The sequence below is a fragment of the Chrysemys picta genome, chromosome 6 (assembly GCF_011386835.1).
Source record: "Chrysemys picta bellii isolate R12L10 chromosome 6, ASM1138683v2, whole genome shotgun sequence".
NCBI lineage: Eukaryota > Metazoa > Chordata > Testudines > Emydidae > Chrysemys > Chrysemys picta.
The window spans coordinates 122,589,597-122,711,492 of NC_088796.1; the positions used below are offsets into that span (position 1 = coordinate 122,589,597).

Genomic DNA, 121,896 nt, shown 5'->3' on the forward strand with positions numbered 1-121,896 from the left:
CCCCAGGCGCTCCTTTCCTCTGATGTGTGTCAGTGTCACGGGGCTGGACCTGTCAGGGAAGCAGAGGCCCAGCCGACCTGCACCAGGCTCCACTGAAGGAGAGTGGCCTTCAGGCCCATGAGGAGAGTGATACACGAAGTATTTGGTTACCAGTTAATCAAGGCAGCGAACCTGGGCCTAATGAAAGGCTTAGGAGAGCTCAGCTGGAAAAAGTTCTGGAGGAGAAAGGAAGCTCCGGGAGGGGAGCTCCTAGGGAGCCTGAGCTAGGCCAAAGATCTCCAGGCAGGGAGACCTGGGAGAGGCCCTGGAAGAATAGGGGGAAGGGGGCAAAGCTCTCCAGGCAGGGAGACCTGGGGGAGACCCTGGGAGCACTGGAGAAAGGGGGCAGAGCTCTCCAGGCAGGGAGACCTGGGAACGGCCCCGGGAGAATAGGGGAAAGGGGGCAGAGCTCTCCAGGCAGGGAGACCTGGGAATGGCCCCGGGAGAACAGGGGAAAGGGGGCAGAGCTCTCCAGGCAGGGAGACCTGGGGGAGACCCTGGGAGCACTGGGGAAAGGGGGCAGAGCTCTCCAGGCAGGAAGACGTGGGAGAGGCCCCGGGAGAACAGGGGGAAGGGGGCAGAGCTCTCCAGGCAGAGGGAGCTGCCACTGGAACTCAGAAACTTGTTTGGGGACTTTTAAGTTTTATCTGGGCTCTGAGGGAAAAGCCTGCAAACCCTTGGGCTCCTTTCCAAAGTCAGTTTTAAAGGGGGGTTACACTGCTGTAAAGTTGTTTTCTTCTTGACTGGTAGGGTTGCCAAGTTTGGTTGGACGTGTTCCTGGAGATTTAATCACATTACATAATCTTTAATTAAAGATTAATCTTTAATTCCTGGAGACTCCAGGCCAATCCTTGAGGATTGGCAACCCTATTGACTGGGCTAAGTGACTTCATTGTTACTTCATTGGGTGGAGGAAACTGAGGCAGGCAACACAGCTGCAAGGGATGCTTGGGAGATGGCGGTGTCCCTTCTACAGTCAGCTGGTCTTGATAAGTCATCAAATCATAGAAATGTCAGGCAGGAAGGGACCTCGGGAGGTTATTGAATCTAGCTCTCTCCGCTGAGGCAGGGCCAAGTAACCTGGACCTTCCCTGGCAGGGGTTTGTCCAACCTGTTCTTAAAAACCTCCATTGATCAGGATTCCACAACCTCCCTTGGAAGCCTGTTCCCAATATCTGACCGAAATCTCCCTTGCTGCAGAGTAAGCCTGTTACTTCTTGTCCTATCTTCAGTGGACATGGAGAACAGTTGATCTCAATCCTCTGTAGACCAGCCCTTAACATATTTGAAGACTATCAGGTCCCCCATCCAACTTGTCTCCTCATGACTAAATATGCCCAAGATTTTTTTAACCTTTCCTCATAGGTCAGGTTTTCTAAATCTTTTGTCATTTTTGTTGCTTTCCTCTGGACTTTCTCCAATTTGTTCACATCTTTCCTAAAGTGTGGCGCCCAGAACTGGACACAGTTCTCCAGCGGAGGCCTCACTAGTGCTGAGTAGAGCAGGACAATGACCTCCACTGTCTTACATACGACACTCCTGATACTACATCCCAGAATGATATTAGCCTTTTCACAACTGCATCAGATTGACTCATCTGTGATCCAACATAACCCCAGATCCTTTTCAGCAGCACTGCCACCTAGCCAGTTATCCCCCATTTTGTAATTGTGCATTCAACGTTTCCTCCCTAAGTGCAAAGTACTACACTTATCTTTATTGAATGTCATCTTGTTGATTTCAGACCAATTCTCCAATTTGCCAAAGTCATTTGGAATTCTAATCCTGTCTTCTAAAATGTTTAAAACACCTCCCGGGTTGGTGTCTGGGACGCTGGCAGATCAGGTGCCAGCCCTTGCCAAGACTTTAGGCCTCATCCAAGCACTGATCATTTCATTGCTGGAAGCAGTCTGTTTCCTCTCTGTGTTTAATATGGCTAAGATGGGTATTGACTTAGAACAATGTGTTTAGCATTTAGACTTTATGAAATGCTTGTAAGCTGCTGCTTACTTGTAACATCTTTATCACATGCTACACGCTAACATTTACGTTTTTAACAAGTGTTTGCCCTGAAACTGTCAACCCGTCACAGGGATCATCTCCTGCTCACCAGGAAGGCCTATCAAAACTAAATGGGCCATTGTGGGACATCACAATACAAAGACTTTGCTAATTGTCCCCCTGCACACCCATGAAGAGGTGACCTGTAAAAGGGCTCTTCCCATCAGCTGGAAGTCTTTCAAGAAGGTAAAAAAGATAGTGAACAAGAAAAATTGTTGTCTGTTTTGCTGTTTGAACTCTCATGGGGCCGGAGCTATGAAACAGAAGCAGAGTTCCCCAGGGTCAACCTGGGTTAGTCCTAAACGACATTCAGTGCTGACAGATTAGTATGTCTCCATCACCCTTTGGAACCACAGACTGTAACTCATTTAATATAATAAATGGAGCTATACCTATCTCATAGAACTGGAAAGGATCCCAAGAGGTCATTAAGTCCAGCCCCCTGCCTTCACTAGCAGGACCAAATACTGATTTTGCCCCAGATCCCTAAGTGACCCTCTCAAGGACTGAACTCACAACCCTGGCTTTAGCAAGCCAATGCTCAAACCACTGAGCTATCCCGCCTGCTTTAACCTGTCAATAACCCTCTTATTTCTTTTTCCTAGTTAATAAACCTCTAATTAGCTTATTACAGGATTGGCTACAGGTGTTGTCTTTGGCGTGAGATCTAAGGTGCAAATTGACCTGGGTTAAGTGACTGGTCTCTTGGGACTAGGAGTAACCTGAATATTTTGTGATCTTTGGTGTATAGCAATCAACTATCACTAAGTCCAGCTCACCTGGATGGCAAAACAGACTGGAATGCCCAAGAGGGCTGCCTGGGACGCCAGGGTCAGACAGTTATAGTGTTTCAGGAGTCCACATTTGTTACTGGATTGGTGAAATCTAATCACAGAACATACCACCAGTTTGCGGTGTCTGCCCTGCTTTTTGACAGTCTGCCCTGAGGTTGTGAACCACGCCAGACAGTGTGACAGTGTTGTCTTCAAATTTTATAAGCTTCCTCTCCATTAGCCAAGTCATTCATGAAATATTGAGTAGTCCCAAACCCTAGACTGACCCCTGCAGGACCCCGCTAGATACACCCTCCCAATTTGACAGCAAACCATTGATAACCACTCTTTGAGTATGGTCTTTCAACCAGTTGTGCACCCACCAGAGAGTAATTTCATCTAGACCTGATTTCCCTAGTTTGTTTATGAGAATATCATGTGGGACTGCATCAAAAGCATTAATCAGAAAAGTCCCTGAGCCCCAGCTGGGCTTGGTAAATCCATGCTCCCTAGCTGCATTTGCTCCCCCAGCTATGTTACTCTCCTCTGTCTGGTTCCAAAATCCTGCGGAGCTGCAAGGAAAAATTGACTGGGTGCTAGGGCCTCCTCACAATGGTGTTCAGCTCAGGCCAGCGCTCATTGTCATCCCACAGCCCTGCTGATCTTGTGCTCACCAGTAGCACGATCACAGGATGGCTGCTGTCTGGAAGGCCTGGTGCTGACCACCAAAGTGAGAGGTGATTTGCCCACGATCTCACTGAAGGACAGTTCAAATGTGAATGCAGGTTCCTAGCTGGGGTGTGCGCATGTGCGTGTGTGCGTGTTAAAAATGGAAAAATCCTCAATTTGAGCTCAATTTAAGTAAAGAAAATGTCTATTAGGATGGGACTTTTTATGTTCCAACCCGGATGCTTATCGGGAGTAAATTTGTATGACTGAATTCTAGAGAACCCCTGAAATGTCTAGTGTAAAAGAGAAACACGGATTAGTTCTTAACACAGGTGGGAGTGGCAGACACTATTGTAACACTATCTAGTCAGGGCCAGCTTCAGGTTTTCTGCCGCCCCAAGCGGCGAAAAAAAAAAAAAAGCGCCAATCGGCAGCACCTCAGCAGTAGCTCAATCGCGCCACTCCATTCTTTGGCACCAGGCCCTTCACTCCCTCTCTTCCTCTTTGACAGCACTTCGACGGCAGCTCAAAGAGGAAGAGAGGGACTGGGGGACCCGCCGCTGAATTCCCGCCGAAGACCCGGACGTGCCGCCCCAATAGCGGACGGAGTGCCGCCCCTTTATATTGGCCGCCCCAAGCTCCTGCTTCCTTTGCTGGTGCCTGGAGCCGGCCCTGTATCTAGTATATATTTTTCTGCTACCTTTTTGCTTTAAGAGGTAAAACGTATTTTAATGCCTGAAATGCCCCATTTTTATGGACATAATGAATCTTTCCCTGCAGTGACATTACAACCACTCCTGGTGAATTTCATGTTGCTACTGGGAGGAGAATGCCATACTTTATGTAATCATCACATTAACATGTATCCCTTTGTGAACTCTTATTGAAATATCATGGGGGGTGAGGCGCAAAACCATAGCAGTACCCAGAGGTGGAATTACTGGAAAACTTGAAGGAAACATTTGGACTCAGGACAAAAGAGAACTTATGAACATACGAGTCTTTTGGGAATCAGCTTAAGGCAAATGGCATAGAAAAACGAAGAGAGAAAGGATCTGCAGACGAGTCTTGCAATCGGCACTGTTATGGAAAAACAATCGCGGGACTAGAACTCAGCGGCTTCATTGCAAAGGCAAACAACAAAAATGACACAATGTTCCATGCTAAACATCATTCGTTAAAAGTAGAAAATACGCCACTACAAATGAGGGACAGAGCGTCTGACAGCAAATTTGGAGTATACTGAGGTTGTCAGCTCTTTGGGGCAGGGACTGTCTTTTTGTTCTGTGTCTGTACAGCTCCTAGCACAGTGGGGTCCTGCTCCAGGACTAGGGCTCCTAGATGTGATGGTAATACGCATTGTAAATAATAACAGCTCCAAGAGACATTGGGTGGAAAGTGTAACCCCGGATAAAATAGAATCTGGTTCTTCCCAGTACTTCATCTTGAAGGTGTTTTAGTGCGTTTTATAACGTAACAGCTACTGCAGCTCAAGGTCTTCCCTCAGATATACATACCTGCTGCCCCATTGACATCCTTATCTGAATGGTACCCGTCATTGGTACAGCAGGGAGAATTCGGTGCTGCGTGGACAAAGGGAACAATTATCATGCGCTCATCATTTGGCTCTGCTTGTTCTAGCTTCTTATTTACAGAGCTCCATTGACGTCAGCGGAGTTATGTCATAACTGAGAGGAAAGTTTGGCCCAATGACGTTCAGCATCCGTTTCGCTGACAGAGGGAAGGCTGCACAAGGACATGGGCTACTCATTTTGGAAAGCGTTGGGGTATCTTACTCCTGAGGTGGGCAGACGGGGCCTGAGACCTATATCTCTGACAGCCACCCCAGCCCCATACAACTCCCAGGAATGTCGGCACTGGTTCTGAGCCTCGGGCCTTGTGTGGACCTTAAACCCCAACCTGCTGAATTCCAGGTAGATCGTAACCAGCTTAGCCATTCTGACAAGGAGAAGTGGGGACAGGACAGGCCAGCATGAGCCCAACTCCAGGACACAGCGTGGGAAGGATGAGCTGCCAAAGCACAAACTCCGAGGGACTGGGGCTGAGCAAACTGGATTTGCTCAAACAAACCTGGACCCCAAACTGAACCCAACCACCTGGAGTTGTCACAAATTGCCCCGTGTGCCTTCATTTCCTGGCGTTGGTTAAGTTTGTAAACAACAGTCTCATAGGCCAGGCCATTCCAACATGCTCCCAGGCAGAAAGGACCAGGTTGTTGTGGAAAGACCCGTTCCTGTGAGTTTTGATGCCCAGATTCTAGACCAAAGAGGTTGGGATGAGCTCTAAAACAACTGAGCTTCAGACCTCTTGTGGTTTGTTCAGTTCCTCGCAGCTTTAACAACACTACCTGAGACAGTCTGCTCGGCTAAATTCTCCCCAGGATTTGGCCAACACTGCCTGCAAAAGGGGGGCGGGGACTGTGCCAGAGAGAAGGCAATTTCTGTGAACCTTTGAGACTGAGGAGGGAATGAATTCCGCCCATTGCCTCTCCTCTGGGGACACCCTCTAGATGACCAGGCACAGGTAACCTTGGCAAGGTTTATATCTGATCCAAGAGGAAAGGGCACAATCTCTTGGCCATCTGAAGATGAGAATTGGCTTGTCTGACCACTGGCTTTACCTGAGAGTCCAGGAACAGAGATTAATCCAAGACCCAAGACTTCAAACTGCTATCAACAATCAAGAGGCAAAATTCCTCAGTTGAGAGCACAGTTACATCCCATACTGGTTCCTCCAAGTATCTTCCTCTGCCAGCAAGCAGCATATCTGTCTCCTCCATTCTGAGCTCAAGCCAGCTAATTTCCATCAGTTCCTTTGGCCAGGGTGAAAAATATGTAAATCAATTTACTACAGTACCTAGAAAATGTCTGTCATTGTCTAATTACATTAATTGCTGCATGAGTCGGCATGCCGGATGGCTGGCGTATGGCTTTGTTATGCCTCCTGTCCCTTCCTGAATGATACATTTGTCCTTGGCACTGCTATTATAGCATTGTACCAGCGATGCTGGTGTTTGTTATTAATTAATTAATTCATTAGTATTATGGCAGTGCCTAGGAGCTGATGTATTAATTTAGATGGGCCAAAGGTGTTAATATAACCCAGTCAACGTCCAACATTAAACAGTTTTAAACAAGGTTCAGGGTTTGGTATGTGTTTGTGTAGTGCCGGGGCAAACAAACACATCATGAGGCGTCCTTTTAACATTTTATTAAAGATCAAAGAAGGAAAACCAGTTAAAGCATTTGAAATGTAAAGTGTTAAATAAAGCTTCCATTTTAACAGCATCCCCGCTTGTTCCCTTTCCCTTTAGCTGGAGAGTTTTAGAAGGAAAAGCGCCCTCGTTGGACAGTCTCTTAGCTGGTATCAAAGCTGGTAATAATGGTCCATTGAGGGAAAGGGAAGTGAGCTGAGATGGGCTTGTAATTGTTGTTGCAGCTGCTGTGGTTACAGTCTGAGCCTGTTTAAACTCAGGTCATGTTTGGGATCCAGCTGGAGCTGGTAGGGATGTGGCATTATCTGGATCCCTCTCTCTCAGGGCTGGCTCTAGGCACCAGCAAAACAAGCTGGTGCTTGGGGCGGCACATTTTTAGGGGCGGCATTCTGGCGCGGGCCATGCCGCCCCTAAAAATGTGCCCCGGCCATCCTAACTCACCTCTGCTGCTGCCGCTCGCGCGCCGCTGCTCGCCCTCCCTCCCAGGCTCTCAAACCCGGGAGGGAGGGGGAGACCCCGAGTGGCTGCGGCGTGTGAAACAGCTGATTCACGCGCCGCTGCTCCCCCTCCCTCCCAGGTTTGAGAGCCTAGAAGGGAGGGGGAGACCCCGAGTGGCCAGGGCGCACGCGCTGCTTCTCTCTCTCCCTTCCTCCCTCCCTCCTAGGCTTGAGAGCCTGGGGGGAGGAGGCAGGGCTAGGGATTTGGGGAAGGGGCGGAGTTGAGGCAGGGCCGGAGGGTGAAGTAAGAAAAAAACGGGGGGGCAGCCAAAATTGTTTTTGCTTGGGGCGGCAAAAATCCTAGAGCTGGCCCTGCTCTCTCTGGCGCGATCTTGTCAGGACAGCTCTCAGAATGAGGACAGTGAAGGTCAGGGTTCTCTCTAATTTTTCCCACCCATGTGTGGAACGAATTTTTGTGATGTGCACCAATATGGAGGTGACGTGTGACACATCTCCTCCATATTGGTGCACCTAGCAAAATTCATGTGGTGGGGGTGGGGCCAAGGGGTTCGGAGTGTGGGAGGGGGCTCAGGGGTGGGGCAGAGGGTTGAGGTACAGGGGGGAGAGGGCTCCGGCTGGGGGTGTGGGCTCTGGGGTGGGGCCGAGGGGTTCAAAGTGTGGGAGGGAGCTCAGGGCTGGGGCAGAGGGTTGGGGTGCAGGGGTGTGAGGGCTCCAGCTGGGGTGGGGCCGGGGATGAGGGGTTTAGGGTCCAGAGGGGTGCTCTGCGGCTATGGAGCGGAGAGAGAACTCCCCCCAGCGCTCTCTCCTCGCAGCAGCACCTGGGCTGATGGGGAGAGGAGCCTCTCCCTGCCACGGGAGCTCTGGGGCTGGAGCTGCAGGATAGGCGCCCCTTCCCTGGCCCCAGCAGGTCCAGGCCAGTGCTGGGTTCGGGCCGGGGGAGGCATGCCCCTCTCCCGGCAGGTCCGGGCGGGTTCCCTGAGCACCTGCGTGGCGCTAAATAGGCTGCTGCGGGCTGCGCAGCTTACAGGGAACGTAGGTGAAGGTCGATGGTTCCAGGAGACAGTGGGGGTGGCAGCCATGTTGGTGAAGCTCCCTCCAATAGCCTCTGTCTGTTCTTCCATAAGGGCCCAAAAAGGGAGCGATGGGTGTAATAGCCCGTCCCCTCCTTGTTTTGTCGACCAGTTAGGCCTAGTTTCTGACACACACCGATTTTGGTTCATAGATTTCTAGACCCACATTTTCTTGGTTACCACGCATGATCTTAACACAGTCTTGAGTTATAACCGGAGGCCTTTTTGTTTAGACTAATTCCATTTTTCTGTCTCCTTTTCATACCTTTCCCCATCTACATTTGTTAGTAGACTCATTACAGACTTTACGGCCAGAGGGGATCATCTAGTCTGACCTCCTGCACATTTCAGGCCACAGAACCTCGCCCACCCACGCCTGTAACAGATCCCTGACCTCTGGCTGAATTACTGACTTCAATTTACAAAGAATCCACCATTGACACTAATTTAGACCAGAAAGTGACCCATGACCCATGCTGCAGAAAAATCCCCCAGGGTCTCTGCCAGTCTGACCCGGGGAGAAATTCCTTCCCGACCCCAAATATGACGATCAATTAGACCCTGAGCATGAGGGCAAGACCCACCAGCCAGACACCTGGGAAAGAATTCTCTATAGTAACTCAGAACCCTCCCCATCTAGTGTCCCATCACCAGCCATTGGAGATATTTACTACAAGCAGTCACCGATGGGCCACATGCCATTGTCGGCAATCTCATCATACCATCCCCTCCATAAACTTCTCAAGCTCAGTCTTGAAACCAATTAGTTTTCTTCACCCCCACCCCCTGCTCCCCTGGGAAGGGTGTTCCAAAACTTCACTCCTCTGATGGCTAGAAACCTTTGTCTAAGTTCAAGCCTAAGCTTCTTGATGGCCATTTACATCCATTTGTTCTTGTGTCCACATTGGTGCTTAACTTAAATAACTCCCCTCCCTCCCTGGTATTTATCCCTCGGATGTGTTCTAAGTTATTGTGACATCTGATGAACTTTCACCTATTTTTTACAGTTCAGTTCATGATTAGAGTTAATGTGTGGGTCCAATTATCACAACAGAGCCCAGCCACAGAACTGGACCCAATGTACTAGCTGCTGTATAGACACAGACTGAAATGACAGTCTCTGCCCCAGCCACTGACAATCTCAGTATAAGACAAGAGAGAACAGATGAATTCAGACCAACAGATGGGGGTGTCCAAGGCAATATTGGTCAGCATGACAGGCAGGGGTTGCAACACACCAACTGCCCCGGCTTTTGGGGTACTGGTCACTGTCTGCAAAATCCCACTCTGGCCAGATTCAGAACAATCTCAGAGCAAAGGAGATTTGTGAGTGTTGGTTTAGCTTAGTTTAATAAACTTAATTAGGGCCATTTGTGTGTTGTCTGAATGGGGAAAATAATGGTGTTTTGTAGAATGAAAGAAAAAAAAAAGTATTTGGATAATAAAAAAAATGACAAACTGTCCCCCCCACCCACCCAACAACCCTTCAGATTTTCCCTGGATGTAGGCCGGAGCCAGCCATTCCCTTAAGCAGGGGAGTGGCCCCATTCTTCTAAGGAGCATCAGCAAGGAGATCAGCTGCTGTGCTCAGACTGTCAGGTCACTGGGAAAGGGACTGTCTTTTTGTTCAGTGTTGGACAGCATCTCGCACGGGGGGAGGGGGGTCCTGGTCTGTGGCTGGGGGGGTCCTGGTTACAATAATACCAGCAATAACTCCTCCTCCTCCGAGTGGCTTTCAGAGGAGAGGGGGGCTGGTGAGAAGGTACCTCCTGGGTCTAGAAGAGGCTGATACACTTGGCAGATGAAAGGTGCCCGTGGCCAGAGTCTTCCACCAGGATCAACTGGAGGAAGTCACACCCCAAGCTTCCTTTCTGGACAGGGCTGCAGGCAGCCATCTGGCACTTTGACTTGGGGCTTTTGAGGTCAAAGGGAAGTGGCTTGTGCGGGCACTTAATGCACAGTAAATATCCCAGGAGCATCACAGATAAACCCTCCTTAGTGACCCTTAGCCAGAAGGATGCTGGTGAGCCTTCTTCGAGGGCTGGGACCAGCTTGGGAGGGGGAGGGGGCAGTGGAACCAGACATCCTGAGCGATGAACCAGACCCTCAGATCTGAGCAACCCCCCATTTTGGAAATACCTTGTCTCAGTTGTGCAGGTGGGGCCCATCTCTGATCCCTCCCTTTCCTGTCTTTCTCATGTAGCTTTGGGATCAAGCCACTAGGAAAATCTAGGTAAGGGACACTGAATTGTCTGGATTAAATACAAACTCCATTGACCCAGTTCAATGGCGTGATGGGGACAGGGGATACGGCAGCCGCCCAGGGAGGTGAAAGGGTTAAAGTGGCACAGGGTTAGGCCGAAAGGTCGTCATGATTGTGTACTAACACAGCGCAGCCACCATTGCTGTCAGCGCCCGCTGGCCCAGCCTCTCCGTGTCAAAAGGAGCTCTGGGCGTCACGGCGTTTCTTGGGAGGGGGCAAAGATTTTTATGGTGGATGTACGGAAACAGGCAAAAGGATTCCGAAAAATGATTTCATTCAACTAAACTGCCTGTGCCCTGAAACAAAGCCAATTACAGAGCAGCTGGGATCATGTTTCTTTTGCTTAATGAGACTAATTGCATCATTGTTGGGCTGTGCGGGCATCCAGCTCTCTCACCTTCCGTTTCATCGTCAGGAGGCGAGAGCTGGACAAAGGAGGCGTTTCAAACCTGCCCGTATTCTCTGCAGCATGATTTTTTCCAACGATTCATCAATTATGCTGACAGGGGCCTTAGCCGTTGAGCCTCAGCCACAAATTAAGGAGAAATTGTCACATAACCTTTTGTTGGTTAAGAAAAATGTTAGATTCTCCACCTTGAACTTTGCAGAGCACGTAGTGGTGCTCTGGAGGAAATTAAAACAATAACCGGCCACGTGTTCGGCTCATGTAAGCCAGCAGGAATTTAAATTTCACCGGTTTTGGAAGAGCACGTTGTGTGTCCCCCCTGTGGCCCCGGGACCGGAGGAATTCTGTGACCCTGCCACAGCTCCTCATGTCCCACCGAAACCCTGGGGCGGCAGGAGCTGTCAGCTCCTGCAGGGGCCGGAGAAGTTATGCGCCCCTGCCAATTATTGGGGCGGGGATGCCCCTGCTTGCCGCCCCTTCTGCACGCCCCTGTAAGCCAGCATTGCTCCACTGATGTCCAGAGAGCTACACCGATTTGCTCAAGCTTAGGATCTTACTGGGACAAGTTCTACAGCTTCTGTAGGGCAGGGGGTCAGACTAGATGCTTACCATGGCCCCCTCTGGCCTTAGAGTCTGTGAATCTGAGCCAGTATTTCTAGCTAACTGACCCAGTGGAACACGTTTTTCCCTGTAAGCAGAAGTAACGGTCTCCAGTTGAACACAGCTCCATGGAAGACCAGGAATCTAATGTGACTCGGCAGGGGTTATCTGAATGCCTTTGAGAGCGCTCCGATGTTCTGGTCTAATGCCTGAATATGTGACTGTTACAGCAAGGCTGGAGTTAGAAAATACCTCTTCATAAGGGGGAAGAGTCCCACACAGATAACTCACCCCATCCAGCGACCTGTTGGTACCTTAGGAAGATGAAACGCTAAGGGGGGGAGGGATAACTCAGTGGTTTGAGCATTGGCGTGCTAAACCCAGGGTTGTGAGTTCAATCCTTGAGGGGGCCATTTAGGGATCTGGGACAAAAATGTGCCTGGGGATTGGTCCTGCTTTGAGCAGGGGGTTGGACTAGATGACCTCCTGAGGTCCCTTCCAACCCTGATATTCTATGATTCTATGAATCAAACACTGCCTGTAAAAAAATGTGACACCTGGGATGGGAAAGAAAGAGCAAACCTCTGGGCCAGTAGTTCCAAAGGTGAGGAGTGGCGGTGGGTGCCTCTCCGCTGGGTGACTTTAAAGGAGGCGGGCTTGTGGGTTGTGAAAACTCCAGTCCTGGTAGGGTTATCTGCTGAGCGCTGCAAACAGCAGAGACCTTCCTCGCATCAATGGAACCAACATCACATTAAAAGGGAAATGATGCTGCGCCTGGCAAGTTTCACCAGCCTGCTCAGTTCAGGTGCGATGCCCCGGTAACGGCCCCAGCTCCCATAAGCTCCACTGCAAGGGGCCTTTTACCCAGGCTCAGATTCACACAGTAGGCCTGATTCTCATTTGCACTAGGGCCCCTTTCCGCTGCTCCTTAGTGTAACTGCAAATCAGGCATGTTGGCTATGTGCTCTGGAGCTATGAACTTGCCTTCCCTAGAGGGATGCGTTGGCCTTTTAGGAGACGTGGCCTTATTTGCATTTCACAGGAGAAAGGCCTCTAGGAAATGCGATCTTATATACATATGGCCTGATCCTGCAAACACGTATGCACATGATGTTCCTGCAAGGCATCCCTCTTGGAGACAGGAAAATTGGAAATGAATAGCAATCGATATGAAAGACAAGAAGCAATGGAAACAGGTGAGTTAGCGTCAGGTTTCCCTAGGAGCATGGCAACACTCAATAGACTCTGCCTGAGCTGCTAGCAAAACACATTTGTGAGCTTTCCAAAAGCTTTTGTGCCTTTTAAACTTTGATCTATATAGAATTACCTACTCTTATAAAAGATGATGTTTTCCTTAAAGCCCCAGCTTTAAGGAGTCCTGTGAGTATGTGGGAATCTCAGCTTTTATTTTAAAAAATGTAAATGCCTAGTGGTTGCACAGAAAAGCTTGAAAACATGATCCCAAATGTTACTCTGATGGCTCAGAAACCAGAAGGCAAATGGAACCCCACATTTATTTTTTAATCTCATGATTTTTTTAGCCAATCTCATGATATTTTGGGAGATGATTTACCACTTTCCAAGGTTCGGAGCTGGCAATACTGTCTACAGAGTGCCGTTTGCATGTATGTTCCATATAGATACTGTAAAACCCCAAGGGAATAAGGTCACCTACACCAGTAAGCAGTTTAGTTATGCATAAACCAATTAATATTTCCTACTACAAAGTCCTGGTCCGATTCTCATTTTCCTGAAGAAAATTTCCCCGCTTATGCTGCTCTGACAATGTGAATGAGAATCACGTTGGAGTATGTACCTGGAAAATCTGAACCTCCAGGTCTGACAAACAAGGCCACAGTTCCTGAAAGCTTCTCTGCTCTGTAGGGGGCCAGTCCTGTGAACAGTATGGAACTGCAGTGTCTACACACAAGTTTGTGCTGGTTTACCTAACCTGTCTGTGGATACTTCTTTTGGTCTGAGAGTGGCTTATTTTGAGTTATCTGACATGTGCTCCTAATCCACTCAGGCAAAAGTGCAATAAACTGGATTTAAATTGAAATCAGAGTGTTCACGCAGCCTCTTGCACCCGTTTACCGAACTGGTATAAAATCACATCTCCAGTTAAACCAGTGCATTTCTGCATGTGGACAAGCCCTTTCTCACATGCTCTGGTTTGAGGACTTTGGTGGCTGAGGGTGAATCGTATGTATAGACACACGCAGGTGACCATCAAGGAAGAGTTCACGGACAGGTGGGCAGCAGCTGCACAAACCGAGCACACCTTGGTGCTGCTGAACTCTGAAAGCTGGAACAGCTGGTGGAAAAGTCTTTTCCTTTCTTTTGGGTGACCTGTTGCTTCTCATCTAACACGACCAACGAACAGCGTCCAAGTGCCAGGGGTCTTGGATTCCTCCCTCTGCACAGGAAGGCGTCAGATGGCTAATGTGAGCTCGGCTGGGAGGGGGAGGGCTTTGAACATCTTTCTTGTAACACAATGAAAAGGGACTTCTTACAGGATTCCAATACAAGGAGAACGTACCTCAGGGCTGAGAGAATGCCTACGCCCAGCAGTCCTGGGGAAAATGATCCCAGCAGCTAGATACACAATATTGGGTGGGTTCATAATATAACTAGGAACCCAAGGGAAGTTCTGCCCTTCAGAAGCAGGGCTGGGGTGGCTACAGCTGGATAGCTCCCCATTGGAAGAGGAACAAGCAGCACAGAGCCTTCTCCCCTAATCCATTGCCAATCGCACATTGTGCCCAAGTCCTATTCACCTTTAACAGAGATGGCGGAAAACAACAGCAGAACAAACCTTTTCAGACCAGTTCAGCTCTAGCTGCTGTCAGCTGGAGCCAGTCCCTCCGTGGTGTTCTCCATATCGGGCCCATCTGGGTGCGGTGACCATAGCCAGGGGAGCCAGGATCTCGGCATTTAACCCCTTCGTCGGGTCAGGGAGATTCACAGTAAACAATTCACAAGATGCATTTTGCCGCCACCTCTGCTAAGTGAGAGGCTCGGATTCTGGCTTATTCCTTCTGTGGCGATGGGGTTTTCCTGAGAACCTCAGGGATCTGTGTGTAAAGAATTCTACAGACCGGGGAGACAGCGCTCTCCAGCTGTGCACATCTAGGTGGGCTGGTGCGTACGCTGTGACAGTGTAGGAGAGAGAAATTCTGGATTGCCTTGATCCCTTTGGCTGGACAGTCTCTCTGGATGGCCAGGCCTATAGATCCCCCTGGCTGTAATGTGTAAGGCCCTGTCTATGGAATGGTAACGGTACCTGTATAAACCCCCAGTGTGGGTGCCATGCACTGGCGTAAAGTGGGGCTTGCCCCACTGTGACTCACAGCCCCACAGCAAGACCTGCTTCACAGGGGTCATTGGCCATGCACAGGGGTCATTGCATGGGTCTCGCAGTGCTGGCACAGGAAGCCATAATGTACTCGGACTCAAGAGAACTGAAGCCTGGAGACCTGCCTCCCACCCCACACAGCCCCACTGCTATCGACAGATCATTCAGGCCTCAGTCAGGAGACAGTCTGGCTCCAGAGGGGTGAGGAAGGGGCTGTATGAGGCAGCATGAGCTGAGTTTGGTACAGGATAGATTGTCAACCTTCTCACAGCCTAGCAAGGTGAGGCTGGTCCTCCAGGACTGCTGTGCCCAGGGCCATCATGACGTGAGCTCTGTCTCGGGCTGATGGTTGAGCCAAGCTTTTGCTTGAGAACTAGTTACTCCCAATAAGGCAGGGGGAGCAAGCCCATTCCAAGCGAGGAAGAACAAGCCTCTGTTTTTCCCTGTGAGGACAGCCGGTAACACTCATCTTGTAAAGGCGCACAGCAGCCCTGCTGGAGTCAGAACAGGGCCTTTATCACCGCCCACTGCCCACCGAGGGAAGACAGGGCACAAAAGAAACTCCAAAGGAAGTTGAGCTGAAATGCCTCAGTTTCCCTACCTGTAAAATGGGGATAAAGATACTGGCCTCCTTTGTAAAGTACTTTGAGATCTACTGATGAAATGCTATCTAAGAGCTAGGGATTACTATTATTGTTATATTTCTTAGAAGTACATCTTGGGAAATTATATAGGAACCTGGATTTGAGTAATCCAAGTTATTAGAGAAAGCAGAGAAGCTAAAGAGAACATTTAAAGCATTAATGCCTGTTATGCTTTATAGACCCACTTTGAAAATGATAACGTTTGGACAAATTTGCATAAAGATATTGGGCAATATTTTCTATAAACATTTTATATTACTTCAATGGTCCAGATAAAAACCCTGGGGGATTTTGTCTTAAAAAGGTGAAGTTGTATCATCGGAATGAAAAAAAGGAAGATCAACATGGTGGGGTAGATCCTCAGTTGGTTTAAACTGGCATAACTTCAGGAACATCTGTGGAGAGACACCAGTTTGTACCAGTTGAGGATCTAGCCCCGTATTATCACTTCAGTCAGTCCTGAGGTTCCTCTTGAATGTCCTTTGGATCCAGAGAATGTACAGAAAGATAAGAATGGATTTTAATGCATACTGAAGAATAAGGAGAAAAAATGTTAGAGTGGCAGGAGATTTGGAGAGACATGACAAGTAACTAATCAGTTCAAATGTGAGACCCTGTTGTATTCATGGGCTCTTGACTCTGCCCGGTCCAGCAGTTATGAAGGTGTGACTGTAGTGCAATCAGAGGGTGTGACTGAGGTGTGACTGTACTGCAATCAAAGTGTGACTGAGTGTGACTGTACTGCACTCAGCGGGTGTGACTGAGGTGTTACTGTACTGCAATCAGAGGGTGTGACTGAGGTGTGACTGTATTGCAATCAGAGTGTGACTGTACTGCAATCAGAGGGTGTGACTGAGATGGGACTGTAATGCAATCAGAGGTTGTACCTGAGGTATGACTGTACTGCAATCAGAAGGTATGACTGAGGTATGACTGTAGTGCACTCAGAGGGTATGACTGAGGTGTGACTGTACTGCAATCAGAGGGTGTGACTGAGGTGTGACTGTAGTGTGATCAGAGGGTGTGACTGAGGTGTGACTGTACTGAGATCAGAGTGTGACTGAGGTGTGACTGTAGTACAATCAGAGGGTGTGACTGAGGTGTGACTGTAGTACAATCAAAGGGTGTGACTGAGGTGTGACTGTAGTACAATCAGGGGATGTGATTACAACTCCTGTAGCCATATGCATACAGGCCCCGGAGTACTGAAGCTGCAGCAGCACCAGCTCACTCCATGAGCAATTACCCCGGGATCCAGGACCTCCAGGACCTGGGCTACCTAGATAAGCGCTAGCTTGGGTAGATCAACTGGATCCCCAATCACGCCCTGTGACTGCCGTTCAGACGTGCCCTGGGAGGCAGTCATCAGAGTTACAGCATTCACTGAACTTCACTCCTCGCAGGGACCTCGTCTGTTCTGCAACAGTCGAGCACAATGTAATTAAAAAGAAGAGCCCATGGTTTCCCTAACAGCTCAGGCTAATAATCCTGCTACATTTCACTGGATGTTTGTACAGTGTCATTGTGAGCAAGTGCTTAATTTCCACCCCCACTGTAATGCTTCACCCCCCTCTCGAAATCCTTTTAGCCGCAATTAGCTCCAGGACGTGTAATGGAGCGAGTGCCGATAATGTCTTCGCCTTGGAAGAACGTGTTCTCTCATCCTTTCCTGTCTCTCTCTCTAATGTCCCTTGGTTAAAGCCAAGGCCAGTGGTGACACCTACACACACAGGGCTTCCTTCGGAGAGTACTGACTGAGAAGGCTGGTAACTGGTGTGTGGTGCGTTCCTCAGCGGTCACGCCCTGCTCAGCCTGCACATTGTAACTGGCAGGGAGGTAAATTGGAGCGTCGGTGGTGGCTTGTGCACTAAGCTGCCTGACCGTCATGGGCAGATTGCACCTGTTACACAGGTGGGGAACTGAGCCCAGGAGCCCCTACAAAGGGACCCGTCTGTACCTGCTGGGCTTGGGCACCATGGCTGCTCCCTGCTATTCCCCACCATGGCCTCCCGGCACCTCACGGTCATAGGGGGTCTCTACCCCGTGCTGGCTTGACAACCAAGGGGCTGAGGCAGGAACTGCCTGCCAGGCTGATGGGCAGGAGATTAAAACGGCTGGGACACCGAGGAGCAGGACAGCTGCCAGAGGAGTTGGCAGGCTGGAGACAGAAAGTCCTGCAGCAAGCTGATGGGAAGCCACCCAGAGACGGCCCCAGAGCAGGGACCCGACTGGATCTATGGGCTGGGGAAGCCCATAGAAACCCAGGGAGGTAGGAGCGAGCGCAGGGCCAGCAGGAGGAGTTGTGGAGGTCTGATTCCACCTGCCTGGTTTCAGGGCCCTGAGCTGAAACCCAGTGGAGTAGGTGGGCCTGGGTTCCCCTGCCAACCCCTTAGCAGTGACTGAAGAACCAAAGAGGCTTCCAGACACCCTGAGGACCAGGCCAGCTGACCCACCAATTATAAGGGGAAACCCGCACACTCCAGCAGGACTGAAACTAACCCCCTTCACAGCCCAGAATGGGACTGCCCTAGAGACCCAGGTAAGAGGAGCTGACTGACCACCTGTGCAGTACTCCATCCGACCAAAGGGGGCGTTGTTGCATTAGCACACCAGCCCTCACTCAGGCACCATTAATTCCCACAACACACCTGTGTGAAAGGGAAGGCTCATCAACAGATGGGGAAGGAAGCAAGGTGTGGAGAGGAAATGATTGATTTACCCAGGTCACCCAGAGCAAAGCAGGGAACAGAGCCCAGATCCCCTACATGCCAGTCCAGTGACTTCTCCACAAGCCCACCCTGCACCTTTGGCTGGACACGGACTGAACATCCAGCCAGACCTAGGTACAGATCGATCTGGAGGCTACGTCCCTTTGGACGGGGACGACAATAGATTCACATACCCACATCAGGCCAGGTGTCTGGAAGCAAACTTACAACATCCTTCAAATGCAGAGCCCTTGTGCTGAGATATCACAGATGGCATTCATCATCACTCCAGCAACCCCATAAAACGTATCTGGCCTGGTTCTGATACCCGTGCTCTGCAAAGGATCCCATAAAAGGCAATAGTGGAGCGAGGAGCTGTTCTGGAGTCCATCCCTGTGAGTGGTGTGAGGTTAGACAATTGTAAATTAGCAACTAGCAGTTCTTTGTTCCAGACCCGCCAAACACAGATTCATTTTGTAGCCCTTATGCCAGGCCTGTGGTCCTGCTGAATTGGTGTCCAGTGAATGTAGGACCACGTCAGGGCAACTGCTTAGTGCTATGTGGGACAGATCTCCTTGCCAGCCCCTTGCTGCACAATCCACACTCTGTTGTACAGGTGGTGGAGGCCGGTCCTGGATGGTGTCACCAGAGTCCGAGACCTCCTAGACTTCAGGTAATGGGACTGGGTGGATGCATGGTGCTAGCCTGGCTGGTCCATGGGGCTGCCCACATTGCATGCTGCCAGCCCTGTGCTCCAGGAGGCGAGGACAGCATCACCTCCCAAGCGGGTCCAGTGGAAGGGTCTTCCCCATCCGCCCTACACCCCTGGCCTTCTGGTCATTGCCTCCCAAGCCCCCTCACAGCCACCTCCAATGTACTACTCGAGCAGGCTGAATGCCACCCAGCCAGCCCCTCTCTGAACCAGGCCTCGCAAGCACCTCTACATGCTCGTTCACTCCCACACCAGCCACTTCCTCGCTCTCATGTCCCGCCCTGATACCAAGTGGCAGGACTTGCTGCCGCCCGTAGAGGGCTGACGGGGTTCACAGAGTCTCCTGATGCTGCTTGCCCATTCTGTGGACTTCTCCAGCTCCTCCGGAGTGCGCTGAGGTCCTGGCTGCACTTTTCCCCACTTCTCCTCAATTGCACCTACGCCATCCATAGCGCCACAAGGTCGCGAGACCTCCTCATCGACCTCCTCCCAGCACCAGCCAAGATGATCACCCACAAGACGGGAGGAGGAAGCTCGGCAGGGAGGGGGTCGGTGACAGTGGGACCTATTTCCATTCTCTACTAGTTTTGTGTCTCCAGGCAGAGTTCCTCTGAGCAGCATCCACTGACTCCTTGAACTCTTTGCAGAACTCTGGGCACTGTCCGGTGTTCTTTGCTCAGTGTTCATCTGGTGCCCTTGTTTTGAGCCTTTGACCGTCAGTCCTGTCCCTGTTTTTTCACTTGTTGTCCCCGGCACCTAGTTGTGTTCTGGGCCCGGGGTCTCCTCCCTCAATTGAGGGGATGGGTCTTGAGATTTGAGTGGCCCTGGGCCCACCTTCACCCAACGTTGGGGAGCTACTTAGAGTCACACTACAGGAGGCATGGGTCATCATGCTGCCATTGAACGGGATGCAACTTCAATTAACTTCAATGGGAACAGAACCTGACCTAGTCTACTTATGCCAGGGCTTCTCAAACTGGGGGGTCGGGACCCCTCAGGGGGTCACAAGGTTATTACATGGGGGGTCGCAAGCTATCAGCCTCCACCCCCAAATCCCACTTTGCCTCCAGCCTTTATAATAGTGCTAAATATAAAGAAGTGTTTTTAATTTGTAAGGGGGGGAAGGGTCGCACTCAGAGGCTTGCTGTGTGAAAGGGGTCACTAATACAAAAGTTTGAGAACCGCTGATTTATGCTGACTTGTTCTGCCACTTCTCAAGCCACAAAAGCTGCTGCCCTGACAGCCTGTGCTGGTTCACGTGGTCAGGTGATGCAAATCTGTTTCCATCAATAAAAGCTTGAAATGGAACTTCTGGCCCCGGAGATCTTTAAACACAATCCACTGCTAAATAGCACTGGTGTCTTGAAGAGCCTTACGGAAAACAGATCCATGTGGAACAGGATCTTGTACTCGGTCAATAATGTGGCATAGGACAAGAGAAATATAAGGCAATGTGATCATAAAAAACTATGGGATTTTCCTTTGACATGGTCACAATATGTGTTGTCCAAGCAAAAAAGCAGCTGACCTGATCACGTTTTAGTGAAGTGTAATGGTCCCAACCTTGACTATGAAGAGAACAAACCTGGACCACTTCTAGAAAGATTGCCACTGCGAAGATCAAGGTTTTCACTACTACTACACTGCAGACTGCTCACTTTCATTAAGGGCTCCCATCCAGTTAAAGTGGAATGCCATTTCCAAGAGAAGCCCCTTTCTCATTCGGTTGCTCATAACGGTAGCCTGTTCATTTCTTTTGGGCTGACATTTTCCGTTTGCTCCCGTTTTTTGTTTCAAAGTACACACACAATGAGCTGAGCAGGGTTGTGAGTGACCAGAGATCGAAAGGGCCCATTTCCCCCATACGTTCCACTCAGAAATGTGTGATGAAGCTAGAAACCGGGTTTATTTTCTCGATCTCGTTGAGTTTTGCAAGGGAATCCACGGTTGAAGAACATCACTTGAGCAGTTTTCAGGTTAACTTGCCAGCAATTAAATTTTGCCCAGGCACAGTAGAACGTTTCTATTCCTTTTCCCCCCGCACAGCATTTTGAGGAGGAATTCTTCAGGGCACGGCAGCTCAGAGGGCTGTAAACTCTGCAGAGCAATCTACAAGCACTGCCAGCAACGGAGCACATAAGCTCTACGGGTTGAAGAGGTCCAGATCAAGTGCCTTACACGGTCTGATAGGGAGGCTGACAGTGCTTATAAGCAGAGCTGCTAAAGGTTTTCAAAATGTCAACAAATTTTTTTGCATGGAAAGTTGTCTCTGTTTTCCAGCAAGCTCTGTCATTGGCCCAAGCCAAGTGGTCCAGATTTCTTCAGGGGGTTCTGTTATAGGTCAAAGCCAGCACCTTGAAGAGCTCCATCAAGAGACCGGTTGGTAACAAGAGCAGATTTCAGAGTTCTGACATTCTGGGCTCGCTGCTAGAAGAGACACTTAGAAAACACTAGCTGAAGTCTCTAGGCTGTAGGGATGTGCTTTAAAACTACCCAATCTCAAGACGACAAAATTGCAGCTAATGAAGGACAAGAAATATCTAGTAACATCCTGGAAGTATCTCCACGAGATTCCTAAGCAGGAATGATGAAGTGGGCATTCACCCACGAAAGCTGATGCTCCAATACTTCTGTTAGTCTTAAAGGTGCCACAGGACCCTCTGTTGCTTTTTACAGATTCAGACTAACACGGCCACCCCTCTGTTACTTGAAACCAAAGAAGAGCTCACCCTCACAACACCTACCCCAGTTCTCCCTCCGGACCCCGTGCATGCTGGCACATGTTCAATATATCTGACAGCATGGAGCGGGCACAGATGACCCCTTTCTAACAGAGCCAGCTTTGGGACCCCAGAAAGAGAATCCTTTTGTTTTTCTAAACGGAAGTTTCTAATATCCCTTGTGCAGGTGGGCCGTGTGCAGCTGTGGAAATGTAAAATGATGACAACCTATGTAAGGCCCGGAACAAAACAGCTGCGATCTGTTTCTGCAGTAGGAGGCTGCGGACTTAAAGATGCCACTCCAAACGCATGCTGTATGTCAGTGCTTAATTTGTGCCAGAGTTTGCCAGAGGTGAGCCCTGGCCAGGGCCGGCTCCAGGGTTTTTGCCTCCCCAAGCGGCGGAAAAAAAAAAAAAAAGCCGCGATTGCGATCGGCAGCAGCTCCACCGCGCCGCTTTCTTCTTCAGCGGCACTTCGGCGGCAGGTCCTTCACTCCGAGAGGGACCGAGGAACCCGCTGCCGAATTGCCGCTGGAGAGCCTGACGTGCCGCCCCTTCCCCTTGGCCGCCCCAAGCACCTGCTTGCTGAGCTGGTGCCTGGAGCTGGCCCTGGCCCTGGCACCGCTAGGCTTGGAAGTTCATAGCCCCGGCACCTCTGGGCTTGCAGCATCCGTTATGAAAATTAAAAAATCGCTTGAGCCCCGGCACCTCTTTCATTACAAAGTAAGCCCTGCGGAATGTACATTATAAGATATTTCTTCTCTCTGCAGCATTCTGGTCATTCTTTATTGCCCTTGACTTTGACTCGTTGAGTCTGGATTCTAGCAGAGCCCTCTCACTGGGGATACACTTGTTTCCCCCAATTCCTCAGGCGTAGCATAACACGTTACTGTCAAACCCCAGGATTTTAGCCGCAGACTCAGGCTTTTGTGGCATGTCTTGGGCTTGCCTCCGAAACTGTGGGATTTCCGGGTCTGCAGCTGTGACAGCGGCACTTAGCCAAGCAGAGGAGAGATGCAAAAGTGAGACCCGTTTAGACAGGCTGTGAAGAAGACAGCTTTAGATCACTGCGAGATACCTCACATAAGGGACCCCGTTCTTAGCTTGTCCTAGGCACTGCTGTAATGAACATGATTCACCATCATCATCAAAGGGGAGCAGGGATGAGCCATGAGGAACATCTCAGGCTCTGCACGTCCCCACGGCAGGCAGATCCCCGGTGGCATGATAACGGGGGCCGGAACTGGCTATCAGAGCCCCTCCCCACACATGAGTTAAAGCCAGACCTGCTTGTTCAGATGGTCAGCGCTGCCCGCGGCTAGCACTGGGCCTGACCTCTGCTCTTCACCCAGGCAGCTGCTGTAATATGGATGCATCTGCCACCACAGCAGCTGCTCTCTGGGCGGAAGGAGGGGAGGGAGCCCTTCCCGCATCCACTCACATTGCAGGGGGAAGGGAGCAGTGATGGTGGGGCGCAGAGGGCCCCTCCCAGCAGCACTGGCGGAAGGTCCCCCTCGGCTTTCATTTCAGCTGCAGCGGAGAGCGCTCAGCACCTCTCGGGACAGGCCCATGAGTGACATATTACAGGAAACAGCAGATCCGGGCACAGCCATCCCCAGGCATGAGCAGGAACAGGAGCAGGGGCGAGTTAGGGGGTGAAGGGAGACAGATGCCCAGTGTAGACACCCTGTGGTTAGTGAGCCCGGAAGGATGAAAACAGAGGCACAAAATGGAAAAGCCGATAGCTGCCTTGCTAGGCAATTGTCTTCTCTTCGTGACACACCCCGTGCTAAACAGAGGGCTGCAGACTGTCACCCAGCACATTTTAAACCCACCTCAGTGCCTTGGCACCCTGATGAATGTTATTCATTTAAAACACAGAGAGAGAGGGAGAGAACTGGAGGCTGTGGGCCGGGTTCCCTTGGGCCATCGTCCGCCCCAGTGCAGCAGAGTGTGACACACTGCCCATTGGCGTTCCTGCGGTGAGACCCCCACTTTGCAATGGCTGCACAGGATGCAGGACACCGGGGACTCAGTCCCATGGAGGGTTGTAATAGTTTTCTTGATGCTGTTATGCTGAAAGATGCTAATACCTGCCAGCAGGGCGCTCTCAGCAGCAAAGCTAATCCCAGACCTTGTGAAAGCCAGTGGATGCGCCAAGCACTCACCACCTCAATAGAAGGAGCAACCAAGGCCCTTTATGGAACAAAGACAGCTGCAGATAACTGGGTGTCTGCCCAAACCAAGGCTGCGTGACAGATCAAAGCTAAGCTGTGTGGATTGAGGGGTTTCCTTGGTGGCAAAGGCGGTGGCTAGGAGCAGGGCCGGCTTTAGGCCAATTCCACCAATTCCCCCGAATCGGGCCCCGCGCTTAAGAAGGCCCCGCGCCCAGTGGCAGGGCCGCCCAGAGTGGGGGGCAAGTGGCAGAGAATCCCTTCCCTGGCTAGAGGCACCTTTTTAATTTTTACTCACCTGGCGGCGCCCCAGGTCTTTGGCAGCGGGTCCTTCACTCGCTCCTGGTCTTTGGCGGCACTTTGGCAGCGGGTCCTTCAGTGCCGCCAAAGACCCGGAGCGAGTGAAGGACCCACCGCCAAAGACTAGGAGCGCGGCCCGGTGAGTACAAGCCCCACGTGTTTTTTTTACGTGGGTTTTTTTTTTTTTTTTTAGTCATCCCTGTCGGGGCCCCGTCGAAACTGTTCGAATCGGGCCCCGCACTTCCTAAAGCCGGCCCTGGCTAGGAGGTTGGTTGCAGGTTGTGTGTGTGTGTGTGGCGGGGCAGACAGCCAGCAGAAGGAGTTGTGAGCACGACTCTGAGAGGAATTAGAGAGACAGGGCTTCTTGGGCACAGAGCCTGTGGGAGCGGCAGATGTGGGGATTTCTGAGCCAGGAAACTGCCTGCTGATGTTTGTTTCAGGAGAACAGGACTGTGTGCACATTCTTTGTAAACAAGCCAGACTCAACACCAAGAAGATACTTGTCTCATATCCCTGATTTCTCCTCCAAATGGAAACAACTGTACAAGGCCCTGAATATTGGCTAACCTCTGGGGCTGTTGCAACACAATTTGGACCTTGTCTTGACTAGAGGAAAAGGTGCTTTACCAGTCAAGGTAGCTCAGTGGAGCTAGCTTAACTGGACTGAAAACGCCACTCAACGCCAGCGGGACACAGTTTGACACCTTCACTCGAACTGCTAACATTGAGCTTTAACTCCATGTTTATTCTCTCCGAAGGGCAGATGCCAGGAGCTTAAAATAAAGGCTGAAGAGCCGTGCAGGAGTGTCTGTGCATCCTCTACATCTCGGCACAGGCCATGTATTGCGGGGGGTGGAGGCTGTAGATCCATGTTTTGTCCCCCAGTCGTAAATTCTAAGGTCTGACGGGACCATTCTGACCATCTCATCTGACCTTGCAGAGCACAGGCCAGAAGATTTCACCTGCTGATTCCTGCATCAAGGCCCCAATCCCGCAAACACTTAGACGCGTGCCTAACTTTACTGCCACAAACGGTTCCACATAGGGTGAGCATGCATTTTGCTTTGTCTAGCGTCAATTTCAGCTTGGAGCCCATGGGTCCGCCTGCAGTCAACGCAATGCAGGATCAGAGCATTGCATAGGTCCAGTGGCCCTAGTGCCCCCTGCAAATTGGCTTATAACAGGAGGAGTGCACTATCATCCCAATAGTAGTAGTGTTGCCTGATCTATTGATTGTGTATTAATTATATTGATTACTTACGAATAGGGTGACCAGATGGCAAGTGTGAAAAATCGGGATGGGGGTGGGGGGTAATAGGCACCTATATAAGAAAAAGCCCCAAATATCAGGACTGTCCCTATAAAATCGGGACATCTGGTCACCCTACTTACGAATTCCCAGTTAACACGGTGAGGTTTGGTAGGGTCTGGTCCCAAGATGAGGCCCAATATTATTAAAATTGAAGTTCCAAGGGGAACCCCGACATGCACAATTGCAACACTCACACTTAGGGAAAAAACCTTCTGTATTTGGAATAGTTTTAACACACTTAGCAACGTTACAAACAGGCCAGGCCCAGCAAGGGAGATGGGGATCAGACAGAATGTGCATCTGAGTATCCATATGCTCACACCAGAAGCATTGTCTTCCTCATCATCTTCCTCATCACCACCCCCAGCGGGTGTCAGCCTGGCATCTCTCAAGAGTTACATCTCCCCACGGCACACAGGCTGGGGTACAACTTTTATCATGTGTTACGCTGATGCCACTATGCCTAATGCGTGTGCAGTAGAGGTTTCTCCCCTCTTCCTTATTTGTATTTCCTCACCTGACTAATGTGGGGGTGCCCTTCTCCCATAGGTGACTAGTCCATTTGCCTCAAGGTGATTAGCATATACATCAATTAGTTACCATGGCATTCTTGTGGTCAGAGGGCTGCGAATGTTCTTAACTTAAAATAACCCCCGCTGGTATAAACGAGCATCTTGTGGTTACCTGGCAGCAGTTATGTCATTCCAGTGCTCTATCGTTTGGTATCTTATGATCTAGGGTTACTCCTGGTTAGCTGCTTATGCCAAGGCTTTTGTTTAACTAAGCTATTGTCTTACAGGCCTAATTGTTCGATTTCATTACATTGCTGCCTTAACTTATACCTGTATCTTACCTAGTGAATACCTAGACCTATAGGAAGAACAGGAGGACTTGTGGCACCTTAGAGACTAACAGATTTATTTGAGCATAAGCTTTCGTGGGCTACAGCCCACTTCATCGGATGCATCTTTTTGCGGATACAGACTAACACAGCTGCTACTCTTAGACCTATAGGCTACATTAGACTAAAACAGTCTGTCAGTTAAACGTGCCAAAGGCAGCTACAGATGATCCTTTAATCGAGGGTTTCTTTTTTAGCCCATTTCTTCTCCTGTTCCCATCAATCACTCCATCACGTAGGCCAGACAGCCAAAGCAGTTTAAAGAGAGAAGACTATCCCTAGGGTTACCATATTTTGAGCCTCCAAAAGGAGGACACTCCACGGGGCCCCGGCCCCGCCCACGCCCCCACGCCCCAACTCCACCCCTTCCCCAAAGTCCCCGCCCCAACCCTGCCCCCTCCCCTGCTTCCCGCGAACATTTGATTTGCGGGAAGCCTGAAGCAGGTAAGGGAGGTGTGGGGGGAGGAGGCGCGGCCCAGTCTGGCCCCCCCGGCGTCTCCAGCCTGGGTCGGCTCGGGCCCTGGGGTGCCGGCCCCGGGCCAGCCCCTGGCCGAGCACCCCCGGCCCGCCCAGCACTGCCGGTCCCCGGCCCGGGCCCCGGCCCCGGCCCCGGCCCCCAGCTCGGCACCGCCGGCCCGGCCCCCAGCCCGGCACCACCAGCCCCCGGCTCGGCACCGCTGACCACCGGCCTGGCCCCCAGCCCAGCACCGCCGGCCCCGCATGTCCCGATTTTCCCGGACATGTCCGGCTTTTTGGGATTTCCCCCCGGACGGGGATTTGGAGCCCAAAAAGCTGGACATGTCCGGGAAAATCTGGACGCATGGTAACCCTACTATCCCCTCCCAGAAACACTGCTTCTGAGTCTTCTGAGGTGAAGGGGGTTGAAATGATGATGAACATAAGGTTATCATTTCCCACTTTGCCCTCCCCCAACAACCTGCCACAGTTGCATTTCCCAGATCCCTGCACCTCATCTTTAGAATTCAGTTTTTCGTACAAAATACTGATTTTCCAGGGTTGAAACTGACACACACCTTTCCCTTTTGGAAGGGCTAGGCCAAGGGTGTTTCTGCCCTGCAGCTGAGAGCAGGCCTCCCAGCCCAGGCACACAGACTTGTGTTTATTGAATTTCAGGGTTGGAAGGGACCTCAGGGGGTCAAGTAGTTCAACCCCCTGCTCAAAGCAGGGCCAATCCCCAGACAGATTTTTGCCCCAGATCCCTAAATGGCCCCCTCAAGGATTTAACTCACAATCCTTGCTTTAGCAGGCCAATGCTCAAACCACTGAGCTATCCCTCCCCCCATAGCAGGGCTGGTGCCAGAACTCACAAGGTGGCCAATCTGGCATGGGCAGAGGCCAGGCACTCAAGCCCACTTGGCCCCAAGGCGGCAGAGCCCAAACTGCAGCCCGAGGTGGAATGTCTACATTGCTATGGTTAGCCCCGCTAGCATGAGCCTGTCTCCCCGGGCTGGGCTGCTCGCTCCAGCTGCGGTGGAGACACACCCGAAGGCCTAGGGAATGATAATCTGTGCTACAAGATTGGGCCTTAACCATACATGGCTTAGGTGGCAGAGCGGACCGCCTCCAGGGGTAGGAGCTTGGCACAGGCACTTGGCTGGCCTGCCAGCTGAACAGCGGGTAAGTGTCACAAGGGAGCGGGTCCCTACAGGGCCTGTGTCAGAGAGCAGGTGAGCTGAACACAGCCAATCAAAAGGGGCTGGGCGACATTTGGGCCTATGAAGGGCTGCTAGAGGCTAGGCAGAGGGATGGGGCAGGCTAGCCATGGTGGACTGGAGTTAATGCCTGTGGTGAGTCCCTAGAGCAAAGGGCTAGGGGGTCAGAGAGGCAGCGCTGGGGTTACTGCAGTGCTCCAGGAACGGAGCTCGGGCTGCAGCCTGGGACTGGGTGTCTACAGCCCAAGTCCGCTGGCCCAGGCCGGCTGTGGGTGTCTAATTGCAGTGTAGACAGACCAAAGGAGAGTGGGTGTGACATCACATACTTGGCCATGGGTGGGGGAGAAGCCCTCCATGGTCACAGTAACGTTTTGGAGAAGAGGGACCTCTGACAAACTTGAAAAGACTTTAGAAAACTTCAATTGCACCCTAGTGGATGAAAATTGAGATACCGTTCGCCTTTCCTTAACCTCCCATTCCTGCTTTCTACCTTCCTGGCTGCCTTTTTGTTCTCTGCTTCCTTAAAATAGCTCTTTATAAATGCAAAGGTCCAATCTTTTTTTTATTTTCTCTTTTTAAGTAAATGCCAGGGCCCTGCTATGGAAGTGAGTTGGGGTCACCTAAGTGTTTCCATTCCAAGGGCCACGTTCCTTAAACATCTTGTTCCACTGGGGCGGCCTCCTGCTGACTTCACTGGGGCTTGCTGCAGGCCCGGCTCACAGGGTCAGGGCCTTTGGGCTTGTCTACGTGAGGAAGTTATTCTGGAATAAGGCTGCTGTGACGTTAAAGTGCTAGAGCGAGTGCCAGAAAAGAGCATCCACGGGGGGAATTACTCTGGAATAGCCATCGCAGGCTAGTTATTCCGGAAAAGTTTCACTGGCCAATTGCCCCATGCAGACAAAATGAAATGCCCCTGAACGGATGTAACTGTTGTTGCACTTTTCACAACTATCTCCCGCTGCTGTCGATGACCAATGGGAGCTGGGCACAGGGGCTGGTGGCTAACTTGTATGTAGTTAAAAGTGAACCCAGCCCTCCCTCCTCCAACCAGCCATGAAGCAAGAGCTCTGCAGGGAAACGGGGGAAGGAGGAGAAATCATCTTCAAAATGGCCTGACACAAGCCCACAGAGGTGGGCAGGTTAGGGAGGTGGGAAAGTTGAGGGGGAAGAGGTAAGGGAAGGGGCTGAGTAGGAGGAAAAGGGGAAGGGCATCGCCTATGAGAGAGCAGCCCTGGAGGGTGGATGGTGAGACAGGTAAGAAGATTGGCATGACTTACATGGGGTAGGGGGCACCCTTCGCAGCAGGGAGCTGTGGGGCCAGGGAGGAGAGGAATTTAGGGGGAGTCAGTGAAAGGGGGCAGAGGGGCTAAGGGCACTGGGCGTCACTGCAACATTGCCAGCCGCAACACTCAAACATCATGAAATTGGCTTAAAAATCATGGGAAGGGGAGGAGGGGTGTTTAAATTATCTTTCTGGTTGTTTTCTTCGAGGTCCTTTCCAAGGTGCCTGGGTCACATATTTGAGGTTTTGCACCCCAACCAGGAGGGGTGGGGACTGACTTTTGTATAAGTGACAGCTGTGATCCCCGGGACTCCAGCAGCTGGGGCTTTACAGAAACTACCGAACAGTGGGAGATTTGTGATAAAACTGCAAGGGCTGGCAAGGCTGGCACTGCCCAGGGGCTGGGAAGACAGAGGGAAGGCTCAGGAGCAGGTGAGAGTTTGGGGTGAAGGTGAGGGGAGGAGCCCAGGCAGCTCTGGGGGGAGGGGGAGTAAAAGTTTAGGGTTCCTGGGAGCAGGAAGGGTGTGGGGGGGCAGTTGGCTGCACCACACTCAGGGAAGGATGGGGAGCAGGGAGGGGTTGGTGAGAAATTAGGGTTGGGGGACAGGAGGGTGCTCCAGGCTCTGGGTTGGAAGGAGCATGGTGGGGATAGGACGCAGGCTCAGAGACTGGTCTGGGGAGGGGGGATAGGAGGCTCTGGTGGGGTCTGGGTTGGAAGGAGCATGGGGGAGTAGGAGGGTGCCCAAGGCTTACAGAGGAGTTAGGTTTTGTGGGGGTGTGGCTGCCCCAAGATTGGGGAAGGGTCAGGTTGGGGACAGGAGGAGCGGACCACCCCAGGCTTGGGGCCATGGGGTGGGGGAGGCACCCAGCTGCCCCAGGCTTGTGGGGGGAGGGAGGCCTGCCCTGGGAAGTTGGGGTTGGGACTGGGGGAGCCTGGCTCGCAGCCTGGGGGGTTGCCCCAGGGAGAGAGGAGGGAGGTTCGGGCTGGCCCAGGCTCAGGGAGCAGGGTTGGGGCTGATCCAGCCGCGGGGGACGGGACGGGTTTAGGGTCGGGGTGGCTGCCCCAGACTCAGGATAGCAAGTTTGGGACCAGCCGGGGATGTGCCCCAGGGAGGCTGGGGAGACCATCCCAGGCTGGGGGGGGACCCGGGTTGGGAGGCTGCCCTGAGGGGCCGTCCCACTCCCAGGCTGGGGGTTGGGGTTGGGGCTGTACCAGGCTGGGGGGGCTGTCCCAGGGGGTGCCCAGGTGGGAGGGAATGGGGTGGGGCCAGATGGCGGTGCCAGGCTGGGGGGACTGTCCCGGGGGAGCGGGGTTGGGGGGGGCAGGCGGGAGGGAAAGGGGTGTGGCCAGATGGCGGTGCCAGGCTGGGGGGACTGTCCCGGGGGAGCGGGGTTGGGGGGGGCAGGCAGGAGGGAGAGGGGTGGGGCTGGGGGGTGCCAGGCTGGGGGGGCTGTCCTGGGGGGAGCGGGTTTGGGGGGCAGGCGGGAGGGAATGGGGTGGGGCCAGAGGGGCTGTGCCAAGTTGGGGGGGGGCAGGCAGGAGGGAACGGGGTGGGGCTGGGGGGTGCCAGACTGGGGGGCTGTCCTGAGGGGAGCGGGGTTGCGGGGAGCTGGCGTGAGGGAACGGGGTGGGGCCGGAGGGGCTGTCCCGAGGGGGCTGTGCCAGGTTGGGGGGCAGGCGGGAGGGAACGGGGTGGGGCTGGGGGGGGGTGCCAGGCTGGGGGGCTGTCCCGGGTGGGAGCGGGGTTGGGGGGCAGGCGGGAGGGAACGGGGTGGACGCGGGGGGGCCGTCCCGCGGGGAGCGGGGTTGGGGCAGGCGGGAGGGAACGGGGTGGGGCAGGGGGGGTGCCAGGCTGGGGGGCTGTCCCGGGGGGAGCGGGGTTGGGGGGCAGGCAGGAGGGAATGGGGTGGGGCCGGGGGGGCTGCCAGGCGGGGCGGGGGGCAGGCGGGGCCCGCTGGGAGCCCCGCCCCCGGGCCGAGCTCCGCCTCCCCGGGGCACAGGCAGCACCTGCCCCGCCGCCGCCGCCCGCAGGCTCCGCTCGCCGCAGCGCTCCGGCCACCCAGGTAAGGCGGCGCCCGGGGCGGCGATGGGATGTCGGCTCCGGGTGTGGCCGGGGGAGAAGCGCCGGGGCGGGGAGCCCGGCTGTCCCGGGCGGGGAGCGGGGTCTCCAGCCGGGGCGATCACTGCGGGGCTCCGGGCGTCCGGCGCGGTCCTTGTCCTCCCGCCGCCAGACCCAGCCCTGGCGGAGTCTGTGCCGGCGCCGCCGGGGGACAGAGGGGCGAAGTCAGATGCCCCGGGGGAAACGCCGGGGCGGGCCGGCGGTTCTTCGGCCTCGGGGCGAGGGAGTGGGTGAATCGGGACCCCCCCTTCAGCACCCGGGGGTTGTTTTCCCTGCTCCAGACTCCGCTGGGTGACTAGAGCCCACAGACTATGTGGTTAGCTGCCCCCTGCCAGTCCGCCTGCTTCCTAACTCCCCTTCTCAGGGCCCGGGGCTGCCCTCAAAGACAGGTGCCGAGCCCCTCTGCGCGGTGACCATGTGTTCCCAAAGGGGGTCTTTTACCTCCTAAGTAACTTGGTAACATTATCCTTCTGGCTGTGCTCTTAGGCGTAGGATGGTAAAAAAAATAATAATAATAAGGTGCGTGTCTCGCTTTCTCCAGAGCAGCCCTCTTCTGGCTCTGGGACAATACAATAATCCATACCCTCTTCTGCCAGTGTTCAGCAGGACTGCAATGTGAGGTATAAATCTTGGTAAATGGACTCTCTTCCGGTAGAGCAGCGTCTCCACCAGCCTCATCATATCAGACTCCTGCTAATGTGAGAGAGAGCTGCTGGAAAAAGTTGTTTTCCCCTCTGAAGAGGGCTGTTTGTAAGTAGCAGAATGTATGTCATCACTGTGCAGACAGTACACAGGGCCCAGTCCTGAGGCGCCCAGATCCTCAAAGGTATTTATGTGCCTAACTCCCATCGAAATCATAATTTGGACAAGAGCGCCGAACAACTGCCTGAGTAGTGGTGCCCATATTGTTTGTTAGCCTCTTGCATCTTGTGAAACTTCTAGAGTTCGTTGCTACCCGGTTTCTGTTCATATTTCGCTGTAGACCCCTCCCTCCTGCTTACTACAATTATCTCCCAATTTATTGATCTAGTCTGTTTCAGCATCTTGGCAAACAACCACTCCTGACATGCAGGAGGCTGGGTTCAAAGAGGGAGAAGGTTGTATTCGGCGTTCCAGTGGATAAATGGTGGCGTATGTATGTATGTATTTAGAGTTTCCAAAGTGATTATTTCTGGACATGGAAGGCATTCTGGAGTATCTTCGGTCAATTCTGAGCGAAACCTGCTAACGCTTCTTGAAAAACATCTAGCAAATTGCTTTGCTGATCCTGCTACACCAAGCTTCTGTAAGTCAGTGGAAAGAACTCCCCCCGTTCTCCCCCTGATGTTAGTGAGCTTTGGGTCAGACAGAGCTGGATGCATTTATGAATGGGATCTATGATGGGGTTGCTTATGATGGTGCATGCAGGGCTTGGCAGCTTTGGGGCTCTCGGCTAGTTTGTGTCTTATGTTCTGAAAATCTCATGCTTTAGGGCTTCAGATAGTCCCTGCAGGGACGTTTTTTTGCTCTCAGTGTATTCTGGGGTTTGAGGGAAGGGGATCTGTGTCCTTCCTCCGAAGCATCATGGCTGGAGATGGGACACTGGACAGGATGGGCCAGGACTCTGAGGGGGCACCAAACATTCTCTCCCTCGGGTGCTTGGCTGGTTTTCCAGGGTCTAACTGATCGCCATATGTGGGGTCGGGCAGGAATTTTCTCTGGGGTTAGATTGGAGTTTTTTTCACCTTCCTCTGAAGCATGGGGTGCGGGTCATTTGCTGGGATTATCTCAGTATATCTCACCTAATGATTTCTCTGCCATGGCAGGGCCTTGGGCACTGGTGTACCTCAAACCCTCCTATTCTCTGTTTGTGGCACATAATAGTCTAGTATCCGTGGGGCTGTATGACTTTGGTCTAATTTTGTTTCTTGGGTTTAGTGTGCGGGTGTTGGTGGCTGGATGATCTGGTGGGCCCTTCTGGCCTTAACCTCTCTGAGCCCCACAAACAGTGAAAGGGTAAAGAGTGAGATTTTGCGGTAAGATCCACCTGTCTAACAAGAGTCCAACGTTCTCAGGTTTTGATCTGATGTCCCATTATCACATCTCATCCAAAAATAGCCCTGGGCTGCACAACAGCCTCCTTCTGCTGTGTCTGAGTGAAATGTGATTGACCTTGAATGTGAGAAGCTTTCTTTCCAGTGAAGTGCTTTGAGTTGGATGGCTTCTGGCATGATTTCCCGCTGTCACTGGGCCACACTGAGTCCTGCCTAGGGAAAAACCTACAAGAGAACAACGAATTCCAGGAGAGGGACTTACATGATTGAAAGGGAAAATAGGAGATGGAGAAAAATCTCTGCGAGGTCTTGACCATGGAGGTTGGAGTGACTGTTGCCATTTGGATGGTGTGTGCTCTGGGTGAAGATTACTAGACTAGACCTTCTCAGCTGGGATGGTTGCTGGCTCCAGGCCTGTGGGTTAAAGAAGGTGCAGCGGGAAGGTGAGGTCTGCAGGAATGGTCATGAATAAGGTTTATAGTGCTTGAGTCGCAATGGTTAGCAAGGACACAGAGCTCTATAATGAGGATGGTGGCATCTGTTCAGTTCAGGCATGGTAATAAAAACCTCCCGGAGGTCCCCCTTGAGTAGCTATCACCAGGGAGAGTCAAAGCAGGGTCTGCATCTCCCTTCCCACGCACACAGAATGGGCAGGGGTCTTGGGGGAACCATGAGAGGCAGTTGCCAATGGCTCGGCGCTGCTTCCTGACAGCCACTGGTCCATGACTCCCTTGTTGGGGATGGGGGCTGCCTGCACCCGGAAGGAAAGCTCTCCGGCTATTACTGGCTGAGGGCCCAATCCTGCGATAGCCGCACTTGTGGCTACATCCTGGGGATTGAATTGGGGACGGGACGTCCAGAGCTAAACGCATGAGCTGCTGCAGATGGAGGGGAGGAGCCAGAGCTTCCTAGTCGCGTCCTCTGTGGGTAACACTGGCAGGTGCGTAACTTCCTGTGCCGCCCAGGCCTGAATGGCTGCAGCAGCAGGGTCAGTCAGTGCTACCTGAGGCAGCGCCTCCTTCTGGAGTTAGTAGACGGGCAATGCCTCGGCGAGTGGTCCTCTCCCTCCCCAGCTCTGCCCCTTCCCTGGCAGCAGGTTCCAAGCCCTGTGAAAAGGCTTCTGTGCAGGGCGGGAACTGGTTTGTGCCTCACCCCAGTGCTGGGTTTACAATGGTGTCAGTGGCGCCATGGAGCCGGGCCTATGCTCAGAAGGGGCCCCGGCCTGCCCTGCTCGGCTCCCCCCCACCCACCACCACTTCTCGGCCTGCAAGGTTGTGCAGGGCTCTGCATTTGTCGGGGGTTTGGGGGGGGCTCTGGCCATAGGGAGTTGGGGGGGAGGTTGTTGCAGAGGTGCTGAATTTCTGATTTTCCCCATGGGTGCTTGATCCTAGCTTTGTCCCAAGCCCCACTCCATCCTTTCCCCGTAGACCCTGCCCCCCCACCTCTTCCTGCCTCTGCTCCACCCTTGCCCCGCCTCTTCCTGCCCCATTCCGCAGCCTCCCCAGAGTGTCCCCACCTCTTCCTCCCCCTCCCTCCCAGCGCCTCCTGCTTGCTGCTGAACAGCTGATCAGTGGTGGGTGGGCGGCTCTGGGGACAAGGGGGAGGATCTGATCAGCAGGGCTGCCGGTGGGTGCTGAGCACACACTTATTTTTTCTGTGGATGCACCCACAGAGTCGGCACCGATGGGGTGTTGGGCAGGGGGGTGGTGTGGCATGGCATGGGCCCACCCCCGAGGGGAAGGGGCACCCTGGCAGCATAGGGTTGGGTGGGCCACTGTGTGTCTGGCAACTTCCGGTTTGTAAATATTGCCTCGCACTGGGCTGGGCAGAGCAGGGCCGCCCCTTCCATGCCATGCCCCGTTGCCCCTGGCTGGCCCCTTGCTCTGGGGACTGACCTCCCTGCACCATGCTCCATTGCCCCTATGGGGGCCCACAAATATGTTTGGCGCTGGATCCACAAAATATTAATCCGGCCCTGCCTCACCGCATGGCATTACAAAGCAAGCACTGGAAAAGCAATCGGTGAGCCTCGCTCTCCTTTTGCTGTGTAAATGCTGTAATCCTGCTTTTCACTGTCCTCTCCGCTGACGATATCGAACGTGTGTGGAAGCGTTGTTGCTTTGGCCCCGGACGGCACTTTTGGAGCTGTTATGGGACTGGCCAAGTGCCAAAAAGAGAGGGGTCCTGATGCTGCAGTCTTCACTTACATAACGTCCTCATTGACGTCCGTGGTGGTTGTACCCAAACGGGGACTGATGCCTACTCCACGTTCCCTGTCCCAAGCCAGCAGCCCCAATGTGAAACTGACCTGACTGGGAGCAGAGTAACTCCCACTCTTAGAGCCCCTGGTGTTCGTGAAACTGACCGGGATCATGTGTTGCAGTGATGAGCAGAGGCAGGCAATGGAGGGATTTGTGGGTGTGTGGGAAAGACTCAAGCTAAGAACGGACGTCTCCGCACCCAGTGTCAGAGCAGCCAGGAGGCTGGGAGAAGGGGAGAGGATGCATCCATTCTCTCGCTAGCTGGGAGGGCCTGGAAAGGGTGGGAGGGTGAAAGAAGGCAGAAGACCTTCTAGCAGTCACAGGCCATTTGGGCTGGGGGGGGGAGGTCAGTTTGCACAATCACAGGCTGTGTCAGCCAGAGGCTGATATTCATTGGTCCCTTCTGGCCTGGGAACCTGGGTGATCATCTAATCTGAGCTCCTGTAGAACGCAGGCCAGGGAACTGCCCCACTCTCATTCCCACAGCAGGTTTGTTAGAAAAACTTCCAGCCTTGATTTTAAAAATGGTGGAGAATCCACCCTGGCCCTTGGGACGTTGCGCCAGTGGCTAATTATTCTCAACATGTAAAAACAATTTGCACCTTATCAGGGAGAGGTGCCCTTGAGTAGAATCCATCACAGCTGGGGGAAGCTGGTTGGTAGGGACGCCCCGTCCTGCATGTTTGAGCCTCTGGCGAGTCAGAGTCTGGGTAATGGTTCCAAGTGCCATACTATGGAATCTGTCCGGGATTTTGCAACCCTGGGATTCTAGCAAACTATCTGCTGGAATTCTTATTAAGCAACCGTCTAGCAAGAGGAGTGCAAATGCCGGGCTTGACAATCACCTACTGTAATGCTGAAAAGAGGGTGACATTTTAAAAACTCCAGAGGAGCCAGGAGGCTGTCCGTGAAATGGCTCCACATGGAACGGCCATGTCAATGCTTTTCAGGTGGGTTTAGTTTTCCTTGCCATGTTTGCTTCTCTTGTTGACAAGCAATTACAGTTGACAGGCGTTTGTACGGTGGGAAATTACAACCGGCATCATTTTCCCACTCAGTGAAATCCCAGACAAAGGGACAGAGGCGTGGCGGAACCCGTTACAACGTATGACCCCAATCCTGTAAACACTCCTGCGTGGGAGCAAATTTACTAATTCTCTGAAACTGAACGGGACTACTCACGTGAGTGAAGCTGCTCATGGGTGAAAGCGCATGCAGGATCAGGGCCTCTATCAACACACCCAGGTCAGTAGCAATGGGTGGGGCTTTGCATAGCCTCCCTTTGTGCTGCACAAATGGAAAATGGCCTGGAAATGCTGCTAATAGACCCTGTACCGAGCGGGTGCTGCCTGGCATTGCTGTATTATGCAAGGGAGGCACGAGAGAGAACCAACTGCAGTCAGGGAAGATTGCTAGCATGTCTCAGCAAGGAAGGTTATTAAGGAAAGATGAGTTAGGAAGGGAAAAACTCCAAAATGCTCTGCACTGTACACTCGCTGTTCTTGTCCAGACAGATATTGTTGCAGGAATTCAGGTCTCCATCACATTTGCACACTGGGATATTTTTAGAAGTGAAAGCTATTTAGAAGGAAACTTATTGATTTCCCCTCTCCTCCCCCCACCTTGAACATTTTGTTTATAATTTTCTACATTTCGTCTGTAATGGCCCCTGAGTGCAGCTATTCTCAAGTCTGCCCCTTCTCGTGTTCTCTTTGGGGGCTAAATATATTAGCTCGCCTAGGATGTGGCTTTTGCTGAAATGGTAACTCGGTTCCAGAATTCTTAGCACACTGTGTCCCTCGCCTTGTATTGTAAAACTACTTTAGTCATTAAATACCTCAAGTCTTGACTCTGTTGTGTCAGAGTGAAAGGTCTGCTGGGATGGGTCAGACGTATGAAAAGCAGAGCAAAGGCGAGGAGGTACCTGCAGACTGACTGGGCTGGAATAGGCTAATTCAGTTTCACTTAATTTCACCGAGACTTTGAGAAAGTGATGCACTTTTCAAGTGCTGCCAATCTCTCTTCTAGCCCATTAGTTGTACCGTCTTTTTCTCTGGGTTTATACTGTGCTTTTCACATTTTCCACTTCTAGTTCTGTAGACTTTTAAGGCCAGACATGAGTCTTCTGACCTCTTGCATTAGAACCGAACAGAGAATTTCACCTAGTAGATTCCTGCAAAAAGCCCAGATGACCAGTCCTGGTTGAAAGGTACCAAGTGATGGAGGATCCACCACATCCCTAGGTGAGTCTATGGGTTGTTCGAATGGTTAATTACTAGGGCCCTACCAAATTCACAGCCCATTTTGGTCAATTTCATGGTCATAGGATTTTAAAAATAGTAAATGTCATGATTTCACCTGTTTAAATTGGAAATGTCACGGTGTTGTAATTGTAGGGGTCCTGACCCAAAAAGGAGTTGTAGGGTCACGAGGTTATCGTAGAGTGGGTTGCGGTACTGCTACCCTTACTTCTGCGCTGCTGCTGGTACCGGCGCTGCCTTCAGAGCTGGGCAGCTGGAGAGCGGCGGCTGCTGGCTGGGAGCCCAGCTCTGAAGGCAGAGCTGCCGCCAGCAGCAGCACAAAAGTAAGGATATAAGAAGTAAGTAAGCAGAGCTGGGCCCTCAGTCAGCAGCCGCCGCTCTCCGGCCACCCAGCTTTGAAGGCAGCGCAGAAATAAGGGTGGCAATACCACAATCCTCCCTAAAATAACCTTGTGACCCTCTTCAACTCCCTTTGGGTCAGGACCCCGAAGATGAGAAACTCTGGTCTCTCCCATGAAATCGGTATAGTATAGGGTAAAAGCACACAAAAGACCAGATGTCGCGGTCCATGATGCATTTTTCATGGCCATGAAATTGGGTGGGGGCCTATTAATTACCCTCCCTGTTTAAAAACAACCAAAAAAACCCCCCAAAAAACTGTGCCTCATTTCCAGTTTGACCTTGGATTCCAGCCGTAGTAACTTGTGCACGTTTCACTGTCTGCAAATGTGTGACGGTTCTGTACAGGGATCTGTAGCAGTCTAGCTTGTCGGGCACAGTGAATTCATGGGGGTCTCCAAGTAAATGCGAGTATGAAGTGCGGTGCTGCCCTATAGATGCCCTTACCTAAATGGCATGGTGGGGTTCGCTATAAATGGTCATGAACCGCCATATCTGATGTACTAGGTTTGCAAGTAAAAAGGTGTCTTTCTAGCTGGTAGCCCCACAAATTGGCCCTGAGCTGTGAAAGTGAAGCTGGGACCTCCCCTTCAGCATGGGAGAGATTCTGCATGGCAGGCTAGGCCTCCTTGCCTTCAGTTCATGTTGCCGGTGACACATGCAAATCCATCCAAGCTAGACAGGTTACACCGGTGTCTCTGAGGCCACCCTTCAGCCTGCAGAGCCTGTGTTCATGGTGGAAAGGCATGAGATGGAAAGCTCTCAGCTTGGCTGTCAGAGCCCAGGGTGGACTTGTAAAAATAAAACCTGGATCAGTCCTTAAACTGCTGTGAGGATGGCTTGAAGATTCTGGAATCTCTTTACTGTAGTTACTCATGCACTGTAATCTATATGCACAGAGTTTTCTCTACTAGTCCTGGGCACCAATCCTGTAAGCCTTCCTCAGCAAAATTGGGGACTTGGGGTTTTGCCTGAGTAAGGGCTGCAGAACTGGACACTAGAACAATCTGTTTTGCATCCCCCTTATGCTTGCTCAAATGATTCAAAAGCCCTTTAATTGGAGAGATTTAGCATTCAATCCGGCTGAAAATTTTCCATCAAAACTGGGTTTATGGAAATTGGAATTTCAATTAAATTAAAGTTTTGATGTAACGTGGCTGCTTTCCACAGAAAATTGTGATTTTGGGGGGGTGGGACACCCACCCACACACCTCCCCCTCCCCCCCCCACACACACACCCCGAAAAGCTTTTGGATTTCAGCTAGAAACCAAAATATCTGGATTTGGCTATGTTGCTGCAGTGTCTCATGGGAATTGTAGTTTGGGGGCCTCATGTTCCCATTCTCATCTATTGGTCTGGCTCCCCAGTTGGACTTCACCTCCCATGATGCACTCTGGCGATGCCACTGCCATGATGCACCGCTCCCCATGCCAAGAGGGGAGACTATGGTGCATCATGGCAGATATCCATAGAGGAGAATAGGAGCATGAAACACCCGGGATACAGCTCCCGTGAGACACTGCAATAGCATTTCCAAATCAAAATATTTCAATTCTCAGCCATAATATTTTGATTTCAGTTTTTTGCAGGAGAAGTCAGAAAAACCGATATTTTCCAGGGTGTGGGGAACGACCCTGTTTTCTGACCAGTTCTATTTAGTGTAAGTCAACCCCCCCTCTTGTCCTCTGATTAAAGCCTCACTAAAAGCAGAAGGCAAATTTACAAGCATGAGATGCAATAAAGGAAAGAAACTGTGATTGTCTTGCTTCAGGCTTCTGAACCCCAAGTCTGTTCAGCGCTTCCCCTTCTGATGCTGTGCAGCAGGGTTTGTGCCCAGCCCAGGGCAGGTGGAGAAAGCATTACCCTCTCTTGCAAAGAGAAAGGGCTACAGGAAGTTCCTACCCTTGTGAGTGGAGGGGGGCTGGAGAATGAAGGAGGAGCTGAACCCAGCAGGAGACTGTCTTTTTTGTTTGGTGTTTGTACAGCACCTAGCACAATGGGGCCCAGATCTGTGGCTGGGCTCGGAGGTGCTGCTACTCCTAATAATTGACAATAAAACAGCGTAGGGTGACTCTAATCTTTTTCAGTTTCATAGGAGTTTTAAACCTTTATTCTGTAAACATCTCCTGAAATGGCAAAACCCAAGACATGGAATATGAACTGTGAGCAGGGTTTGAATTGTTCATGATGGGCTGGTGAAAGATGAATTAATTCAGAGAGAAGAAGAACTTTATCAGCCCTGCACTCTAACCCAAAACCTGACAAGTGACCACAGAAGAGTTAAGGCAGAATAACATCCCCCGTGCGCGGAACGTGTGACAGTCAGATGGGTTAATCTGTTGATATAATTGATACTGAAAAAGCAGAGCAGATCACAGTTGAGATCTGGCGTTGGAGCATGAGTTTAAAGTTGGCGTCTGTATTGGTTCCGGGTATCTGTTGGAGATGGAAGTGGAAGACTTACGGAGCGCGTTATGGACAGCGTTGTAGACTATAGGATCGTGAAAGGATTGTATGAGTCTTTCCCCTTCACTCCTGATTTCCCTGCATTTAAGGGAAATGGATGGAGCGTGTCCTGCCAGAATCTTAACTGCCATTAAATGTAGGTTTTGTTTGCTAACGAGTCCTCAGCATAGTGCAATGTGAGCATCTATCGGCCCAGACAGGTTTCCCGGGACCGGAATGCAGCTGTGGGCTTTGTTCCTTGTTCCTGCAGGCCTGTTTGGGACCACCATGGAGACAAGCCTCGTACCTGCCAAAGGCCAGGCTCTGGCTTTCATTGTACACACTGTGCAGGCATTCAGGGACTCGCCCAGTGTGGGGTCCTTGCTTGATAACCTTGACTGTCACACACATTCTGACCAGCTCCCAGAGGCAAAACTCTCTCCGGTTTGTCTTGTGCTGAAAACGAGGACACCGTTTCAGCACTGGGCTGTGATCCAGATGCTCTCCTCCTTGTGGCTAGTGAGCATGAACAGTGCTGCCCAGAATGGGCGTGGCCAGGTAACCTCCTGAGGTGCCCAGAGAGCCAGATCCTCTTAGAATGCAGCGCAGTTAGTGGGTTAAAGATACGGAGCCAGATCTTCAGCTGGTGTGAACTGATGTAGCGCCATGGAAGTCAATAGGGCCATGCCGAGGATCCCAACCAGGGTGCTAAATGGGCATTAGTTGCAAAGCCAAAACAAAATGGACTGAATATATAACTGGGCCACGTTCAGAGAGGGGCCAGCACAGGGAGCACCTGGTGATGGGCTCATGGAGGCTTCAGTTACTTGAATAGGTGACCACTTTCTACTAGGCGAAGCTTCCCAGGGCCAGGACCGGCTCTAGGCACCAGCGCTCCAAGCATGTGCTTGGGGCGGCACTTTCCAAGGGGCGGCACTCCGGCTCCTTTTTTTTTTTTTTCTTGGGGCACTAAAAGCCGGGAGCCGGCCCTGAGCGGAGGTGAGCTGCAGCGGTGGGGGGTGCGGGGAGGGCCGCAGGAAGTAACCCTGGAGGGGCGGGGGCAGAGGAACCGCTCCCCCCCAGCTCACCTCCGCTCCGCCTGCTCCCCTGAGTGCGCCGCCACTCCGCTTCTCCCCCCTCCCTCCCAGGCTTGCAGCGTGAATCAGCTGTTTTGCGGCAAGCCTGGGAGGGAGGGGGGAGAAGCGGAGCAGTGGCGGTGCACTCAGGGGAGCAGGCGGAGCGGAGGTGAGCTGCGGTGGTGGGATGGCCACAGGAAGTAACCCTGGGGGGGGGGGCAGAGGAACCGCTCCCCCCCCCCCCCAGCTCACCTCTGCCTCCTCCCCGAGCGCGCCGCCACTCCGCTTCTCTCGAGGGAGGAGTAGGAGGGGAAATGCGGCGCGCCTGGGGGAGAAGGCAGGGCCGGGGATTTGGGGAAGGGGTTGGAATGGGGCGGAGTTGAGGCGGGGCTGGGGGGGCACAGGGACATTTTTTTGCTTGGGGCGGCAAAAAACTTGGAGCTGGCCCTGCCCAGGGCATGTGGCTTCTTTCCAACATACCAGCTGCGGTAATCAAGCCGGGACGTAACCAGTGTGGCTCACTGTGGCCAAGTCTGTGTCTGACGGGATGGTGCATAGGCTGCTGGCCAGGGAGTGAAGTGGCTGCTTCTTCTGCTGCCATTAGGACTTCACCACTGCTGGGTATCCGGTAGCAGTGGTGAGGTCCCCATGTTGTGGAGCCACTTAGTGATTTGAGGTCAGTTGCCCTTGACGCTCAGGGATGTTCTAGGAGAGACGAGAGCCTGGCCTGGGCTCAGCGTTACCCGGCTGCCCTTCATCCATGTGCTGATTGTGGTAGTGTCTGCAGTGAGACTCCTCTTATCTGCCTGAAGCCAGTTCCCTTCTGATGCTTTGGTTCGTGGATTCAGCCAATGGCACAACCGTATTATAAACAGCGAGGGAGAGGGATCGTGTCCCCGCTCTTCCCTGCCCGTTATCAGCGCTTGTGCATTTGGGCTTCCTCCAGAATCCGCACCTGTGCATTTCAACCACTCCCCTAGTCCCAGGGGACAACAATGAGGTTATAGTTGTCTTGGCAGGAGCACAAATCGGCAGCTGTCTGTCGCTCTCCTTGCCCCAGAGAGCTCCACGTGCCCTTTGAGGGGTATGCAGTCTAACAAGATCGGCAGGAACGGTAATTCGTGTACAAATGCCACTACTGTTCAACACCCGTCGTCTGCTGCTTTTCAAAGGCTGCCGTCTTTGAGCGGTGGCTCCGGACAGGGTGTGTTTGTGTGCGCAGTGAGTGTCTGTGCAGACATTCCGTAGATCTGCCGTGGCCTCCTTAACAGATGGCCTTAATAAACCGAAGTGTGTTTGGATTTCAGGCTGTTGGTTTTCACAGCCATACGGAGGCTACATTAACTATTCTCACAATTAGGCTAACAGCTTCATAACCCCCTTCTCTGCAATTCGCAGCTTTCTTGTCCCTGTGACCTAAGGAGCAGAAGCTTTTCATCCTCAGCTGGTTGGCGTCTTCTCAATTAAATGAGCTGGGCTGGAGGGCCAATGACGATTAGCCAGTTTGAAGTACAGGATATCACAGCTGTGGCTTCCTTTCTTTCCAAACGGCTTGTCCTCGGGTACCAGAGTGATTGAAACAAGGCCATCAGCAGTGATCAGATAAGTGCCTGACGTAATAACACAGAGGTTAAACTATGCTAAATAGACTCTAATCCTATTAGGGAGATTTGGAAATGCCATGCCCTGTGTTCCCGGGGTGGTTTTTCTTGTGGGATGAGAATCCGTGCACCCGTAGAAGGTAAGAGACGGATAGAAACGGCTTCTACCTTCCGCTCTGATTTTCACAGACTTCTGTACATGGAGACTGGACCTTATTTAAGTTCAAGAGACAGATTTTTTTGTAATGAGCGGAGAGAATAAAGAAGGTGGAAAGAGCAGCTCCTTCTCTGTGCGACGCCTGATCAAATGAGCACCGGCCGCCTTTTTTCCTAGGGAAGTCATTTCTGTTTCAGCTTGCCAGGCTGGCTTCTGATCTCAGTGATGCCCGTGAAAAAACCGCAGTGCAACTCCGCTGAAGTCCATGGGAGCGATTCTGGATTTTTTTCGGGTGGAACTCAGGTCAGACTCTTGCCCCGTGACTTTTAGATCCTTCTCCAGGCTCTGGAAAAAATAAGATCTTATTACCATTTGCACACCCCCTCCCGACCCCAATCATATTTTGTATTGGAGTGAGATCTGCTGTGATGAGGGGAGGCGGGGGAGGATGGGATATATTTTTAAACTCACGCTCTTGTATGGGGTGGTTTATAATCTTCTGAAATGTGAAAACATTAGCAATGCAGGCATAGTTCAAATAGCTCCTGATCTTCAAAGTAGTGCCGCTCCCAATCTTACCAGCATCTGGCTTCGGTAGTCTGTTTCCTTACTGTTTTGTATATTTGTTCTGCAGACTTTCTTTTTATTCCTCGTGTAACCCCCCTGGGATGAGTTGTCACGCAGTGGGGCCTGAACCCCAGAGATCTAGATCTAAAACCAAGAGACTTCACCATTTGAGCTAAAGGAGCCAACGTTCTTAGCTCCAGGGCTGTCACGTGGTCAGGAATGGGCTAGCCCCTAGAGGGGGACAAAGCCGTGCTGCTTCAAACTGGGTTACACTAATTTGGTAATGCCAGCTCTGAACTAAGATGCTCTGGGAGGAAGGGCGGTCTTGTGGTGAGAGCACTTGATTTGGGCTCAGGAGTTCAGTTCCGTTCTTGCGTCTACCACAGACACCCTGTACGACTGGGGCAAGGCACTCCGTCCCCATTTCCCAGCTACAACACGAGGAGGAGAATTCCTTTCTCCCGGCCCTTGTCTATTAGACCGTAAGTTGTCTGGAGCCAGGGTATCTCTCTTACCATGGACCAGGCTGAGTGCAATGGGCCCCGATCTCAGTTGGGGCCTGCATACAATTGATGATGACGAGATGCCTCAGCCGTTTGTGACCAGGATTGATGGGAACACTGGGTTCCCAGCACAGAACAACGAAAAGCCGTATTTCCTGAACCAACTAGCTTACGTTTTGCCCCACTGTGTTGTAGATGGATACTGGAGCTGAAGCGTTTGTCATACCAGCATGTTCACGGACACCATTTAATCCTTTCACTCACATAGCTGTAAAGCCAGGGACTGGCTGCATCCCGTGGGAAGCGCGGGCAGGTGTGACGTCGCCGAAGGCAGGTTTCCTCCTGGGAAGAATTAAAGGCACGCCTGTGTCAACCTGGCACTTAACACAGACAATGGTTTAAAGGGTTTATAAGGTGACGTATCCGAGCACAGGCTGTTTCCATTCTGGTGGCAGTCAGTAGGTTAGCAGGAACTGCTCCACACTGCCAGGTTGATGCCATCCCCTGGGCGGTGCCCGAAGGTGCCTCTTACAGCCCCTTCGCGGAAAGGCCTGCAGCCGAACGACTTGTCCCCAGGAGGCTGGCAACACGGAGCCGACTTTCTAAACACCAGAAGTCGCTTGGTAAAGCGTGAGCCCAGGGCTGCCACTAGAACTGTAACGCTTGGTGCTAAGCCCAGGCTGCAAGATCACGGAGTTTTCTAAACCATCCTCACCTTCCTTCCTTAGTCCCTGCTGGCCAACGGAGAACGGAAGAGTCCCCCGCAGGGTGAAGTCAGTTCGGAAGGGCTGGCCTCGCTTTACCCATTAGCCCACGATGTCTCTGAGCAGTGGGTGGTGTCCGTCAGAGAATGGCAGGCTGCCGGGTGGTCCGTAACATAGTCCGGAAGATCTCTTGTCTGCAGGCTGGTTCCCACCCCGGTGTCAATGAATTGCAGACATGGGCTCCAGGTTTGGAGGTATATCAAGCTAGACTTGGACACACCGGTCATATTATTGAAAATCTCCGTACGTTTCGCTGGGCCAGGCAGGCTTTCACTGAACAAGGGCAGAAGGCACAGAGAGGGGATTTCCTGCCTGCCCACGCCAGTCCTCTTCCCCCAGGCTGCAGCTGGCTATGTAGGAGACACTCCGTGACTCTTGGCTGCTTGGGGGCAGACCGGCCAGCTGGAGAGTTAAGCAGCAGGGCAGAGAGGTAGGTTTCACTATGGCAGCGGAGGTTCTCCGGCTGGTGGCAGCATCTCCCACCCCTTGGCCAGCTTTGCGGGGGAAGGAGGCAGCTGGCGAGGGGTTCCCAGCTAGCAACAGCTCTTCCGGGGGCATTGCAAGCCCAACACGCCCCTGGGCAGAGGGCTGAGTTTCCATACTTGTGACAATACCTGCTCCATCCCCTTAATCCTCCCCGCTCCGTTAGTCTCCCTTGGGCAGCGTGCCGGCTGGCGGCCCCATCACCCTGCCCAGCTGCTGGAACTCAGGAGGGACCCTTCATCCCATCTGCTCCAGCCTTCCAAGACTGCAGCAGCTTCTGGCCTCTTGGCCCTGAGGTCGGGGTCAAGGGCCCTGCCCTCGGCGGGGGACTGCCCACGGAGGGCAGGGTAACTGTGAAAGAAACTGGATCTGATCTTTTCAAAGACGACCCCAGGGTGGGCTCTCGCGAGGGCTGGGTTTCTCGTCCGTTGTCGTTGTTTACAGTCTGTGTGATCATAGCACCTCCCGGCCCAGCCGTGGAGCAGGACCCCACTGTGCCAGGTGCTGTACAGCAGCAGAACAAAATTATGGGCCCTGCCCTAAAGAGCTGCAGCCAAGCCATTGCCCAGTTCTTGGGAGGTATCCTGGCGAAGGAGGGGTTTGAAGGAGGATGAGGGGGTAGTTTTGCAGATGCTTATGGAGCCTCCTCCCAAGTGTGGGGGCAGCACAAGAGAGAGCACAAAGGGGCTGGTTTGAAGTTGTAACCAGTGGTCAGTGAGCTGTGCTGCCGTGCCTTAGCCTGCCACCGCCCAGCCGGGACCCGCATGTGCTCTTGCCTGGAACTGCAAAACAGGCAGGGTCCGTAGTGAATCCGCTCCCAGGGCGGGAGATGCTGGGGCACTGGCTGGTACAGCTGAGGGCTTTAGTCCGTTTAGTGGAGCAGTGGAAAGTGTTCTGAAGTGCACGCAAGTAGGAGGTAGGATGGACTAGTGGTCAGGGCACTAGCATAGAGCTAGGGAGAACTGGGTTCAAATCCCTGCTCCGCCACATGCTCCCTGTGTGATGGGTAAGGCCTCTCTGTGCCTCGGGTCCCAGCTGCCCAAAGGAGATACCAGCCATGGCCTGTCCCCAGGGTGCTGCGAGGAGAAATACAGTAGAGTGTGAGGGCTCGCAACACTGCAGTGATGGGGGCAGAGAAGTGCTTCCCCTTGATAGGTTAAATTGGTGCAACTCACCAGAAAGGATGGGTGTCATTGGCCTGGGGACCCCAGTGTAACCTCATGATCGTAGGTGACAGGTAGCCTTGGATTTAAACATCCCAGGTGGTGCTGTTTGCATAGCTGCCTCCTGCTTTGCTCTCTGGGATCCTCAACGGTGAGTGCCAGGGCACGTCTACATGAACAGCTCATTCGTGGCGAGCTGGGGTGCGAATCTACCCCGCACTAACTGGCCGCGTGGACCCTGCTGCCGGGTGCTACCAATTCCCTAGTGTGCTTTGATCCAGCCGGCTGTGAAACAGAAGTAGGTCAGTGGGCACGAGGGCATTTTTAGTGCCTGCTGGCAGGGTCCACGTGGACAATTAGTGTGTGGCAAGCCAGGCCATACAGCTACAGTGCACTCACCTGCCATGCACCACGTTCATACAGACAAGCCCTCACTGGGTCTTCCTTTTGCTCCCGAATGGCTGGCCAGGAGGGCGCTGTCCATCAGCAGGTGGGGACTGGGGGCAGCCAGGGAGGCAAACTGAAACTCTTGGTCTGCTTTCTGTGTACATGTGCTCCCATCCCCAGAGGCAGCCAGGTGATAACACAGGCGTTCGGTGGGAGCTGTTGGCTTTCCCAGGGTTGCCAACTGAAAGCCCAAGCGGAGGCTGCAGGAATCAGCCTGCTGCCGCTGTTCCCACACTGGCCGCTTTACGACTGTTTCCAAGTGATAAGGTGCGTGTCTCTAGGGACTGGCACGGCCACGGCCAGACGGGTTGTCACAGTTCTAACAGCGCTGAGAGCCCCAGGCCTGATGCGGTACGTCACAGGCCATCAGACAGTGATTAGCACAGGCAGTGTGGTGTCTCTAGAGAGCCTGGGAAGCTTTTAAGCGGGGTGCAGCAGTTTGGACCCAAGCGGGACTGGGTTTGTTTACGTCTCTTTGCTTTGATGCCCTGGTTTAATGGCTCTGGGGTGTCACGGGGAAGAGCGAGTGGGATGCAATGAAAAGGTCTTTTTCTGACAAGGGAGTGCTTGAACTCCTTCTCGGAAGTGGCTTTCACAGCCAGAGATCCCTGGATTCTTAATGCGCTGGGTCCCAGCGGCGGTGCTTCCAAAGCTGAAATTCCCCGAATTATTGTGTGTGTTAGCACCTAAGAGCCCAGGCATGGAGCAGGACCCCAGTGGGCTAGGTGCTGGAAAAGCAGACAGTCCTGGCCCCAAAGAGCTGGCAATCTCTGCAGCAGACAAGAGGCAACAGGTGGATACAGATAGATGGGGGAGCACAAGAAACAATGAGACCGTTCTGGGCAGCATGGTGGGCAGTGGTCTCGGCACACCTGTGGCCTAACCCTATTCTGTACCCATCATGGCAAAGGAGAATAGCAAGGTGACTGTGGATGGCAGAACTTGTATAGGCAGCAGGTTTAAAACAAACAAAAGGAAGTACTTCTTCTCACAACGCACAGTCAACCTGTGGAACTCCTCGCCACGGGATGTTGTGAAGGCCAAAAGCATAACAGGGTTCAAAAAAGAATTGGATCTGTCCTCCATGAACTTGTCTATCAATGGCTATTAGCCAAGGTGGTCTGGGGGTCCCTATACCTCTGATTGCCAGAAGCTGGGACTGGACGACAGAAAATAGATCATTCGATTGCCTGTTCTGTTCATTCCCTCTGGGGCACCTGGCATCGGCCACTGGGCTGGATGGACCATAAGTATGGCCGTTCCTAGGTTCTAATGGCCATGGGGAGCCTCCTCCCCAGCGCGAGGGGCAGCACGCCGGTGCTCGGTTGAACATGTAGCACGTGGGTGCTGGCGGCTGGTTGGAGGTGGGAGTGGACATCTCCAGGAATGATGCCTAGCTCTGAGCTATCTACACCTGTGGAGAGTGGGGGGGAAACCGAGTGTGTTTCTGTGCCTGTATGAGGGCCCCCCCCCCCCCATGCACACACCCCAAGAGCAGCTTTTGGCCGATTGTTTCAAAGTCCTGATTTTTTGCTGCAGGCGCTGGGACCCTGTCGCGTGAAAAGTAGATGCTTTTTTCCTTCCAGTGGACAGGCTCACCATGCATGGCTCCCCTTCCTGCCCACAGCCAGTGGAACGGGCCTGGAAAGGCAGGAGAGGCAAGGCCTCCTGGGCCACGCTTCCCTCCCCGGTGCAAAGGGCTTAGAGGCTAAGGTGAACAAGTTTTCTCCCTCCTCCTTATGATACCCTTTTAGATACCTGAAAACTGCTATCATGTCCCCTCTCAGTCTTCTCTTTTCCAAACTAAACAAACCCAATTCTTTCAGCCTTCCTTCATAGGTCATGTTCTCAAGACCTTTAATCATTCTTGTTGCTCTTCTCTCCAATTTCTCCACATCTTTCTTGAAATGCGGTGCCCAGAACTGCACACAATACTCCAGCTGAGGCCTAACCAGAGCAGAGTAGAGCGGAAGAATGACTTCTCGTGTCTTGCTCACAACACACCTGTTAATACATCCCAGAATCATGTTTGCTTTTTTTGCAACAGCATCACACTGTTGACTTATATTTAGCTTGTGGTCCACTATAACCCCTAGATCCCTTTCTGCCATACTCCTTCCTAGACAGTCCCTTCCCATTCTGTATGTGTGAAACTGATTGTTCCTTCCTAAGTAGAGCACTTTGCATTTGTCTTTGTTAAACTTCATCCTGTTTACCTCAGACCATTTCTCCAATTTGTCCAGATCATTTTGAATTATGACCCTGTCCTCCAAAGCAGTTGCAATCCCTCCCAGTTTGGTATCATCCGCAAACTTAATAAGCGTACTTTCTATGCCAATATCTAAGTCGTTGATGAAGATGTTGAACAGAGCCGGTCCCAATTAAGGTGGGCTATTATCAGCAGGAGAAAAAAAACCTTTTGTAGTGATAATCAGGGTGGCCCATTGATTAGTCTCATTAAAGTTGGTTATATCTTCCTACTGTATTTTCCACTGCATGCATCGGATGAAGTGGGTTTTAGCCCATGAAAGCTTATGCCCAAATAAGTGTTAGTCTCTAAGGTGCCACAAGGACTTCTCGTTCTTTTTGCTGATACAGACTAACACGGCTACCCCTCTGAAACCTTCACCAGTAATGTATATTCTTCTGAGGCCATCATAGGGACTATTGTGTTAAAAGAGACGGGGCTCTGTCCTGCCAACAGTTACACACGTGAGCGGCCCCACTTAACCCCAGGGAGATTACTCGACATGAGTAAAGTTACTCGCATGTGTAACCTGGCAGGATCTGAGCCTAAAGGTTTCCACATGAACGCAAGAGAACAAGGAGCAGTCCCTCTGCCTCTTGGGAGGATGGAGACTGCAGATCAGTATCCGTTAATAACAGGCTGTTCTCTGCAGCAGCATTGCAGGAGCCTGCACTTAACGCAGCCTTTTGATTTGGGGATTTTTCCCTCCAGGGATGCACTCTGGTGGCTCACAGCAGCTCAAAGAAATGCCTAGAAGATCTGAGAGCGGCAATGAAATACCATATTCATAGTCCTGTTGGAACAGCTTTAGGATTTGTGCAATTCCCTGGCCCACGTTGAGCAGAAGATCAGATTAGCCTGTCGTCGTGATCCCTTCTGGCCTTAAAAATCTCTGTGGTACATGTGGTCCCAGTATGGGAGCACCTGAGTGCCTCACAATCTATAGTGCATTTATCCTCCTCACACCCTGGGATGGGGGACAGGACTAGTATCCCCCTTGTACAGTGGGGAAACTGAGGCACGGCTAGGTTAAATGACTTGCCCAAGGTCACAAGTCTGTGGCAGAACAAGAACTTGAATCCAGATCTCCGGCTGGTGTCCCAGCTACCAGACCATCCTTTCTTTCATGAAAATGCGTCTCCTGTATCAAAAGCCCTGGGGTACCAGTCTGCTTCGGTCTCATCGCAGCAAGGTACAATTGCTTGCTGTGTGTTCTCTCTGCAGTCTTGTTTTCAGATGCCAACACATTTAATCATGTCATGGAAAAATAATGTCCAGGGTGTGCAATATAAATGATGGAGGAAAATAACCACAAGCATTTGCGCCAGAGATGGCCAATTAGCAGCCCTGGCATGGAAGGTTTCAGAGCAGGGGTGGTTTCACAAGCCTCCTTAGTCTGCACTTTCATTGTGGGATCTGCGGGGGCCAGAGTAGAGGGGGCTAGCGCTAAGATGCGGCAAAATTGTTTGATAATCCTGACCTTTCGCCCCTGGGAGAGCGAGAAGAGTCCTCCTCTCGTGCTGTTTCTGTAACAAGCGTAGGGAGAGCTGCTGTGATTCATCTGGCATCTTGCTAGAGGAAGAGACAGCAGAGGATGCAGCCGTTATGGTCCCCATCAGGTTCCTGAACCTCATTTGGACCATGTGAGGTAGAGAAGGTCTGGTCCCTGTAGGATCTGCCCCAGGTTTTACACAAGTCACTGCATGTGGGGATAGAACAATCCAGAAGAAAACTGTTTGCTGAAAGTCACGGTTGCCTTCATCCATAACTCAACCCCACCCATCCGGAGAGAACACGTATAATAGGATTTGATTGATGCCACACAGGTCCCCTGCTGTGAAACTTACACCACGTTATGTACATTAAAACATTACTGCTAATTACTGAACAAGAGACACAAGTCACAACATGCAGCCTGAACGTTAGGTTGGAGATTGATGGTCATGTATGTAAGCCCTGGAAAGGCCGATTAAAAACTTGTCCGGCGTTTGCATGAGCCCGTCTCCAATATGATGCTTATTTTTAAGATGAGGTTGCTGGGATGACTTTTTCAGTGTGACGGTTTTTATTGAAATGTGGTGATGCTCAAGGTATTGCACAATCTTCGCTCCGGTGTTGCTCCTGTGACAGCGGACTCCACGCCCTGGAGGAGTTTGGGTCAGTTTTCTGGCCGGCAGCTGCAGATCCAGGGTGCAATCAATAACTCTGTTCACCTTTATTTCGTTAATCGAGTCCCCGACTATCCATTAGAAGCCACTCAGGCTTTTTGCCTCTTAAATCGAAAAGTTTTCCCTATAATCTGGGATCGAACGCTAGCCAGCTATTAAACTGCCGCAGTTCTCGTTTCCAGGAAGGTGAATCTGGGTGAAGAGGGGGTGAATTTTGTGCTAATTTTTAACAATTCAGAAGTTACCAAAAAGCTGCCATAGTCCCCCTTCTTCGTTCACCTCACTGAACAAACGTAATCCAGGTAAGAGAATGAAAACCCCAAGGAGGGACCATGTTAATTACACTGCTGCTCTTGGAAGATTCCTAATGCCCCCTCCCTCACCAAGAAACAAGGTGGAGTTTTTTAAATTGTTTTTAATTATTTGTCAAGGGTTATTTATAGGAAGGCAGGCAGAGCACCGTAGGAAGTGGTAGTAATAACAGCAGAAGGAAAACAGCCCAATATCGGTTGACCACACGGACTGTGACAATTTTTTGGGGACCGGGGACCAGGAAACCGCAGGTCAGGCTTCAGCTAAGCAGGATTTCAGGCTGTGGCTAAACACACATGAGGAGTTTGGATGCTACCCCTTGTGCGCAGACAGGAAGTCCTGGGTAGGCCGGGGCAGAAATTAACAGCTGTTACCTTGTATGCCGAGGAAGTTACGCTGAAGATCTCCCATTAGAAGGTATCTGAGCAGGCTAGTCCTTCAAAACTATCATAACAATCCCTAGCTCTCATATAGCGCTTTACAAAGGAAGTCGGTATCATTATCCCCATTATACAGATGGGGAAACTGAGGCACAGGGAGTGGCTTGCCCAAGATCACCCAGCAGGCCAGTGGCAGAGCGAGGAGTAGAATCTAGGTTTCCTGAGTCCCAGGCCAGTGCTCTATCCACTAGACCCCACTGCCTTGAAGAATGAGGAGGACAAACTTGGAGCTGGCTCTTCTTTCCATTGAAGTCAATAGCAAAAAGTCCGTTGACTTCAGCGAGAACTAGACCAGCCCCTCAGCACTGTCTCCTGGAGCACGCAGGGAGCTGAGTAGTTTACAGATGCTCCTGAGGCTAAAGTGAAGAACGTGAAGCTTACAGGATGGAAATGGAAAAATTCAAAGTTGTCTCAGGTGTGAACAAATTCTGCTGCGGGGAAAGACCTTGGAATTCTAGGTGAAGATCTGACAGCTCATTAGGGGATGTCGACAATTCCCTGGTGCAAGGACAGGGAGCTGTATGCCCAACTGCCCTAGCCAGCTCTCTCAACTTGCCAGTTTTGAACACTATCTTAAAATTCATGAGATTTCTTTTTAAAAAAATACAGCTTTGGGTGGTTCTTATTTGCCGTCGGGTTCATATTGTCAAGCTTTTCTGACCGCTGTAAAATGGATTGTGCATCCGTCACGACTGGAATTAAGTAATAACCTTTTTCCCCATTAGCTGAACTATCGTATGCAATAAACAGTTTTCAAAAAGGCTGTTTTCTCTGCTGCTTCTATTCCAGCGTGTGTCCCAGAAAAGCTAAAAGTGGGGCCATCAGAGCTAAACACACATTTGCAGAACTTACCGTATTATCATTACTTGTTTGCGATAACACCCAGGCGACTCAGTGATAAATCAGGCCCCCATTGTGCTAGGTGCAGTACAGACACAGAACACAGCCCAGGCCCCAAAGATCTGACAGTCTAAGACAAGAGACCACAGACACAGGCACTGACTCCTTGCGTGCTCAGGGGCTGGAGCACCCACAGGGAAAAATTAGAGGGTGCTCTGCACCCACCGGCAGCCGAGCTCTCCTCCTCTCCCGCCCCACCTCCTCCTCCTCCTGCTCCCCCCCTCTCCTGAGCGCGCTGCGTCCCCGTTCCTCCGCCTATCTCCCAGCATTGCCTGCCCGGCTGCTGCCAAACAGCTGTATGGCAGCATTAGCACACTTCTGGGGTGGGGGGAAGAAGCGGGAACATGGCACGCTCAAGTGAGGAAGCAGGAAAGAGGCAGGGCTGGGGCGGGGATTGAGTTGGAATGGGGGCGGGGAAGAGGCGGGGGAGGGGTGGGGCCTCATGGAAGGGGTGGAGTGGGGCAGGATGGAGCCGGGGGGGGGGGTCGAGTACCCACAGGAAAGGCGGGGAAGTCGGCACCTATGACCACTGATGGATACAGATAGATAGTGGCTCGATATTTCCTCGTGCTGCCCTACCAGTCAGCCTGTTCTCAGCACGCCAGCAGCCTAAACTGTTGTCGACTGCTGAGGCATTGTAGCAGAGGGGGTGTTTTGAGGAGAGATGTGAAGGGGACACTGAGGTGGCTGTGGGAGGCTCACAGAAGATCCTCTCTAACGTAAGGAGCAGCATGAGAGGAAGAACAAAGGTGTTTGTTGGGAAATGTAACAAGTGGGTGATGGAACCTGACATCATGGGCTGGCCAGAGGCAGGAGTCGACAACTCGGCAGTGCGCGAGAGATGATCCGTCGGGCGGGGGCAGGCTAGGAAGGCGAGAAGTTTGCATGGGATGTGATGGACAGAGAAGGGCGATGCGGTCAAAGTGACGAGCCAGGAAAATGACACTCTTGCAGTAGTGTATCTGTCTCGCAAGGTATCATCGTGTGCAGGCAGCTTGTGGGCTAGGAGTGGGCTGACAGGCAGGGCCGGCTCCATGCACCAGCAAAGCAAGCAGGTGCTTGGGGCGGCACATTTGCAGGGGCGGCATTCGGGCCATCCTTTTTGTTTGTTTGTTTGTTTGTTTGGGGGCCGGCCCTGCAGGCGCTCACCCAGGTAGACACTGCCCCGGCCCCCAAGCTGATGCCGAAGTCCAGGTGGAAGAGCCGCAGCGGGTGGCCAGAGCTGGCCCCGAGACTGAGGTCCAGCAGCAGCGCAAAGGGCGCCCTGGGGCTACTGTGGTTTGTGCCGCTGGGCCCAGGCGGGCCATCCGACAGGCTCCGACACATGGAGCATGGGACACTTGAGCTGGGGACCGCCCCGCGGGGTGTACGGAGCCGCCTGTAGGTGCCGCAAGGCATCCGCCTCCCAGCTCCGCAGCTGGGGCTGGGCGAATCGGCCCGAGCTGCCCAGGGGCTGCGGCAGGGCGGCCAGGAGCAGCAGCGGGACCATAGAGGGGACCGGTGCCCAGGGCGCTGCCGGGCGGGGCCCATATCCCGCTCTCCGGGGCGCCGTTCACTGCCGGCCGCTCTCTCTGAGGCTGTCCTGCCCCGGCTCCTCAGCCCCCTCCCGCCCCCCCCAGCTCTGCCCTCCCAATTCCCGGCCGGTCCTGGAGGCAGGAGTCCTGGCTGGAGGGACCCTGGGCTGAGGTGCAGCCCGGAAGTCCCACTGCTTACCCTGACCCTGCCAGCGCCGAATCGGCTGGGGGTGAGGGGGGGAGTGGGCGGAGTCAGGGGCCCCATGGGTGCTGGGAAGGAGTCGGGTGGATGCAGCCTCCACCCCTGCTAGCGTCATGAGTGGGATACAGATGACCCACCCTGGGAGCGAGTTACCAGTGACCCAGGGCTGGGGCAGCAGGGGGTGCGGGTGGGTGGGGGGGGGTGAGAGCCCAGGGCTGGGGCGGCAGGGGGGTGTGGGTGGGGGGGAGGGCACTGGTGAGGGGGAAAAGGGGAACTCAGAGCTGGGGTGGCAGGGGGTGCGGGTGGGTGGGGGGGGTGAGAGCCCAGGGCTGGGGCGCCAGGGGGTTGTGGGTGGGGGGGAGGGCACTGGTGGGGGGGAAAAGGGGAACCCAGAGCTGGGGTGGCAGGGGGTGCGGGTGTGGGGGGAAGAGCCCAGGACTGGGGTAGCAGGGGGGAGCCCAGAGCTGGGGTGGGGGGCAGCCAAAAATGTTTTTGCTTGGGGTGGCAAAACCCTAGAGCTGGCCCTGCCGACAGGAAGCATAAAGTATTCATGCGGAAAGGGAATTAACTCTCCGTATGCAGGGAACCGAAGCACCATGTGCCGTAATCAACAGCATTCCTTCCTTGTTTTGAACTCCTCCCTAGGCATGTGGTTTTCTTAAATGCCCACCTGCAGTGCACCGTAAGCATCCGTTTGCCTGCTCTGGCATAGCACTGCCGGGCACTGCAGCCTTGTTTTCTGTCCAAGTTCCTGTCTGAGCTGAACTTTCTCCTCTTTCCTTTTGGAAAGTTCCTAAGCGTCCATCCCATCAGTCCTAGTTTGTTTCCAAGGTGGCTGCATAATAAAAGCATAATAAAGTTGGCTGCATAAGGAATGCCCTGTTCCTCTAGAGGATTCTTGGCCATCTTTCAGAGACAGATGCAGTAACAACATGACTGGAGGCAAAATTCCAGATCCTCCTGCCTCAGAAAGTCAGGCAGGCCTAAAGGCTTCACTGAGGTAGGGTGACCAGACATCCCGTTTTGGCCGGGACAGTCCCTTTTTTAACCCCTGTCCTGGCCGTGCAGCCTTTTCTGGCAACTGATCAAGTTGGAAAGAGCAAACGGGACAAATGCCGATTTTGTCGAAGAGGAGGGTGAGCGGCGATGCCGGCATGGCTCAGGCGAAGGGCAGACAGGGCGCGAGCGAGCAGTGATGCCAACTCCAGCCTCGCATCGCGGAAGCAGACAGGGCTTGGGTGAGCAGCTCAGGCCAGCCCCATGCCAGGAACGGGGGCAGGGCTTGGGCCAGCCCCGTGTTGGGCAGGGGGGAGCCCTGAGGCTAGGCCCAAGCAGTGTCCCATTTTTCCTTTGGGAAATAGTCCCCCTACACCAAGGTTCTACTGGGGAATGGATTCTATGCCCTTTCCTTCTGTCTACCCCAATGGAGCAGGAAGTGAAATAGATTACACAGCCACTCCCCGAGGGCTGAAGAGAAGCCAAAGCAGACCACTGGGCCTGGCCCCTCTCCCTCAGAAGAAAACTTGAGCTACAAGTGGTGGGGAGAGCGTGGGTCTTGTGAGGGGTTCTATTGGGAGGGGTCCTGGGTCAGCCCTAGATTCACTAAACCTCCATGGATTTCCACGTTTGGGTCTAAAACTAGTTGAATTTGCATGGTTCGGGCACAGAAGTTTCATACATCTCTCCTGGCAACCCTGCCATCATCTCTTCTGTACCTGGAGTGATGCTAAATATTTATTTATTTATTTATTTATTTGTATTGCATAGCCCCTAGGTGCCCCAGTCATGGAGCAGGACCCTATTGTGCTAGGAGCTGTACATACAAAACAAAAAGATGACCCCACCCCACAAGGGCTTACAATCTGAGTATAAAATGAGAGACAACAGGTGGATGCAACAGCTATATTCTGGTTTTCTTTCTATAGAGTAATACCGGTCTTCAGCTTTTCGTGCTTTTTAGATTAAAATCTCTTTGTGGTGTCCCCTTTTATTTTTGTGTATTGTGGATTCAGTGGTAGCCTACAACGTTTTCTGAGCTAGTGTGTGAAAAGTGACTCTAAACATGGCTTAGTGGTATGCTGGATTGCTCTTAGCAAAATGCATTTTACCTGTAAACTAACTGACTGTGGACGTTGTTATAATTGTAGACTTGCAAATTCAACTTGGGATCTGAAAGTCAAGCTGAGCACTTTCTGTCTCCTCACTAGCCAGAGATTTTGTAGCTGGAATTCTCTAAATGACTTATTAGCCAGAACCCATCTAGCTCCTGCTCTCATAGCTAATTAGTTCAGCAGAGCTAATAGAGCTAAAAAAAAAAAAATCTTATTTCTGCCTGTAAAATCAGCATCTGTAACTCTGAACAGACAAGGGACTGGATCTGTTAAGAAAGTAGCCATTTTGACGTAATCCTATTTCTGACCAGAACCTTCAAAAGAGGTAAATAAAATTACAGTAAATGGAGCTGAAAAAGCATCTGTGGCATTTAGTTCTACTCTAGAGATAGGGACCGAGGCTCTTGGAAGGAATTATAATATTCACGTATATAAATATTGCTTAAATAACTGACAAATAGGAATGATTTGAGTGCAGGCAGCTTTCTGGAAGTCTTGTTTTTCTACACCAGTGGTTCCCAAACTGGGGTTCGTGAAATGTTACAGGGGGTTCTTGAGAAAAAAATTTCCTAGTGGCTGCCAGAGCTGTCCCTAGAGATCCCAGGCAGCACTGGGCCAGCAGCCAGGAGCCCCTGGACTTCCAAGAGCTAAGCAGATCAAAGCAAGCATCGCTATCACACTGAGGAGATTTAAACTTCAAGACTCCTTATAAGAAATGGAAAGGGAGGTGGATATTTTTTTGCTGTTATTAAAATTAAATAGGCAGCTAGTGTGGTTTTTAAAAGTATTATGAAGAACAAATTTTAAGCTTTGTTGTAACGTGCGTTGTTTGCCTGGACTGCTCAAGACCTGAATGCTTGTGTAGGAGGAACTCTGAGTTGGCTTCTTAAATCCCTTCATGCTGTTTCACATCTGATATTCCTTGATGAAACCTAGGAGCCTTGTCTTATAACAGGCTTATTCAAAGTGATACAAGCTACGAAAGTGAGATCTTGGAAGAGTGTTGCCATTTTCATAATGTAATAATACTGTAATGATAAATTAATAATAGCGTGTAATAAGCATGTCATAAAAACAAATTTTATATTTCCAAGATCACTGCTTTTATAATTTATACTCAGGTAAAGGAGAAAATCCCTGGAAATATTCATTTTTAGGAGGGGGTTCGTGCGATGACATTTTAGGGAAAGGGGTTCACAGGTTGTTAAAGTTTGGGAGCCACTGTTCTACCCCAAAATCTCTGTGCCATCAAAAAGAAACTCCAGAGAACTGATTTGTTAAGAATTGAAGCACAATCCCCCTGACCCTTTATAGGACTATAGCAATATGAAGAACTGGTGCCTTTCATTTAAACAAAAAGAGACGTGTATAGATTATTCTTTTATTGCTTGAAATTGCTAATGCAGTCTGGCTATTGATGCAATTAATTGCAATTGTACAGTAAAATGATACCGCTGCATGGCTCGGTTGTATCATGAGCCCTCATCGCCCTTTTTCAATACTGCCATAACAAACTATTAAGATTGTAAAAGATGAATATAAAATGTTTGCCCAGAGACACAGGGTAATGAAATCTAGAGGGTTAGCATTGTCTTTCGAGGTTAGTCATTCTTGTTCGAAAGAACACGCCCAGAATACTAGTGTTCACTGATTTGACTAGAATGGTTTGGATGAGAGTAAGAGTGCGTGGCCGTCCCTCCCTGTCAAGCTTGGAGGGAGGCCACACCCCCTCATTGTCTTGTTCCACAAAAGGCAGTCTGGAAAAGGGGGTGGGGATTTAGCTATCTTTGGCACCCAGGCCCTCTGAGCTGGGTTGGGCAATAAGCAGTCTCTGGGGCACAAGCCCTCAGGCAGGGTAGAGCCCCAAACAGTCTAAAGGGCTCTGGCCCTCAAGCAGGGAGGGCAGTAAATAGTCTAGGAGCCCAGGCCTCAGGCAAGGCAGAGTACCCAATAGGCTAGGGGGCTCTGGCCTTCAGGCAGGGCAGAGCAGTGAATAGTTTAGGGCCCAGATCCTATGGCAGGGCACCAAGCTCCAGCCCTCAGGCAGGGAAGAGCAGAACAGGATCTAGTGTCCTAGCTCTGGTGGACGGTAGACTAACGCAGGCCTCCTGACCCAAGGCGGGGAGGCTGCCATCCCAGGGATGGAGTGGTAGGGGGACCTGGGCCCACCCTACTCCACCAAGTGCTAGCCCAGAGCCCTAACAGTGGCGGAGCATTCTGCCACTGGGTCAGCAGGGATCCAGCCACAACACACTGACCTGGGTTCAGGCAGCCAGACTACAGTCAACTGTCCCTAGGCCACTTCCTCCCCTCCCCTCGGGATGTACCTAGATCCAGGGTCATCCTCCATCTCCCCAGGGTACACCACCAATGGTAGTCCCAGCAGCTCCTCGGTGTCAGTAATGGCGGGACTCTCTGGAAGCTCAGGCAAGTCCTCGGGGTAGCAGAGGTCCTCCTCGGCGTCCCACTCTGGCAGCAGTGAAGAAGTGTCTTTCTCCCTCAGCAGCTCCAGCACAACTGAGCTGTCGGGCCTGCCTTTTGTACTTCCTGTTCCTGTCCCGCCTCTCTGCTTCTGGGTGGGTGGGTGTGGCCTTCCTGGTTCTGCCCACCAGGGGGCGGGTGGTGGTCCCTTCCTGTCAGTCTCAAAGGGAGGCCACGCCCCCTCACTACAATGAGATTTTGTGTTAGTCATTCAGAGAGATTAATCTAACCAAATTTACTTCTGTAGTCCAAGGATTAGCAGACCTCAATCTAATTCATTATTAGTATAGAATTTAGTTTTCAGCCACCAGTTTTAACACCATTCCTCCCAGTGTGAATGAGCTTGCCAATCCCGTTCCTTGTGTAGCTGTTAATCTCTGTAGAATTCCTATGGCTACCCAGCCAGTATACATATTTAAAATGAGACAAAATTCTGTCACAGACCGGACATGTGGCTGCTCTCTGCAGTGGACATTCCTCTCCCCAAGATAGCTGGAACCTCCTCATCCAGCCGGAAACATTCCTCCAGCCTGAAGAATGACTCCCTTCTCCTTAGCACTAGCTGAAGTCGAGGGGGGTAATGACCAGCACAATCAGGTGGTCAAAGCCAACGATGAAGACTAACCAGAAGGGTGTTCCCCTGCACCCCCTGGCCAGGTGGGCTCATCCTTCCCAGTGTTGCTGCCTCTGTATCAGGATTTCTTTGAACATAAACTGTTAAAGCTGTTGTCAGGTTGGACCTACATATTTCTGCAGCTCACAGGAGCGTTGACTGAACTTAAAATTTAGAATGTGGATTTGCAGGTACCTAAAATTGTAATAATGTGGAGTCATTGCTACAGAGATGGGGGAGCGCTCGTCCAGAACTGGGACATGGCGCTGCTTCAGGGCACTGAAATCATGATTCATTTTTGCACATCATGATTGCTGATACCAGAGAAGATTTAGACACTGACTAGCCAGAATTAGTTTCTGTAATGAGGCACTAGTGCCGCAAGTGGCACCCAATAACTGTACTAATAAAATTCACACAAGGTGCAGGGGATAGAATGGTAGGAAGTTCTAGATATATTAACTCTTTCTCTTGGGGTACGTCCACACTACCCGCCGGATCGCAGGTAGCGATCGATCTATCGAGGATCGATTTATCATGTCTCATCTAGACGTGATAAATAGATCCCCGCTGCGCTCCCCGTCGACTCCGAAACTCCACCAGGGCGAGAGGTGGAAGCGGAGTCGACGGGGGAGCCGCGGCCATCGATCCTGTGCCATGAGGATGGGAGGTAAGTCAAAATAAGATACGTCGACTTCAGCTACGCTATTCTCGTAGCTGAAGTTGCGTATCTTATATCGCCCCCTCAGTGTAGATCAGCCCTTGGTAACACTTTGTTTTATCTAGGGCAGTTTTCAACCTGCGGCCAGTGGACCCCTGGGGTCCACAGACTATGTCTAAGATATCCAAGGGGTCCACACCTCCATTCGAAATTTTTTAGGGATCTGCAAATGAAAAAAAGGTTGAAAACCACTGATCTATGGCACCAATTTGTGGGTTCATACAAAGTAATTGATCTCTTTCCATGTGTCCCTACATTATCAAGTAGGTCACATTTTGAGCATAGACTGCATAATACCTCTGTTTAAAAATACATGAGCAGTATTCTCAACCCCAAGCATTCGGAAAGTGAGTTGGGGGTCTCCCAAGATCATGAGCTTTGAACAATAATAAAGGCTGGGTCTTTTTTATTGTTACCGGCTGGTATTGGAGGCACTGGGGCTTTGTGTTCTCTAGCTTTTCTCTCCAACAATGAGGGCTAAAAACTTAATTTAAAACAAAATAAAAGTTGAGTCTCGTGTAGTCACACGAATCCAGGGGAGATGAGATTTGAGATAAAACCATGGGAGTGAGCAACTGCGTAGGGCCAAATCCTGCCTCCCAGAATGTGTGACTCCAGAAGGGGCGCACATGAGATGCACTAGGCTAAGCTTCCTGCATTCCGACAGACCCCTGTGCAAATTGTTCCTGCTAGTAGCACACATTGTGCACGGGGTGACTTGGTCAGTGCCGTACATGGCCAAACGTGCAGCCCATGCCCCTGATTCCCCTGCAGCTGGCTGGAACACCCGACCCCAGGTTCTGTGCAACAGTTCCCAGGTTCTGGCCTGTTCAATGGAAATGCCTTTACAAGAAATGTCCCTGCGTTGTAGAAGGGATGTCGACGCTCATGCTTCAGGGCTCCACTAGCAGCCTGGGCTTAGGGGTACGCCTCCCTGTATGGGCAGGTAATCCCATAACTGTCTAGTGCAGGGTTTGTTGCATCTGGTACTGGCTTCTGTCCGAGACAGGCACTGGACCGCTGGTCTGATCCAGTCTGGTGATTCCCATGTCCCTAAGTTTGTAATAACCTCTGTCTTCTTCAGGTAAATGGAAGATCTGGAGACTAACTTATTCCAAACACGCAAAGCACGTAGAATAGAACAAATGGTAGCAAGATGGCTCCGTCGATCTCGGGATAGCATATCCAGGTAAATACATTTTCATGAACAGGATCTTGACTATTCGGGTGCTGAACAAACTGGTTTCCAGCAAGGTAGGGAAGGTCTGAGACCTCGGGTCTGACCCCTCCCTTTGTTCCTTTCAGGGAACATGAATTCCATATGTTCTAGAACGTAACATGCATTACATCTTTAAGCAGCCCAAAGCTATTTACTGTGGGCCAGATGCTACATTTACATGGTGGGTAGCACCTTGCTACACAGCCCATCTCACTGTAATCGGTAGGATTACGTGTGGAATAATGAACTACCCAGCCTGGAATGCGGGTGGCCAGGTTTGGCCCTGTATCAACTGGTTTCTATTTCTCTTTGCTGTGTGCCATTTCTGTGTGATTTTTAGGGTCAGATGATGGCACTATGACCGATGTGGAGTTGCATTGTACGCAGGGAGCAGCCTGGCCTATAGCTTCTTTGATCTCACCTGAGCTTTCTTATATGTTCCCTAGCTGCTAACATGATGTGTCACATCTAACATGAGATTATTAATAGAGCCAATAATGGATTTTTTGGTTTACTGAAAAATTGCCGGGGGGCGGGGGGGGGAGGAACTGTTTTGGGTCAAACAGAAAATGAAAATGTTTAGGGATTTTCAGTGAATCAAAAAGTTGAAAAACAAAGGCATTTAGGGTCAAACTAAATGTTTGATTTGCTCTGAAACAAAATGCTTCATTTCGAATTTTGAGCATTTTTAAAATGTTCTTAATAAAATTGATGGAAATTTGAAAACCAAGTTATTTCAAACCAAAATGTTTTGACTTTTCAGAATTTGGGGGGGCAGAGAGGATTTGACACAAACATTGGTGAAACTGAGACACATTCGCAAAACATTTCTGTGTCGATCTGTATTTTTCTCCCAAAAAAGTTTCAGCAGAAAAATGTGCCCAGCTCTTGGGTCAGGGGCCCTGTCTCTCCTCTGTCTATAAACCACCTGGCACATCTGTTGAGTGCTATAAAATTATAATAACGACGGATGTATTCTGCCTTTAAAGGAATTTGTTTTCTAGATTAGTCTTGCCATAATGTGTAACATACCCAACATTTGACGTAAGAGGTCATTCCAATGATGGGTATACCCTATCAGACTGAATGCCATCAAGATAAGAAGAAATCTGTTAGGCTCTCTCAATCCCTTAGCAAGGCAGAACTGCTCTTTGCAGTACATTTTTCCAGTTCTTTGGCCTTTCTAGTTTTAAATGCCCTATACCTGAGGGGAGGAATCTTATCTTAAAATTTCCCACTTACCGTTCTAATACAGCATTAAAAGAGAACAGAATTTGTTCTGTCTCCATATTCCCAGGCCTCATGGAATGTACAGCAATGGACCAATAAACCAGGCGATGTCACTTAACGCTATTATAGCTTGTCCATTAAGTATTATTTGAAAAGACATAGTGTATCCTTCCTGTCTGGAAAATCTGCTCTAGCTCCCTGGGTTTCACTCTCTCCGCTACTCCCACACCACTCGACAGGGAGCCATCAGCAAAACTCTGCCCGTTTGGTAGGGAATGAGGTTGTCGGGTGGTGCGTGCAGGGAGCGGATGGCGTATTCTGGATCTCTCGGCCGCGCTGGGATGGCACTGTCCATTCAGACTGCGCAGAATGACTTCTGGAAGCTCTCCCCAGCATGTATCCCTGCTGCAGTTACGCATGCGCCGGGATGCATTCGGGAATGTAGTAGAGTATTTAACTGAAGCTAATCTTCCAGACCATTTTGGCTGTGTTCAGGGCAGAACAGGATGGCTGCAGGACCTGCGGCTGGGACCTCGAGTGTCTGTCTTCTAGATCACTGCTTCCAATCTGACCCACGTCGCTAGTGGCCACAAGTAGTTTCCATCCAACAGCTGTTCAGCAGGTGGCCTGAGCCTAGTGGCCCCTTGTTAATCTCCTTCCCTCATCCACCCCCAAGTCCCTCTTGTACGTGGGTCCCCTTAGTTCCTCCTCCCTTTCCCCACCACTGGGTGGATGGAGGAGATGTTCTGTGTCAGCTCCGGGGACAGGGGCTCCTTCACTCACTGGCCTAGAGTTGAGCCAGCCGCAGAGCAAACAGCCACAGCTGAGCGGGCCGGCTGGGAGGGTCTGGAGCTGGGCCAGAGCTGAGGCCCCTGCTTAGCATGTCTGGTTCCTCCCGCCCCTGGTGTGGAGCAGGGTGTGAGTGGCTAGAGGCACGGGTCTGAAATGGCTCCCGTTTCCCAGAGTTTTCTCTGGCTGGCAGGGCCGAGCTGGGGCCTCTACTCACCAGGAGCCGGGAGGCCCTTGCTCCCCAGATGGGATTCTCCTGCTAGGGGAGGAGGAGAACCAGGAAAAGGGAGTGACTGAGACACAGCTCCTGGACATAGATGGCTGAGAAGGTTCCTCCCAAGCTTCCCTTCCATCTGTATTGGTCGCTGCCACCCTCCAGACAAAGTATGCGCTGCCATGTGCATAGCAAGCCTCTTGTAATGGGTTGTCATCCCCAGGGTGCAGTCTGGGAGCCGTGGGAACCGCTTTGCCCCCTAACCATATAGCTGGGCTGATCTCTCTCTCACTGCTCTGCTGGTGATTCAGACAGCCTCTCCAGACCCTGTTATCACCCAACAGGACAGCAGGTGGTGCCACACACCCAACTGAGCTACCTGAGTGCTTTACCTAAGCCACTCAAGGACAGCTAGAAGACAACAGCCAATTTCCTAGCTCCCCAGCCTTGCACCCTGGCTGAAGTATAAACCCAGTATTATACCATCTTGCACTGCACAGGGATTTGTACAATGCAAGCTCATTAATCTAGTTCGCTTTCCCCTTGATGTGGGGAAGATATGCAACAGTCTTTGTTTACAGAGATTTTTCCCAGACACTTCACTCAAAACACACTGGTTAAGATAAAACATAAAACAAGTTTATTAACTACAGAAAGCTAGATTTTAAGTGATAGCAAACAGATCAAAGCAGATTACCTAGCAAATAAACAAAAACGCAAAGACTAACATACTAGATAGAATAGGGTTTGAATTAGCAATTTCTCATCCTGACTGATGATACAAGCACCCCACCAAGTTTCCATACACAGGCTGGAAATCCCTTTAGCCTGGGACCAGCACGTCCCCCAGTTCAGTCTTTGTTCCTCAGGTGTTTCCAGGAGTTCTCTTGTGTGGGGAGTGAGGCCAAGAGATGGTGTCACTCCCCTCCTTGTATAGCTTTTCCATATGGTGGGAACCCTTTGTTCCAAGCTCAGTTCTCAGTCTAGTCTGTGGAAAAATACAGGTATCAAAATGGAGTTCAGTGTCCTGTGGTCTGGTCACATGCCCTAGCATGCCTTGCTGAGTCGTACCAGCCATTACACATAGGCTGGCGGAAACGTTCACAGGAAGGCTAAGCTCTTCCATGGGCCATTGGCTTTGCTGATGGGTAGGGCCCTACCAAATTCATGGTCCATTTTGGTCAATTTCACAACCATAGGATTTTAAAAATCGTAAATTTCAGATATTTAAATCTGAAATGTCACGGTGCTGTAATTGTAAAGGTCCTGACCCAAAAAGGAGTTGTCGGGGAGGGGGGTCATAAGGTTATTATGGGGGGAGTGCAGTGCTGCTACCCTTATTTCTGCGCTGCTGCTGGTGGCAGTGCTGCCTTCAGAGTTCAGCAGCTGGAGAGCGGCGGTTGCTGGCCGGGAGCCCAGTTCTGAAGGCAGAGCCACCGCCAGCAGCAGCGCAGAAGTAAGGGAGGCAGGGTATGGTATTGCCACCCTTATTTCTTCACTGCAGCCTTCAGAGCTGGGCCCTCGGTCAGCAGCCGCCACTCTCCGGCCGCCCAGCTCTGAAGGCCACAGCGCAGAAGTAAGGATGGCATGATATGGTATTGCCACCCTTATATCTGTGCTGCTGCTGGCGGGGTGTTGCCTTCAGAGCTGGGCACCTGGCCAATAGCTGCTGCTCTCCGGCTGCCCAGCTGTGAAGGCAGCAGCACAGAAGTAAGGTTGTCAATACCACAGTCCCCCTAAAATAACCTGGCAACCCCACTGCAACTCCCTTTTGGGTGAGGCCCCCCCCAATTTGAGAAACGTTGGTCTCCTCCATTAAATCTGTATAGCATAGGTAAAAGCACACACAAGACCAGATTTCACGGTCTGTGATGCATTTTTCATGGCCCTACTGATGGGCCATGAGCACTGTCCAGTTTCTTCATTGTTGTACTTGATGGGCTCGTTTTGGGTGTTACCCGGAGTAGGCACATTGGAAAGACAGACACACCGTCAATGTTCATAACTTCAGATCCCAAAATGATACATGCCTACAAATAGGATAATCGTATTCGGTAAATCATAACTTTTCCAATGACACCTCTCATGACGCCACTTGTACAAAATGCATCATAATTATGTCATAATCATACCACTATGATGAGTATGGGGTGTCACACCTCTGGTCTCCTGGCATGGATGAAGAGCAGCTTTCCTGACGGACTGTCTGAGATCCATCAGTGCCTTCCAGGCACAAAGCTTCACTGGCCCATCTGCAGCCCCAGCAGAGCTAGGACTCAGTCTTGAGTAGCCCCATTCCTATTTTGGAAAAGGTCCCAGAAGGCCGTTCGTTTGTCTTGAGGGCTCACTCCCCAACACCATGCTCTGCAGGTGCTAGGAAGGCTGACAAGGCGATGGGAGCTGTGGTTCGCTCGGTATGCTAATGTCGGCTCGTTCACCTGTCTCCATCTCATCAGAGCCAGCTAGCACACAGAAACACCCTCACCAGTGACTGAGCTACGGACCTGGGGGCTGGCCGGATGGCCAGGGCTCGTCCCAGATCAGACCAGCAACACTGGCAAAGTGGGCAAAGCGGCCCCAGGAGAGGTCAGAGCACCTGTGGCACGTGACTCAGCTTTGCCCTTGGCTCTGCGCTAGGTCCCCACTTACTCCCGGGTGCTTGGGTGGAGGCAGTGGCCAAGGCCGTGTTGTTGTTTCTATCTCTCCTTGGTGAGGAGTGTGCACCCTTTGGGTTTGGACATGGACTTTGCTACCCGTAGGCACACCTTGGTCACCCCCAGGCCAGGCTTTGGTGGTGCATCCTGCACGGGGCACCCCTCCAAGCCCTTTAAAGATTGGGGCTTTGTCTACACAAGCAAGAGTTTGCCAGTGGAGCTATACTCCCTAGCGGAGATGCAGCTTATACCAGCAAAGACGTGCTTTTGCTGGTCTAGTTTATACCAGTTCCCTGAACAAAATAAGCTGTACCAGCAGGAGGACTCTTTTTGTAACTTCATGTACCCAGGGCCACCCGGGGGGGTGGGGGGGCAAGTGGGGCAATTTGCCCTGGGCCCCGCAGGGGCCCCGTGAGCCCTGGCCGAGAATCCCTTCCCTGGCTACTCACCCAGTGGCGGTCCGGGTCTTCGGTGGCGGGCCCTTCACTTGCTCCAGGTCTTTGGTGACACTTCGGCGGCGGGTCTTCAGTGCTGCCAAAGACGCGGAGCGAGTGAAGGACCCACCGCCACCGCCGAAGACTCGGAGCGAGTGAAGGACCCGCCGCCGCAGACTCGGAGCGCTGCCCGGTGAGTACAAGCGCCGCAGCGGGTGGCGCCTTTTTTTATCCCCGCTTTACCCCAGACCCCCTGAATCCTCTGGGCGGCCCTACATGTACCCTAGGGCTCCTGCCAGCATAGCTCTGTCGGGCAGGGATCACGCCAGACACAGGTATGCTGGAGAAGTTCGTAGTGTTGACCTGGCATAACGCATCTTCGGAATGTGAATCCACTTAGTAAGCGATGCTTCGTGGCGAGAGCATGTCACACCAGCACTCGGCAGTCTGCACTGGCTCCAGCCGCATTCGGGATGGAGTTTCAGATGTTGTCTTTGACCTGTATAGCCCTAAACAGTTTGAGACATGGTTGCCTCCCCTCTCTCTGTAGGACACTGCTGTGTGATCAGCCATGGGGCCTAGTCTGACAGGGAGATGGATCTAGCAAGGGGTAGGACAGGCTACCGGGCAAGTCTGTTTTCTTGGGCTTTCCTTGGAGGAGAGGTGTGAGCCAGTCTGAGGCAGGACTGCTTCTGCTTCAGGGGCACCATTATTCTCAGTCTGGGATGATGTTTATTTTCAATTCCTCTTGCACGTGTTCAATATTTGTAAAAGCCCCACCGCACTTTAAAAAAGCGGCGGTAACCGCACGGACAGGGTTCCATGTCCTCGTAGAAATCATCAGTGCATCAATGTCTGCTAATCCTCAGCTTTTTCTTTCCCCCTTATCCAAATGCTCAGGGGCAGATCTTCAGTAGTGGATGTCCCATCTGACGGCCTTAATCAGCCAGTAACGCGGGTGAAGCTCACAGTCACCGTACACAAGGATTTGCTTCTTGGTCACTATGGCTTTGAGATTTCACCCAACCCTCCTCCTACTATCGCATCAGTTGCTGCAGGTAGGAATCGTCCTTTTCCTCCCCCGTCCCCCGCACACATGTCTGGGGGAAGCTGCCTGGGGGTTGTGAACAGCTGGCAGGATTCCACGCTGACGCACCCCCCAATAAGGCTGATGGGGTTATGTCCATTTCTAGCAAGGAACCGGCCTGAGATGAGAAGCTTGGATCTGGATCTGAACTTTTCCAGGACTTAGTGGGCTTTGGCTCTAGCCTTTCTCTCTTTATAATGGTGGTAGAAGCGATGTTCCCAGGAGAGCTCCGACTGTGTAGCCTCATGCTTCCTAGAGTCAGAGAGTTTAAAGCCAGGAGGGACAACCAGATTATCCAGTCTGACCTGTCTCTGGGAGGCCACTAACGCTACCCAGCACCCGCACACCAAACCCTCTGCCCCTTGGCAGAGCTTACTGCGGAACAGTCTGCTGCTGCGGAGAGAGGCCTCTCCCCCTTCAAACCAGTGATTCAGGAGCATGTTCTGCTAATCCGCTGCTTGGACTAGCTGAATGAGTAATGTCTCACCTTAAACCATCTCTAGTTCAGTACTTTGAAGCAGATTCATTGACAGGGTGTTAGAATTATCCTTAACCACAGGCATAGTGAATTCAGAGTTAAAGCGAAACTTAAAAAAAAATCTATGCTTGTTAAGGGCTGGAAATACACAGCTGCAGCACCCACATAGCTTTAATTTTGCCCTGGAGTGCCATCCTCCGGGGGGGGGGGAAACAAACAGTGTCTTTAAAACTGTTTCATCTAATATGGGCCCACAAACACACAAATGCCATAGTCATAATTCTGTGGCCCTTGCATGGTGTCATCAGAGGGCAGAGTTAAGGTTATTTGGTGCCCTGCAGACCTTAGCACGTTTGGAGTTCTCCTAAGTTTAACTGTGAATCCTGTACAATCGTAAGAAATACTTCTTAAATCTAAACAGACTGGGTGCACTGGGTCCTGCTGGGTTTGCTTTGAGGGTGAATCAGTGGAATGCCCTTCTTCATCCTTTCTTTCACCTCTCCCACCCTTCCCGCTCTGGTCCGGTGTTCATGGGGAAGGGCCTTGTCGCGGCAACACCGCTTTTCACTAATGCTTCCCTCCACCGTTTTTCCCAGCCCAGCCCTGCTCCTTCTCCTGCTGGCATTCCCCTGATATCCCAGGCACTGTCTCCGATGGCTCCTTCCAGCCCTGAGTGCTGGATCAGCCTTTGTCAGGGGCTGGGTAGTTCGTCCAACTGAACAAAGTTGGGTGTAGGAGTCACTGTCACTGGGCCTCCCTGAGTCCCCCTCCTCCAGAGGCCTCCGCCAAGAGCAGCCAAGAAGGGCTGGGAAGGGTGAGTGAGCCCCTACCTTTAGCATCCCCCCTGAAGCCAGAGGAAGCCACATGGGAACATAGTCCCAGCTTTCATGGAGCCTGGCGTCCAACCACCCTGGGCGCAGAGCTGGGTTTGACACCAGTGGCACCTAGCTGGGTTTGTTCTAATAGTGTTTGTTCCTCTCCACTTCGCTGATCGTGCCCCAGGCTGTGCCGCTCCATGACTCTTACCCCTCCCATCTATCCCTGCCTCATCTCCTTCCCCCATCCATCTGCATTCCCCTCCTCTGCCTGTGCCCCATCTCTACCTCCCTGCCTTGCCCTCACAAATCCATGCCGCACCTCCAATCCTTCCTTTGCCACCCCTTTCCTCAGGTGACCTCTCTCCCACTCCACCCTGCCCTGCTGTCAGCGCCACCCCATGTTAGCTCCTTTCCCCTGGTTCCTCTGCAATGCACATGCACGTTCTGGGCCTGAGCCAAAGCCCTCAGAAGTCACTGGGAGCTGTTCTGCTGACGTCAGTGGGCTTTGGATTAGACCCTTTGATTTCAGCGGCAAGTCATAGACTCTGAGACCAGAAGGGACCATTGTGAATTGGTTACTAGGGTTATTAACTCTGGCTGTTAACTGTAGTTGGGGCTATTGACTGGGTTGAGTGGTGACTCAGTCACCACTCAACCCAGTCAATAGCATAAGTCTTCAGTTGTGGGGGGGATAGAGAGAGAGTTTGTTCTCACCATCTGGGGCTGGAAAACCAAATGTAGATGCTCCACTGAATAGCAGTGCCTGTGGTGGTGATCTGCACAAGCCATCGGGAAGCTGTTCGGAGCAAGTAACTGACCAGCTGCTGATCTCTGCTAGGAAGCACAGCCGACGGGAAGCTGCTGCCCGGCGATCATATCCTCACGATAAACAACGAAGCTGTGGAGGACATTTCTATTGAGCAGGCAGCTGATCTGTTAAGGTAGGATCCTGTGGATGGCACTGGCCGCTCCTGGAAACCAAAAGGGCAGATGGAGCTTGAAGAGCGAAGCTCTAGAACGCCAAACCCGCGGCTGCCTGGCAGCAATCGCAGTCCTGGCTTTTCACAGTGGAAATTCCACTGGTCGTTTCATAGCGAGTGCATCAGCCACAAGAGTGGGTTGTTTGTGAGTCTGAACACAGCTGTGCAAGAGAAACGCTTGTTTCCTGCGAATCTCTCTCTCGTGTTATGTGGGTTATGATAGTGCTGAGCCCACCCCCCGAGATCAGAGCCTCGTTCTGCTGCACGCAGTCACACTGTCCGTCTGTGAAGAGTGAATGTGTTAAGGTATCCCCTGTACAGTCACAGTTGCCTGTGGCTGTGGAAACAGCTTGGTGCTCCTGTCTGGGCGGCTCATTGGCTGCAGAGACGGAACGTGGGGCCTCTGGTTCTAGAAATATGATCATACAATCCTAGAATATCAGGGTTGGAAGGGACCTCAGGGGGTCATCTAGTCCAACCCCCTGGTCAAAGCAGGACCAATCCCCAGACAGATTTTTACCCCCGATCCCTAAATGGCCCCCTCAAGGATTGAACTCACAACCCTGGGTTTAGCAGGCTAATACTCATACCACTGAGCTATCCCTCCCCCCCAATATGAACTGCTGCTGCTGCTGCCGTCACCGCCGCCCACACTGGAGGACCAGCTACGGGTTAACCAAGGCTGTAAAACAGGCTCATCAACCTTTCTCTGTGGCCCAGCCACCACTAGAGGGGGACAGGGCTCCACACTGAGCGGGCATGGGTTACACTCTTGATTTTAAAAACTCATTAATGGTAAATGTCGCTGGCATGCCAGCTAATATTAACACAACTTCCTCAACAAAGCTGGTCGGAAAACAGTATTTCTGTTCCATGAGAAATTGACATTTGGGGGGTGAAAAATTGTTCCAAATTGAAACAAAGAGCTGAAATTTCCCATGGAACAAAAATTCCCAAAAACGTTGATTCCGGACCACGGAAATGTTTCATTTTGATAATGTCCAAACTTTATAATAGATAAAATATTCAATATAACTTACTATATTTAATGCATATGTGATAGATTCGATTTAATATAAATCAAAGTCCAAATGAAATTGATCAAAACAAAGTCAAGATGAAATGTTTTTACCTTCCTGAAACGGAACGTTTCTAAATTGTCACAACGAAACGAGAAAGTTACAGTTTTGTCAAAGTTGACACATTCCCAGAACTTTTCAGTTTTGGCGAAACTCCATCTTCCGATCTGACGGAAAACTCTTCCACCCAACATTTTTCAACCAGCGCTACTCCTAGCAGCGAAAGCATCTTTCTATTTAAGGTAGCCTGCACTGGGTGGAACAGAGTGGAAACCCCATCAGCCTTCTCTGTGACCATTGCCAAGCCAGTGCTCCTCCCTCCCACCCCGAGAGCTGGTAAAACAGAAACATGCAGGGGGCGGTATATGCTATACATTACTGGAATTGGTTCTTAGTCTGAAGGCAGCATTTTGTTTACTGCTACGCTCGGCTAATTGTATTTGTCTATTACAGGGAACCCGAAGACTCTCTCCTCCTTACTGTTCTGCGATGCACTTCGGTAAATTGAATTTCTCTAACCCTTTCACTAGCACTGCTCCTTTGCACCAGGACGTTGGCCCCAGGATGGGTAACAGGGCTGGGCCCACAAGTGGGGGAACGTACAGGGGCGCCTCGAGAATAACTGGCCCGTTTCAGAGCACAGCGAGGCTACGTGTGTAGTGTTGAGTGGTATATCAAAAGAGCTGTTACTCATTCTAACGCACACAGTTCTACACGCATCTCTTTGGGCCCTGGCGCTGCTCATGATGAGTTATTCCAGCAGCATTTCCTCACAGTTCTTCTGTTTGGGGGCAGTGTTGGGGGATCATCCCCCAGCCCTGCTGGCCTCAGGAAAGCTGCCAGAGGGAAGGACCCCTCTGCAGAGAGCCACAGGCCTCCACGTTGCTGCTGAGTCCCCGCAGTCCGATTCCTGGCTCCTTGGCAACGGGGCTGTGATGTCATGGACTCTCTCCCAGCGACTGCCCCAGAGCTCCCACGCAGGTGACGGGGTCCCATGGCAGCATTAACGTGCACTGGGGAGTCACGTGGATTTTGGGGGAGGGATGCTGCTGTGCCCGCCCCCTGCAGGGCCCCAAGAGCCACGGAGACGTGTGTTGGAGAGAGCTGGTGCAGGGGACGCGGGCGTGCCTTAGAGCTGATGCGCCACGTGCTTGTCGTGGAGTTAGGAGCTGGGGCCATGTTTGTTGTCTTGAATAGCAAGCCGGCACTTGTGCGCTCGCAGTAACGTTCCTGAACCAGAAAAGGCTGCCACGGTCTTGCGATCTCCCTGCGTCCAGGGGGCAGAGAAAAATGTCTGTCTGAAGATTCTGGCACTTCTGAGATGAGCCTGTTTTTTTTTTTTTTTACACCTGGGATAAGCCTAAACTCAGATCTCCCTGGGATGTGATCTTCTCTTCTTGCTATGTCCCAGTCCCTGACTGCCAGGGGAGGTCCTGCTGTCCTGCAGCGAGTGCTCGGCTGTGCAGTCAGGGAGCTCCGTAGTGGGACCCTGTGGCCAGGTGCCCTGTCACTGAATGCTACTTTAAAGCTATCGCGGTGGTCGAGCTGCTTTTTTTGAACCTATTGGTTCAATTTAAAGGTTAGTCCTTGCTGTCCGGGCGCTGTGTGATCGTCCAGCACAGCCTAAGGAGACGTCTCCTTGGAAAGGTGAATTCCTGAAGTGCGTGTTGCCGTTGGTTGTCTGGCCAATCTCAGATCTCGCTACGTTCAGCTGCTAAACCTCCTACCTTGTTTTCCCCTTCTACTGGGTGGTTCTGTGACTCACTCCTCCCCACCCCCCAGCCCCGAATCAGGAAGTTGGCTCTCACTCACTGTGTCCTCCTCCTTCCATTAAGGCTGAAGCTGTGTAGTACCCGGGCCTTAGGAAGAGAACTGAAGTGTTCTGTTAGAACCTTTGCGCTTATGGCTGATTCGTTTATTATGAGGAAATCTGGAAGGACGGACTGCCTCCCAGGATCGATTGACAGATGTACTAAAGCAGAGCTGCAAAGCAAGGACAAAATTGGGATTGTGCCTTTTATGGCTTCCTATGATGTATGAAGATGGCCTGAAGCGTTTGGGGGGTGGGGGTTATGTTTTTAAAAAAATCTTAGAAGTATAAAGAGTGTCAGGTCTCCTTTTCCCTGGATTTGCTGGCATCGTCACTAGAGCTCTCAGACTCAGAGCGTGAGGTTTCTCGGGCCTTTCCTGAAGATGGGATGGGGACGGAGTCTTTTATCAGACTTTTTTCTCCCACGTGTTTCTAGGGTGGTTGTTACGCAGGCATTGACGCAGCTTTAAGCAGGCTGAGGACACAGTCACTCCCTGCTCAGTTAATCTGGCTTCCCCTGCGTGGGATGTTAAAATCCTTCCAGGGCTTTGACTGGCCGTGGCCTCTTGCAAGAAAAATGGGGCAGACAAGACCTGAGCGCTTAACTTGTAAAACCAAGCAAAGGGAAATAATCCTTTTTTGAAAGAGAGAAGTGCGGCGAAAGGGACGGGAAATGTCTCGCAGGCCTTCACGCATCAGAAAGAGGCAACTAAGGCACAAACCCATTTTTGTTTTTCCTTTTCAGGTCACTTTAAGGACTCCTGCAAATACCCAAGATCAGCGTTGGTTAGTTGGGGCAGGCACTCGCCCCTAAAAGGCCTGCTGCCTACTGAGCGGAGAGGTACTGCCCCCGATCACCAGCTACGTAACAGCTCTGCTGGGGCCTCGTCTTTCGCTTGCCCTAGGCACGCTAGAAGTGATGGTTCAGGTCTCTGGGCCTCCACAGATGCACCCTGCAGTGTGTCTGTTCTCGTTCCCTGGCAGGACGCTGTACAGGTCCCATCGGGCTAGAGAATTACCTTGTTCACTTGGAGAAGAGGCTTTTCTCCAATAAACGAGATCATTCTGTAAAGCACTTACATGTAGTGGGAGTCTCATAGGAACATAGCAGCGTCCTGAGAGATTGCTATGCCAGATCAGATCAGTTAGGGGGATGCTAACACATACCCCCCCCCCTTTCACACACCCCAGTGCTCTTAGGAATTGTCACCATGTGAAAGTAAATAAGGTCAGTACTGGTGATTCAGCCTGCAAGTGAATTGTTTATCAGAGATCATATGCGGCGCCTAACCAGCTCGCTAGGCTCTCCATAAGCACAAACAATCGCCTCACCCTGGGGCTTGGCTACAGAATATCTGGAACATGGATACGTATGCACCGCTGTGGGCATGTTCTTAAATGTATGCAACTATCTAAAACCTATGTCAATTTACAGACTGCTGATTGGCTGTTGTCGAGTAACAGGACATCTTTGTGGTCATGTGACACCTTTGACAAAACCTTTCTAGATCAATGGTTGCCAGTCACTTCAGAGAGCTGGTCTACACTGGGGGGGGGAATCGATCCAAGATACGCAACTTCAGCTACGCGAATAGCGTAGCTGAAGTCGAAGTATCTTGGATCGAATTACCTGGGGTCCAGACGGCGCGGGATCGATGGCCGCGGCTCCCTCGTCAACTGCGCTACTGCCACTCGCTCTGGTGGAGTTCCGGAGTCGACAGTGAGCGCGTCCAGGGATCGATATATCGCGTCTTAATGAGACGCGATATATCGATCCTGGATAAATCGATTGCTACCCGCCAATATGGCGGGTAGTGAAGACGTACTCTGTGTGCCAGTAACACCAGCCTTATAAAAACCCCCTTCCCGGTGCTTTAAGGATGAGCCTCTATGGGAGACCCTGGATGCCCTGCAGGGTGAGCCTGGAGTAGGGGGCAGTCCAAATTCAATTGCAGGGTGCAGCATGACCAGTGACATGGGAGTCAACGGGCACTGGCTGGCAGCCCTGGGTGTTTCCGCTGGTTAGACTGGCCCGGGTTCCCCAAAGGACTGCGAATTCCTGTTCCGGGTCATGGAGACCTCCAACACGTGTGTCTTGTTCTCACGCTCAGCAGCGGCAGGTCACGTTACAAACACAGCGCTGTTGTTTTTCAGGGTGGTCCTAAGTCATCATTTCTTACGGCCGAGAAGAGGGCGCGGCTGAAAACGAACCCCGTCAAAGTGCGGTTTGCCGAGGAGGTGCTGGTGAACGGACACACTCAGGTCGGTGCGGTGCTGTATGAAATCGTTCACAAGAGTTGCTCAGCGGCGGTGCTGGCCGGCTCGAACTACGTTGAGCTAAATGGGCGAGCACATTGAGCGCAGTTAGGATGGCACAGATGCTGCCGAATTATAGAACAGAGTGAGCTCGTTCGACCTGGCATTCCCTTTGTTGTGTTTGGTTGTTTGTCTACACCGCGAGTGGCCAAGGAAAGGCCCAGGATTCAGGTTACTATATGTTGCTACCTTGAATGCACTGGAAACGGGTGCTGATTCCCGTAGTTCTTCCATGCTAAGGAAGTAACCTCGGTACCTCCTCCTGTCCCGTGGGGAACCGCGATCAAGTTTAATCAGTTGTATTGTCTATTGAATTTGGCATCATATGTTTCCTTAAAGGTGTGTTGACAAGTGATCTGATGTGACTGAATTGTGTTTTGTAGCTCTGCTGTAACTTGCCTAAGGACATGTCTACGTTTAGACGGCTACAGCAGCCTAGTGCTTCAGTGTTGATGCTACCTCTGCCTATGGGAGGGGGTCTCCCATCGGCGTATGTAGTCCACATCCCCCAGAGGCGGTAGGATGGCCAATGGAAGAATTCTGCCTTCCACCTAGCACTGTCTACACCGGGGTTAGGGCAGTATAGCTACATCTCTGGGGGGGGGCAGGATTTTTCACACCCCTGAGACAAGTAGTTATGCTGACGTAAATTCTCAGTGTGGACCAGTCCTAAGATGTCTGCAGGACTCAGACGTCTGCCTTCCTGATATTTCATTTACAGAAGTATCCAGTCGTCCTAGCCTGGCTTGAAATATGAAACGCACTTGGGTAGCTCAGTCATACAACAACGTTCAGTAACTGTACCATTTCAGGCAACTCGATACATACCGAGTATGCAGCATGTCTGTATCGCCGTCTGTCTGCAGCTCAGGCCAGGGAAATGTGGCAGAAAAGGATACCGAGTTGGAACGCTTGGGGGGCCATTCCTGGCTGTTAAAGGGAAATCATGTCATGTTTCAAAAAAATCTGTTCAATAGTTCTTCTTAAATTTGTCACAAGCAGGTTAGCGAAAGGACCATTTTTTGTGGCCCCAAGTTTGAAACTGGCTTCTCTCCCTTTTCCCTTCAGAACGCAGAAGTGCGTCTGAAGTGCCCCACGCCAGCCAGGCCCTTTCTCCCTTTCCAGAGTGGCTGCCCTTGTGGCCCATTTCCCCCAGTGCCGAGCTGATCTGGCTCAGCGGAGTACAGCACTGGCTCCCGGAAGGGGGCTCGGCCAGACGCACCCACCACCCCCGTGCCTCAGGTGTTGAACCCTTTGCGAACTCTGATGGCACCTAGTCCTGTCTCCCTTGGCACAAAGACAAAGAGGCTGCTGGAGAATCAATCCCTCTACAACTCTGGCTGCCCCCTGGGCATTTCCAGCCAGTTGGGCACGACCCTGGGCACACATTGCCAGCATGCTGGCCTTTGAGCACCTCAAACTGCTGTTTAAATCCCTAGCATCCCAACTGCCTGTTCCCCGAGGTCCCTCATAAAGAGATGTTCATACTCTGCTGGCCTATTGGACAGGAGAAAATTCTCCCCACCAATAAGGCTGCCAGTTACCTAGGCCTCTCCAGACACTGGAATTGTATCCTTCCTGCCAGCTGTTGCCAGATGTGCTGTGGTTTCTGCTGCCACTGAGGAAAGGGTCAGATCTAACCAGAGCAGGATCCCGATTCAGGAAAGCATCCCGGTTCGGTACACACTTAATCATGTGCAAACTCCTGGTCATAAATCTTAGGGACATCCAGTTTGCATTGCAATAAGTGCAAGATTTGTTTTGACAATGCCAGCAATGTGCTCCCTGAAGAGGCATTCCCAGGTGTGAAGCTGCAGCCCCGGCTTTCTGTGGAGTCATTTTGGAGATAGACGGCAGGAGAATCCATGAATTCCTCAGCCGTTAACCTTGTCATTTAAATGGCAACTAAGCCAGTAGTCTCCTGATATGTGCCGAGGCAAAATACGGTTGCATCCTCTGTTGTGAGCAAAACAATGGTGCAGTGAGACGCACTTCAAAACTAAACCAGGCTCTGCAGTGAAATAGCAACAAAACCGAAATGTGTATGGTATGTTTCTGCTTGCCTGAAAAGCAGCTCTCCGTGCAGCAGATCTATCCCTTCTACATTTCCATCCAAAAGTTGCCACTCCTTTCATAACGGTTAGTGTAATTCCAACGATTGCCTAGCCTTCTGCTTCAGGACCGGTACCGTTATTGTCCTCTTAATGGAAGGTTGCTAACTGAGCTAAACCCCATTTGGAAATAGCCCAAACGCTCCCTTATGCAGCTGAAATCTGAAACTCCAGTTCTAGAACAGGAATTATTGATGAGACCAAAAGCTTTCAAGCCTTCATTTCCCAGGGTAGATTTGGGTTCTATCCTCAGAGCAGAGCTCTGTGTGGGAAGACAGGTCATGCCAGGGTGAACATCAGTACATATTTTAGGTAGATTTGGAAGCTGTAGACCAAATCCTAAACTGGCGTAAATCGGTGTAGTGCCTCTGTAGTCAATGGAGCAATGACTGTTTACGTCAGTTGAGGAGCTGGGCCTACATTTTTAGAATTAATTTTTAAATAGTCTACAAGATTCTGCCAAGAAAGACTAAAATTATCAACTTGGCTGGAATACAGAGAGCCTACAATAATTGCTAAGGGTGGAACATAATCATTACACACGTTGAATGTAGCATCAGCAACAACGTGTGGTTTTTAATTTGTCCCCAAGCTCTGTATATAGATTCCAAGATGACTTGTGAGCTGATGTTACAAAACAACAGCAATGTCTTATTTCTGCCAGTAGCCTCACCGGACACTTTGGGTTAGATCCTCATCTGGTATAAACTGGCATCGTTTCACTGAAATCAATGGAGATATGTAACCCAATAGGTTTGATTTAATCAGAGAATCATAGACTATCAGGGTTGGAAGGGACCTCAGGAGGTCACCTAGTCCAACCCCCTGCTCAAAGCAGGACTAATCCCCAGACAGATTTTTACCCCAGTTCCCTAAATGGCCCCCTCAAGGATTGAACTCACAACCCTGGGTTTAGCAGGCTAATGCTCAAACCACTGAGCTATCCCTCCCCCCCCGGGATTTACCCAGCTGAGGGTCTGGCCTCTTGAGGCTAATGTGAGACCAGCAAAACTTGGCTCGATGACAGTAGCATAAATGTGTTCCCTTTTGCTGTAATAAATCATCATTCTTCGGTCCCCCAATAGGAACTGGACCAAATTCATTTTTGGTGGGACCCACTGATTTGAGTGGGATTTTTATCAGGGGTGAATTTGTCACTGGATGCCTCTTTTGTCCTTTGTCTCATAGCAGGATAATGCTAACATGTCGTGAATGGGGCTTTATTTCAAGGTGGAGAAAGTTTTGCATTTAAACCTGTATTTGTTGCATTACTAAAGATGAGCCCTTGATGCAGTCCCAGAATACCAAAAACCCTTGACCTACGGTGCTGACACTTGACCTCCCAGCTTGTTTTGTTGTGCAGGGGAATGCTCTTCTGTGCGTGCCGAATGTTCTCAAGGTGTACTTGGAAAATGGACAGACGAAGGCTTTCAAATTTGACACCACCACGACGGTGAAGGTATTGTGGCGTGGTTGGCTACCATTATTCCTCCATTTAATCTGTGCTACTTCACAAAAGGTAAAAATAGACCAGGAATTGATTGTCCGAGACGATCTAGAGAACCTGGACCCCCGATGGGTAGATACAAAGCTTACCAGATTTGGGGGGCAGGGAGTGAAGAATGGAAATAGGCTCTGGGCTTTTACAGCCCAATTTTTTTGGAGCTGCTCAACACCTAGGTTGACATAGAGCTGCAGGTGCTCAGCAGTTCGCAAATGAAGCCGTTAGGTTTTAAAATTGCTTAGGATAAACTCTAGCGGTACAGCAGGTATGAAAGATCTGCGGGCAGGCCTGGGAACGCATTGGGACTTCACCTTCAGCAGGGCAGTGGAGCGATAAGCATGGGAGAGTGACTGCTGTTCGTGCTGCCATTCACCCAAAGGAGGGTTGCTGAAATCGGTCCGCCTGGAAGGGCAGAGGCGAAGGGATAAGGGAGGTATAAAGGGATCAGGAAAGTAGAAGTCCAGAAGGAACTAATGAGGAACCTTGGAGCGAGAGAAGAGACAAGGTTAATGGCCTGGATTGGGTACCATGAGAACTTAGAATTAGAATCATAGAAGATTAGGGTTGCGAGAGACCTCAGAGGACATCTAGTCCAACCTCTGCTCAAAGCAGGACCAACCCCAACTAAATCATCCTTGAAGAGCTGGCGAAGATGCCAAGATCCCAAAGAGCCTGTCAAAGGAAGTATCCAAACGGTGGTAGTAAAATGAGCCTGTCGCTCCATCTGGTCTATAGTGGGTTGTGAGAAAACCATCACCACTGTGCCATGGAAGCGGGAGGGAGTCTCTCTGATCTCAAATGCAGCCCTTCCAGCTGAAAAGTCCATGATTAGCTTGCAGAGCTGTCGTTAGCATGCTGGAATTTAGCGCCTCTTCATTAATATCCAATTCCGTTACGTATCCTAGTGATGCCCGGCTGTTGTGTTTAAAATGCCTGAAAGCAGATTGTCCCTTGTGTCTTCCACAAGGGGGGAGGGATAGCTCAGTGGTTTGGGCATTGGCCTGCTAAACCCAGGGTTATGAGTTAAATCCTTGAGGGGGCCATTTAGGGATCTGGGGCAAAAATCTGTCTGGGGATTGGTCCTGCTTTGAGCAGGGGGTTGGACTAGATGACCCCCTGAGGTCCTTTCCAACCCTGAGATTCTGTGATTCCATTGGCAGGACATAATCCTCACCTTGAAAGAGAAGCTCTCCATCCAAAGCATTGAGCACTTCGCCCTGGCCTTGGAAGAACAGTACAACATTTCTAAGATCTACCTGCTGCACGAGGACGAGCTCATCGAGCAGGTCAGTGCTTCCTGTGGAGCTCCTGCCATGCCTGTCTGAGCAAGGCAGCCTTTGTCATGCAACCCGCTCAGAAAAGAGCCCTTGCCCAGCGGCTGACGTTTCCCTGGACACATCTCCAAGGATGCCCAGGTTGTGCAGACGGGATGGGGGAGGTAGTGTTGGGTGGCAGGAAGGGGATTTGGTGGGTTGGGAGAAGGAGGAGGTCAGTGGCTGAGTGCGAGACCTGATCGTGAGCTCCCGCATCAAACTGGGGATTCGGAGCGGCTTTGCCTCCCCAGAGACGCCGCCGTCCTAGTTCTGCCTGTCCCACGCGCGCTAAGTAGTGACGGCACGGCAGCCTGGCCTTGCTGCTCTGGTGACGGACCCGAGAAACAGCACCGCCAGAGTGAAAACGTTCGTAGCACCTCGCTCCGTTCCTGCAGATGGCAACGGGCAGCTCTCGTGGCCGGCTTGTTTTGCTGACGCTTCTTCCTGGTGCCCTTGTTTCGTAGCAATAAGGCCATGTAATCTGAACCCCTGCATATCACAGGCCGTTCAGTGTCACCAAGATACCCCTAAACTGAGCCCAAAAGCTTCAGTTAGACTAAAGCATTTCAGGCCTCAGGCCATCATGCGCCCCAGGCAGAGAAGAGGAGAGGCCAAGCAGCAGCAATGGCAGGGAATACATTGTGTGTGGTGTGCCCAGATGATCCCAGCAAGTGGTCCGTGGTGCAGGCTGCAAAGGGAGGTGAAAAGCCCCCAAGGTCCCTGCTAATCTGACCTCGAGGAAAATTCCTCCTCGACCCCAGACTAGGTGATCATCTTGACCCTGGACATGTGAGCAAGACCCACCAGCTCGGCATCTAGTAAGAGGATTTCCCTAGACCACCTCTGAGCACTGGCCTGCCCTGTCCAGTGTGGCCAATCCCTGCTCCTTCAGAGGTGCCCTTTTCTGGAGGCCCAGTTATCTGGGACTATATAAAAAGAAATTGAGGCTGCGGTTTTCCAAAGCAGTCGGCGAGGGGTTGCCTGGCTGGGCTTCCCTTTGAAGTCAATGGGAGTTTTGCCCCGGCAGAGTTAGGCCAACCCTGAGCGCTATTTGCAAATCCCACCCCTAGCATTTCTATTTCTTGTCTTTATTTCCCAGGTACTTTATGTTCCTAACTTTGAGCTAAGACTCTGAGCAGCCCTTCCTCACTCCCGGACATCTCCCCAGTCAGGGAGACAGGCGCAAGATGTGGAGGCTCACTCGTTAAGATCCCATTACTAAATACCAGGCATACGTCGCTTTGGGACCTTCTCTTTCCAGCCAGTTGTGGGTTTATCCAAAATCAAATATGCTAATATAATCCAGTGACTTTCAGGTTTAGTTGACATTTCGGTAGCACAAATAGCATTTTAATCTCCTCTGTCTTTTTTTTTTTTTTAAGTGCTTTCCTCTGTTGTCATAGTAGGGCCATGTGATCAGTCTCTGTGTAAGCGGGGGAATGGTCCCGCTATTGGGGGGAACTTTCCTGGCTTCTGCACTACCCTGGTGAAGTGGGCTAGCGAAAGGATCTGAGTCTCGCTTCTACTTCCTTTACCCAGAGGCCTCCCTGCCCTTGAGGGCTCCCCTTCCACTCTCCTGTGTGGCAGAGTCCTCGTAACCCCAACAAGGCTGGGCCCAGGATTCCTGGGGGGCTCAACCCCCAACCCTGCTATGGTCACCTAGGACAGGGGCTAGGGTGTCCCCACTCCGGGGTACTCTCTCTGCACTGGGCACCTCCCTGACCCACTGATCATTTCATACAATTTAAAGCAAATACAAGTTGTTTAATTAACAATTAATCTAAAGAAAAGAATAAGGAAAAATGGGAGTGGTTAAAGGAAAACACATCACCCTGCTCTGTGGCAGGGAACATCACAAACAGTGTCTCTGGAACGTCAGGGCAGTTCGCAGTCTGTTCCTTGTAGGTCCCAGATTTCCTTCTCAGGCCCTGGCTCTGCTGCAGGGATGCTGCGGGTTGGACACTTGCAATGGTGGTGGCCACACACCTCCGGGCTTTGAGTGGTGGGACCCTTCTTCCCAGCATCAGCCCCTTGTCAGGTTACGGTCCCCCTCCAGGTCTGGCCTGCAAGGGCCCTTGGCTAGGGGTGTCTTTCTGTGCTGGGCCCTTTGCCCAAGGTCCCCACCTGGGCTGGCCCCACTTGGTCACCACACCTGGCTCTGTGGCTGCAGCTCTGCTCTCAGCACAGGATCTGCTCTCCCTGGGCTGCGTCTCTGGCTCTGTGGCTGCGCCTCTGGCCCCTCTGGGTCTGGCCCGGTTCTGCTCTCCAGCTCAGCTTGGCCCCTGCTTTCCCCTTAGCGTGGCCCCACTCAGTCTGAGCCAGGCAATTCCCGCTCACACAGAGGACAGGACCCCCCTGGCCTCCTGTCATGCTGACTAGCCTGCCCGCCCTGTCAATCAGGCTGACCTGGAGCATTGGCCTCTCGCCATTGTTCCTGGGGACTGTCAGTCTCAGGGTCCTGTTTTCCCATGGACCCTTCCCCTTTCAGTGCTGGGAGCTAGCCAACCAAAACACCCCACTGAATGTTAGTAAGGGGGCAACAGTCCCCTTACATCTGGTTTGTAGCATTACATATTCACAAGATTTATATTTATGACACTGAGACCAGGTGTAGGTCCTTTGCCCCAACTTGTTATTGTCCCAGCTGAAATAGTGTGAGTGGATTTGGACTAGCTGTTGTGCCCGGATCCCAATTAAACGGTAACCTCGCTGGGGCAGAGCCTATCTCTGTGCAACGGTGCAGCACCTAGGGCTCTGGGCACAGCCCAGTGCAAATCAATCATCTTAATGGCTTTTCTGGGAGGTTGTGGAGTCTTTAATGAAGTTCTGCAGTGGAGTAGCCTCCACTTCATCTGACTTTACTTCTCATGTTGCTTCCCTCCCAAAGAGTCACTCGTGCCTCCTTGTCACTAGAGTGAGTGGCCGACTTGCCCCCAATCCAGACGCCGAGTCCTTTGTTCTGTAGCGTGTGAAGGGCTGCCCTGTGCCACTTCTTTGCACCTGCTGGTCAAGCATGGGTTTATTCAACGAGGGATTCGAGGAGCTGCTATTGTTTAACGCAGTTTTATTTTGTTCGTTCCAGGTGGTCCAAAGGAAAGACTCCCATGATTACCGGTGTCTCTTCAGAGTCTGCTTTATCCCTAAGGATCCATTGGACCTCCTACAAGAAGATCCAGTTACCTTTGAATACCTTTATTTGCAGGTAAAAATGGAACGTCCCATACTGTATTGATAACCCTTTGTGTCCTAAGGCCTTGCCTCCCATTTAAGGTAAAGTGTGATACACCTCTACCCTGATATAACGCGACCCGATATAACATGAACTCAGATATAATGCAGTAAAGCTGTGCACTCCGGTGGATCAAAGCAAGTTCGATATAACGCGGTTTCACCTATAACGCGGTAAGATTTTCTGGCTCCCGAGGACAGCGTTATATCGGGGTAGAGGTGTATTTAAATCACTATTGTTAAACTGGTGCCAAAAACTGCGTGGACATTATCTGGCTCTGAGTGGCTTAGTGATTCCTAATCTGAGCCTTGACTTGTTAATTACTTGCGCCCTTCGCAGGCGCCGACTCCGTGGGTGCTCTGGGGCTGGAGCACCCACGGGGAAAAATTAGTGGGTGCTCTGCACCCATTGGCTGCCAAGCTCCCGTCACCTCCCCCCACCTCATCCTCCTCCCCCACCCCGAGTGCGCCACATCCCCGCTCCTCCGCCTACCTCCCAGTGCTTCCCGCCAGCCGCCGCCAAACAACTGTTTGGTGGCGTGCTGGAAGGAAGTGGGAGGAGCAGGAACGTGGCGCGCTCAGGGGAGGAGGCAGGGCCGGGGCGGGGATTTGGGGAAGGGGTTGGAATGGGGGCAGAGTTGGGGCAAGGACTTTGGCAGGGGTGGGAAGGGGTGTGGCAGAGGCGGGGTCACATGGAAGGGATGGAGTGGGGGCGGGTCTGGGGGCAGAGTGGGGGTCAAGCACCCAGGGGAAAGCGGGGAAGTCGGCGCCTATGGCGCCCTTCACATATGAATCAAAAATGGTTGAGCCAGGCAAAAGGGGACACCCAAGCAAAGTCATTCTTCCTCTTTGCCGTGCCCCCTGCGTGTGTTAACCAGGCTGTGTCCGTTCCAGAGCTGCAGCGATGTGCTTCAGGAGCGATTTGCTGTCGAAATGAAGTGCAGCGTGGCCCTGCGCCTGGCAGCGCTGCATATACAAGAGCGGATTTACGCTTGCGCCCAGCCGCAGAAAGTCTCTTTCAAATATATAGAGTAAGTGGAAAATTCTCTGCCGTTCTAGCTGACCCACGACCCTTATATCTTTTGTACTGGGGCTGTGATAGGCACCAGAGAAATGGAAAGTGGCTAGGTCAGGGCAGTGGTAGTCGATTGGAATGTGCTTTGTCCTTGTTGTTTAATACCGATTCCAGATATTGGTTGTGCAGATCCTTTTAGAGATAGATGCACAAAACCAACTCTCTCATATCTCCCTTCTAAACTGCTCGCACGGTGTAACAGCTAGAAATGTCAGCCAGTGGGCCTCTACAGCAGCACTACTGTAACGTGTTAGGTGGTTATTGTTGCACGGGGCAGGATTTCATTTAAATAAAGGTTGCCTCTTGCCGGCGTGTTTATTGGGAGTTCTGAGTGCAGTAGCCAAAGTCATAACTGCCCAGGAATGGCCCCCAGCCAATCTATAGCGTGCGTGTCCCCTTCCTAGGCAGACACGCTCATTGCGTGGGTTGTTCTGGTAAAACAACCTCGCTCCTAAAAATTGTAAAGGGGCCATTGTTAAGTAATAGCCCAGACGTTTGTAGCTTAATACCTGCAGCCCCAGTTGGGTTATCTGTTCACTTCTGTCACTGACTTATTATTTATAGTCAAATATGCCATGCCCCGACTAACAAAGGAATAGACAGGCGCATCAAGAGAAAACTCCATGATGTGCTTAATTAGCAAGTAATACTTATTACGTTGGAAAAATTCTCCATTGGAACAACTGGCCTCTAATCTTAGACTGGCGGGAACTGTTAACCCAAAAGACACCAAAATATAATAATCTTTTAAGCAAAGCAAAGTGCACTTTACGAACGGAATCCTCAGTCCATAGATTGAGGCCAGAAGGGACCATTATAATCACCTAGTCTGACCTGTATGACATAGGCCAGAGAAACTCAGCCAGGAATTTGTGCAACAAGCCCGTAATTTCTTTTTGAGCCATACCCATCTGCTCTGTCTTCATGGCAGGAAAGACTGGGGCATAGAAAACTTTATATCTCCGACTTTACTCCGAAACATGAAAGGCAAAGACATCAAGAAAGCCATCAGCTTTCACATGAAAAGGAACCAAATCTTACTGGACCCGAGACAAAAGGTAGAACCTATGCATGTGTGTGAGGTCACTCAATGAAAGCCATCCGGCTTGGCCACTGAGCCCAGCCTCAGTGGGACTGAGCCAAGATGGTTTTAGCACCATGCTCTACACCAGCCTTCTCCAGCTGGGGTCCTCCCAGCCTTGCTACTGCATTTTATTTGGTCTTCATGGGGGCTGCATTGCACCTCTTTACTCTTCTTGCTCAGTCCCCTCTCCTTTGGTACAGCCATTTCTCCCAGCATTAGCATTGCTTGTGCACTGCTTCTGCAGGTCTAGACCAGCCCTTGTCAACAGGGTTGTCCGAGATGGGAGCCAGAAGTCACAAAGTTGGGTCTCCTCCTAAGCAGATTATTCCCAGGGACCCCCTGGACTGCCAGCTTTGCCTTAGTGTGCCCTGGACCTGAATTCTTGCCTGCTGTGCATAGGAGGAGGGCAGTCATCTAGTCAGAGGTTGTTTTTTCTGTCTGTGTGTGTGTGTGTGTGTGTCTCAAATCCATCCAGTCCTGTGCATTGTACACGTCTGGTTAGATCCAAATAAACAAATTAGAAACCCCTTTACCCACACGCCCAACTTGTCCCAGTGGTTGGTTTGTAACTTTCTCAGCAATATTTCTTTTCTTTAAAATCCAAGCACGTCCTCTCGGCCACACAGGTGCGTCTGAGCTACCTGCAGATACTTGGAGACCTGAAAATGTATAGCGGGAAAATCTTTAATGCCACCCTAATGGTATGTGCATTCATTTGTCTGTGATTTTGGCAAATCTTTGTGTTTTCTCTGGCCATCCCTTCTGTGTGTTGTGTTACCATGCTGTGGGAAACAAACTCGTGCAATGGGAGACATTTTTAGCACTATGCTGAAACTGACCAAGCCTCGTCTTGATTAAAGCGCACTTTCTGTAAAGCAGAATGTCTAATTTTTTTAACAGCTGAGAGTCAAAAACAACCCATTAACTTGCTGCTGGGGTATCTCCCCCAGATTTGTTCTGCCAGCAACACTCGCTTTATCACCCATTAGTCGTGTTTGCCCTCAACCACCTTCATGCTTTCTCCCAGTTCCGCATCAGAGCAGCTCCCTGGAACAATCCGTAAAGCTTCCCCATGTCTTCCTTCACATCCCTCCCCTGCACTCCCGTCTGCCACGGACCGCTCCCCATGGGGAGTGTTGGCGCTTCTGCTTCAACCAAACGTGCGCATTTCTCTTGGGCCCTTTCCAGCAGTCGCATTCTAACTCCTGGGTCAGAGCCTCAGCCAATGCGAACCAGCATAGCTCCTTTGAAGTCAAGACCATAAAACCATTCACTGAGGAGCCTTTTATTTATGTGTTGTTAAAAAACACAGGTGTGGCATTCAGTGTGGGTCTTGTGGATCTTCAGATGTGATTGGTCCATTGTTCCATGGGCAGGTTCTAATGCCCTTTGAAGATCTGAGAATATTTTAAATGCCATTAAAAAAAATACACTGATGTTGGTTTGGGCCAAGATTTAACCTCCCCTGAAAATGGATGAATCAGCAGTGTGCCCTTGTTGCCAAGAAGACTAATGACATATTGGGCTGCATTAGTAGGAGCATTGCCAGCAGATCGAGGGAAGTGATTATTCCCCTCTATTCGGCACTGGTGAGGCCACATCTGGAGTATTGCGTCCAGTTGTGGGCCCCCCCACTACAGAAAGGATGTGGACAAATTGGAGAGAGTCCAGTGGAGGGCAACAAAAATGATGAGGGGGCTGGGGCATATGGCTTATGAGGAGAGGCTGAGGGAACTGGGCTTATTTAGTCTGCAGAAGAGAAGAGTGAGGGGGGATTTGATAGCAGCCTTCAACTACCTGAAAGGGGGTTCCAAAGAGGATGGAGCTCGGCTATTCTCAGTGGTGGCAGATGACAGAACAAGGAGCAATGGTCTCAAGTTGCAGTGGGGGAGGTCTAGGTTGGATATTAGGAAACACTATTTCACTAGGAGGGTGGTGAAGCACTGGAATGCGTTACCTTGGGAGGTGGTGGAATCTCCATCCTTAGAGGTTTTTAAGGCCCGGCTTGACAAAGCCCTGGCTGGGATGATTTAGTTGGGGTTGGTCCTGCTTTGAGCAGGGGGTTGGACTAAATGACCACCTGAGATCTCTTCCAACCCTGATATTCTATGATGTTTTCCCTTTGAAAGAAGGTCTCCTGACATAAGGCATGACCCAACCTTGCCTGACACATGGGATTGAATCAAGGACCTCCAGAGCTAAGAGCAGAACTGCCACAGTTTATGCTAGAGAGCCAGGTTCTAGAGCTGGCAGCTGTGATGCTCATGTCCTCTGAGTACCAGGTGGAGACGGGGGCCTGGAATGAACACTCACCAGCAGGGCCGTCCCTAGGGGCGTGGGGGGCCCGGGACATTGGTGGCGAGTTTCTAATCTGCTAGAGGATATTCTTCCCTCCCCACCCCTGCTCTGCTTCTTTCCGCTCCCCTCTTCCCTGCCCAGTTCCGCCCCCTCCACCAAGCGCGCTGCGCCCTCGCTCCCCCCCCCCAGCACCTTCTGACCCCGCGAAACAGCTGATCCGCAGCAGGCACTGAGAGAGGGGGGAGGTGCTGATCGGCGGGGCCTGTCGACGGGCAGGAGGCACTGGGGGGAGGAGGAGGTTCCAGTAGGGGGGCTACTTCTCGCCCCCCCCCGCCCTTCTGCTCGCCCGCCCGTTTGCCTCCTCACCCTGCTCGCCCACCCGCCTCACCTCGCTGCCTGCTTCCTGCGGGGCCCCCCAAAGCGCGGGGCCCGGGGCAGTCCCCCTGATTCGCCGTACCCAAGGGACGGCTCTGCTCACCAGTGGATTACTATTGCTCTATCCATATTCACGCTGAGTAGGATGAGTTGAACATTTTCCATCTCTAGCCTGTCCATGGAAAATTGGGTTTTTGATTAAATTAAATGTTTCCAGAACAGTGTCTGTTTTCTGTGGGGAAATGTCAATATTTCATAATAGATAGATTTTCTTGGGCAGTAGGGGACTAAAACGTTTCACAGCACAGAACTCTTGTTCCCCTCCCCCCGACGCCAGCTCCAGGAGAGCGGAGGGTGTAGCGATGCGCCTGGGCGCTGATCACCCCAGTGAGCGCCTCTGCCATGAGATTGACGGGGCAGCCACGTTGGGGGGAAGGGGGCTCCGTCCTGTCTCTCGAGCGGCGGAATGTCTTACAAATGGATCGTTAGAATCTGGGGGGGTGTCACTTAACAGGATGTAGATGCCCATGGGAGGGAGATCCCAGTAATCCTCTCTCCTTGGTGAGCCACCTTGGGGCTGACAAGCCCCAGGTTCTCAGCACTCGGTGCCGAAGCCCGCAGTCCATCCGACAACCAGCTATGGTAAATGAAGGACCGACAGAAAGATGCCCAGCATTTTATTCCCACAAGGGACAGGGGTAAATTAAAAGATGGGGATGGGAGCAGGCAAAGGAAGCCAGGATGTTAAACACATGATCTTGCAACAACAACCCCTAAAGTCCCACCAGACCCAATGGATCTAATGAAAGAGCCCCACCTGCCCAAGTGTGGGCAGTGGGGCTGGAGCTCCATGTGGTGGGCTGGTGTCCCTTCCCGGGAGACCAACAGCTCTCCGTCAGCTCAACGGAGGCCCTGGCAACCTCGAGCCCTGGCCATCCTCCACCGGCTCCGTGTCTCTCTCCACCACAGCAGGTGGGCAGGCCTGGTGCTGGCAGAGTGAGGGGCAGAAAAGGGGACATTTCCCCCCCCCCAAGAAAAGATCTTCAGGGGGCCCCTGATTGTTTGTCAGAAAGGCCAAACTATGTGCAAAGGTGTCCAGAGTTAGCCAGCGGAACAGCAGGTTGGAGAGTCTTCATCCTTTATAGAAATTCTAAATCACAGCAAAATACCAGCCACAGTTGCCACATTTTACTGTTTTAAACACTTAAAAGCCCCGATTTTCCAGGAGTCGAACTAGCCTTTGGCCTTCTGGAAGGTGGCTTGTTGTTTGAATACCCACTCCCCCCCCCCCCCCCCACGGTACGGGAACCCTAGAACCGGCCCTGCAGCTGGGAGGATCCTCCCAGCACGGATAGGCAGCTAGCCCTAGCGTGGCCAGCTGCCCAAGTACAATGCTGTCCGATCCTGTGGGTATGTACGCAGGCAGCTAGCCTGAGCCACCGCCCGTGCCACCGCAGCCACACTGCTATTTCTAGCACGCTAGCTCGCCTCCGTCCAGCCGTGCAGGGTAGCACCCTCCCAGTGACCGTGTAGATGTACCAGGTGAGGCAGGCAGCCTCCATCTCACTTTAGTCTCTGTCTCTGGAGCTACCCACTAGTCAGGTTCGGGGGCCAGTAAAAGTTGGCCGCTTCCCCTAATTGAAACGTGCCAAGCCGTAACGCACAACTCAGGATTCTACGTCCCGCCTTGTCACGAGGTTCCTGTTTAGATTGCTATTAAGGCTGGATTCTAACCCACCTTTCTCCGGTAGCTACAGGACAGGGAATCGTATGTCGCCTTGCTGGTCGGAGCTAAGTACGGAATCAGCCAGATTATCAATAACAAGCTCAACATCATAAGCCCCCTGGCAGAGTTTGCTAACATCGGCAGGCTAGAGCTTACCGAAGAGTCTGAGAAAGCGAGCATGGTAAAAATCTACCTTCAGGATGTGAAGGTAATTGCAGCTTCAAATGAGGCGTGTGTCGGGAGAGTTGCTCTTCCATCTTCTCAACGATCTGACAGTCTAATTCAGGGGTTGGCAACCTTTTAGAAGTGATGTGCCGAGTCTTCATTTATTCACTCTGATTTAAGGTTTCGCGTGCCAGTAATCGGGGCGGCTCCAGGCACCAGTGCAGCAAACGCGTGCCTGGGGTGGCAAGCCCCCGGGGGCGTCCTGCCGGTCGCCATGAGGGCGGCAGTCAGGCTGCCTTCGGCGGCATGTCTGCGGGAGGTCCACCGGTCCCTCGGCTTCGGCGGCAATTCGGCGGCAGGCACGCCAAAGCCGCCGAATCCACGTTACCAGCGGACCTCCCGCAGGCATGCCGCCGAAGGCAGCCTGACTGCCGTGCTTGGGGCAGTGAAATACATAGAGCCGCCCCTGCCAGTAATACATTGTAACTTTTTTAGAAGGTCTCTTTCTATAAGTCTATAATATATAACTAAACTATGGTTGTATGTAAAGTAAATAAGGATTTAAAAATGTTTAAGAAGCTTCATTTAAAATGAAATTAAAATGCAGAGCTCCCTGGACCAGTGGTCAGGACCCAGGCAATGTGAGTGCCACTGAAAATCCGCTCGCGTGCCGCCTTTGGCACGCGTGCCATAGATTGCCTACACCTGGTCTAATTGAATTCTTAATGCTAGTAAAGACAGCGACACGTTTGTTTTGCTGTTTCTGTTATCTTCATAAATGCAGTGGTGGGACTTTTTTCCTAGTTACTTTTATAGTATATCGCTGGCTATCATGACCAATGTGCTTTAACACTGAATTGTCTCCGAGTGCCTAACCATTTGACACGCTAGCAGACTGTATTTATCAGAGCTTAACTGTCCCTTGACAATTCTTGTAAGGTAAAATATTTTGCACTGGATACAATGCAAAGGGAGACAGGAGAGCCATTAGAAAAGATGCAGCCCGGTCAAGGAAAATGAGATTCCTTTTAAAAATATTTGGCTGGTTCTTCGTCAGTAGGACACTGGGCATCAAAGAAAAATCTGTTTTCCCTTCCTCCTTGTGGCCCACTCTGTAATTCACCTCTCCGTATCTGGGAGATGGGGAATGTCCTTTTATTTAGTGTACATCTCTGCAGGTCACGTAGGGGGCCTAACACATTTTTTTTCATTACAGTTGCTGACGCTGATGCTAGAATCAAACAGTGCCAAGGATCTCGCCTGCCTCATTGCAGGTTACTACAGGCTGTGTGTCGACTCGGGCATCACCATATTCATGTGGGGGGAGGCTAAGCAGCAGGCCCACCGCATCTCCACGGAAGAAGGTAAGAACTAGTCGCCTTTTTCAACAAAGGGTGGCGAGTTGACTAATCACTTAGGAGCATCTGTCACCGTAGACACAGGTCAGGTGCAGAGTTTTCTCCTAGGAAGTTAGTCCCCTCTTGAGCCCCATCTCACGGCTCCCAACTCCTTGAAGCTATTGGAAAGACTGTTCTCTTTCTGCTTACCCTGGAAGCTACTTGGGGCGGGGACTGTGCCTTTGTTCTGTGTCTGTACAGCACCTGGCACAGTGGGACCTGGTCCATGACGGGGGCGCCTAGGCACTACTGCAATACAAAGAAATAATAGTAATGATTATCATTATAATAACAATAATAAGCCACACATAGGAGAGGGTTCAAAGAAGAGCCACGAGAATGATTAAAGGATTAGAAAACCTGCCGTGAAGTGATAGACTCAAGGAGCTCGATTTATTTAGCTTAACAAAGAGGTTAAGGGGTGACTTGATCAGTCAATAGTACAAATATTGACGAATGGGCTCTTCGATCTAGCAGAGAAAGGTCTAACACGATGCAAAGGCAGGAAGTCGAAGCTAGACAAATTCAGGCTGGAAATAGGGTGTAACGTTTTAACAGTGAGAGTAATTAATGGCTGCACCGACTCACGGAGAGTTGCCCGCGATGGGGAATCCACCACAATTTGTAAATCAAGGCCGGAATTCCCGTCGGAAAGCTCTGTGTTACCGGGCAGGTCAGACTAGGTGGGCCCAGTGGGCCCTTCAGCCTGGGAATCTAGGCATTAGACTGTATTAGTGACCAGCTCCAGCACTGGCCTCCGCTTGTAGGCCGTGGCCCTGTGGGACAGACTGTGCTCTGTGCTCGTTTGCTCGGAATCCGAGCAGCAGTCACAGGAGTGGGTCTCTTTCTAGGAGTGCAAGGGGACTGAAATCCTGCTGCTTCTGTGCGAGTTCGGCTGCTCTACCCAGCCGTTTGCATTGGCCAGTGCTCACAGCAAGCACGGTGTCTTTATGTTGCAGGGTACGAGTCGAGAGCCTGCAGCGACTCCGAAGACTCTTGGGAATTGGATTCCTCTGCAGAGCGCTTTTTGGACCCCCCCTGGCTGAACCCCGGCAGCATCCAACCTCTGTGTGAGGAGGAGGAGGAGCTGCCTGAGCTGGAGCCAGAGAGCAGAAACCCCGGAGGCAGGAGTGACGTGACGGACAGTGCGTCCGAAGCCTCTGACTCGGCCAATACCGAGAGCAGAGGTTGCAAGACCAGTGGCTCGAGTGACTCGATGGACGCTCTGGAGGAGGACGACTTAGAGGCCTGCTCCTCCAGCAGGCCACAGTTCCTCCAGTTTTTCACACCCACGATTGAAGAACTCAACTGCCAAGACAAGAGCGTCTTCGCTCTGGCCAACAAGGAGGAGAGCGGTGGGGCAGAGTCTGAAGGTTTCCTTTGTTTCTTGCAGTTATCCCAAGGAAGCCACCCTGTGCCTGAGCAGACAAGCCCCGAGCAAAGAGGGGAGAATGTGGCGGATGCTTCGGCCCTCAAGACCAAGCTGTCGGAAGAGAACGTGATGGAGTATTACAGTCTCTGCTCCAGCATATCTCCAGGCAGCAACGGAGAGAGAAGCATCCTCAATCGTAGCCCAGGGAACGGCTCTGTGAAGGACCTGCTGGCTGAGTCGGGCCAGCAGGAGGGATTCTGCAAGGTGGATCCAACGGCAAAGGAGACTGATCTCATCCTGCACCCGCCTCCGGGCTTCGGGGACACCAGCTCCGAGGATGAATTCTACGATGCCGCGGACCGGCTGACCCCGACAGACGCCCTGGCAGGTGCGCTCAGAGAAGAGCTTATGTAATAAATCAGATCAGTAGGGCAGGGACGCTCTCTTACCCTGTGCACCTGGCAGGACAGGACCTGATCATTCCTGGGGTCCTCTGGGTGGTACGGCTGGACGAGTGATGAATAACGAACCTAGGGGTGGTCATGCGTCAGATCCACAATGCCGAGAACATGTCCCCCTTATTCAATTTCCCAAGGTTGTCCTGAAGCTCTTTGGGCTCGCAAACAAGCTTTAAACGTCCCTTCTCCAAGAGTGAATCCCTCGCAGGCAGAAATGCCGTGCAGAGAGAGCGCCTCGCTATCGGAGCTATAGGGTTGGGTGGGATTTTTCAGTAGCACCCAGGTGAGTTCGGAGCACCAGTCCCAGTGAAAGTCACAAGACCTGTGCTCCTAAAACAGTTTGGCATTCTCGAAACCCCACCCGCTATCACAAGCACACCGGAGTACAGATACATATGGAACACGCATGTTATTTAAAGGTACACGTGTCATTAAGCCTTCAGAGTACCCATGTGAGTTTGCTGTGTTCGCTGTGTACATGATGGACTTTGCAAAGTGTGTGTGGTCCCCAAGAATGCTGTGGGAGGTGCAGCTGGCCCAGAGGGTGACAGCTGTGCTCGGGCGTGGCATGGGCTGACAGGAATCCTGGGAGGTGTAGATACAGGAGCAGGCCAGAAGAAAAGGAGTGGGAAAGCAGTGTAGGGAGGGAGGAGCCACTGTGTGATGGTGGGAGGCTGCCAGGAAGGAGATAGGGACCCATTCCTGCCAGGCTTGCCTAACCCCTGACACCGAGCGATGATTCTTAGACATTCTTAAAACCTAAGGAAATTCCCAGACTAAAAGTTGAAAAACGCTATCGCTTAAACTCAGCCCCAAAACCCCAGGAGAACCCACTGCAGCTTCCTCTCTCTTCCCCTCGGACAGATCACAAACTACCATTCTGTTTTACAGCCCACCAGCCCATGTCTGGACAACACAGAAATGCATAGCTACGGGCACTCACGCAACCTTCACTTCTTTTCCCCTAGTTCCAACCTGAAACCAGGCAGAAATTCCAAGACCACCTTATCCATCCATCACCCCCACCAATTAAGGCCTAGAGTAAACCCCGAAAAAGAAAAGTTTTCAAAAGAAAAATGATTCGTTAAGCAAACAGCCATACCATTAGCACTTACACCCTGCTACCATTATACTCCCACTCCAAATGATGTGTCAATGGGTGATACGTCCCCGGACAACGGAGTGAGCTACAGCCTTACTATCCTGGAACCTAACCATACCTTTTTCACGAATTTACCCCTTTTATAATTAACCTGAAACTGCCCTTTCCCTGAATTCTAGTTCTACCACCGCCTTATGGGCTCTTTACAATCCACACTATTGAAGTTAACAGCTGCACCCCCGTCCCTCCCATGCTATCAATGGAGATCGCATTTTAACAAACAATTCTCAAAAACACTCATTTAAAAACCCTGCAAAAACCAGCTACCACGACCAGCAGCTTGTAACAAAGCTAGACTAGCCCCTGTTCAGCAGTTAGTGTAATTAACCCTGGGTCATGTCCTTGCTAAGTCTTACTTTCCCATAACACTCTGTCTCCTATACTCTTGTATGCTTAGGCCCCAAACCTAACTTCTGCTTAGTTCTTAACCTAAACCATCCTATGAGCTACCCCCTCTGTGCTGAGCCACGTAGGACGCAAGTTTGTCACAGCCCCCCATTTACAGAGCTTTAGCTCAAACTATAGCAGTTTGTGCTTTTAGTGCTCAAGGGTCCCCAGTTCAATCCCCGGTGTCTCAGCCAAGATGGCCGCCATCCCCGATGCATGGTTCTCATCAGTCCAGGAGATCCCATGAACAACCCGTGGCCCTCTGTGTGTACACTACCATTTCCTTACCCTTGTGTTCTCTTCTTTCCTGGCAGGCTCTAAGGCACTGACCCGTGAGGGGAAGGGCGATTCCTGCTTCCTGAAGAAGTCAAGGTGCTACAATCTGGGGGAAAGCTGCATGTCGAGACAAGCTACCAGGGAGAAGCACAGAAAGGAGAAGGAGCTGAAGCACGCCAAGAGCCTGAGAAAGAGGAGATCTTTCCTACAGACGGATTACACATCGCAGGTTACCTTCCCGGTGGCTCCATCCCCCGCCCTGGAGAGCGCTGATCCTGCGTGCTGCTCTGAACGGGAGTCCCAGCTGCCCTCCATCTCTCTCACTCGCATGACATCCTCCTTGGACGACACCACCGGGGAACCCCCACTGCTGGCAGCCAGGACCTTTGCCCAGCTAGAGCCTCGGAGCCAAGCCAAGAGTAAAAACCCTTCATCTGCCTTCATGGAAATGGAGCCTGACGCCACGGAAACCAACTCGGTAACCGCCTCGGTCATCCCTTCCATTTCAGCCAGTCAGCTCCAGGGTGACCAGGAAGGGAAAGAAACTTTGGACCTAACCCCATTGCCCAGCTGTGCGGAGAACAGCCTGGGGCCTCTTGGTTCTGCATGCGCGCGTGACAGTGGCTGCGTCAGTCCTGAAATAGCCTTCCATTTGGGAGGCATCAGAAACCCAGAACAAGCAGGAGGCGCCTGGGACAGCCCCGGTGGCTGTGGTCGCCCATTTTCTGAAACCGAGGATGGATGTATAACCCGCACAGTGCCGCAAGAGCAGCCGATGCCACAGAGTGCCGCGGAGGCTCTGGAAGCCCACCGTGAACTCGAGACGTCTGCACAGCCGGGCGAAGGAGGGATACCTGCTAGTGCTGTGCCAGTTCTTTCTCCATTGGGGTGCTACAGAGGCAAGCCGTTGCCCCAGGCTGCAGCTTCAGACCTGGGTTCTCTATCCACTGCTGATAAAGGAGAAGCATGTGAACAGTTTGTGCCATCATCTCCCTTTGCAAGGGGAACAGGTGGTCCCACTAGCTGTGCAGTGAAGCCAGAGGCTGAAATGGTATCTGGAGAGAAAACCAACACGAACCTAAATGAAGAACCCTTAAAAAGAGTGGAAGATAAAAACCATGTGGGTTTCTCTAATGCCACGGAGCTGCTGTCCGACTTTAACGGAGCGTCGGGAATAATCACTCGCCTCTCCTGGCTTTCGTTTGGAACCAGGACAGACCAAGCAATGCCCTGCCAGCAGGGGGGCATAGAAGATACTGACCAAGCTGTTGACCAACGTCCCTGGACAGCAGAGCATTCCGACTCAGGTGCCCTAAGGAAGGAAACGCATTTTTCCTCAGCTTCTCCGAAAGCGCGTCCTCCTCCGGAGCTGCTCAGTGGCCAGCGCACAGAGGAGAGAGAACCCAGAGAAGATGCACTATATGTGGATGGTCGCCCCGAACAGCCCCAGCCCACTCTGACTCCCCTTCTCACGGAGGAGACCGCAGAGCAAAGAAAGGGCTGCCACTTCAACACATCACCGGGGCTACGTTCTCCTTCCCCCAAAGACACTGATGGCGCCTCAGCACACAGAGAGGGAAACTTTGGTGCAGATCAATCACTGCTTTGTGTGGCCCATGAAAAAGATGCCCCCGTGTCTACGAGCTGCAGCACAACTCGTCCTTTGGGCTTGACCAGTGTTAAGGGGACCCTCTTCCCCAAAGCTGGCACGGACAAGTGCAGCTGTCACTTGTCTTACGCCAGCTGCTTCCGGGGGCTAGACAATGACCTAGATTATGAGTATGTTGATTCTGCACATAGCACTTCCTCCAGGCCTTTAACAACCCCACCGGCTGCTGGGAGCTTGTCGTTTCTAGACCAGCCCCCTCCCAGGACCACGGACGAGAGTGTGAGTGAAAACGGCCCATGGCCGGAAACTCACCTGGAAGCGCTGGCTCAGTTGCAAGAGAGAGCAGGGAAGTCATCGGCTGACTTCTCTCCGTTCCTGGCAAATGTGGCAGAGCTCCAGGCCATTGTGAGGCAGTTCTCAGGAAACCGAACGAAACACCCTCGAGATGCGTGCGCAGAACATTACTCTGAACACAAGCACGTGCTCTGCGCGGAGTCCCGCAAGCTGATGGCCAGCTGCCAGAAGGTCCTACAACCAGACAGGCCTTCTGAAGAGCTGTCCAGTGCATTGCAGGAGACCTTCCAGGACCTCATGCGACTGACGGCGCTGTGTTTCCAGTTCACAGCCTGTGGGCTGTGCGGGAGACGCCACAAGGAGCTCACCGTCAATCTGAAGGACGTGGTTTGCACCTACCATCAGTTTGTCCTCGCTGCTCTCCAGACCGGGGGGAAGGACTGTCGCGATTTCAGTGCCACGCTGCTAGCACGCCAGGGCACAGCCCTCACGGCGGCAGTGTTCTGTCTAACCCAGCGGTTCAGGGCAGCGCCGGCGGTGTGAAGACAGCAGGTCCATGAGACAGACTCTTAAACTCGTGTACCGCTGACAGGAAAGTACCCAACAAACGTTTACTGTATAACCCATTAACCCAATAAAATATCTCCTGCAGAAAAGCAATGCGAGTCATTCAGCGGTCTGGCCGCACACCTCAAGGCAGGATCATGCACAAGACTCAACCGAGTTTGGGTCAGCTGCCCTGTTTGCTCACTCGATGACGTTCCAGTCCATCAGGGGATAATGTTGGGGGAGGTGAGTCCACGGCCCACCCACCCGCTCTGTTTGTATAAAAAAATAATGGTCTCGAACGCAGAGCGCAGTTTGTGGCTTTTTTCCCATGGCTCCAGTTTGGGGTGTGTTTCCTGGGTAGCGCGGCGTGTCGTCCCATCTTACTCAGGGCCGGCTTTAGGCCGATTTTGCCGATTCCCCGGAATCGGGCCCCGCACCTAAGAGGGCCCCGCTCCCCCAGAACAAGCCCCACAGCCTCGCTCCCCGGCCAGAGCGCCGGCCCAAGCCCCGCGGCCCTGCTCCCCCAGCCACAGCGCCGGCCCAAGCCCTGCAAGTCCGTGGCCCCACAACCCCGGCAATCTGAAGTGCCGCTGAAGACTAGGAGTGCCGCCCGGTGAGTACAAGCCCCACGAATTGGGCCCCACACTTGCTAAAGCCGGCCCTGATCTTACTTTACATTTCAGACATTGTAAACAGGCACTGAATGGAACGTAGCGTCCGACAGCAGGGTCAGCTCTGCATTCTCCACCCCAGAATCTCGGGGCGGCTGTCGGAGTTGCAGTGGAAACTGATTTTGTAGAATCCGACTCCAGTACCTGCAGCGCTAAGTCATTCCACTGCCAATGGTTCCTCTGTAGCTTCCAGAGAACTTAACACCTGAAGGCAGCGGCAGCAGCAGCAGCGTGGTATAACCACAAACCAGCTACCACGGCCAGTAGCTTATCACAAAGCTAGACTAGCCCCCGTTCAGCAGTTAGTATAACGCAGCAACTGCCTTGAAATCACTGAAGGCAGCAACTTACTAAGCAGAAGGCAGGACGTGTTCCCGAAACTCCCCTCCCCTTCTCCCTGTAGCCACGCCCCCTGGGGCTAGGCGGGGGCAGAATGGGAGTGTGACCACAGGGCATTAGGCACTGTGCTATATGGACAAGTTCAGCGCAGGGTTAGACAACACGTAACACAGCTGTGGCCTCTGCTTAAAAGGCTGCCTTCCATTAGACAACTCAGGCACTTACACATTCCAGCGACAGCCTCTAACAGCAACCCCAACGTCCAGATTCCACCCAGCAGCGACGTCCAGCAGGGCTGGAAGATGAGCCATGAGACCACGTCAAAAAGCAAAGCCTCCCCTCTACCTGCACACCCGCCCAAGGGAGCAGGGGGTCATTGTGTGCGGTGGCACTGCTAGAATTTGGAGGGAGGGCCGGGAGAGAGAGGCCTGGGGGAATTCTGTACCAAAAAATTAAACATTCTGCACCCAGTATTTGAAAAGTCTGCAAAATTCTGCATTTTATTTGCCAAAATAACACACTCAGACCAGTTTCAATTAGTTTGGTAATTTATTTCATAATAGGTGTCAGCAAGTATGTCTGTGACAATACGGACAACGAAAAAGATTCAGGAAATGGTTTTGACAAATAGGTGCCTTAGTAGGCCTATAAATACAGAACTGTATTTCTCACCGCCGCCCCTCCCTTCCCCCCGAAGCAATGCAAAGGCTTGGGGGAGTTGGGGGTAACAGAGATGCTGAGGGAAGTAATTGCTGGGCAGGAGCCGGAGTGTGAACGTGGGGGGGTTGTTGGGTGTGGGTGGGTGGGAGACGTAGGGAACAGGGTTTTTGAGGGGTAGAGGGAGATTGTTAGGGACCCTCCTCCATGCAGACCCTGGCTGCTCCCATTCAGTCAGGCGCATCTGCCTGTCCCCATAGGGCCGTGCACCCCCCAACCCATGTGTCCTCCCACCCTCGCTAACACCTCCATGTCTCCCTGTGCCCACATTCCCATGTCTGTGCCCCCACTCAGCTACCCCTTACCCCCTGTGTCCCCACGCCCCCCACTCAGCTACCCCTTACCCCCCCTGTGTCCCCACACCCCCCACTCAGCTACCCCTTACCCCCATGTGTCCCTGCGCCCCCACCCCCATGTGTCCCTGCACCCCCACCCCCATGTGTCCCATGCCCCCACGCCCCCACTCAGCTACCCCTTACCCCCATGTGTCCCTGTGCCCCCACGCAGCTACCCCTCATCCCCATGTGTCCCTGCACCCTCTCCCCTGTGTCCCCCTAGGGCCCCGCACCTCCACCTCCTCTCCCATTCAGCCCCTCCCCCAGTCTGTCCTCCCTCAATGTCCCTTATGAACCTGTCTGTGACACACACACCCCAGCAGACCCATATGCCCCACACTGTTTCTCCCCCCCACCCCCGCATATCCCCTGTCTCCTGACCTGGCCCCACAGGCAGGGTGCTACCTTCTCTTCCCTAGCAGCAGATGGGGCTAGCCTGGAAGCAGCTGTTCTGTTCTAGTGCCACAGTGGCCCCTGGTGGGCAAAAGGCATAACTTCAGCAACTTTCCCTCAGAAGTTATTTGCTGCAGGGAAAAAGAAAATTGTGCTTGGCCCATGAATGCTGCGCATGCGCAAAATTCCCCCAGGAGTAAACACTGCAGCCAGCCACAGCACCTGCAGCTGTTTGTTAGCTAGATCTTTAAATACTTTGAGCCCAACTCTCAGGTACATTAAGGCCCCATCCACATCTCCGGCTGCATAAAGGAGTCCTAGGATGTGGCTGTACAGCAGCTGTGGGTGTCATTTGCCGCTCATGTAGACATTCCTGCACTTTAGAAAATAGCAGAGAGAGGATGCCACAGGGTAGGTTTCAGAAGCGTGCCTGCCTGCCCATGAATATTCATTTAAGTGGCCTGCACAGAAGCTCATGCTACAGCATCTTCACTTCCACTTTTAGCGAGCTAGGTAGAGTACAGCTAGTGCTGGTACATTGCTACGAGCTGCAAATCACACCCCCACCTGCAGCGCACACAGCCCCCCCCCACTGGAATGAGACTCAGGCCTTCTAAATGTAGTTTGGGTGTTTTTCCCCTGCCATTTAAATGGGGGAAGTGTGTTCAACAAAGGTAGGTGGCAACAGCACTGGATAAGCTAACGAACTTCCCTTTATGTGCACTTTATACTTAAAAATGTTTATGCTTCCTTTCTTCCTGGAATATATCCTGGCAGTATAACACACCACAGCTTACAGAAGGTGAATAGGTAAAGTGGGGCGATAGTATCGATTTAGGGCATCTTCCCTGCAAGAACTGTCTTCATCCTAGTGCTTGTTTCAAGAGAGCAGCTATCAGTGGTTCCTGGTGGGGTGGGGGAATCAAGAATAAATATTCTATTATAACATTAATTAGATAAGTATCAGAGGGGTAGCCATGTTTGTCACTTTTTACAGATCGAGACTGAGTCCTGGAGAACCTTATAGACCAACAGACGTATTGGAGCATAAGCTTCTGTGGGTTTCAGGGGATGCATGTAGTGGAAATTTCCAAAGGCAGGTATAAATATGCAGGCAAGAATCAGTCTAGAGATAACGAGGTTAGTGCAATCAGGGAGGATGAGGCCCTCTTCTAGCAGTTGAGGTGTGAACACCAAGGGAGGAGGATATGGATAAATGGACACAAGTCAGATATCAGGAATGGCAATATACAAAAACCTGTAGGAGAACACTTCAACCTCCCTGGCCACACAATAGCAGATGTAAAGGTAGCCATCTTACAGCAAAAAAACTTCAGGACCAGACTCCAAAGAGAAACTGCTGAGCTTCAGTTAATCTGCAAATTTGACACCATCAGCTCAGGATTAAACACAGACTGTGAATGGCTAGCCAACTACAAAAGCAGTTTCTCCTCCCTTGGTGTTCACACCTCAACTGCTAGAAGAGGGTCTCATCCTCACTGATTGCACTAACCTCGTTATCTTTAGACTGATTCTTGCCTGCCTATTTATACCTACCTGTGGAAATTTCCACCACATGCGTCTGACGAAGTGGGAATTCACCCACGAAAGCTTATGCTCCAATACGTCTGTTAGTCTATAAGGTGCCCCAGGACTCAGTATCTAATTAATGACAAAGTAGCAGAAATATGGGTACAGCATTACAAGAGAAACTTTAGGAGATAAGAACGTTGTGTTTTACCTGTAAAAAGATTGTTCCAGTTAACTGCTACACTGGTGTAGTTAACGACTAACCCCACATTGCTTACTTGTAATTAACATGACAATCAAAACCTTAAGGGATTTTTGTACATCTTCTCCCTGCCCCAAAGAGGAACTGGTAGTCCAGTGGTGCAGACAATTTCCAAAACACTAACAAAACACCGGCAAGAAGTGACAAATTCCAGTTGGTCTGTATTTGAAGCCCAGGGCTGACCCTTGTTTTCCAGCAATACAGCAATGAGGTAGAATGTATGAAACTGATGAGCTCCTTATGCCAGGTGAGCCACATTTCTCTGTACACAAGCTACGCTGATGCCGCTGGTTGAAATAACGAGGGAGGAGTTTGCTTCCTTTGGCCGTGCAGCCTATTAACATCACAGAATGAAGAGTCTTCTTGCGTGTTGCTAAGCAGATGCATTTCCCATCATAGAGCTGTTTCCTGGAGAACGTAGCCTTTTCCAGGAGGAACTCCAGCTTTCAACGCTTCTGGCCAGCTCTGGGTCTCATAGTAAGTTGATAAGACATCAAAGACTGTCAGAAAGAGTGATCAAGATCAGTCTAAATACAGCAATCACTGGAAATCTGGGCTCGTTTGTCACTAGTTGGAACAAAGTCTGGAAGATTTGACAGCTGACAGCAGCCAGGCATCGATGCTATGGTTTAGAATCTGATGGGCAGGCACCCTAGGAAACTCGTTTGTGACCAGAGATCACGTATCGGTAGCTAAAGATCAATGGCATTAGGAAATTCTGCCTTCTAGCTGACAGCCATGTTGACCTCCTGACAAGCCACCACGGATCAACTACAATTTCCCGGAAAAGCAGAACATACCAGGGCCTCTCCCCTAAGAGCAGCTTCTCCAGTCACACTTCCGTGTTTCCTAACCCTGCTCTTCACGGTTTGTAACTTTAAGGTGGACACTTTCACGTTTATTAAACTTGGGCCAACTTTTCACACTTGGGTGCCTCAAGATAGCGGCGTGCTCTGGAGCGTTAGGAAAAACAATCAGGCCCCCTTCAGCCGGGGTCGACAGTGAGCGTTGTGAGCACAGCTTCCGGCACTCGTGTTTGAGAACCTTGGCATTAAGGCAAGCTGATGTGAGTGCTAAGTCCTGTGCCTGCGTCTACCCCTCACTGATTAGACCATCGAAGAATTGAGTCTTCTGATGCATTCAACAAAAACATGCAGACTCTAGCCACTTGCATGTAGTTCCCCCCCTTCTCCCCTGCTACATGCATACCTACCTATCCTAGGCAGTATGTTGGATGCTCCTCTTCATTATCCTTTCCTCCTCACACCACACCTTCATTAAAACACATATGGACAGCACCAGGGGGTTCCCCTATACAGCAGCCTACAGAGATGCGCAAGGCAGCGCTGAACCCAGCCACTCATCTGAACAGCAGCAATTCATGTGTTTTGGTAAGAGGGGGAGAGGGATTTTGGGCTCAAGGGATAATGGTAACTTGTTTTCCCACTCCGCTGCAATTACTGCCCTCAGTCCTTAGACGATGTTCATGAGTCAGGGAACAATTCTCCAGCCTGAATACCGCGCTGATCAGCAGCGGCCAGTGTGTAGACGCAAACTGGCCCAGGTCTAACAGAGCTTGGCCTCGGACTAGTTCTTCGCAAATAGGTGTTTGCTTTGCCAAGCTAACAATCAGTGGCACTTCTGCGGGCAATGCTAACATGAGTGGGCCCTGCCACTGAACTAGCTTTCCAGCAGAGGGAGGGGCCACGTACCCATGTTAAGGCAGAGGGATGGGAAAGCTTCCACCCCTGCTATACCCGGGCAGAAGACAACCTGGTATCGAAGCCCCACCACACACTCAGCCATATCGCCCCTTCTTTTGTTGTTCTAGTCCAATGAACTCTGGGGCCTGAACTTTCCTCCCCGTTCCCTGGCCCGGGATGGATACCATGGTGTAGAGCTCTGGCCTGGGAGCTATACCTTGATTGATTGCTAACGTCTCTGAATGGTAGTTCTTCACGTTGGCGTTCTTCACCATGTACTCTGCAATGGGCAGCCGAGCGGTCTGCAAGGAGTGCTCCTGTGCCTTCTGCAAGGTCAGTTTCTGGAAGTCAAAGGAAGAGATCATGCACACGCACGCACCCGGACCTTTTTCAGTCTGACGACCTTGTAGCACACATATTGCCCTTTGCTTAGGAGGGGCTGGGTGTGTGGGAGACAGGCCCATTCCCTCCATGGCTGGGGAAAGCCAATTAAGACAGACTGGAGCTGTCCCTGCTACATCCCTCCATTCCCCATAGAAACTGCCACCCCAGAACAGACCGGGGCACCAGCTGTCTGCAGCGGGCAGGTCCGGAACAACGTGCCCCCCCAGGGAAGTTCCTTCCCAGCCCCCAAGGGGCAGAGGTTAGCTCATCCCTGAAGAATGAACACTGATCTCCCTCCCAGAAGGTTGGGAGGGGGGCTGCCAGCCACACTTAGCAACAAACAATGGGCAGGCCGCTGCCCAAGGCCATTCGGGACAATAAACTCCTGCCAGTTCCCAGCCCGTTTCTACCCTCCCTCCCCCACCTGGTGGAAGGTGAATGAGTGGAAACAGATGGACACTGGAGTCCAGACTCCTTTGATCGCTCTCCAGCTGAGGCTAGACCTGGGTTTGGCGTGGGGGACAAGTTCTGTGGCCTCGTCTGCGGCGCCTCGTGGGAATGGATTGAGTGGCTCTCGGTTTGGCTCCTTCCTCTCAGGGAAATCCCCTCAGCCAGTTCATTCCCTCCCTGAGGGCCAGTCGTGCGGGGGCTCGGGCAGGGTCCCAACCTGCCATCCCTCCTGCTCTAGGCCTGTACGAAGCCACGAGCGCAGACCGAGTCAGTCTGAGCAGCCACGGGCTGGGGGAATTCAGCTCTGTCTCCCTGGAATCGGCAGCCTCCTGGCGCTCCCAGAGCCTCGCAGACAGGAAAGGAAGGAGGCGGTAGGCCAGAAGCGATGCTTGTCAGCACCGGAGGAATGGATGGCGCGGACGTCTGCACCTAGTAGTGAGGGTGATCCGTGGGGATCCATCCTTGCTCCTGGATTCCCAGACAGCAGCAGTAACTAGCAGTTCCTATCACGATCTACTACAGGCCAGGAGCCTGCAGACATTCCTCCCAAGCATCCAGGTGTTTGTTGCCTCCAGGCTAGGCTGCTGCATGCACTCCACACAGGGCTAGGCCTTCAAAAATAGTTCAGTCCATAATGCCCACTGCCTTCAATGGGAGTTAGGTGCCTACATACTCTGAGGGCGTGGGCCTCACGGATGATCTTTAAATTGTGATTGGTCTGGGCCTGGCTTATTCAAGAGCTTGCCCGTCGCCTACACCCTGCACATCTGTCACCCAGACCCTGGCCCAAGAGTGCCCCTCAGCTGGGAGACACATGCTGTCAGAACCTGGGTTTAGTGCCTCCAGGACAGAGGCAATGGGGAGCGTCCTCTACCTATGGACTCCACGCCCCTTGGAAGGCGCCACATCTAAATCTCCAGGGCACAAAGCGAGACATTTATTCGGGTTTGGCGCCAGATGCTATGAAACTTACAACACCACACGCTTGAAACACTTTAACGCCGCGAGCCAACGGCGTTCTAAACCACTGACTTATCTGGCCTCTGGTAATTTGCATCGCCAAAGATGTCCAACGGTGGGACGTGTACGGCCCCAAACCTACAGAGGGAAGGAGCCGTTCCCCACTGGGACTCTTCGTGGCGCAGGGGTCCATGCTAGTGCATCTGACTCAGGAGGGAGCCTCAGAGATTAGGAGAGATGGCAGGGCTGGAAGTCACCAAACTTATATTCACAATATAATTTTGGGACCATACATTAGGAATCGTTTGCTAGTGAAGAGGAGAAAACTGCATGACTTCCAGCATCATTTCCTGCCGGGGGCTCCCCACTAGTGCTGGCTGAAGGGGCCATGGGATTTTGTAAGTGTTTGGTGCAGCTTCCACCAAGCACTCACCTTCTGAATGCTTTCATCCACGAGCCCGCCGAGGACGTACACTCTGTGGGGGTCAATGTCCTGCAGAGCTAGAAAGGAAACAGAGGGCTAGTTAAACAGAACACTAGGCCGATTAGCAGTAGCCCATCTACTGCAGAGGAATGATTGGCTCAAACTGTTCTCTCTCTGCACAAGCTGGGTCCCGTGTGCTCCAGGAAGCTGGGGCCGTGGAGTGTGCTTCAGAAGCCACTCTGTGCCCCAGAATTGTGTGCCGTACCCTAAGCTTGTATTGGAGGACGGGGTCTAACCCTAATGGTTACAAAGGAAACCGTCAAAACATGAACATATGCCTGAGTCTGTAGAGAGCCTGAAACAACCACTCAGAGGTGGGCTGAAAAGGGAGAAATCTGAAGATGCAAATTGCAATGGCAACACTTGTTAACTCTTTCACTGCTGATCACTTTGACTTGCAGCTTGTGTGCTTACCCTACAATCCCGGAGAGCCAGGCCTCGCCACATGCCAAAGGCCCCAACTGAATCTACCAAAGTTTCCCCCACCCTTCAACAGCTTCCATAGACCCGATACACATTTCCACTGCATAATTCTGTCAGTTAAAAATAGAGGAGCAGCAGATAATACATTCAATAGCAAGCCACAAAGGGGATGCTGCCGTGACTGTTTTATTTAGTAAAACCCTCGCTTTTTTAAGATGGATCTGAAACAGCCACCGAATTTCCAGCCTGCTGTTCTGGAGTACTGCAAAGTGCAGGGTTCTAACCACACAGCACCCAGGTCAAGACATGCAAAGGTATTTAAACGTCTAACTCCCATTGATATTAATGGGAGTTAGGCATCTAAATGCCTTCAAGGATCTGGGGCTAAACCTTCATTCGTTGCTGGGACATCTTGAGCATTGATTAGTGTAGCTCAGATCCAGATGGAGATCCCAGCTACACCAGTTAGGAACTGATCTGTCTGAAGTAGTTTTAAACATGGTTTAAGAAAAGCTTTCCAACCAAACCAATCTTGGGTCAATTTTTTTTTTTTTAAATAAACTCTAGATTTTAACATGAGTGCTCTCCTGCCACAGCTCCCCCAAGCAAGCAAAAGACTCACCATTCTCCGAGTCAGGAGTGAGGTAGACAATTGTCTCCAAAGGAAATAGGTCAAGGTAACTTTCTGGAGTGGTATCCATCTGAAAAATGCAAAGGGAGAACACGCATGTGAAATAGACAAGAAGTGTCTTCGGCTAGAGTCCAATACCCTTCTGTAGCAGGGTGGACACCCACTCCTGCCCTGAAGGGCTTGAAAGCAGCTCTGAGACCTGGGCTGATTGGGGAAGTAGCCACAGCTGGGCCATGCCCCAATCAGGCCCCAGCTGGCCTGTATAAAAAGGCTGGGGGCCAGTCTCTATCTGCATTCAGAGAGAGGAGGGCCTGGCTGCAGGGAGCTAGAGACAGGACCTCAGTGGAGCAGGGCTGGAGAAAGTCTGGGGAGCTCTAGCCTGGAAAGCCCCAGGCTGCAGCCTAGCATTGAGCTAAAAGGTAGTGGGAGTTGCAGAGGGCAGCCCAGGGGTAGGCCAAGGCAGCAGGTCCAAACCCAATCTTGCCTGTGATGAGTGGCTGATACTGCAGTCTGCCCCAGGGCGTGGGGTTAGATGGTGACTAGCAGTAGCCTTATACTGAGGTGAGGTGGGAATAGTGGGTGGGGGTTCCCTGGGGAGAGGAGACCCTAAGACTGAGGGGTTACTGCCAGGGGCAGCACCCCAGGTAAAAGGGCACCGGGGTCCAGGGAGGGACATGGGGGCCAGAGGACAGGCGGATCACCGGCCTGCAGAGGGCGCTCCGGAGCTGGAACGAGCTAATTCCCAGAAGTCACCAGCAGCAGGCGCCGCAGGGGTGAGTCCATTTTTCTACACCTTCTCAGACATGAAGCATATCAGAACTGGTAAGGCCTCTGGGTCATTCAGACCCACAAGGGTAAGACGTTTTTCAGAAGAAACTAACACACATTCCACATCTATAAATACCACTGGTAATTTTCAAGTTTTGTTAAATTCTTTCCTGAGCAAAATTAGCAGATGTACTGAGGGAAAGAGATTAGCAATAATCCTAACAAACTAACTTCACTGCCTCTGTTGAGAATTAGAATATCGTCCATGATTAGTTATCGTAAAGTCATGCATTTTCCCCCTGTAACTGCCCAATTCATGAAGTTTATTGGAGGGAATAGAGCTCAGTTGTATCCAGGGGTCAGGTCTCCATGGTGCCAAGTGCTGTACACACACAAGACAAAAAGATGGGCCCTGCCCCAAAAACTTTAGTGGGCTTGATTCATTCCTCAGTTGCTCTGGCTTTTTCCCATGGAGATGCTGGCTGAGGGATCTGAGTTTTATTCCCACAGACCAGCTGTGTGACCACTTGTAGGGCAAGCCATGTAGGCCAAAATTTATCATCAACTGCTCCTCTGCAATTCCAACGATGGCAACTGAGTTTCCCAGGTGCCACTATCTGAAGACAGGGTTACACAGATTTAGCTAAGGTCACAGTGTGGCCTACAAAGCCTTAACTATGCCTGAGCTTGGGCGCAGAGGAAAGAACCCAGCTTGACTTGGACATTGTAGGCTGAAGTTGCAGGGCTGGCTGTTAGGAAAAGCCTCTTTTTATTTGTGAGCTGGACAAGTCTGATGTGAAGTCCAAGATCCAACAACCATGGAACACCCCTCTTCCTGCAGGCCATATTCCACGTAGAATCACACATGACGCCAAACCTCAGTTAGCAATGAAAACGGAACATGTGAATTCATAGAATATCAGGGTTGGAAGCGACCTCAGGAGGTCATCTAGTCCAACCCCCTGCTCAAAGCAGAACCAATCCCCAGACAGATTTTTTTTTTTTTTTTTTTTTTTTTTTTGCCCCAGATCCCTAAATAGCCCCTCAAGGATTGAACTCACAAACCACTGAGCTATCCCTCCCCCCACATGACCCTTCCTAAGGGTCCTCCAGCAACTAGTTCTGACATGGTGGAACCCACAACAAGGCCATGATCAATTCCCCTTCAATAGCCATTCCCACCTCCCTAAGGCTTCTGTCTTAGTGGTGATAATGGGCAGGAGAATGGATAATTGGGACTTCTGCATAGATAGATGATTAACTCTGAGCCCTCCCAGACTACTCAGTCCATCGGGGTCAAGTTTCCTCCCCAGACTCACTCAGGAAGGTGGGGGAACAGGGCAACTCCCTAGGCCCAGCGGAGGGAAAGGGGAGGGGTCATGCCCGGAGCAGGGAGGGAGACTGCGCTGCTCAGCAGGCCCGACCAGGGGTTGGGCTGGTGTTGGGGGCACAGGCTGAGGCTGGCCCCGGGACGACGCGGTTCGGAGGGTGGCATGGGCAGGGCTGATCCATACCTGGTGAGCTGGGGACAGAGGGTGTTGAAGAGTCAGAGCAGGTGGTGGCAGGAGCTGGTGGTTCGTGCCGCACCTGGCAGGGTGGGCGGGACAGTGGGGGACGGAGAGGCTGAGTCTCTCCGGGCCAGGTAGAGACCCGGCTGCTCTGCGGCCCGGCCGGGCCTGCTCCTTAGGCTGTGGCGGCCGGGAGGCTGCTGCTGCCGCCACAGCCCAGAGATAAGATGGATATTGCAGGCCTCAACCTCAGTCAGTGTCGCCCCGCCCCGCAGCCAGGCAGGGGAAGCCCCACAACCCGAGCCACTCCTGTCCCCTACTCACCCGAGCCTGCATCACGTCTCCTCTAGTCCCCTCCCAGGCACCCCCTGCTGATTGACACAGTGGGTCAGACCCAGAGTCCAGCTCACCCAGTATCTTGTCTCTACCAGGGGCCAGCACCAGATACATCAAAGGAAGGTGCAAATACTACACATCTGCCCAAAAAACAGTGTCCCGCCAATGCAGCAGGGGCTGTCTTTGGTGCTGTGTGAACACAGAACAAAACCACAATGGGGCCCTGGACCACAGCTGGGGCTGCTTCGCACTTCAGCAGTGCAAACAGTTAATAATAATAATTTCCATGTCGTCTGCAGCAGCTCTACACCCAGTTTATGAGCCCACTGAGTGTAATTCACTCTTGTTTCATTGGCTTTGAATAAGACACTTGTCTCGAAGTTCAAACTAAGATACACAGCTGCTGTGTTCATAGGAGGGGCATACGAAAAGGTACAACGAAGAGGGGAAAGATCCTAGCTTGTGTTACTGGGTTTTAAAAACAGTCTTTTAGATTATATTGATAGGAGTCACAGGAGCAACATGTTTTGCTGTGTACAAGGGGGCAGTAGTCACTGTCTTGTGGAATTCACTCACGTCAGTTACTTTTACGATACTTACGAGGTAATTGGAAAACCCATCGTTCATTCGGAAGCACTCTTCAGAAATAGGACTGCCGGCCACAAATCCAGTAAGGCAAATCCAAAACGGCTTTCCAGCTTTCTTGTTGGAACCATACAGCCTCCTTATCTGAGCGGCAAGGCGACTTATTTCCTTCCAAGAGAGAACGAACATCTGCACACAAGTGGCCCAGATGGGTACGGGCTCAGAGCCAAGGGCACCACTTACTCCCACCTCAGGCCCAGCTTGGAGATCTCCCATCACCGCACGGGTCCAGCCCGGCCCAGCCCAGCTTAGCGTGCAGAAGCTGAGGAGGTGGCCGAGCTCATGGACTAGCAGGGGTTTTAAACATAAGCGCCAACTTTCCCAGGCGCCAGTGGGTGCTTGCGCCCCCCCGGGCCCCACCCCGACTCCACCCTTTCCCCGCCCCCATTCCAACCCCTTCCCCAAAGTCCCTGTCCCAACTCCGCCCCCTCCCTGCCCCTATTGGACCCTCTTCCCCAAATCCTCGCTCCTTCCCCGAGTGTGCCGTGTTCCCCCTCCTTCCCTGCTGCATGGGAGAGGGGAAAAAAAATCGGGCACGCTCAGGGGAGGAGGAGGCGGTGGAGCAGAGGTGAGCTGGGGGGGCGGGGAGGGCATGGAGCTGCCAGTGGGTGCAGAGCACCCACCAATTTTTCCCTGTGGATGCTCCAGCCCCGGAGCACCCACGGAGTCAGCGCCTATGGTTTTAAAGGCCATTTTTCATAAGGGATGGTGGAGATTTAGGCTGGACAGGGAGAGTGAGGTAACCAAGGCTCTGTTCTGCCCTTGGCCTTTGGGTTCCCATCCTGTGCGCTGCGTCTCGGAGAGAGAACGTGCCAAGGGCAGGGGCATACTGCCTGGGTACAACGCAGGCCGAGGACAGAAGGGCCAATCAGATACTCCCAGGGACCAATACATGCAGCTAGCAGAGCTCTATGCCTAGTGGGTGGGGGCTGGGATTTTCCCCATGTAAAAGCCTTTGGTTTTTTTACAGTAGCCCCTGACACTCCAGCTCTGGGATAAAGCTTTGCAGAGCAACCCTGCTTGCTGAGAGATATTGCTGACCAACCAGCCACCCCTTCCCCCAGCTCCCATCCCCCATACAATCTAGCTCTGAGCTCATTGGTTATTTAAAAGGAAACACCCTGGTTGTGCAGCAGACAAGCTTCAATAGCGGAAACAAAAAAGAATCACCTGTCAAAAATGGATACATATAAATGAATTGTTCTTTCCAGCCAGGCCCCAATCCCGCAATGGGACCCGCTGGCTCGGCCCTGTGCAATGGGACCCACTGGCGCGCGGTCTCTGCTAAATACTTCCCACCGACCTAAGGGAGGTGTTTATGTTGGCAGACCTCATTGTAAGATTCCTCCCCAAGAGGTTCATGAGCACTAGGGACAGTTAGCGGTTGCAGCGCATACCTTCTTCGTCATGTGGCTGGTCATACTCAGATCTACACATAGCCAGGGGGCTGCCTCTTTGGCCGCCAGAAGCCGCTCCTTGGTGATGGCTTTTAAAACCCGTTTGCTGTGCTGGTGAGCAGCACCTGGAACGCAGAGAGAGAGATGGGAGGGGGAGTCAGGGGGAGAGGAAGGGAGGGAATTCAATCATTGAAATAATGCAAGCACCTGTAACATTGCCTTAAATCCTGGGCCCCAGTATTCTTGTTGGGGGTCCTCAGAGGCGGACTGGCAGAGTAGCTTTTTCCCCATTTCCCTGCTTGGGTTCCCCAACCCCTCACTCCCCCAGTGGCCCCTCCCCCACAGAGCTATGTTGGTGTGGGGGCGGGAGAGTCTCCGTTGGTCACATCCCCTGGTGAGGTACTTGCAGGAGAAAGAGGGACGTATTAATGCTGTTGCACAAGGCACTGGCCAGACCTCTTGCGTAACACTGAATTCCGCCCACCCGTGCTCCAGGGAGACCAATTCAGCCTGGAAGAGGTGGAGAGAAGGGCTGCTAGGGTGATCAGGGGACGAGAGGAGGCTCGCAGCGCTTGGCTTGCTCCGCCCAGCGAAAGGAAAGCTGGGAGGGAATCTGATTGCTCTCTATAAACACACTGGGGGGCAAACACCAGGGAGGGAGAAGAGCTACTGAAGCCAAAGGACAAGGCTGGCACAAGAGCCAATGGGGATAAACTGGTCAGGAATAAATTCAGACTGGAAATGAGAAGAAGGTTTCTAGCCACCAGTGGGGCGAGGGTCTGGAACAACCTCCCAGCAGGAGCCGTGGGGGCAGACAACCTGACTGCTTTCAAAATGGGCCTTGACAAGTCCATGAACAAGATTATCCAGTGGGGTTGCCTGGGAGAGCAGGGGATTGGACTCTCTGACCCAGAAGGGCCCTTGCAGTCCTGTGCTCCTTGGGTTCTCAGGGCTGAGCCCCGTGCCATGGAAAGAGAAGAGAAGCTTGGTCTGGCAGACAGCTGCCTTGCCACGTGATCTCCTCCCACTGAGGACCACAGCAGGAGCAGAAAAGGGCTGCAGTTACGCTGAGGATCCAGGGATATGCAGCTTTCCTTATCCCCACTGCTTCTCACGTCTGTTCCACACCCTGAACTACTGTGACCTCCCCCACAAAAAGGGGGGCTGTCTTTCCAGGCTGGGAAATGTTGCCTTAAAGAAACACAAAGGGGATGGTTTGTTGGTTTCAACATGGACATGCTCGGTCTTAGATCTCAGGGCTTGAAACAGATTTATATCAATGGCTGGTAAATTGTCACTCCAATTTCTTGGTGGCATCCACACTAAATGATTGTTAAGTTTCAGCTTGTCCACGAGGAGCTGCTGGCCTCAGAGAGGATTCTTGCTGCAGTAACTGCATGGAAAGAAGCCTCTGGAGAAAGGCCACATACAGATTGCTCCCGAGGAGAAATGTCTCAGATGGGAAAGGCGTGGCCCATTCCTAGACACTTGTACCTGAAGATGTTATCCTGCACTCACTTAAACGTGTGAGTAACTTCGCGCAGATAAGGATTCCCACTGAAGTACATGGGAACGCAGCAACATGAAGCACCCACCTGCACAACATGAAGAATGTGTGCGCATGAGTCTTTGTAGGCCTTAACCGGCAGGACGTTTCATTTTGACGGGGATCAAAACAACTCCAGGTAAGATTTACATTTTCATAAAGCACAGGCCTCAAAAAAATCAAACAGGCTAATGTTCTAGGAGCTCATATAAGATGGGTTTGTAAAAAGGCAATATCATTGTCTTGTGTAGATTGCTCACTATTGTATCGTTGGATTTAGTTCTATATTACAAGGGGAGTGGGCTCTTTATGAATGTGCTGAACTCCAGAGGTATTTCTGGACATGATGTTTGGCGGCTGCTTATTTTGAAGCAGTCTTAAAAATGGATTCCCCGCCTGCCCCCCACCCTCCCATGTGTTAAAAGCCTGATACGGTGTTGTCAATAAGCAGCAGAATCTTGGAGGAGAACTCCCTCTGAGCATCCATGGGAGTGTCTTCACAGCAGGGTTAACTCAAGTCTCATCCACACACACAAATCTGTGAGCGGGGTGGGGCTTTCATTTGCAATGGCCAGCAGGACCAGAGGGATAGGCAACAGGTCAAGTTAACACAGTCACTCTGTGCCGCTCCAGTGTTATTCTGCAGTGTTGCCACTTTCACTAGAGCTAGGCTAACTGGAGAGGACTGAACTGAAGTGTAGATCGTTTGACTTAACTCCCCAGTAAAAATAAAACATTGCCCTGGTCTACACTTGAAATTTAGGTTGACATAGCTACGTCCCTCAGGGGTGTGAAAAATCCACACCCCTGAGCGACCTCACGCTCGGTGTAGATGCAGCCAGGTGTGTCCTTGGGAAGGTGGTGTTCCTACAGTGGTGGAAAAACCCCTTCCATTGGCATATGCCGCATCTACACTACGATACTACAGTGCTGTTGCTATGCCCCATAATCCCCGTAGTGTAGACTAAGCCATAGCCTAAGAATCAGTCATTAAAACACGTAGCCCGATTCACAGGTGCTGTAAGATTAGCTGGTGTACACCAGCTGAAGAGCTAACCCCATAGTTTTCAGTTTGCTTGTACCTTTATCTTCAGCATGTTTAGCTTTTCTCCTCTCTTTTTCCTGTTTTCTCTTCTTCTTCTTTGCCGTAACTATTTTCTCCCAATGCCGCTGTTTCCTCAAAACATTCCTCTTTTAACACAAAAGAGAACAAAAGGATCTGAGAAGCTCATAAAGATGCAAAAGATTTAAAGTGCCAACCTCACCAGTTTTTCTAAAACCCAGACCTACGTTTGAGTCCACTTTCAGAAAGAGGCCAAGTTTTCGGCTGCAGCTATGTGCACCCATAGCCCTGAACGTGTGCACACATGCTGAGCAGATCCCTACCTACCCAATTTGTGTGCACAAATTTAGTTTTTGGTTGTGCAAAATCGTGGGGGCAAATGGATAGGCCGGACTGACGCGCCATTAAACGTTTGGGTCTAAACAACAAAATTTAGTGGTGGATTTAAAAAAAAAATTGTTTTGAAAAGTATTTTTGTCTTTTAAACTACTCCAATAACAGTCAAGGAAACAAAGCAACAAATCAAGTCTATTTCTCTTGATAAGAGCCCATTCCAGCTAAACTTACTTGACTTCCAGGCTGCAAGGTCAAGCCTCTACCAATATTTTCTTTGCTCCTAAATGATAGTTCTTGTTTACATCTAGCTCTGTCATGCATTTACCAAAGGAACACTGTCAAAAGAGACACCATACAGCTAAGAAACCACCTTCCTTACCTGAGTCACTAATGGCTCAGATCATTAGAAGAGAGCTTTGAAAGATCCACTAGGCTTTCCCCCCCACTTTTTGCACTATTTCTTCCCTACTTTGTATATGTCTCTCAGCCTGCATGATGCAAACAGACTGGTCAGTTTCACGGCCTGGGGACCAGTCTGTAGCAGGATGCGGCTGTGTTTGGGTTCCCAGTTCCACTAGCAGTGAATGTTTACATGGGTTTGTTAAAGAATATAATTTCTAGTTTTAGTCGTTACTTTTAATAGATCCAGCATCTAGCTCTGACCTTGTGTGTAGTGCTGTTAGGCCCTGATCCTGCCATGGATCTGTACAGGCAGTGCTGTGTGCCCATGCAAACCCCCTGGCTGCAAGGGGCTGCCCATACTGGCCCACTGGCAGGATCGGGGCCTTACCTTATACTGTACATACCGAGTACCACTTCTCGTTCCCCACAGGAAGGTCCTTTGGGCTGTCACAGCCTGTGTCAATCTGCAGGAGCCGGAAGCTTTCACAGATGCTTTCCCTGTCCCCTCCATCATCCGGCCAGGCAACCTCACATTCCCATTGTCGATCTGCTCCCCCCACAGGATCACTCTCCTCTGTGTCATGCTCTGCATGTTTCATCGTTGCCCTGTGCTCCGGCACGGTGCGGAGTGGTGGCACTGCACAGAAAGGGAAGGTGATCAGAATCCAAGGGAGACCTTGCACGTTTAATTCAACAGACCAGATTGACCCTTCCTAGGTGCAACTCACGCCTGCTTGGCTCACAGCGCCCGGCAGTGGGAGAGGGAGGCGGAGAAAATCAAGTGGCATTTCCACTGCTGCCCTCCTCCAGGGCTTCTACTGGGGGAAAGCAGCTTTAGTCTGACCCCCAGGAGCCTGCCAGGGAAGGCTGCAACAAGGTATGGGGCTGCAGTCTATTCAGGCTGCACCATCTTTTAAAGGCTCCTCCAGAAAAGGGGAGGTTCTAGGAACCTTGAGCCACCAGGGGATTCCCTGGCCCAGTGTACACAGACCCTGGAGCAAATCTGGCCCCATACATCTTTAAACCCTGCTAACTGAAAAAGTAGGCAGTGGCATAAGTAGCCATCGAGCGGGGAAGAAAGCAAGAAGAGGATTTGTACACTGCATGATTAATGAGCCTACAGGGTCACTAACAATGTGTGACACTCCCAAGGGACAGAGTCAGATGCAGACAGGCTGCAGCGGGATGGGATTATTAGAATAGGTGTGTGGCACTGGGATATTTCTCTTTGGAGAGGAAGGAAGGAAGTAGGACAGTAGATTGCAATTGACTAGCCGGTACAAATATAGCATCCCATGATCCAGAGGAACAAACTCATGACACACACAACCCTGCTCAGCTACATCTTCATTTTCCACATTTTTATAATAAAGCAGAAAAAAATATTAAAAATAAAGTTCTGACATTTTTTACCCCAAAGCTGTGCAAACTTTTTCAAAACTGAACTGACCCTTCTTTGGAAGGGTGATGGTACTTGATCATTCCCTAGTGCTTAGGTATACCTTATCCCTTTTGGGCAGGACTGTGACAGAAATAAAAGTGAAGATGGCTTAATTGTATTTGTCTCGATTTGGCAAAAGAACTCCAAACACTTCATGCTACAAATTGCACCTGAAAAAGAGCTCGGTATACCTCAAAAGATTTTCTTTTTCACCAACAGAAGTTAGTCCAATAAAAGATATTAACTCACCCACCTTATCTCTCTAATATCCTGGGACCAACATGGCTACAACTACACTCCAAACAACAAATAGCACACACTCTGTACGCCAAAAAGAAAAGAAAAAACACCAACCCATATTGCTGTTACCCCATCCACCCTTCCCTGTCCCCTTGGTTCAACCATCTATTGTTATCCTGAAACTAAGCTTTGGAAGGCAAGCATTATCTTTTCTTGTATGTCTATTCAGTGCCTAGCACTGTGATCTGGGTGTGACCTCTAGGCACTGCTGTAATAATAATGCCTACTGAACACAGACAAGCCCATGAAATTCCCAGCATTCCCTTCTCTATTACATATAATGGTCAGATTTTGCAGGCCCAGCTAAACTGGTTTAAATCCAGAGTAACTCCACCCCAGCCAAAGGAGTAAGGGAGTTACTGGAGATTTACACTGGTGTAGGAAATCAGAATTGGGCCCCATGACTTTAAAATAAAAATACCCATATGGCCTTCAGCAATTCAGTAGTTACAGTAACAGGCCATGCAGAGGCAGAGACACCCTTTCATACTATTTCATTCTTTTAAGTCTGAATGCTTGCTACTCACCAGCCACACTTGGTCCCCTAGGGACAATACCCAGCGCTCAGGACACAGCCACGCTGTAACAGCACCTGCACCTTTAAGAGGCTTGCAGGCATCAAACTTCCTATGTGATGGCTAGACATAGTCATGTGGCTCACCCTCAAGGTCACTTCCTCTGCTAAGCCAACTGCATTCTGGGAGTTGTAGTCCTAATAGCTAAGAGACCAAGCACCTTGGACATCTAACATTGCTAGTTTTAAGCCATGTGAAAGAAGACAGAAAGAGCTAGTCTTGCTCCTCTCTGGCGTCTTCTTAACCTGAAAACAAACCTTTCTCCCCTTTATTCATGTTCTAAACCCTCTTTTCCTTTGGGGAATTTGGGGTCAGAGGGTTTTTGCTTTACATTTTATTTCCATAGTTCCTATTTCTTGGTATCTATACTTATTTCAGGTTGTCTGACACTTCCCATTGTAAGCCCCTGTTCTCAGTTGCCTATAACTTTGCCAAACTTTAAATGTTTGTGCTGAAATCTTCCATGCCGGGTGTCTGCCTCATGTGGAATTTTTTGGAAAGTTTCAGCTAAAGTGCTTTCAGTTGTTTCCAAGAATGAGATTAAATACATTGTTTAGCCCATATTAAAATAATTCTTACAGTTGTTTCTCTGAGAAGCTCTAGCGCATCCATGTTTTGGAGCAAGGACTTGAAATCTAGCAGGGCAATTTTGCCCTAGTGTCAGGGAGTTGCCATTTGTCGTCACTATGAAAAGCCATCCAAATTTGGCCAAATTATAAGCTTCTGAAAAATTGCAGTTCACACATGCTGAGTATAGACTTGTTTGAGTTTGGCAGCTAAATTGTCCAAAGATTCCATTTGGACTGAACATGCTCCATCCCCTCAGAATTCCCACCTGTGCCATCCCGAGAGAGCAACTGAGCACGTTCCATCCTGGGCCTGCAGGGGCGGAGCAGGACTTTTGCTGAAACTATATCGGCAAAACTTCATTCTGGCATTTCCTAACTTTTGAGCATTTGACTTTGTAACCTTAGTGTTCTTTTAACATAGTGTCCTTAAATGTAACTATTTCATCTTTGAATTATGGTGGTTCATAGAGGCTTAAACTGAGATCAGGACCATGTTGCACTAGATATTACACAAACACATTGTAAGACTGTCCATGCCACTGAAGAGCCTACAGGCTAAGGGGACAAAACTAAAGCATCATTATTATCCCCATTTTACAGATGGGGAAACTGAGGCATGGAGCAAATAAGGGCTTGTCTACACAAACAACTAGACCGCAGCAGCTAACTGTCCATGTGCACGCTGCTGACACACATTAAGAAATTTGTTTGAGTGCTTTGAGCTAGTCCTGTTTCAAAGAGGAACATATGTTTTAAGTTAATATGCATTACGTTATCCTCAGAGCAGGGAAATATACCCATTTTACAGCGAGCAAGCTGAAGGCAGACAGCATTTAAGTGACAAGGCAATTAGGCTCTCCACAGGTGCAGCTGACTGACTCCCACCATGTCCCATTCTGTAACAGGAATGTTTTTCATGCAAGCTCAGAAGAACAGCTGACAGTCTACAGAGTTGGAGCCGCATAGCAACTCCAAGCACAGGCCTAGAGGGACCTGAGATGACAGGTGGTTACTATCCTGATTTTGCTAAGCAGTTTAGGATGGTGCCCCTACCTAATAATAGATCTCACAACAATAATTAGATTGATGTAGCTGTAATGGGGTGAAATATGCATGCATACAAGACAGCATAACTGTCTTTAGAGCCCTGACACACATCATGTCATGAAGTCATACAAGTTCCTCCTCATTCTTGTCATAAATCAATTATTTCCTGGGTGTTTTGTCACAGATTAGTCCCATGTGGAGGATTCCTTCCTCTGAAATGTTGTTAAGGGAGCTCTGTGAATCCGCATCAGCATTCTTTGATGAGTGAACTGCAGGCCAACTCAGCAAGCAAACGGGGGAAAATACAAAGAAACAGTAAACTAAAAAGCAGACATCACGCAGCGATGAAATGGCAATTACTGGTATTGCTGGCTCCTTGGAGGATCTGGGCCCAAGTCACCATATTACATAAAAACTTTGCCTGGAACCCCCAAACTAATTATACGCCTGCCTTTTCTGTAAATTTGAACAGGAGCTCTGGAGAGGACAGGCAAGCATTGATCTAGTTGGCCACACTGACTACTCCTTCTGTTTAATTAATGTATTTGACTAAGATAAAAGCCTACTGGACACAGCACATTTTCTTTGATGTCCATAACAGAAGCAAAACAGTCGTTGCCCATTAACTGCACGGCACACATTATAACAACCCAATACATAATGTCTACCCCATACATCATTAGAAACTCTTTAGTGTAAACTTTTCTACCCACAACTCACTCTTCACAAACTCACATCAAACGGGGTTATCTCAAAGGATGTATCTGGATTTGTCGGGCATGTTGCCAGGAATGGATTTAACTGGATTAGCACACAGTGTAAACAGATGTTAGCCTGGGTGTTTTCTCTCCAAAGACTTGGAAATTATTCACCTAAAATTGTGTGTGTCAGGGTAAGGAAGTGATCATCAGGATTTCTTGAGATTCTTTCAAATGCTCCTGGGAAACTCATCCAAAATATTTGCTGGGCTTGGCTTCTCAATCTGACACGAGAGTGCGTGGGCTGATTCTGGGGTTCTGAAACAGTGGGGGGAGAGGGTGGTCACCAATAGGCCCTAGGGGGTTCCAATCACTCTGCCTTTCCCTGGTGCTAAATGGATATGACACCGGACTGACCATGAGACGGGAAGCAGGAACTCTTGCGTTCTAATCGTGATCTGTTAGTGAGTTGCTGCATAGCCTCGGGAAAGTCACTGAGCCAAATAACCATTTTATTATTTTACTGGGAATAAAGCGATCTCTTCTGAAGGGCCTCAAAGAATCCGTGAGATTTCAGCTGTGCTCTGGGGCCTCTTTGGCCTCCTGGTTTCTGAGCCCTGGGTGCAGACTCCAGTCACACAGTTCTCAACGAGCAGGGCTAGAAACTAAGCGGTTTGAAATGAAAGCTGAATTTTCCCCTAATCCCACTCCAGGCTGATTGTGGTTTCTGGCACTCTGGGCCTTAGAGGGGGATGGAAGGGAGATTATTAGGCCCTGGCTGCCCCTAGTCTTCCTGCTATCCCACTATCTTGGCAACCTTCAGGAAATAAGTATTTTGAATATGCTGTTCTCTTGTTTAGTCTCACAAAAAGAAGGCCGAGGGGGATATCATGCTCTCTAAATACACCGCGGGGGGAGGTAAATACCAATGAGGATGAAGAGCTATTGAAGCTAAAGGACAAGGCTGACACAAGAACAAATGAAGTGGCCATGACCAAATTCAGGCTGGAAATTAAAAGGTTTCTTACCATCAGAGGAGTGAGGTTCTAGAACAGCCTCCCAATAGGAGCTGATGGAGCAAACGACTTACCATAATTAGTTTTGAGAGACAGTTGGACAAATTTGAGTGAGATTATATGACATGGTT

At 51.4% G+C, this 121,896-nt stretch overlaps 2 protein-coding genes and 1 long non-coding RNA gene across 9 annotated transcripts; 2 read left to right on the plus strand and 1 right to left on the minus strand.

Annotated features, from left to right (window-relative positions):
* The first annotated feature begins 31,277 nt into the window (after positions 1-31,277).
* FRMPD1 (FERM and PDZ domain containing 1) lies at positions 31,278-98,943 on the plus strand. 4 transcript variants are annotated; one of them, XM_005309203.4, is made up of 16 exons: positions 31,278-31,418; positions 62,430-62,534; positions 68,786-68,943; positions 71,107-71,209; positions 72,781-72,826; positions 76,292-76,399; positions 79,928-80,023; positions 81,229-81,354; positions 84,464-84,583; positions 85,504-85,640; positions 86,616-86,742; positions 87,374-87,469; positions 91,193-91,375; positions 92,549-92,696; positions 93,689-94,489; positions 96,423-98,943. In XM_005309203.4, exons 2-16 carry the CDS (start codon positions 62,434-62,436, stop codon positions 98,828-98,830), a joined length of 4,758 nt encoding a protein of 1,585 aa, XP_005309260.2. In that variant the 5' UTR covers positions 31,278-31,418; positions 62,430-62,433; the 3' UTR covers positions 98,831-98,943. The 4 variants fall into 4 exon arrangements, with proteins under 4 accessions (XP_005309260.2, XP_065405835.1, XP_065405833.1 ...); XM_065549763.1 differs by lacking the exon at positions 93,689-94,489; XM_065549761.1 differs by lacking the exon at positions 87,374-87,469.
* Positions 98,944-103,224: 4,281 nt separating this feature from the next.
* Positions 103,225-118,526, minus strand: TRMT10B (tRNA methyltransferase 10B). Of its 4 annotated transcripts, none has more exons than XM_005309187.4 (9): positions 118,388-118,526; positions 116,524-116,756; positions 115,401-115,509; positions 112,773-112,897; positions 111,331-111,483; positions 108,110-108,188; positions 107,014-107,081; positions 105,004-105,127; positions 103,225-103,583 (listed from the first exon to the last, which is right to left on the minus strand). In XM_005309187.4, the coding sequence occupies exons 2-9, from the start codon at positions 116,716-116,718 to the stop codon at positions 103,477-103,479; spliced, it is 960 nt and encodes a 319-aa protein (XP_005309244.1). In that variant the 5' UTR covers positions 116,719-116,756; positions 118,388-118,526; the 3' UTR covers positions 103,225-103,476. The 4 variants fall into 4 exon arrangements, with proteins under 4 accessions (XP_005309244.1, XP_008177747.1, XP_042706346.1 ...); XM_008179525.3 differs by having other exon boundaries at positions 111,331-111,504; XM_042850412.1 differs by having other exon boundaries at positions 116,508-116,756.
* Positions 108,765-114,234, plus strand: LOC135972297 (uncharacterized). The gene is made up of 2 exons (XR_010588722.1): positions 108,765-108,891; positions 114,111-114,234. It is a non-coding gene; the product is annotated as an uncharacterized LOC135972297 (long non-coding RNA).
* Positions 118,527-121,896: the final 3,370 nt, after the last annotated feature.

What these genes read in the sequence shown, in the direction of transcription:
- FRMPD1 (XM_005309203.4), top strand. Translation starts at nt 62,434, where the DNA reads ATGGAAGATCTGGAGACTAACTTATTCCAAACACGCAAAGCACGTAGA. An exon ending in CTGTTCTGCGATGCACTTCG is followed by an intron (nt 72,827 to 76,291) that starts GTAAATTGAATT and finishes GTTGTTTTTCAG; the next exon opens with GGTGGTCCTAAGTCATCATT. An exon ending in GTCTCTTTCAAATATATAGA is followed by an intron (nt 85,641 to 86,615) that starts GTAAGTGGAAAA and finishes TCTTCATGGCAG; the next exon opens with GAAAGACTGGGGCATAGAAA.
- TRMT10B (XM_042850410.1), bottom strand. Translation starts at nt 116,711, where the DNA reads ATGCAGAGCATGACACAGAGGAGAGTGATCCTGTGGGGGGAGCAGATC. An exon ending in CCAGCCACATGACGAAGAAG is followed by an intron (nt 111,505 to 112,772) that starts GTATGCGCTGCA and finishes ACTTGTGTGCAG; the next exon opens with ATGTTCGTTCTCTCTTGGAA. An exon ending in ATGGGTTTTCCAATTACCTC is followed by an intron (nt 108,189 to 111,330) that starts GTAAGTATCGTA and finishes TGCATTTTTCAG; the next exon opens with ATGGATACCACTCCAGAAAG.